The 120,391-nt window shown below is 47.6% G+C and overlaps 42 protein-coding genes across 42 annotated transcripts; 20 read left to right on the forward strand and 22 right to left on the reverse strand.

Moving 5' to 3' along the window:
• Window positions 1-3,033: 3,033 nt before the first annotated feature.
• EYB26_000852 (uncharacterized protein) lies at window positions 3,034-4,959 on the forward strand (the record flags this gene model as incomplete). Its single annotated transcript, XM_054260166.1, has 1 exon — window positions 3,034-4,959. One exon carries the CDS (start codon window positions 3,034-3,036, stop codon window positions 4,957-4,959), a length of 1,926 nt encoding a protein of 641 aa, XP_054116141.1.
• A 1,016-nt stretch (window positions 4,960-5,975) lies between these two features.
• On the forward strand, window positions 5,976-8,870 carry EYB26_000853 (uncharacterized protein; the record flags this gene model as incomplete). Its single annotated transcript, XM_054260167.1, has 2 exons — window positions 5,976-7,566; window positions 7,618-8,870. The coding sequence occupies 2 exons, from the start codon at window positions 5,976-5,978 to the stop codon at window positions 8,868-8,870; spliced, it is 2,844 nt and encodes a 947-aa protein (XP_054116142.1).
• Window positions 8,871-9,118: 248 nt separating this feature from the next.
• EYB26_000854 (uncharacterized protein) lies at window positions 9,119-10,333 on the reverse strand (the record flags this gene model as incomplete). The annotated part of the gene is made up of 2 exons (XM_054260168.1): window positions 9,119-10,003; window positions 10,061-10,333. 2 exons carry the CDS (start codon window positions 10,331-10,333, stop codon window positions 9,119-9,121), a joined length of 1,158 nt encoding a protein of 385 aa, XP_054116143.1.
• A 645-nt stretch (window positions 10,334-10,978) lies between these two features.
• Window positions 10,979-12,814, reverse strand: EYB26_000855 (uncharacterized protein; the record flags this gene model as incomplete). The annotated part of the gene is made up of 4 exons (XM_054260169.1): window positions 10,979-11,721; window positions 11,788-12,238; window positions 12,305-12,543; window positions 12,787-12,814. 4 exons carry the CDS (start codon window positions 12,812-12,814, stop codon window positions 10,979-10,981), a joined length of 1,461 nt encoding a protein of 486 aa, XP_054116144.1.
• A 2,529-nt stretch (window positions 12,815-15,343) lies between these two features.
• On the reverse strand, window positions 15,344-15,719 carry EYB26_000856 (uncharacterized protein; the record flags this gene model as incomplete). The annotated part of the gene is made up of 3 exons (XM_054260170.1): window positions 15,344-15,359; window positions 15,427-15,508; window positions 15,593-15,719. 3 exons carry the CDS (start codon window positions 15,717-15,719, stop codon window positions 15,344-15,346), a joined length of 225 nt encoding a protein of 74 aa, XP_054116145.1.
• A 213-nt stretch (window positions 15,720-15,932) lies between these two features.
• On the forward strand, window positions 15,933-16,388 carry EYB26_000857 (uncharacterized protein; the record flags this gene model as incomplete). Its single annotated transcript, XM_054260171.1, has 1 exon — window positions 15,933-16,388. One exon carries the CDS (start codon window positions 15,933-15,935, stop codon window positions 16,386-16,388), a length of 456 nt encoding a protein of 151 aa, XP_054116146.1.
• Window positions 16,389-17,685: 1,297 nt separating this feature from the next.
• On the forward strand, window positions 17,686-21,228 carry EYB26_000858 (uncharacterized protein; the record flags this gene model as incomplete). Its single annotated transcript, XM_054260172.1, has 2 exons — window positions 17,686-17,900; window positions 17,970-21,228. The coding sequence occupies 2 exons, from the start codon at window positions 17,686-17,688 to the stop codon at window positions 21,226-21,228; spliced, it is 3,474 nt and encodes a 1,157-aa protein (XP_054116147.1).
• Window positions 21,229-21,892: 664 nt separating this feature from the next.
• EYB26_000859 (uncharacterized protein) lies at window positions 21,893-23,688 on the reverse strand (the record flags this gene model as incomplete). Its single annotated transcript, XM_054260173.1, has 7 exons — window positions 21,893-21,998; window positions 22,102-22,545; window positions 22,605-22,711; window positions 22,774-23,012; window positions 23,065-23,419; window positions 23,477-23,606; window positions 23,684-23,688. 7 exons carry the CDS (start codon window positions 23,686-23,688, stop codon window positions 21,893-21,895), a joined length of 1,386 nt encoding a protein of 461 aa, XP_054116148.1.
• Window positions 23,689-25,247: 1,559 nt separating this feature from the next.
• On the reverse strand, window positions 25,248-25,878 carry EYB26_000860 (uncharacterized protein; the record flags this gene model as incomplete). Its single annotated transcript, XM_054260174.1, has 5 exons — window positions 25,248-25,280; window positions 25,331-25,425; window positions 25,510-25,597; window positions 25,663-25,784; window positions 25,866-25,878. 5 exons carry the CDS (start codon window positions 25,876-25,878, stop codon window positions 25,248-25,250), a joined length of 351 nt encoding a protein of 116 aa, XP_054116149.1.
• Window positions 25,879-26,486: 608 nt separating this feature from the next.
• Window positions 26,487-27,136, forward strand: EYB26_000861 (uncharacterized protein; the record flags this gene model as incomplete). The annotated part of the gene is made up of 3 exons (XM_054260175.1): window positions 26,487-26,501; window positions 26,560-26,737; window positions 26,802-27,136. 3 exons carry the CDS (start codon window positions 26,487-26,489, stop codon window positions 27,134-27,136), a joined length of 528 nt encoding a protein of 175 aa, XP_054116150.1.
• A 252-nt stretch (window positions 27,137-27,388) lies between these two features.
• EYB26_000862 (uncharacterized protein) lies at window positions 27,389-28,641 on the reverse strand (the record flags this gene model as incomplete). The annotated part of the gene is made up of 3 exons (XM_054260176.1): window positions 27,389-28,361; window positions 28,418-28,471; window positions 28,547-28,641. The coding sequence occupies 3 exons, from the start codon at window positions 28,639-28,641 to the stop codon at window positions 27,389-27,391; spliced, it is 1,122 nt and encodes a 373-aa protein (XP_054116151.1).
• Window positions 28,642-28,959: 318 nt separating this feature from the next.
• On the reverse strand, window positions 28,960-31,131 carry EYB26_000863 (uncharacterized protein; the record flags this gene model as incomplete). The annotated part of the gene is made up of 3 exons (XM_054260177.1): window positions 28,960-29,851; window positions 29,911-30,176; window positions 30,232-31,131. 3 exons carry the CDS (start codon window positions 31,129-31,131, stop codon window positions 28,960-28,962), a joined length of 2,058 nt encoding a protein of 685 aa, XP_054116152.1.
• Window positions 31,132-31,926: 795 nt separating this feature from the next.
• Window positions 31,927-33,365, forward strand: EYB26_000864 (uncharacterized protein; the record flags this gene model as incomplete). The annotated part of the gene is made up of 4 exons (XM_054260178.1): window positions 31,927-32,199; window positions 32,250-32,616; window positions 32,676-32,875; window positions 32,928-33,365. The coding sequence occupies 4 exons, from the start codon at window positions 31,927-31,929 to the stop codon at window positions 33,363-33,365; spliced, it is 1,278 nt and encodes a 425-aa protein (XP_054116153.1).
• A 270-nt stretch (window positions 33,366-33,635) lies between these two features.
• Window positions 33,636-34,766, forward strand: EYB26_000865 (uncharacterized protein; the record flags this gene model as incomplete). The annotated part of the gene is made up of 3 exons (XM_054260179.1): window positions 33,636-33,662; window positions 33,735-34,086; window positions 34,147-34,766. The coding sequence occupies 3 exons, from the start codon at window positions 33,636-33,638 to the stop codon at window positions 34,764-34,766; spliced, it is 999 nt and encodes a 332-aa protein (XP_054116154.1).
• Window positions 34,767-35,083: 317 nt separating this feature from the next.
• EYB26_000866 (uncharacterized protein) lies at window positions 35,084-36,442 on the forward strand (the record flags this gene model as incomplete). Its single annotated transcript, XM_054260180.1, has 1 exon — window positions 35,084-36,442. The coding sequence occupies one exon, from the start codon at window positions 35,084-35,086 to the stop codon at window positions 36,440-36,442; it is 1,359 nt and encodes a 452-aa protein (XP_054116155.1).
• A 225-nt stretch (window positions 36,443-36,667) lies between these two features.
• Window positions 36,668-37,125, reverse strand: EYB26_000867 (uncharacterized protein; the record flags this gene model as incomplete). Its single annotated transcript, XM_054260181.1, has 3 exons — window positions 36,668-36,825; window positions 36,902-37,000; window positions 37,074-37,125. 3 exons carry the CDS (start codon window positions 37,123-37,125, stop codon window positions 36,668-36,670), a joined length of 309 nt encoding a protein of 102 aa, XP_054116156.1.
• Window positions 37,126-37,194: 69 nt separating this feature from the next.
• Window positions 37,195-39,869, reverse strand: EYB26_000868 (uncharacterized protein; the record flags this gene model as incomplete). The annotated part of the gene is made up of 5 exons (XM_054260182.1): window positions 37,195-37,230; window positions 37,389-37,506; window positions 37,561-37,648; window positions 38,152-39,655; window positions 39,702-39,869. The coding sequence occupies 5 exons, from the start codon at window positions 39,867-39,869 to the stop codon at window positions 37,195-37,197; spliced, it is 1,914 nt and encodes a 637-aa protein (XP_054116157.1).
• Window positions 39,870-41,833: 1,964 nt separating this feature from the next.
• Window positions 41,834-43,099, reverse strand: EYB26_000869 (uncharacterized protein; the record flags this gene model as incomplete). Its single annotated transcript, XM_054260183.1, has 1 exon — window positions 41,834-43,099. The coding sequence occupies one exon, from the start codon at window positions 43,097-43,099 to the stop codon at window positions 41,834-41,836; it is 1,266 nt and encodes a 421-aa protein (XP_054116158.1).
• Window positions 43,100-43,836: 737 nt separating this feature from the next.
• Window positions 43,837-46,049, reverse strand: EYB26_000870 (uncharacterized protein; the record flags this gene model as incomplete). Its single annotated transcript, XM_054260184.1, has 2 exons — window positions 43,837-45,664; window positions 45,745-46,049. 2 exons carry the CDS (start codon window positions 46,047-46,049, stop codon window positions 43,837-43,839), a joined length of 2,133 nt encoding a protein of 710 aa, XP_054116159.1.
• A 3,014-nt stretch (window positions 46,050-49,063) lies between these two features.
• EYB26_000871 (uncharacterized protein) lies at window positions 49,064-53,729 on the forward strand (the record flags this gene model as incomplete). The annotated part of the gene is made up of 4 exons (XM_054260185.1): window positions 49,064-49,257; window positions 49,345-49,447; window positions 49,525-52,317; window positions 52,371-53,729. 4 exons carry the CDS (start codon window positions 49,064-49,066, stop codon window positions 53,727-53,729), a joined length of 4,449 nt encoding a protein of 1,482 aa, XP_054116160.1.
• A 608-nt stretch (window positions 53,730-54,337) lies between these two features.
• EYB26_000872 (uncharacterized protein) lies at window positions 54,338-55,856 on the forward strand (the record flags this gene model as incomplete). The annotated part of the gene is made up of 4 exons (XM_054260186.1): window positions 54,338-54,421; window positions 54,480-54,556; window positions 54,623-55,522; window positions 55,580-55,856. The coding sequence occupies 4 exons, from the start codon at window positions 54,338-54,340 to the stop codon at window positions 55,854-55,856; spliced, it is 1,338 nt and encodes a 445-aa protein (XP_054116161.1).
• Window positions 55,857-56,382: 526 nt separating this feature from the next.
• EYB26_000873 (uncharacterized protein) lies at window positions 56,383-58,228 on the reverse strand (the record flags this gene model as incomplete). The annotated part of the gene is made up of 5 exons (XM_054260187.1): window positions 56,383-56,409; window positions 56,474-56,515; window positions 56,572-57,529; window positions 57,582-58,025; window positions 58,092-58,228. 5 exons carry the CDS (start codon window positions 58,226-58,228, stop codon window positions 56,383-56,385), a joined length of 1,608 nt encoding a protein of 535 aa, XP_054116162.1.
• A 1,053-nt stretch (window positions 58,229-59,281) lies between these two features.
• EYB26_000874 (uncharacterized protein) lies at window positions 59,282-62,060 on the forward strand (the record flags this gene model as incomplete). The annotated part of the gene is made up of 5 exons (XM_054260188.1): window positions 59,282-59,291; window positions 59,355-59,478; window positions 59,543-59,731; window positions 59,783-61,904; window positions 61,965-62,060. The coding sequence occupies 5 exons, from the start codon at window positions 59,282-59,284 to the stop codon at window positions 62,058-62,060; spliced, it is 2,541 nt and encodes an 846-aa protein (XP_054116163.1).
• Window positions 62,061-63,120: 1,060 nt separating this feature from the next.
• Window positions 63,121-64,989, reverse strand: EYB26_000875 (uncharacterized protein; the record flags this gene model as incomplete). The annotated part of the gene is made up of 1 exon (XM_054260189.1): window positions 63,121-64,989. The coding sequence occupies one exon, from the start codon at window positions 64,987-64,989 to the stop codon at window positions 63,121-63,123; it is 1,869 nt and encodes a 622-aa protein (XP_054116164.1).
• A 4,569-nt stretch (window positions 64,990-69,558) lies between these two features.
• On the reverse strand, window positions 69,559-70,674 carry EYB26_000876 (uncharacterized protein; the record flags this gene model as incomplete). Its single annotated transcript, XM_054260190.1, has 2 exons — window positions 69,559-70,394; window positions 70,473-70,674. 2 exons carry the CDS (start codon window positions 70,672-70,674, stop codon window positions 69,559-69,561), a joined length of 1,038 nt encoding a protein of 345 aa, XP_054116165.1.
• A 313-nt stretch (window positions 70,675-70,987) lies between these two features.
• On the forward strand, window positions 70,988-72,030 carry EYB26_000877 (uncharacterized protein; the record flags this gene model as incomplete). The annotated part of the gene is made up of 4 exons (XM_054260191.1): window positions 70,988-71,008; window positions 71,169-71,304; window positions 71,508-71,820; window positions 71,892-72,030. 4 exons carry the CDS (start codon window positions 70,988-70,990, stop codon window positions 72,028-72,030), a joined length of 609 nt encoding a protein of 202 aa, XP_054116166.1.
• A 2,066-nt stretch (window positions 72,031-74,096) lies between these two features.
• EYB26_000878 (uncharacterized protein) lies at window positions 74,097-76,078 on the forward strand (the record flags this gene model as incomplete). The annotated part of the gene is made up of 5 exons (XM_054260192.1): window positions 74,097-74,246; window positions 74,314-74,509; window positions 74,565-75,011; window positions 75,078-75,707; window positions 75,768-76,078. The coding sequence occupies 5 exons, from the start codon at window positions 74,097-74,099 to the stop codon at window positions 76,076-76,078; spliced, it is 1,734 nt and encodes a 577-aa protein (XP_054116167.1).
• A 1,102-nt stretch (window positions 76,079-77,180) lies between these two features.
• Window positions 77,181-79,079, forward strand: EYB26_000879 (uncharacterized protein; the record flags this gene model as incomplete). The annotated part of the gene is made up of 3 exons (XM_054260193.1): window positions 77,181-77,909; window positions 77,974-78,660; window positions 78,717-79,079. 3 exons carry the CDS (start codon window positions 77,181-77,183, stop codon window positions 79,077-79,079), a joined length of 1,779 nt encoding a protein of 592 aa, XP_054116168.1.
• Window positions 79,080-79,873: 794 nt separating this feature from the next.
• On the forward strand, window positions 79,874-82,807 carry EYB26_000880 (uncharacterized protein; the record flags this gene model as incomplete). Its single annotated transcript, XM_054260194.1, has 1 exon — window positions 79,874-82,807. One exon carries the CDS (start codon window positions 79,874-79,876, stop codon window positions 82,805-82,807), a length of 2,934 nt encoding a protein of 977 aa, XP_054116169.1.
• A 666-nt stretch (window positions 82,808-83,473) lies between these two features.
• On the forward strand, window positions 83,474-84,147 carry EYB26_000881 (uncharacterized protein; the record flags this gene model as incomplete). Its single annotated transcript, XM_054260195.1, has 4 exons — window positions 83,474-83,559; window positions 83,628-83,665; window positions 83,717-83,856; window positions 83,920-84,147. The coding sequence occupies 4 exons, from the start codon at window positions 83,474-83,476 to the stop codon at window positions 84,145-84,147; spliced, it is 492 nt and encodes a 163-aa protein (XP_054116170.1).
• Window positions 84,148-84,717: 570 nt separating this feature from the next.
• EYB26_000882 (uncharacterized protein) lies at window positions 84,718-86,332 on the forward strand (the record flags this gene model as incomplete). The annotated part of the gene is made up of 2 exons (XM_054260196.1): window positions 84,718-85,019; window positions 85,084-86,332. The coding sequence occupies 2 exons, from the start codon at window positions 84,718-84,720 to the stop codon at window positions 86,330-86,332; spliced, it is 1,551 nt and encodes a 516-aa protein (XP_054116171.1).
• A 374-nt stretch (window positions 86,333-86,706) lies between these two features.
• On the reverse strand, window positions 86,707-89,094 carry EYB26_000883 (uncharacterized protein; the record flags this gene model as incomplete). The annotated part of the gene is made up of 5 exons (XM_054260197.1): window positions 86,707-87,560; window positions 87,611-87,795; window positions 87,902-87,939; window positions 87,998-88,070; window positions 88,121-89,094. 5 exons carry the CDS (start codon window positions 89,092-89,094, stop codon window positions 86,707-86,709), a joined length of 2,124 nt encoding a protein of 707 aa, XP_054116172.1.
• An 844-nt stretch (window positions 89,095-89,938) lies between these two features.
• EYB26_000884 (uncharacterized protein) lies at window positions 89,939-91,159 on the reverse strand (the record flags this gene model as incomplete). Its single annotated transcript, XM_054260198.1, has 1 exon — window positions 89,939-91,159. One exon carries the CDS (start codon window positions 91,157-91,159, stop codon window positions 89,939-89,941), a length of 1,221 nt encoding a protein of 406 aa, XP_054116173.1.
• Window positions 91,160-92,403: 1,244 nt separating this feature from the next.
• EYB26_000885 (uncharacterized protein) lies at window positions 92,404-93,012 on the reverse strand (the record flags this gene model as incomplete). The annotated part of the gene is made up of 3 exons (XM_054260199.1): window positions 92,404-92,764; window positions 92,826-92,922; window positions 92,982-93,012. The coding sequence occupies 3 exons, from the start codon at window positions 93,010-93,012 to the stop codon at window positions 92,404-92,406; spliced, it is 489 nt and encodes a 162-aa protein (XP_054116174.1).
• A 781-nt stretch (window positions 93,013-93,793) lies between these two features.
• Window positions 93,794-96,958, reverse strand: EYB26_000886 (uncharacterized protein; the record flags this gene model as incomplete). Its single annotated transcript, XM_054260200.1, has 3 exons — window positions 93,794-95,839; window positions 95,904-96,001; window positions 96,067-96,958. The coding sequence occupies 3 exons, from the start codon at window positions 96,956-96,958 to the stop codon at window positions 93,794-93,796; spliced, it is 3,036 nt and encodes a 1,011-aa protein (XP_054116175.1).
• Window positions 96,959-99,565: 2,607 nt separating this feature from the next.
• On the forward strand, window positions 99,566-101,483 carry EYB26_000887 (uncharacterized protein; the record flags this gene model as incomplete). The annotated part of the gene is made up of 2 exons (XM_054260201.1): window positions 99,566-101,212; window positions 101,274-101,483. 2 exons carry the CDS (start codon window positions 99,566-99,568, stop codon window positions 101,481-101,483), a joined length of 1,857 nt encoding a protein of 618 aa, XP_054116176.1.
• Window positions 101,484-102,146: 663 nt separating this feature from the next.
• On the forward strand, window positions 102,147-103,631 carry EYB26_000888 (uncharacterized protein; the record flags this gene model as incomplete). Its single annotated transcript, XM_054260202.1, has 2 exons — window positions 102,147-102,599; window positions 102,663-103,631. The coding sequence occupies 2 exons, from the start codon at window positions 102,147-102,149 to the stop codon at window positions 103,629-103,631; spliced, it is 1,422 nt and encodes a 473-aa protein (XP_054116177.1).
• An 838-nt stretch (window positions 103,632-104,469) lies between these two features.
• On the forward strand, window positions 104,470-106,472 carry EYB26_000889 (uncharacterized protein; the record flags this gene model as incomplete). The annotated part of the gene is made up of 7 exons (XM_054260203.1): window positions 104,470-104,565; window positions 104,619-104,886; window positions 104,955-105,037; window positions 105,098-105,428; window positions 105,494-105,887; window positions 105,958-106,232; window positions 106,312-106,472. The coding sequence occupies 7 exons, from the start codon at window positions 104,470-104,472 to the stop codon at window positions 106,470-106,472; spliced, it is 1,608 nt and encodes a 535-aa protein (XP_054116178.1).
• Window positions 106,473-107,324: 852 nt separating this feature from the next.
• On the reverse strand, window positions 107,325-109,573 carry EYB26_000890 (uncharacterized protein; the record flags this gene model as incomplete). The annotated part of the gene is made up of 3 exons (XM_054260204.1): window positions 107,325-107,586; window positions 107,642-108,797; window positions 108,868-109,573. 3 exons carry the CDS (start codon window positions 109,571-109,573, stop codon window positions 107,325-107,327), a joined length of 2,124 nt encoding a protein of 707 aa, XP_054116179.1.
• A 1,876-nt stretch (window positions 109,574-111,449) lies between these two features.
• Window positions 111,450-113,530, reverse strand: EYB26_000891 (uncharacterized protein; the record flags this gene model as incomplete). The annotated part of the gene is made up of 4 exons (XM_054260205.1): window positions 111,450-111,548; window positions 111,608-112,971; window positions 113,040-113,422; window positions 113,475-113,530. 4 exons carry the CDS (start codon window positions 113,528-113,530, stop codon window positions 111,450-111,452), a joined length of 1,902 nt encoding a protein of 633 aa, XP_054116180.1.
• Window positions 113,531-115,609: 2,079 nt separating this feature from the next.
• EYB26_000892 (uncharacterized protein) lies at window positions 115,610-116,601 on the reverse strand (the record flags this gene model as incomplete). Its single annotated transcript, XM_054260206.1, has 3 exons — window positions 115,610-115,764; window positions 115,841-116,351; window positions 116,410-116,601. The coding sequence occupies 3 exons, from the start codon at window positions 116,599-116,601 to the stop codon at window positions 115,610-115,612; spliced, it is 858 nt and encodes a 285-aa protein (XP_054116181.1).
• Window positions 116,602-118,543: 1,942 nt separating this feature from the next.
• EYB26_000893 (uncharacterized protein) lies at window positions 118,544-119,086 on the reverse strand (the record flags this gene model as incomplete). Its single annotated transcript, XM_054260207.1, has 2 exons — window positions 118,544-118,640; window positions 118,698-119,086. 2 exons carry the CDS (start codon window positions 119,084-119,086, stop codon window positions 118,544-118,546), a joined length of 486 nt encoding a protein of 161 aa, XP_054116182.1.
• Window positions 119,087-120,391: the final 1,305 nt, after the last annotated feature.

Consider the following 120,391-nt stretch of genomic DNA (forward strand, 5'->3'; position numbering starts at 1 on the left):
CTACTACATAGTATGCTATTCCGACTAACTGCGTCAACACCGTCAAGTGTCGACGTTCATGAGCACCGCACACGAGACCATCATTTTCACTTCCTGTCTGTCATAGGTATTACCTCATGCAAAACCTCCTCCACGAGTCCAAACCGCGGTGTAACGATGCACGGGTGTGGCCACGTTTTTGATACGTACGTACAAGCTGGTATTAACTCCGATACGTGAGAAATAAAATTGGCCAACGGGAAGCCACGCTGGGACCCTGAGCTTTGGGCAGTGTTTTCTGATTGGCGCCTTTTTCGTTTTTATCGTCTTGAGGGCCCACTCTGCAGCTCATATTTATTATTTAACCTTTAGGTTCCCTTTTAAATCCGGGCCTAGAACGCTTATTATTCTGATCAGCGATCGAATTTCTGGAAGAATTAACTATCTATCGTACGATATCTTCGCTGTTCTTACTCTTCATACCTATGACCGTTGTCGGCGACAAAAATTTCGATGACAACGTCCATGTTAGTCAGCTTGAAAAGAAGCAAGGCTTGCTACGTCATTGAACATCCCGCCTCTCGATTCACACATACTAGAGTTACTAGTAGTATAGCAGTACCCTGCAAGAAAACTCTGAATGATCCTGTGATACCAGCCTACCTGCACGAGGGAAAAAAGACGCAATAACTCACTCTCATAGTTAGTACAAAGGGACGGTTGATTGATTAATCAACTGCATGATCGGCAGTTTTGACCAGTCACCACTCGCCAGTTTGGGACTCGGGTATGTTTTCTCGCATTGAAATTCCCAAAGCCAACCAATAGCAGCATCCATTTCATGCTGTACCATAGGATAAAAATCCGAGACCGCAGTGCACACCAATACGTAATGGTCGCCTTCATATCTCTCTCCCCTTGATCAGCGATTATCAGATAAAAACAACGACTGTGGGCCCGCACGAGCCGCAAGAGCCGCAGGACCCGATCGTGAGACTGGAAGCATTGGCTGTGTTTGACAATGAACCATGTACCTAGGCATGGTAGATTTCTCTCTCGTGGGATTCGTACGCGCAGTATACATCTGATTGACCTCAGAGTCTCTTTGTGAGCGACAATTAGGGTTGGGGTATGTGACAGGTGGAAAATGGGCCAAATAACTTAGTTAACTGTGTGCCTGCGCACAGGTAAACGGCTCGTCCCAAGCGCGGCGGTTACATCCATGTTTTTAGTATGACTCACTCTAGCTCTTGCACATCAGTTGCAGGGAAATATCAAGCAAGGAAATACCTATCGCTCGTTCGGGTCTATGCGGCTCATTGCTTATCGGTTAAGAAGAATAAATGTCAGAGGAAAGACTTCATTCCGTCTGCTGAATTCCATTGGGAAAGTCCCAACATACATACGCAAATAAAGAGGGTATGGCACAACTTAGAGTTGATAAAGCCAGGGTTAGCGAGGCACTAGAATGGTGAGATAGATCTAAAAAATAAGCACCCTAGAGTACAGTTAAACACTTGTCTCGATGCAACGTTGACAGGACAGCTAAGCCTGATCAGCTTTAATACTTGGTCGTTATCCAGGACTGATGTTGCACGTAGGTAGAGTAGTACATGGCAAGCGTAGGTACAGGCGCATGCAAGCGCGGGGAGCATCTAGTTATCGACGATAATATGACCCCGACAACGGCGAAAGGTTACAACAGGCTGGTCATATCGGCCGCGTCTCAAAATGATTATTATGTATGAACGGGATCATGCAGCCAGCTAATAATTCAATCACATATAAGATGCCGGTGACTAGCTTCACATTGGCTTGGAAAATGTTTCAATTGACCACCCGGTCACTCACCTGAATTGAAAACCGCGGCCAGCTGAGCTGATTGCGACGGAGTCAACGCTGACTGTGCATTGATGGCTGATGCAAGTTGTGAGCTAGAAGCCTTCTCGAATGCTTCTGCACATCCCCGTTGCCCTGACGTGGCGGCCCACCTGAAATTCTAAATACATACTAAATAATAAAAATCAATCAAAATGTATTGTTTTTGAATTTGTAGGAGTATAATAGGGTGTTTGGTGTAGGATTCAATGTTGAGTGACATTGATCTTCTACGGAGTACTCCGTACCATGTTAGTTAGACAAGCCCACAGTTAGTTGCATGCCGTAAACTAAAACCCCGACGATCTGCGGGCACGAGAAGAACAATATCATTAAGCCTTTAAGTGCTAAGTAGGATGTGCTAAACTACATCTTCAAGACATCTTAAATGTAACTATACTCGTAGTAGATGATTGCCTGACGTATTGGGTTTAGTCCCATCTAATAAGATTTTCATATTTCTACACCATGTCGAAAAGAGTCTGTACGCTGTTCAATCAGGTTCGAAGCTCAAGCTGAAAGTATGTACGTAGCACCAGCCAGGGTCACAGTCAGCTAAAAATAAGAACTTTCGAGTCCAGACACCGATTATTCTCAAATCTCCACATTGTTCACATTTCACATCACAAATAAGCCTACATCAACCAACCCTTCTCCAACCAATGGTACCAGCGGGCCCTTGATCATGCTCTCCTATCTCCACCAATCCGGCGCTGAGAACACCCGGCATATCTTTCCCCGTCACAAGCCTCAACTGGCTGGGACTAGCAACGAAGATAGTAGAGATTTGTTTGCTTCTCTGTACGCAAGTAGGATTAAGTTTTGGGTCAGTAAAGAGCAGCAACACATGAGCCATACGTCTTCTACATGCACCTGTACGTCGTGTACGCGCTGTACCCGTAGTACTCTGTACTCGAAACTGAGTCTTAGCGTGGGGCTCTCTCAAGTGGGCTCTGGATTCCAAAGGCCTCCAATCTCCATAAAACGTTGTTCGGGGTTCCAATTCTACCCGTCTTGGTCGTCCTGACATCGTCATTCATGCTTTGCGGATAATTGTGCGACTCACCCCCCCCGCCATCCATGCGTATCGATCCCAACCGTCATCCTCACAAAACACAGAAGATCGTACTTAGACCCGTCGATTCGCTCTCGCAGTCGCGGAGCCGAGCGACAACCATGCCGCCGAATCGATGGCAATTCATCGACTTATCGAACGATACCCCCGATAACCTCACGCAAGTCAAACGCCATGTGATGCAGGAGTATATGCGACAAAAACGTATGGAAACCCAGCAGCAGGAACAGTCGGACGATGGGAAAGATGACGACCAGAAAAGCTCGACAAGGAAAACTACCAAGCGATCGCGAACGAAGACGACTAAGCCGACGAACGAAGCGAATATCGGAGGGAAACCTCAAAGACGAACGGCTACACGTGATACTGAAAAGAAAGAGGAAGGAGCGGCCCTCAGGATAGTACCTGTCCCGCGCAGCAATAGGAATCGATATCATTCTTCCGACTACAGCGACTTTTCTTCTTCGTCATCTCCCTCTTCTTCCTCTTCATCCGCACGATATCCTGGTTCATCAACTGAGGGTGACGGCTATGGCATCAATTTTGGAGCTGGATTCCAACCTACTCCACCTCAGTCGGCTCAGTTGAGAATGTTGTCACCCCCTCGGACTGTCTTGAGTGCCGCAAGAACCGACCCATTTGATACCCTCCCCTGGAATACGTCCAAGGAAGACCAGCGTTTGTTTGATTTCTATGTGAACGAGATGCCAGCAGTCTCTTATGGACACCAGTATCGCTCGAAAAGAGCCCACAATTGGTACACGGAAATCTTCGTCCCTGAAGCCATGAAAGGTTCGTTGACCTTTGTCAACACCATTCTTGTCCACGCCGCGAATACTTGGGCCTGGGTTCGCAATGAAAATGAGACGGATGGCACATTACGTTATCGACAACTTGCCATCTCTATGCTTCGCGATCACATGCAAAAGTATCCTTATGACACAACTGACAATGTGATCACTGCCTGCATGAGCGCTGCCGCTCTTGAAGACTTTGATCCCCGGCCAGGACACAAAGAAATTAGTTGGATCCACATGCGTCATGCCCAGAAGTTGATACGACGTCGCGGGGGTCCTATCGCCTTTCAAAACACAAAGCTCGCAAGACTCATTAACTGGCAAGACTATATTCTTGCCGGGTATGTCTCGGACGCGAATGCTTTTCACTTTGAAGACGACAACTATCATTCCTATGCCACTAAATCATCTCCAATTGGTCAATCAACGACCTTATTCCCATCATCGCCAAATTCAGCATCCCCGACTACCTTAGATCGCACTCCTTCGCCTATAAATCACCCTTACGCCAACACGGTAAAAGAGGAACTTGCCTTGCAATGCGAGGACTTCCTAGACTTTCTCACCCGATGCGAACACCTAGCATTGAGCCAACGAATGATACTATCGTCAAAAGATGCGCCTGTCCGACATTCTGCCTTTGGTCCTGGATCAACTCTCCATCGTATTTTAGCATCCCCTGCAGTGAAGCGGAGAACCCTCACTGGAGATAGGAAACAGTTTATCACCCGACTGGCTGCTTTTATGATGTTAAATGCAGCACTTTGGGATTACCGATACTCAGTTCCCATGACAGAGGCGTTTATAGAGCACTCCATACTTCAACTTCAGGATAGTGAGGTCAACATTGACGCTTCGATAGAAGCTCTCTTGCAAATCCTGTTGGCATGCAAGGACTTTCCTTTCAATGAATCTGCGCCGTTCACTCTGCACTCGCTTTCATTACCACCGGCTTCTCGAGCAATCGGTGACTTTTCACAAAATTCTGAAACAGCGACATCCCCCTTTGACAGGCCATGGTTTGTCGGCCGGATGCTCAAAGTTGCAAAGCGTCTAGGACTCCAGTCCTGGCTTCGACTTAACAATTTTCTGTTCGAATGCCTTACTCTCCAGGTCCAGGAAAATACCATGCGCTCGTGGGAGAATAATCTACGAGGCGAAATATTACAAGCCCCGTCGACGAGCTACGTTATGCCCGCATTACAGGAGGCTGTTTTTCTGGGAACATGAGCGTTCAATACCCGGTCTTCTTTTTGACGGCTTGTATTCCTGTAACATTTTATAACTTTTCATTCCTCTTTTGTTTCTATTTGACTTCCGAAACACATAGGACTATTGTTTTCAAGGCGTTCTTGTTGCATTGATACCAGGAAAGGGCGCATCGAAGTCATAAAGTTAGTATATTTGCAACTATCTGTACACATATTTTGAAATCTATTATCATGTGAGACGACTGGATAATTCAGAACAGCAAAACATATGCAAGATCAGTATAGAATGATGTAGGCTGGCCATTGACTTTATGTTTAACGTTGAATGGAACATAAATCGAACATTAATGAAGCTACAACGTAGTTAATTATTTAGTATTCCCAAAAGAGTAAAATTGAACGAGTCGGCATTTCCAGCGACGCGTTCATCGACTGGGCTGGTCGCGCGACCTGATCAATCGGGACGGGTTTTCACTTTTTCCGTGCTTGTTTGCTTGGAAGTTGAAGCTTGATTGCTGTTCCCTTCCTACGGCAGAGCCAGACATATGAGATCCTGAAATCGCCAATATTAACCACCCAAGAACGTGTTGTTTTGAAGCATTATTTTTTCTCTTTCGTTGATTTTCGTTTTCGCAGCCAACTTGTCGCCATTATCGTGTTCTGTGTCTCACTACGACTCCGCTTCGGAATCCCTGATCCCTCCGCCATTTTCTTGTTTCTTCACCATTCTTCGCCGTCCGAGAACGCAATGAGATAAATCTGGGCGGGCATCTACTTTACCGCGCATATAGTCTTTTTCATATCATCCCAACGTTCGAAGAGCGTCCTCAAATTCATTCTTCGTTGAGCGTGTACATCTCCTGTACCGTCAACGCTGCGGAGCGAGTTTGCGCGCCATTACTTTTTTTTTCGGTTCACGGAACTAACCTACCAAATAAAGGATTTTGATCGTATCGATTTTCATGTCTACTATGAGTCTTTCCGATCAATAATCCTCATGCTGGACACTATACCAAAAGTCGCGCATTGTATACAATGGGGGTGAACCCCTACGAGGCAGACCCCAAGCGGGTGCCGAAGAAGGATCCGTACCTCAGTCGAAGCTCTTACTACGGACGCTATGCGCCTCAGCCTGACGATTTTGAACCCAAATTCAGTGATTGGCACAGCTCCGAAACCGAAACACAGCGAGAGTATTGGGCGGAAATCGTTGAGAAATACTGTACACCCAAAAACTCGCTGAACGTTGTCGGGTCTCGCGCTGCGTTCGCAATCGGTAAGGTGCTGATACTTGTGGATGGCGATCGCGCTGAAGGCACTGCGGCCGAGCGATACACGCGCCTGAATGCGAATGAGTTGATCGCCTCCAGGAAAGCCGAAGAACACTTGAAAGATTTAAATGTCGCTGTCCCCACCATACTCTTCTGCGGAACAATCGACGAAAAGAATGTCGTGGTCGAAACCCGTATACCTGGAGTATCACTGGAAGTCGCATGGAACTATCTATCGACGAGCGAAAAGGAAAGTTTCAAGGCACAATGTCAGCGCATTCTACAACGTCTCACGGCTATCGATGATCATCCCGCGTCCCCGTCATATGTATGTGAAGGTTTGAACGGCGTGCCACAACCAGAAATAGCCGATGTCGAACACGATATTTTATTTGCGCAGAAGGAAGAGGATGAAGTTCTATGCCTGACGCATAATGACATGGTGCGATCGAACATCATAGTTGATAATGGTCGGGTAGTCGCAATAACTGGTTGGCGGCATAGCGGCTACTTTGGACACGAACGGGCGCAGAAGATTCATCGTTTACTTCGTATACCTGAACGTTCACACATCTTTTCATCTGGCGAAAGATCTACACAGGATCAGGCATGGGCTGATCTGTACGACTTCTTGGACCCTAGCAGAGAATCTGTGGAAGACAATAATGATAATGACAGCGAGCCCAGAGTCAAGACAGAAGTCCCTGCCGCTAGTATAGAGAAGGTCCCTGCCGCGCAGTCTGGGGCTCGCACTCCGCAATATGACGGTGTCGATGAACACCCTACACCAAAGAAAATCCATGATCTGAAACGCGGATCGACCTCAAGAGCATCATCTATGGACAGATCATCGCCATCAGCTCCATTGATTCCATCGAAACTTGGACCCAATGCTCGAAAGCCCTCATCCGTATCCACGAAGAAAGCATCTATCGCGACCAAAATTCCGTCGAAGAAACGAAAGATTGATGCTTTAGATACTGAAAGTGTTGGTGAACGGCGGTCAAACAGTCCAGCATCTTCGGTTAAAGGACCAACTGCTAAGAAGCGAGCATCTTCTTCGGTAACAGGATCGCCAGGCCCAGAAAGCAAGAAGAAGAGCAGGCCCACAAAGAAGAAGCCTCCGGGGAAACAAGGCGGGGCAGTCGCTCCCTCTGCGAATGGACAACCGCAGGAAGAGGAGGATGACGAAGGCGGTAGCGACGTCGAGAATCCCCATGAAATCTTCTGTATCTGCCGCCGACCTGATAATCATACGTGGATGATTGGCTGCGACGGTGGGTGTGATGACTGGTTTCATGGGAAATGTGTCAATATCAAGCAGGAGGATGAAGAACTGATTGATCGATATATATGTGAGTACGCAATTTTGTGATTGCAAGATTTCTAGCTAACTTTATGAACAGGTCCCAACTGCAATGAGGCTGGAAAGGGTCAAACGACATGGAAACCAATGTGTCGCTTAAAGGGTTGCAGGAAACCAGCACGAGTATCCAAATTGAGAATTAGCAAATACTGCTCAGATGAGCACGGTCGTGAGTTCATGCGTCAAATGACAGGACAACTTAAATCAATGCATGCCGGTTCTTCTTCGACACTTACTCCGTCGGCCCTTGACCGTGTTCGGGAAATCAGTCGAAATCGCGATAGCCGCAGTGTCGATGGCGACGGCGACTCCGTCATGGATACCAATGACGAAGATGACGAGCATGATCATCGTGGTCGACCCGTACCCGAAGAGCTAGGCAGCAGAGGCGGTATCCTGACGGTCAGTGATCTCAAGGCTGTGATCATGGGGGTATCATCTTCTGTCGAGTTCCGACGATTGGGCAATACGTTGATAACGCCTCCACCCTCAACTTCACCGCCAGCGAGACAAATAGAGTCGAAAGCTAAGGAAGAAGATGATGACGAAGATGGAGAAGAGGTCATGGGAATGAAGTCAAAAGGAAAGAAAGACGGTAAAGAAACTGCTGCAGCCCAAGATGATGACGATTTCGAACAAGAAGAATTATTCAAGTCAAACAAACTGGGCTTAGACGTCAATCCACTGGGTGTCAATTACTCGGCCGCAGAGGAATCCAAATTACAAGAACTACGTGCACGACGCGAACAGTATCGTCACCAGCGACGGATGATAGCACGACGCAATGAGTTCTTGGGCTTGGTCAGGGCGAAAGCAAAAGCGGTACTGGATCGCCTCAAAGCCAAAGAGCCTAAGGGCGGTTGGAAAGATATCTGCGGCTGGGACGCGCGCATGTCTTGGAATGAGGAAGAACTCGATGATTGGCGTCAGAACACGGAAACAGGTCGAAAGGCTTTTCAAGAGGGCAAACTCGAAGCCGAGCCGATTGATAGTCTTGCCAGCAACGGCGTTGCTATTAGTGATGAAGAGGATGACGATGACGACGACGACGGGAAAAACAAGAAGAAGAACAAGAATAATCGTAATAATAGTACCACCAAAGACACCGAATTCGCCGAGTTTTCTCGAGGCGTATGCTTGAAGAAACGGTGCGATCGACATAAACAATGGGTCAAAATCGTGCAGCAAGACATTGCATTCGAGGAGGCTATGCTGAAAAGTGAATTTGAGGCATGCGAGAAGGAAGCCAATGCGATCGCTGAGGGAGCGGTTTTGAGGATACATGCTGCTTGATGCTCTTGCCACCTTTCCTCCCATGTATGAGAGATTTTATCTTCTATTCGATCTGTCATTTGAAAGGTATTTGGGCATGGGGAACGAATCTCTCAATGGCAGGTAGTTAGATATACATGTACTCATATACACTTTGTTTCTTTGGAATATGGTATCACTCGTGATTTTGCGTGCTTAGGTGCTTGGCCTGATCGAGGCAGGATGTTCATGCTATGTATTATATTATGCTCCATCTACCTTCTTAGAGATTAATATCTCCATGCACACCACTTCCCTAACCCATCCCCCGTACGATCCTTAATAACCTCAACAAGAGTCTGCCCCCTCCTCCTCACCTGCAGCAGTAGATGAGTATCAACGCCTTGATCTAGCGTCCTTGATAGAAGAGTATTCAGGAGCGGTTGTGTGTATCCTTCGTGATGTGGTTTTCCTTGCGTATAATCCCGCGCAAAAGCAGAATATAAACCACCTGCTGTCGCCATCGTCATCGTTCGGCCACCTGCATCGCCAGGTGAAGTTTGAGTTGCAGAGATTTGCTGCGATTGTGTATGCTGTTGAAAAGATCCTAGCGCGGTCGTATTGACCAATAGAATAGATAGGAAAGAAGTATGCGTCCGCGACAAATGAGTCAACGTCCTCAAGACTGGCGTTAAAATGGCACTTCCACGCATAGCATTAGAGTTGTGTATGACATCTTCGGCCATTGTGTCGAGTCCTTCGATTATGAGGAGTATTGTTGGGGGTTGACCATATTCTTCACTATGATCCTCGTCTTCTTTTCCAGTTGATGCGCAACGATGCTCTTCGCGAATACTGGATATTGCATCAGAGACCTGACCTATAGCCTGTGTAGCAGACGAAAAGTCATGAACAGGTAAAAGTTCGACTCGATCTAGGAGATTCAACGCTTGCAATTCTGACATCGTCTCATTGGGTTTGTTGTCGTCGAGATTATGCTGGCATCCCAAAAGATCTTTGAATAATGTTTCTGGCGCAAACATGGTTGAATGTACAGGGTGAATAATGAACGCTCTTGTTGTCTGTATCTTCTTCTCATCTTGCTGTTGTTGCTCTGGATCTTCATTCTGTGATAGTAGACCAGCCATAAACGAGATCAAAAGCCTTCTTGAGAACTACATACAATCAAGTCAACATTTGAATATTGTCTCGACGAGTGAGGGAGAAAATACATCACCAAGCAAACCTCTACTTTGTAGACTCATATCTCCCCATTCCCTCAAATATGACAGTCCAATCGTGATCCCACATCGAAAAAATTTCTGTCTATCATTTCTGTATCGTGATACTTTCGAGAAGTCATTGACGTCGGCCTGGAGGTTCCATGTTGATGTATGGCTCAATGCCTCGCGCTGCGAGGGTTCATGTGGAGAAGGGAGTAATGCAGATGCTAGGATGGAAAAAGCAGGGTGACTGCTATAAACGTCTTGTTGATCTGTATTCATTCTTTGTTGGCTTTTTATTTGCATCCCCTACTGGAGGTAAAAATCGGCGATGTCGAGCTTCGGGTTGTTGAAAAGTTGCGGTTCGAGGGAAGGAAGGTTATCCGCGAACGAGGATTCAAAGTGTTCTGGGAGGATACCATGAATGACCAGTTTGTCAGACCACATACCCAGTAGGCAGGTAAACAGCACGCGGCTAAGATGGAATCATATTACGAGGAAGGATGATTTTACTATTGATGTTCAAGCAAATAATCAAACTCATGTAACCCCCTATCGAACTACCACTCAAAAAACAACGCATTGCTAGACAAGCTTCTCAACTCCATTAACTGTAACTGCCTAAACTATATCGATATAAAACGCATAATGGCTCGCTAAAACATCTAATATGACGAGAGGAATACGATCGTGCAGATAACATATCCTGATCATGCGCCTGCCCAAAGAAATAAATTGATCAAGCGACATTGTAAAATCTGCGAAGCAATAACGATCCCGTCAAAAGTATCTCCATGAAATGCTTCCAATTTGAATGAAAATAGTCGATAATGAAAAACCGGGCCGTGGTCAATGCAAGTTTTCCCGCCCCAATAGGTCAAGAAACCCAAGGCAATAATACAAAAGACAAGACGAGGGAGTATCTCTTTATTCGGAAGGCATCCTTCTTTCCGGTCGTGGTCGTCTCAAACTCTTCATACGGTTCATAAAACCACCTCCATTCTGTCTGTTCTCTTCCGCACCAATCGATCCGTTCGTGGTCTTCCTCTCCAGCGCAGTCGCCCTTCTCGGGCTGCTAGATGCTCGATTCCGCCCACCAATTCTGGCTTCATCTATTCTGCTTCCCTTCGCATCGTAGGCCTCATCATAATCCTGGAAGAAAGGGTTGCTCTCTTGGGCTCGACTGGAGCTACTGGGAGGACCCGCACTTGCTGGGCTTTTTTGGGTAGCATCTGGAGATGTGACCCTGACGGTTCCCGTTCGATTGATACCCTTGAATTTCTGTGCCAAGCTCTTGGTGCGCTGAAGACCGCCGGCTGGTGGTTGTTGGTCACTTTCGCTTTGGCGTCGTTGAATCGCTGCACGGCTAGCAGGCGTACCCTCCAAGAAAGTACTTGTACCGAGACCCATGCTTTCATTACCATGAATAATCTCGGCACGAGCTGAATCAAACGTTTCATCTTTCTTAATGCCAGTAGCGGAATAATCCTGATAGCCTTCAGCAGTGTGGCCATGAATGAGTTCCAGATTAAGTCGTGAGTTATTCGGACCAGCGCCACCGAGAGCCATGTTCTTGGAGTCTTTGGGGAAGGCTTGCATCGGCGCTTGCTTTGAGCCTTTGCGGTTGCGATTAGGATTGCATGCGTCAAAAGGACCATCGTGATGAAACACTAGGTAGCCGAACATCAGCTTTTTGGTGCGTTAAAAATAAAAGCAGACTGCTTGAAAGAACTTACATCCTGTGCCAAAGATAGAGGTGACATCCAACTTGTCGATGACATCTAGCCGATAGCCAGGTGAGCGTTTAGAGCGAGGCTTCCCGTCACGTTCACGTTCGCGTTCACGATGTCGTCTCTCGCGTCGACGCCTTTCATCTTCTGGGTCCAAGACCTTCGGTCTTTCCATAATGGAAGATTCAGAGTTCCGGCGAGGACGAGGGCGTCCTTCGCGAGGTCGTGGAGGGCGAGAGGATTCTTTCTTTGGAGGATCAGCAAAGATGTCGAATGGGTCTTGTTCCCGCTTCTTGTCTTTCGGTTGATCACGGTTTCTCTCACGATCTCGAGTCTCTGGTCGCGGTCGGGAGGTAGACGGCCGAGGGGCAGAGGGTCGGGATGATGAAGATGACTTTTCTGGAGGAGGGGGTGCAGGTCGACGTTCCTTTGAACTGGAGTTGAGCGAGAGATTTTCCTAATAATTCCGACTGTCAGCTACCTTCGCTCAGGAAACGATCAAATTCTGAAGATCGAAACTCACAAATAACTCGGCGGTATTGCCCAGGAAGGGATGCTTCTCACTCGAAGGTGACTGGATAGACCCAGTTGGGGCAGATTGAGGCGATGTCATCTCGGTATTATCCAAGAAAGGATTTGTCGAGCGAGGTCGTTCTGGTCGCGGGCCAGGGGAGACAGAAGAAGTGCTCGAAGGAGAAATGGCACGATTGCGGAAAGGGTTGTTGGAACCCAGATTAATACTGAGCTGCCCGGACTTGTGCTCTGTAAGTAGAATCGAGATCAACATGTTAGTGATTGTATGGGTCAGAATCTATTCGTCGCTTGTTTGACTGCAGTGTATATGAAGATAGGAAAGTGGAGGGGGTAACATTGAATCATTGATTGCATGAAGGGCTAGTGAGACAGGCCTATAGGCCAGAGTCCAAGCATCGCAATCAACAACTGAAACGGCGATTCGCCCAGGACCCAGATATCGATGGTAAAAAACAAGATTTCACGACTTACCAGGCACGGAGAGCGGAGCGAGCGACATGATGGGCGCGCTTTGTTTGAGATTTGAACAATAGCGCCAACCTTTTTTGTATCAGCTATAGACCGCTAGATGCCTAGCTGAAGATTGTAGTCCGAATGTATGGTTGGACTACAAGATGCGAAAACAAAATGATTTGCGGATGGCGAAAAAGTCGTCGCAAGCGAAATTGGAATGATAAGGGGCGCGACGACGGACGTTTTGGCGCACAGGTGTCGGCGGCAAAACAGCGTAAATGAAACAGATATTATTTCGGCTCGAGTGAAGTGGACACTTTCTGAAATGTGCCAGGAACGATTGTCGCTCCTGACGTGCTCAGGAGGTTTCAGAAATGCAAGTGGACAGACTAGTTATCGCTGGGCCACGCTGGTATACATGGACGATAAACAGCGAGAGGTTGTCTGACCGCAGAAAGTCTTGATGGGAGGGACTCCTGTTGCACAGAGAGCGTTTGATTTGATTATTGGAAGTTGGAACAACGGAGCGAAGATTAAAGATTAAAGGCGGGCAAGGCACAGATATCCTTCTGGCATTCGCCGGCCCCTGTTGGCTGGAGGTCCTTTGAGCGGAGAGCCGAAGTGGATTCGCAATGAGACAATCGCCGGAGGGTTGCTAGTACGGCATGTAGCAAGTTGCCAATCGACGATAGACGGTTGCTGGTTGGAAATTGCCGTTGGATGGTACGTATGAGCACACGGTATTTGGAGATGGTAGTGGTCAAGAAGATAGAACTACAGGAGAAGAACAGCGAGGAACGAGAGAGGGGTCTTTTTAGTGGTGTCTCAAAGATGAGTAAGCCGCAGGTCACAGTGCGCGCAGGCTTCGGCAGTCGCCCCCTAAACTCAGGCTAAGAAATAGGGTCTCTGGCATGAACTCGGGCAGATTGAGGTGGATGGTGAACGAGTTCAGGGAGACTCTTACGCAGTCGTACTCGAGAAGAGGAAAATAGGAGTAAACTAGCCTACGGAAGGTACGACAGGTACGACAGGTACGAAAGGGCGGGTTCCGTTGGTGGGGAAGGAGAGACCCAAGAGACAGTCCCGTGGTCACATTTTCCCTCTTCCACACACCACACTCTACTACGCTTGTGCTACTACTACATACTAGTACGAAGTGCTACGAAGGACTCCGAAGGACGAACCACATCAGTGACCAGTCCGTCCTTCAGCAGACTACCTTCAATTAGAATTTGGTGGACATCACGAGCCAATTCAAGCTAACCTGTCCGGCATCTTGGCATGTTCGAACCTTTGATTGACGGTCACTACAGTACGTAGTTAGTACATTTCAGTTGAACCAACCTGGGTTGCTGCAAGGCGACAGTTGACCAGAGGCATGACGTTCCAAGTCCTGATAAGACGTTCCCCTGGCGACCTAAATGTGTCTTTATTTCATGAAGGAGCCTACAGATTCCTCGGATTGCGCGCCGATTTCGCCGGGGCGACGCTACGCTCTGCTAAATTTCCATTTTCCACTCCAGCCAATTTCGGAGCTCTCCCCCTCAGGCACGGCCCCAGGCGAAAATGCGGGTCAAAATGGATTCGCTTTTTCTGTTCAAGACTAGTGCAAGGCCCCTTAAAATCTACAGCCAGTAACCACAGAAAGAAGAGGGGCGACGTGGCGCCGTGGGGAAACCGTCAGCGAGGACGGGTTCTTTTTTCTGCATATCGACAGCCTGTTTGTGGGCTAACTACGTACTAGTAAATCGTAAATAATTGTGATTGTGAACGGACTCTACGGAGTACGTATGCAGTTATATAAAGACATTGGAGCCCTAACAAACTAGTTAACTACGTAGTTACTTGTGGTAACTTACACTATGTTATGTGTCCATCAACGCCGGAGCACTCCATCTAAATTGCTTTATATCCGCCGATTAACTTATATTGTACGTATTGTACTCGAGGTCAATTTTGGCAAGGATCCTTTGCAGGAACATACAGCATCTCTTATTTTACAACAGTGACCATCTCCCCGGTATGCTTGCTTTTTTCCATTGAGAAGCAGGTCCAGTTCATGGACCACCGATTTGCTATTTAGAAACGGACGAACCTTGCCTAGCAATCACATTCCTGTCTATCAATCATTACCTAGGACGCCACGGCCGTCCTCGTGGCAGAGCTAGATCTGACTCGACCGATGATCCCATTCCTTCTTCCGCGCAAAACATCTGGTAAAGGCTCCGGATGGATAGTCGTTTGTTCCTTAACAACAACCATGACATCAAATATGTGATCCTGCTCTGTAGCATGCCGGTCAAGGCTAAGCAAGCTGCTGATTTCGGTTACCTGCAAAACGATATCTAGGGATGACAACGTTATGATACTTGATTGCCTAGTGGTGCTGTCGCCTTACTGAACAGTGACCACTTATCTCCGTACCAGGCAAGACAGACCAAGTGGCTGGAGTGAGGAATGTTCGTAACATCAAAGGACTATGAGTTCCATAAGTAGAACCGTCTCCCGGTACTGCTTGGCTGAGACAGTCTTGATGTCGAGATATCCGCACGTTGGTCGTAGTATGTAGCTCGCATTAGGCAAGATACTTTCTTTTTTTTGAATGATAAGCATTACTGCTGTCTTCATGCAGTTACTGAGACTCTACTTCAAACTCACAAACCTGGAACGCGAATGGCCGGTTCTCGCGCATAGAAACGACTCCTTGCAGGACCTGTGAGACCATTGCAAACCTCCCACACTGCACACTGTTACGTGTCAGTTTCGCAACATAATGTGGATTGAGAGGCCATGACACTATCCGAGTTTAATCTGCGCGACGAACTAAAAATAGAGAATGGTGTTCGTAGAAGTTGAATTCGAGATGAACGGAGCGCGAAATCAATGTTCCGAAAAGAGAGAGCACGAGCCACAAGAGCAAACATGTCGCCCTTTGTGCTCATCGTCAACATGGTGTCTTGTTCCAATTCAAATGCAGAGGCTCGGTTCGGAAATCATTGACTGAGTTACATACACCATCAGGAGGGTTGTTCGGGTATCCCGACTTGACAACAAACGCAACTAAGGTGGCTTTACCAACAGCTTTCGCTGATTGTGCTGCTTGTTCTCGTTCTTACAGTGAACTATAAACGAACGAGCTTAACTACAGCTCGATCTCAATCAGCATGGAAAATCAACCACCTCCACCGTCGCTTACAAACCCCCGCTTCACCTTAGAACTCGAGTTCGTCCTATCACTCGCCAACCCATACTACCTCTCCCACCTTGCAATCAGCTTCCCGAATCTCCTCGGTACGTCGACGGTGGACGAGAAGGGCGACGACAATGCAGGCGACGAGGCCACATCGTCTGCCTCGGGGAAAGAAGCGCGCGCCTTCCAAGCATATCTTGCGTACCTCTACTCTTACTGGAAGATGCCCGAGTACGCGCAGTTCCTAACACACCCTGGCGCGACACTGCGAGCGCTCCGGCTGTTACAGGAAGATTCGTTTCGGCGTGATATTATTCGGCCCCAGGTAATCGAGAGCTTGCTAGCTGCCGGGGACGAGGAGCAAGCAGCTACCACCGGGCCGGAGAATGAGGACTCGGTCGAGCATCACAACGGGATACAAGCATCGTGATCAGCACGTCTACGGTCTGGGGTAACCTGAGGGGCATTTCATAGTCCCACAATTTACAGAACAACATTCCGCCAAGCACAATATCTTTGCTAGGAATAGAGGTTCTTATGCGTCTGGAACTGTCTATTCGCATTGACGCAAATGTGTTAGAAGGTGGTGGTCAGAACTACCAGGCAGTACCTTCTTTCCTCGGATGGAATGCAAGTACATACATATTACAGTGACCTGTCTAAAAGCCTCCCCTCTGCTACGCTATGAACAGCGCCTTCGGACGATTTCGTGCTTGACTACTTGCACAACAAACTTTTCTGGATTTTGTTTGGTGGTATCAGTGCTGACTACTGACTGCACGTGTCGCCGAGGGAACCTCTACTACCTCCATCGAAACCCCCACCAACAACTTGAAAGCAATATACGTACCCTGGTTCAGCTGTCTTAGGCATGTGCGGAATTCGCGATTTGCGACGTTGGATTCAGAATATATGTTGCACTGTTGAGCGAAGAGGAGAACTTAGGTATTACAGTCATGAATGTAGCATCAGCCTCCCAGTAGGAGTCTCGATTATTTAAATAGCCGACTCGCTCATGCACAATGACATATCGCGATCCTTGAACTGGGAATTAAGAAGAGATGTAAGAACACATGGATGCGATCTGCTATGAGCGAGAGAAGCACGGCCATGATAAGATCATCGTATGGTTCTTTTCCAAGAAATCTGTTATACGTAATAGAGTTGATAGATATCCTCATAGCACACAAGAATTGCTGGAAGAAAGAGTAAACAGATGCCGTGTGGATCGGAGCCGCCGGCAATCAGAGGCAGCAGCGTCAGCACGAGCCAATACGCGCCCCCCCCCCCCCCAAGTGGTTCATCGCCGCTTCCAACTTCTTGCAAACTAGTTAGGAGGCTCAGCTCTACAACATCCATCCGGTCTGGTCTTCTCCATCATGACTGTCTTCGCAGATCACTCTATACTGTTATCTTGAATACTCCAGCTTCTTGCTGCCCCGTCTGGCCGCCAAAGCGGCTGAACGCCGAAAAGGGAAAATCTTGGGCATTGCTCCTTTCCTTCCATATCCATCCCACCCGCTCCGATACCTAAGAGCCAGCCCTTACGTCTCTCATACAGACTTGATGAGACTCGCATTCCGTCTGGCTTCTACGGTATACAACTCTTGCATCCTTCTTCTTAGTCCATAGGAAGGGCATTCTTCATACCGACGCATCCCTACATCCTCCCGGGGCGACGTCGCTACAGACTCGCGTATCCGTCATACGGCAACCATAACATCATCATGGAAACTGTGCGTCAAAAATGTCGCCCAAAGCACCAAGTGCTTATCCTCAAGTGCTTTCCTCGCTATCAAAAAGGCGTCCTCGATGTAAAACCGAACGGAAGCGAACTGTCATACCTATTATACTATGCTAGTACGCGTCGAAGCAAACTGCAAAAGGTGGGCGCCTTCCTCGAGAAGAAAGCTGTGCGGGACGTGTATAGAAGACGGATTGGGTAAGAATCATGTGTTGTGTACAATTATTTCCGTCATGTGAACTGGAGCTGACTGGTTCGAAACTGTAGGAATGTCCAAGTCACTCTTCAAATCCTTTCGGCGCTCATTGAGAAGCTGCCTCGTGAATTACCTCTTTACGGACACTCGGTATTGAATGTGCTAGAAACAGTTCTTCACTCTTACGAGATCGCCATGGTAGAAGAGACTCTCCAAACCTTCGAGACGTTATGCAGCCACCAAGATCTAGCAGTCTTAGCTGCTGAACAACAGTATGCGACACAGTACGAAAGCATAGTCCGAATCTACGCCGCATTTGCGTCCTCCAAATCGAGCATCCCGTCCAAATCTGCCGCGACTAGTCTTCCCATCAGAATGCGCTGGAAGAATATAGGGTTGAAGGCTATAAAGAGCATGGTCAGTTCGGAAGGCCTTAGCGCTGATGGTGGAAAACAACTTGCTTGTATCGTGCCAGTCGTTCTGGAGAATGTGTACGACGGCGGTGAAGAACTTTTGGATTCATTACATCGAACAACACAAAACAACGAGAAAACCGCTCTCGAGCAGGCTAGACGTCGTCGCGCGAGCACAGCGACTGTTCAAACTGTGGACACCGCAGAAGGAAACGTTGCCGAAGCTTCCGGCACCACAGCTGATGCGGATAAAGTAGCAGAATTGGAAGTCCGGCTCCTCGCGATGAAGTGCCTAGAACGCATTTTTGTTGTCAGCAGTAATCGTCCACAGATACGAACAGCGGCAGGTCTTGTTTTACACTTTATCGTGAGCCGGGATGGAAACAACAAGGTTGAGACAGCGCCATATGATCTTGGCAGATGGGCCAATTCCTTGATGGACATTATCACCAAATGGTGCCCGGTACAAGATCGCTTCATCATCGTGTTCACCGCTGTTGAGATATTACGGGTAATGTCGGCTGACGGACAGCCCATCGGCCAGCAGATACTCATGGCTTCATTGATTGACTCGCTGTTGAAGTCGCCCGTGAATATGATTGGACTGAGCGTGATTGATGTATTAGTTGGATTCGTCCAGCACATACTACGTTTGCTCCAAGCTCCGTTGCAGTCTAATCAGCCTACTCCTATCGATTCAACAGCACCCATGGACTCGAACACAAACGACACAATTCAGCAGGAATCCATGCTTGCCGGTGAACATGTAAAACTGGCATCGCTGCTGAAACAATGTATTGCCGATCTCGCCACCCATATCTACTACGCTGATCAGATCTCCGACATGGTTCGGACCCTCTTGAAGCGCATCCGACCTCTAGCTCCTCTAAATGTTTCGACAGGCACACTGTCAAAGATAATCACTGGTCCCAATGTATCGACAAACAACATCTCAAGCTTGACTGGCGAACGACAGGCCGAAAATTACTTTTACTCGGCAGCTTCACGAGTTGTGGCCCTAGAGGCCGTCAAGGATATTCTGGTCGTTGCAAATCAGGGAAAGACCACAACAGGCCCAGGAATCGAGTCGAGAAACAAGGTCGGCCTTGAGGTGTGGGAAGGCACACAATGGCTTCTACGTGACCTGGATCGTCATGTTCGTAACGCATACGCCGATGCATTTGCAACCTGGCTTCAACTGGAAACAACTAAGACCGATCTCAAAGTTCCAGACCCGTCCAGTAGAATTTCTCGGGCTCAATCCAAACGTGAAAATGACGGTTATAAACGGAATGCGTCATCAGCAGCGGTCGACAAAACACACGCTCACGCCTCTTTCATTTTCCTTCAGCTTTTGCATTTGTCACTATACGAGACGGTTGTCGAATATGCAGACAATCAGGAAGATATACTGGTGACTTATATACTCCTAGCCCAAATGGTCAATAAACTGGGTGTCAATGCTGCGCGGTTTGGGCTTCCTATGGTCCTGAAGCTGCAAAGTGAATCGCTCACTACCACAACTTCTCAGGTCAACATCGGAAGTTTGGTGTATGGCTACTTGACTGCATTAACTGATAAGTTTGAGTTTGGCTCTTCTCGACTTGGATCGGCGATTTCCAGTGAGATATCTAAGCGACAGAAGAACGGTACATGGCTTGAGACGGTTCAACTCCCGCCGATTCCCGTGAATCAAATCCCATCATCGGCCGACGGGAGCCTCGACAGACTAGAACTGCAGGAACCTTTGCGAGCTTTTACTGCTGTAGGAGACCTCGTCAAGCAGGTCGAAGAAGCCTACAATGCATCTCTTGCCGCACCTCAAAGTCCTCCTGGCTCGCCTGGCAAGCACGTTGCTTCTCAAAGTACTGGATACGGATATCTAGACAGCGCTCAAACTTCAGCAACCCTACCTATTGATGTCAAAGAAGACATGCTTTCTACCTGGTCTAAAGAAGCCTCTATGGCAGTCTTGGAACAGGAGAAAGCAAGGGCATCATCTGTGGTTGGGTCTAGGAACGGCAACTCTAGGAGAAGTTATGGAAGCCATCATCCAAACGGCTATGGCAATTATACTTCCAATGATGGGGAGTCGCCTATTAGCATCAATCGAAATAATCAGACCACCATAGGGCCGGGACCCGGTAGCTCGTCTAGTTCTCAAGGCTATCAACGTTACTCTAGCAGTCGGGCAGCAGAAGGCGCTTCTGGATTATCAACCAGGGATTCCACTATTCGAGTTAATGACTTGAAGAGAATGCTGACGGTAGCCGGAAATTCTAATGTCCGTCGATCTAGTCCGCTACGAGGTCGCCTCGATGCAAGCAATGGCAGCGTCCTCACATCAAGCAGCGAAAGCTTCGTCAGTGGAACGTTTTCTGCATCGGATTTTGATACAGAAAGTAGACCGCAATCCGTCCGAGAAGGCTCGGAGACACCGAGGGCCACCCCTGCTACCACCACGAGTTCATACTCACAGTCAAGTACGAACATTGGCAATTATGACCATGATAATATACCACCAGTACCACCCCTTCCTTCGGGGCTCATTATCCCGGGTGGATTCCCGGATACTAGCTCGACTAATCTATCTCGACAGAACTCTTCGCACTCTGATGGTCGTTCTTCTGTCTTATCACCTAATCAGATCAAATTCGGAGGTTCTATCAAGGGCAAGAGTAACGGATCTTCACTCAGCGGCAAGCGAACTCGTTCAACCCCCAGTCTTCACAAAGCAGCTAGTCTGAGACAGCAACAGCAAGAGGGTTCCACTGGTGCGGAGAACAGCGACAGACTCGATATCGAGAAACTCCTCGACGGTGTTCTGCCGCAAAATAACAATGCCACTCTGAGCGTTGTCGATCCGAACGTAGTCAACCGGAGGACAAGCGGTGGTATTGGACGACCCCCGTACTAACCATTCAACATATTATTCTTTTCTTTTTATTCTTTAGGGTCACTCCTGCCTATCGCTTCGCACTGTACATAGCATCATTCTTTTATTGCCTTCACTCTTTTGACTTTTCCTTCTTTGTCCTTATCAATATTTATTGTATTTAGTCATATAACCCTGTCAATATTGGAATCTTTCCATATCGCCATTTTGAACACCTTAAACATGTAGTCTAATTATGCATTGATCATTATGGTACGTAACAACACTATAGTTAGGATCCGTAGAGACCTTTAAGGAGTACAAAAAAATGCTTCCAGAATGACGGACGCAGAGACCTGGGTGAACGAACAACGTTGTTTCAATAGATGGACAAATAACCAATACGTACAAGGACTACTAACTAGACTATATATACTAGTGTTACCCACCGACATTTGCGATATTCTCTGATGAGATCGGAATGGACCGTATGGCACGACAACATCGAAATAGTCGTCGATGTTCTTCTTTACAAGCTACGAATACATTCAAGATAGGCGAAGAGGTTGAGAAACAAAGGAAATCATAATTCTCATTGAGTCATTTTTCAGACAAGTCTAAAATATGTCCATTTTCTAGCTAAACCAGCCCTGATCATAAAGAAATAATTCGTTCACGCATGAGATTTTCACCCAAGATCGTGCACTTATTTCTTACCAGTGGCCTTCTGGGCAGCCTTGGTGACCTTTCCGGTAGTACCAGTGGACTTGTCGACGGACTTGATAACACCGACAGCAACAGTTTGACGCATGCTATTCCCGTGATTTGTGGTTAGTCACATATAACTGAAAAAATATATATGGAAGACGGAGGAGAAGGGAAGGATGGAAAATAGACAACGGAGATAAAACTTACTCGCGAACGGCGAAACGACCGAGAGGAGGGTACTCGGTGAAAGCCTCAACACACATGGGCTTGGAAGGAATCATCTTGACGATGGCAGCGTCACCGGACTTGATGAACTTGGGGTGGTCCTCAACAGACTTTCCGGTACGACGGTCAATCTTCTCGAGGAGCTCAGCGAACTTGCAAGCAATGTGGGCAGTGTGGCAATCGAGGACTGGGGCGTAACCAGCACCGACCTGACCGGGGTGGTTGAGGACGATGACCTGGGCGTTGAAGGAGGCAGCACCGGCAGGGGGGTCGTTCTTGCTGTCACCAGCAACGTTACCACGACGGATTTCCTTGACGGAGACGTTCTTCACGTTGAAACCAACGTTGTCACCGGGCTGACCGGCAGTGAGCTGCTGGTGGTGCATTTCAACACTCTTGACTTCAGTGGTGACGTTGGCGGGAGCGCTGAGTGTCAAGTTAGCACATGATGATTTCAGGTAGGATAAGCGAGGAGAGTGACTTACAAGGTGACAACCATACCAGGAACGATGGTACCAGTCTCAACACGACCGACGGGAACCGTTCCAATACCACCGATCTTGTAGACATCCTGGAGGGGAAGACGGAGGGGCTGTGAACGAGTCAGTAATCTGAACTTATGAGGAGGGTTTGAGTAGTCGAGGAGGGACTAACCTTGTTGGCGGGACGGGTAGGGGGCTCAATGGCGTCGATGGCCTCGAGGAGGGTCTTACCAGTGACCTTACCGGCCTTGGTCTCCTTCTCCCAACCCTTGTACCAGGGGCAGTTGGGGGAGGGCTCAAGCATGTTGTCACCGTTGAAACCGGAGATAGGAACGAAAGGAACGTTCTTAGGGTTGTATCCGACCTTCTTGATGAAGTTGGAAGTCTCCTTGACAATTTCGTTGTAACGATCTATGGTGCATTAGTAAGATATTCAAGGCCAAACGCAGGTACGAGTACTCACCCTGAGACCACTTGCAAGTGTCCATCTTGTTGAGGGCAACAATGAGCTGACGGACACCGAGGGTGAAAGCCAAAAGAGCGTGCTCACGAGTCTGGCCATCCTTGGAGATACCAGCCTCGAATTCACCAGTACCAGAGGCAATGATGAGAATAGCGCAATCGGCCTGGGAGGTACCAGTGATCATGTTCTTGATGAAATCACGGTGACCGGGGGCGTCAATGACGGTAACCTCGTACTTGGCAGTCTGGAACTTCCAGAGAGCAATATCGATGGTGATACCACGCTCACGCTCAGCCTTGAGCTTGTCCAAAACCCAGGCATACTTGAAGGAACCCTTTCCGAGTTCGTTGGCTTCCTGTGATAGGGTCAGTGACTTGCTCTTCGAGTTATTGTGGGAATGCTTGTAACAAACCTTCTCGAACTTTTCAATGGTACGAGCGTCAATACCACCGCACTTGTAGATCAAGTGACCGGTGGTGGTGGACTTGCCGGAGTCGACGTGTCCGATGACGACGATGTTGATGTGAGTGCGCTCGTCCTTACTGTTAGAGCGAGCAGAGCAGTCAGTATGATGGAAAAAAGAAAACTATTTGCAGGGATGAGACGAGGAAGAACGCACCCCATGGTGAAGGTTGTGTGTGTTTTTGAGAACTAATGTAGTTTCTTGGAGATGACTAGATGAGTTCTAGGAATTGCTCAGATACTACGGCCCAAATGCGTAGAGGTGCTGAGCAGAGAAGAGTTAGTTGATGGAGAGATGAAAAGAGGAAGACGGAGGATGGAAAAGAGAGTTGATGGGGGGAGGGTTTATACGTACTGAAGCTGACGAGGAGGGAAAAGAGAGAAGAAAAATTTCTGTGGGTGGAGGAGGGGAAAGTCTTATATGGAGGGGCAAGCGAGAGGCAACTACGACCAACGACGGCTGGGCTGCTGCGACTTTGGTGCCCGCCCCACTTTCCTTTGATAAATTTTTTTTTTCACTTTTTCCTTTCATAGAGGGGCTGCGTGCTGCTGCTGCCTTGGTTGCGACCCCCCAATGATCCGGCGATATGCGCCGAAGAGTTTGAAAGCAGACCCCCCCCCCTATTCGAGTAGCTCTTTACCGGTCATTTCCCATCTACTGTTTGTCTACGAATAATCCTCGCCCCTTGCTCAATGCTTTTTCTAACACAACAGAGAGGCTGTACGGTGTATACATGTTGAAAAAGTGCGTAGGGTATACCCCTCCTTCGACCCCTCGGTAGACCCACAATCCCGAACAACAAATTCTCACCTCTGCTTCCATGTGCAGTCGCAAAATTCTAAACACGTAGCGTGTCAGTGGTGGCTATAGCTACGTCCGAACTACATACAGCCTTGAACAATTAATTGTAACTGGGAAAATTCAAAATTCCTCTCTTGGGTCGGGTCGTGCTGCAGACAAACTGGGCAGCAACGCCAAACGGGTCTTTCGGGCTCAAAAATTTCATCCATTGCTGCTTACCCACATCATATCCTCGTAGTAGTTAAAACTCGAGACAGTGCGCGGTCGTGCAAAACGTACCTACTAGGTATTATGATATATGTTGCTAGGGGGGAAAACTCTGCGGCACTGTCGTCAAGGTTGCTGGTAGTGAATTCTTAGTGGCGGTTGAGTTCCACATGCTCGGCCTGAGCTCCGCTCAACATGATTAACTCGAACTGGTACACATAGCACATCTTGATAATCAGACGATGATTGGAGGATCTGTCCTGTGATACTATCTGAGCAAATTTTGGTGTTTGCAAGTTGCCACGGTTGACCTAGAGTTAGTTTAATGTTTTGTTACCGTTTGATAGATACGAACCAGATTCAATCCTGTCTTGCCCGTTTGCTACCCTACCCGTACGTAGTACGTCCTAAGTTTATTACGTAGAACGCACGGGAATTGACTGTTGGCTAGGTTAAAAAAAGAAAAGACATGTAGTTTGCTTAAAAGTGTCTAGTCGTAACTAATCCAATTGATTTGTGTGCTGTGTATCATGCAAAAACTCAACGCCAATAGCTCATGCGGGGTATATAAAAAACCTTTTCAACGCCGCACGCTAGTCAACCGTAGTAAGGGGATGCGAATGATCAATCGCTTAGCTCTCTTCAAATGAAACCGTATCCAATGCGTATGTGTCCAATGCGTATATATCGTAAAAATGATTGGTGTTTCTCATTAATCTCTCCAGGTCTTGGCGCAGGTGGTGCACTACAGCCGAGTTAGACAGACAACAAAATATCAAGAGACTCGAAACCCACCCTCAAAAAAGTAGTCATCGGCTCGTCAGCACTGCGAATTTGTAGTTGGTAGAAATAAGCATACTCGCCGTTGCAAGTATCCGATGGACATTGAACTAAAGAGTAGAGAAGATCATCAGCCCATTTCATGTCTAGACGTCGTCGATATCGCGCAAAGAACGACGACGACAAGATCATACCTGGAAGTTTATCGGCATTCTTGAACATTTCCTCATCATTGAAGACTACTTCCACCTCCTTTTGCTTCAACACCTTCTCTTCGACATACTATCCAGCTATCAGCATACGGTGTTCGTGGTACCCGGAGACTCGTTGGAAATTGCTTCGCTTACTAGACGATCGATCACAAACTGATACGGACAAGTGCGACATTGGAAGCGATTCACACCCATTGGGTAGGCCGTCGAAGGGTCGGCTCGAGAGACGGTCAGCGCATTGCTGCAGTGGGGACAAACTAGCAAAAAAAAGCAGTCAGTTTCTTTCGTCGTAGTTCGCGAGGTACGAAGGATGCGCGCAAGCAGCGCAAAGGACATACACGTCAGAGGCATGTTTGATAGAAAGTGTATCGTATCGTTCTAGCTGTCAAAACTTGAAATCTGCAGATGAGGTTCTTGCCGCGCGCCAAATTATGCAAAGCTCGACGGCATCAAAAAAGCAGCTCGTGCAGTCCGTATTGGGTTAGGTAGCGGCAGGCGCTGATTTAAGCTGTGGCAGTTCTTTAGGCGCGGGGGAATGTTGACGATAAGACCGGATAATTAATTCTTCCGATAGACGACATATTGTTTACCAGTCTGTCTGGGATGTGTACCTGCCTGGAAGTAATATTTTTGACACTTCATTACAGGTGAAGATATTCTTTCTCTGAATACGCGTATCTTTTAAATTTGACCTGAAGCTGCTTCTCTCCGCTTATTATCCCGAATCGAAGGCCTCCGATACGACCGCAATATAACCACCAACCCCTCCTCCGTGATTGACATCCTCGTTTTGAACATTATTCTTCTTGCATATCTTCAATTTCGGATCAATATCGTTATACACATATTCTTCTGGTTTATAGCGGTATCAGCAAGACAACTCGCCCTTGATATCAGCGAAGTGCATATTCCCTGAGTTCCGGCTTGTAATAGATTTGCCTATTCCAGGCAGCAGAGTAATGGCAGACGATGAGGTATTCGCACCAAAAAACTCGATTGGATTGTTTACCACTAACACACTAATTTACTCAGGGTGCATCTCCCCGCGAATTGGTCGTCGAGGCCTGCCGACGGGACCAACAACATCTCATCGAACAAGTTCTCGATAGCATGTCGGAGAAAACCAACGAGGAGGTAGCGGAGTTCTTCAATAATGTCAAAGATGCACTGGGAAACTATGCCCTACATATTTGCGCCATGTATGGTAGCTGTAAGTGTCCAGACATCATCCCCTCGGTGCTGTTCAATCTACTAACTATGCATGTCTTGCTTAGTCGATGTCATGGACTCCCTTTTCGATATCCAATACTTCGAATGCGACCCCCTAACCCGCCTCGACCAAGATACCCCACTCCATGTAGCAGCCCGTTTTGCCAACGAGAAAGACCCAGACTTGGGTTTGGAGATGATTGAAATGATGTGCGATGCAGGCTGCGACCCGCGAGTGCGAAACAAACACGGTCAGAAACCGGTGGATCTTGTCTATGGCGATCATAAGGATATCAAATCTGCTCTTCAGAAAGCTGAGTATATCTTGAATGAGAATATACAGGTTAATGAGGATGAGGATGCAGAGGGTGACGCTGGTAGTGCTAGTGATAGCGACTAGAATGCGCAAGGATTTGCGCGAGATGAGATAGAGGAGGATGCTCTCACGAACATAGAGCGGTTGTCATTAATGAAGCAATATTCTTATCATGGATCAGCGCTAAATATGAGAAGGGATCTTGTATACACTGCGATCCGTGTCATTCTCAGTCTACGATTGTACATAAACAAGCAGAGTATCACGCACCTCATTAGGGTTTATTCCCGAAGGCTCTCCCGATCTCCATTATAAAAATTTAATTTAATAGAGTAATCAGACCCAACCCTGTGCAAGTCGTAAGCGATACTCAGCTACAACCTCGGGTGTCACAGCTGAACCACCACAAACAACAACCACAACACGACTATCGGGCCCCAACTCCCTTTCTAAGACAGCACTCCTCAACCTCTCACCTAGTGCAACATCTATGGATACCCCACAAGCTGGCTCGACAAGGATACGCATCTCATCCGCGAATGTAACCACCCCCCTAGCCGCTTCGGCATCGGACACCACCACACTCGTAACCTTGACTCCTTCCGGTGGTTCACGCGCATTTTGAAAGGCTTTTGGTGCCACACACAGGGCACCTAGAGTAGTTGCTATGGATGTAATTGCGTCGAGAGATGCCAGTTTCCCGCTCTGTAATGAGTAGGCGAGGGAGTCTGCTCCTTTGGTTTCGACGGCGAGCACATCCAATTTCTTTTCCCTTGGCCCGGCTGTTGGATGGGATATGTTATATTCACTAAGGCCGTGGATAATACCATTGAATAACCCCCCTCCACCGACGCTACATATAACAACATCTGCAGGGAACTGACTGTCGTCCCCGTCCTCACGAGCCGGTAACTGGTCAACCAGCTCAGATATGATAGTAGAGTGTCCTTCCCAAATGATCGGATTATCAAAAGGATGCACATATACATTCTTGACGCCATCATTTTCGGCAACATCTGCAGATTCCTGCTGCTTCGGCACATCGACGAACGTCTCCCGAAGAAACGTATCGGCTTCAAACCAACTAGCACCATGTTGTAGCACCTCGCTTGCACCAGCCGCACGCAGCTTATCAATCGTATGCTGTTTTGTGCTATGAGGTACAACGACAGTGCAAGCACAGCCCAACTCGCGTGCGGCCACTACAGCTGCTAGACCAGCGTTGCCGCCTGAGGAGCTGTAAAAGTGTAGCTTTTTGCCATTGTTTGATGGATCAGATAAATGGGAAAGGATCAAGTTGCCGATTCCTCTGTTAACAGTCAGTGATTTTATGAGATAAAGGTTATGGATGAACATTTGACTGGCCTTGATTTGAAACTACCAGAAGGTTGTAAACAGTCCAATTTCAGGAAAATCCGACTAAAATATCAAGACATCAATTTAGTTACAAAATTTCCTATTAAGGTGATTTTGACGGAATCAAATCATCCTTACCATCCTGCCACCTTCGAGAGTGCCGCTGATTCAATCAATGGCGTTTCAATCCAAGGTTTTCTTCTCTGTGATTGACTGGGTGCTATCGAGTGCATGGCTATGTATCTGGTATTGCTTGAGAGTGATAATAGGGATTTCAGAAGGAATCGATTGAAATGCGTGGTTTATATATATCGTAGTTTCCCTCCCTTGCGCCTTGTGACATGACTTCGTATAATATCGCGGGTTAGTGATAAATTTTGAACATCTAAACCGTATTCTGATTGGACAAACCGATCTACTTCTGGTGGAGAGGATATGATTGGCCGTTAGGACATATTAATTATAAGCTGATTGGGCAGTATTAAATTGCATATTCTGCAAAATAACTATGACCTATTTTCAAGCCCTAATGGCAACCATGCCTGTACCTGCTAGTTGCTGCGAACAGTAATCCTATAAGAGCCTCCCTTCATGATAGAGATCGTCTTCGTCTCTTCGCTTCCCCATTTTACACTCTTTCCATTCAAAGTCACTTTCGACCCTTTCCCATTGACTGGCGGAATGACAACAGTGCCTTGTGTTCCTGTAGGTACCTTGAACGACAGTTCATACGACGACGACTTTGTAGACTCTCGACTCCAAGCAGCCTGGAATCGACCCAGGGAAGAAGTAAACCCTCCTTCGACAGAGGTCAAATCACCAAACTGCGGCGCCAACCGCCATGTTGATCCAGCCCGGCCGGTGAGAGACAGACCAAGAACGTAGTTAATCAATGCTGACGTGGGTCCGGCTGACCAGCCATGTGCGTGAGAGATGTATGAAGCATCATAATCATATCCACGGCTGCTGCGATATCCGAAAGTTGCGTTTCGAAGGTAGCCTTCTATCACGGTACTTTCTGTACCATTGGGGTTGTTGATGTACCAACCCCAAGAACGTCGGATCAAGTCTAATGCTCTGTCCGATTGTCCAGCCTCAAAGTGGGCTTGAATCTCAAAAGAGGAGATGAACGGAGAGATATTCTCAGGTAACTCTGGGGCAACGGCTCCAATAGGTGTCCAGTTTTCGGTCAGCCGTTGGGAAATGCCCTGTACGCGGTCCTGATCAACAAGTCCAAATAGAATAGCCATACTGTTTGCATCTTGAGGATATAGAGTTGTCGCGGTTGCGTTATCCTTGAATGCACCGTATGCATCATCGAAGCAATCGGCATTGACAGCTACTGCCAGATCCTTGGCTCTTGCGGTCCAGTTGCTGGACAGGCCAGTGGTGTCACCAGCCCATTCAGCAAGCTGTGCCCCCGTGTTCAGGGTATGGTATAGACTATAATGCTGTTAGTGATATCGCGACAACATCGATACGGTGTATAGTAAGTGACTTGCATCATCTGAGCCTCAGAGTTATTGAATCCCTGCTGCCACCGAGCCCAATCTCGGGTTCCCGTAACGTTTAGCAGGCCGCTGGGACCAACCTTTCCGTAGACATAATTCATGGCTAGCTGGTATTTTGCCCAATTTAGCTGAAGGAAGTCTGTGTCGTTCGTGAAGAGGACACAGTTGTATGTTCCAATCATAGACCACATATGATAAGTGTCAGATCCTTTCTGGCTCAGGGGCGGACCTGATTCCGCAAAGGCACCAGTTGAAGCCTAGTTATCGTGAGCATGGATAAATACGTTGGGGATGGTTTATGGAGGATCGTACCTGGGTATTGTACATAACCTGCAATCCATTCTTCACACTTTCCAAATCACCAATACTGACAAAAGTTGCAGGAACTGCAATTCCCATATCTCCAGGCCAAACAGCACGATCTCTTTTCGCACCATCAACGATGATAGTATCTCCAGGTCCAAGGGTGGCATTGTTATCCCATCCATAGGCCACTGCAGGGATCTGACGACCAGTGTTTACAGGTACCATATTGGTCTGGATGGTATAGGCACCACTGTACCAGATTCGGTTGAGAAGTTCATCGTTACTGTGGAAGTAACCCTGGTAGGCGCGTAGATTGGACCATGTCGGAAGGAACCCTATCTCTAGGGTGATATCATTCACCTCCAGAGTAGCATCGCTTGTGTCATTGGTAGTAAGGAACACGGTCAGATATCTGAATCCACCACGCAACTTGTTGTCAGGGATGGTGTATACACCCTCTCCAGCTTCTGTGATGTAACACGTGAGGTAACCATCTCCCCGCTTGAAAGCACCATTCGAGGAGTCTGAGAATTTTCCAATCCAGTTCTTGGCCTCGCTGAATGCTAGATTCAAGGCTGAGCCTGCAGCTGAAGCCGTATAGTTCACGGAGACAATTCCACCAACTTCAATACCAAAGTCAAAGACAATCTGAGAACCATTTCCCGTCAGGACATTGTGGCCAGAGCCTACTTTGAAGTCTGTCCGTGAATCGGAGGCTTCGAGAATACTTTGCGGACGGACTTGACGTGAAGCAGGAGCATAGATGTTCTTCTCCCATGCACCGGGAAAGGAAGTATCAATGGGACCGGTGCAAGTTGTATTCCTCCAGCAGTTACCAGCCTCTGCTGTAACAGAGAGGGCCAGCGTCCAGAACTGGACGAGGCTAATTTTGCTTAACAAGACCATAACGAACTTGATAAGGTCAATCCGTTATTCAGGAACAAGGAATAGCGAGTCCCCAACTCCAATTTCCTACACTCCCATGTCCAAAATCTCAGGGCATGCATGGAACAATTGCTCTTAATATCATAGCCTAATTAGGGCTTTCGATTGATCTCGCCACAATTCCTGCCAACTAATATCCGAAGTAATATCCCGAGCAGCACTCACTAATAATAAGCTACTGATGCTTGTTAAGCATATTCTTCCTTGATTCGCGGGCAATGCATATAGCTATGTTAACAAGCACCACAAATTCGAAACTAATATGCCAAGTCATTGGTGGAAATATTGAAGCATCCCGCACTTGAGGAGTCCATGTGCTTCCCCAAGCCCTACTACAGCCCGCACATCCAGAGCGATTCTCATAGGATGCCATGTTTCCGTTGAAAATTGTTTCGTCGTCGATTAGGAAAGTAAAGAAGGCGATCGACCCCAGACTAGCTTCATTCCTTTCCCCCGCAATTGGAATTGTTGGAATCATGATCGGTCACCATCCTCGCCTTTCCTGATACAGTGTTTATTGACCCGCGGAAAATGGTCGGGTCAATACAGACCGAATTAAACGAAAATGGGAGCATGGTGCTTTCAGACGGGAAAATTCTTGGTCGGGTCAATTTCAATGCTCAATTATGTTGGTTAACGTTGTAGTCGAAGAAAAATTATCATTAAAGGAGTGGGCGTAAACGAATCTGCTGGTGGTGCAAGTCAGATATAGATTTCACATCTAAATCGTTGCCTTATGAGCAAATACCATTGAGAATGTATTGGCTCAGGAACCTTCTACCTCTCACTATCTGTTCGACAGCTTTTGCAGCAGCGGCCTCCAAGGGAGGAGTATGGCAAAAGGGCAAAGTCTGTAATGTAACGGCTCTAGGAGGGAAGCGAGACGATGTCCCGAACATCCTAGAGGCGTTCTCGCGCTGTGGAAAAGATGGCACCATCGTCTTTCCCGAGGATCAGAATTATTGGATTGCAACTAGGCTCAATCCTATTGTGAGCAATGTTGTAATTGACTGGCGTGGTGTGTGGACAGTACGTGATAGGATACACTCTATGAAAAATGATATACTAATCGATGACAGTTCTCGGATGCTCTCGACTACTGGCGCAACCACTCTTATCCGATCACCTTTCAAAACCACCACGCTGGTTTTGTTCTAACCGGAGACCATATTACCATTGAGGGACATGGGACGGGGCAGATCTATGGCAATGGTAACGCTTGGTACAATGTCGAACAAGGTGTCACCCAGCCTGGAAGACCGATGCCTTTCGTCTTCTGGAATGTGTCAGAAGTCCTTGTAGAAGATTTCACTGTCAAGGATCCTCCTTTATGGTCGTTGAATATCATGAATGGAACAAACATGGTCTTCAACAACATTACATGCAATGCAACTGCGGTAAATGCTCCATATGGTACCAATTGGGTGCAGAACACAGATGGTTTTGGTATTAAAAGCCCATGTCCAGTGTATAGACGAATGAAACGGGGCTAATGCATTTTCTAGATACCATGGATGCAAACAACATTGAATTGAACGGTTTCACGTATCAGGGTGGAGATGACTGCGTTGCCATCAAACCACGCTCTTACAATGTCCGCGTCTCGAACGTAGCGTGCCATGGTGGTAACGGCATCGCCATTGGTAGCCTTGGCCAGTACCTTGAGGATGCTTCGGTCAAGAATGTGGTGATAGACAATGTCGATGTATGTAGAGTTGAAACGACATCCATTGTGAAAGATGCTAACCAGCATACAGATCATCGGTTATAACAAGGATATGCACAACGCGGCTTACATCAAGACATACATGGGCGGACGAGTCCTACAAAGATCGTACGAAAGTGCCGGCTTGCCAAATGGTGGTGGTTGGGGTACAGTCGAGAACATCCTCTTCTCGAATTTCAATGTTCAAGGAGCCAGTGCAGGTCCTGCCATTACCCAAGACACCGGAGATAATGGAACTTTCAAAGGAACCAGTCTCATAGCCATCTCGAATGTTGCCTTTGTCAACTTCACAGGATATTTGAATGGAGTCTCGCGCGCCGCTTCGGTTTCTTGCTCGAATGTTCATCCATGCTATAACATCGATTTTCAGAACGTGGATCTTCTTCCCTCACAGAACGCGACGGCATACGGCAATGTTACCTGTTCATACATCGAGTCTGGGGGTGTCCGTGGTCTTTCTGGGTGCTAATGTGTAATATATAGTCACGAAGAGCATATTAATAATCTGAACATTGGCTGTTCTGTTGTGTTGTAGTTGTAGTTGATCCAAAAAAACAGAGGGCGGCCCCACTGTAGTTATGGCAGGTTCAAGCTTCTAGGTAATTAACGCGTCCCGCGCGTCTTCGATATCGACACTCCTTCTGCTTCTTCAGCAAATCCATGTTTCTCAACGTTATTCGATATAAACAGTTTTCAAAAAACACATTAAAAAGTACTTTCAACGCTATATATTGCAGCCATGCCTCCTGGACGCAAACGCCGTGCTGTACGTACTCGTTGACGAAGAATTCCGTCGCGACTCAATTTGCGCCGCACTTGTATCTAACAATTTATCCAGAACGCCGAGCAACCAAACAACACAAATACAGACGATGAAGGACGTCCTTCACAACGCCGGCGACAATCCCAAGATAATGCGTCTGCATCCGACGCTAGTGAAGACGAGGGACATCGCGCCCCGAGCAGCACAGATGTCATGGTGAAGAAGATGGTGCGACTGGCACTATCTAGCGAGTACGCACGATTGCCGATCCGAAGAACAGATATCAGTGCAAAAGTATTAGGTGAACAGGGCGCAAGGCAGTTCAAGTTGGTGTTTGATGAGGCACAGAAGGTTTTGCGACATCGGTTTGGCATGCAAATGATAGAATTGCCGGCGAAGGAGAAAGTGACCATCACTCAGCGTAGGGGTGAGTATATTCGCATGGCATAGAGGTCGAGATCTTATAACTGATTATGTATCTACTTAGCGGCGCAACGTGTCGAAAAGCCATCTACAGCTACCAAGTCCTGGATGGTAATGAGCACCCTACCTCCTTCGTTCCGCACGCCGGAGATATTACCTCCATCAAAAGCGCCGACATCCTTCCTTGACAGTACCTATACAGCGCTCTACACGTTCATTATATCAGTCATCACTCTATCAGGTGGCTCCATTCTCGAACAAAAGCTGGATAGGTACTTGAAAAGAACCAATATCGAGCAATATACGCCCATCGACCGTACAGATCGTCTACTACAACGGCTGTGTAAGGAAGGATATCTGGTCCGGAATAGAGAGATGGATGGCGGGGAAGAAGTCATTGAGTACATGGTTGGGCCTAGGGGAAAGATTGAGGTCGGCGAAAGCGGAGTATCTGGTTTAGTAAGAAAAGTTTATGGGCGGAATGCTCCTGCCGAAGGAGAAGCGAATGATGATTTTGAGGCGAAATTGGCTCGCAGCGTGGGCTCAAGGCGTACGGTGAACCAACCAACTGAGACAACTGGTGCTACTGCTGTTGAGGAAAGTGGTCAGAATAACAGGCAGAATCGAAGAAGCACAAGAAATCGAGGTGTCGGGGATAACGACGATGCAGATTATCGAGGATAGAAGCTTTTAAGACGGGCTACACAGTTTATATATGATGATACCCATGTTGCTGAGTTACTGCATGAATTGCGGAGACATTCAGAATGAATGCCAACAATTAAGTTCAATTCCCTTCCAAGTAATAGCCTTCCTGGTTCTTTTGAATCTTGGTAAATATTTTTCTACAAAAAATGCGTTCCTAAAATGATGGTAATGAATCACGTGATGGCAACCGATGTTTGTCGTGTCGTCATTCCTTTTCAGAGTGAAACCGCAATTAAAAACAACACAATTGATAAAAGAGTGAGCCTAAAGAGCATTCTCTGAGTAACGTCAAGATGCTGCCTCCAACTGCCTGTCGACAATGTCTACGACAGGTACGTCCGCGTCTATTGGCCCGGACTGCAGACTCTTCAGTCGGATCATCTCGTCAACTGTCCACCAGCTCCAGCTTGCGTTCCACAGCTTCTCCCAACAAACGAGTCGGAGAAGTCAACCCCCTTCGATCTTCGGTACCTCCACGAAAGCCTAACCAAGCCCAAGATGCAGCTGCTATTGCACACTACAGACGTCGTATGGCGCTCTCCGCGGCCGGTATCGTCCTATGCGGTGCTACGATGTATGGGATGGTCAAAAGCAACGCTTTTGGATTACCGGAAGACAAAGATAAAACGTCCAAAGAAGGAGAAAATAAAACAAAGAACGACAATTCGAATAACAGCAGTATCAAGCTTGACGGGCCCTCCGAATTCCCCAGCAGCCCATCCGTGATCCGCATCCAAGGTCAAGACGGCGCCGAACAGGTCGAGACGGGAAACAGCTCTGTGCCGCTATTTCCGACAACCATTAAACTCCCCAAGTCAATGAGCGACATGTCATTGACCCCCGGCCAGGACTTGCCTATTGCGCCTGAATCTGAAGAGGAATACCAATTGCTTGGATTCGGAATACGGTCTGTCTCGTTCCTGTCAATTCAGGTATATGTTGTCGGCGTGTATGTGGCCAAGTCAGATATTGGAACCCTTCAGCGACGACTGGTCCATGCCGGAGTGCAGGCCCCTTCTATTGGGGCGGAGGGTCAACCCACCACCGTGGGTGCGGCAGCAGCAGCAACGTCGCTTGTATCTACGGAACGGGATGCGTTGAAGAAGTTGCTCCTTGACCCCGAACATGGCGAGGCGGCATGGACCTCGATACTGAAGGAAGGTAACATCCGCACTGCGATTCGAATTGTGCCGACACGCAATACGGATTTCATGCATTTGCGGGATGCTTGGGTGCGACATATGACGAACCGAGCACAGAAGGACATTGCTAGAATCAAAGAATTGGAAAAATCAAGCGGTGGTCAGGTTGCACCTCTGCGCAGTGAATTCGATGACGAAGCCTTTGGACAGGGAATCAGTGAATTCAAGACCTTGCTTGGCGGCGGATCTCGTAAGAATATCCCCAAGGGGCAAGTCCTCCTTCTGTTACGCGATCAACGGGGTGCCCTCGATGCGCTTTTCCAGCGGGATCCTAAGGAACCTATTCAATGGCTTGGTCGAGTTGCCGATGAACGGGTTAGTCGTTGCGTGTGGCTGAACTATCTTGCTGGTAAACAGGTTGCGAGCGAGCCCGCAAGACAGAGTATCGTTGAAGGTACCATGGGTATTGTGGAGCGGCCTGTTGGGACTGTTACGCAGAAGGTTATCTAATTCCAACCTGTACCAGATGGATCTCTCCACTTCGCCTACTTTAGATATGGTTACGATGTTGTAAGATAGAATGCAAAATCGATGTATATATGTAATCTCTCTTAAACAATTGAATCATGAATATGAACTTAGGCTATATTGTAATCGCATTCAGTCTACCGCCTAATCATATAAAACAATTGCGAAACAATAGGAACGATTAATTCCTTAGAATAAACAACTTATTTACAAAGCACCAACATCCTTCAACAACTGAGGCAACTCGTTCTTGCGAGCCTGCAGGTCGGAGTTTCCACCAATGTGCTGCTTGTTAATGAAGATGTTGGGGACGGAACGCTGGCTGGTGATTTCTTCGAGAGCGTCTTGGATAGCGGCGCCGTCATCTATTCAAAGCAACAACAACAGTTAGTTTTCACAAGTTCTTCCCCAATATAAACGAATATCGCGAGGATGACGTACCAACTTGATCCAACTCGAGAACGTAGTATTGCGCACCGAGACTGGTCAAAAGCGACTTTGTCGACTTGCAGTATGGACAGTAGGACTTCGAGAACACAACTGTTTTTAACACTGCGAGTCAGCAAAAACACACTCACACCGACGACAAATCGAAAAAAAGGAGTAAACCCACCAACTTTGTTCTCGTCAATGATATTTTGAGCCTTAATCTTAGCAGCGGACATCGTGCCGGGAGATAACGGGCGAGCTGCGAAGCTGCCGAAAAGTCTGGTGAATATGGCTGAAATGGTGGGCTAAAGAAGGTATGATTGAAGGACTAATGCGGCGTCCTATACACGAGTATATTAGTCGTGATGTGACTGCGTTCGCTGATGAAGGGCTGATATATGTAGTGAGGGGAAGCCGAAGGAGGGGTGGTGTTGCACATGGCTTAAATATCTCGGCACTTTGCGATAGTTAGGGGGAACGGATGAAGTCATTCTCGTACCTTCTTTCGTGATTTGTATGATTTGCTTGATAATGCGAAGAAAGGGAAGAAATCAACAAGAATCGCGACGGATAACGAGCCGAATGAATGATGACAATTAGTCAGGATGAAGGGCAATCTGAGAATTAGTCAGATGGAGGACGAAGATGGTGAGTTTGGACTTTCCACTTGCGTCACTTTTTTCCGATTTGTCCGAGGCTGCGAGGATGAGTAATCAGACACGGGTCGAGCATTTGATTGGGTGATCGGATCTACATGATCTATGCAATCGATAAGGACAAGTCATAACTTATGAGTTCAATGCTTGTTTGTTATGTATGTATGTATGTATGTCTGTACGTACTCAATCAACACTGCCATCCGAATAGCTTAGATTGACAGAAAAAATAAAGCAGAGTAGACGACAGGATCGAAAACATGTTCAAGACAGAAGGGGAAACGCGACAAAGAGAGCAATAAACAGTGTAGACGCCGGAAAGACAGCCGGATAGAACACGACTTTGACAATATTTGTGCTTGAAATAACAGAATCGCTAAAAGAAAGAATGATCAATTAAAGACAAGAGAAAAGGAAACGGCTCCGAATAAATAACATCTGTCCACAGAGACCGCCTTGGCCCAACAAAATAACAATATAATAGTAATTCAGATGGATTCTCAGAGAATCCTGGGTATTTGAAACTCAAGGGAAGGAAAGAAAATATCAAAGTAAAAAACAATGGCCAAGCAAGGATGATTCACATCACAATACAACATCCGCAACCCTTTCCCACCTTCTCATCTTCTTGAGGCGAAGGTGGCAAGTTTCGTTGCACTCTCTGAGGTGCTGGCAACGCAATCTGTGGCGCTGTTTGTACTTTCGGCATAGTACTGTAATTGGTTCCGCTTGTTCCCGGACGTGTAGGTTCAGGGCTCCTTGGGGGTTGAAGTGGCCATGGGGACGTCGATTCTGCTGCAAGGTTGTCCCCATCAGTAGTCGCTGCTTCATTCTTTACCTCTGGGGCAGGCAATTGCATTGGCTCGTCAGGTCGAACAGCCAATGGCGCGAATTCACGGTCATAAGTCGTCGGAGTCTTGCCCTCCTTCTCCCATTGCTCCTGTTGCATTTTCTTTGCATGAGTCGGTAGCATTTGCTGATCGGGTGGTAGTCGAGGATCCGGTTTATACATAGTGGCCAACCAGGGTGGATCACCTTCAGGGCGGTTCGCGGATGTCGATGGACGGTTGTCTCCAGATCGTGTTACAGGTCTGTCTTTTGTGCTACTTCCAGAAGTGGCTCGCGGTTTGACTGAGGCCGACGGTTTGCGATTATTGGGCGGAGCTGACGACTTTCGCGCGGTGCCTTTCGTGGGCGCTTTCTTCGTAGGAGACGACGGCGCCTGTGCAAGAACACCGCCTCGACTACTAGGCCGGCTAGTGGATAATGGGGGCGTTGTACTATCAGCAGGCTCCGGAGAGGCTTCAGGGGTGTCAATTACTGCTGATTCATTGGCTCTGTGACTTGGGGAATGGGATACGCAGTCTTCGTCTTCACTGCCTATGGTGCGAGCTCGAATGCGCTGAACGGAGGACTCACGATCATTTAAATCAGAGACCTGATGAGGACTAGAAGCTAAAACGGGGATTCGTGAAGAACTCTTCTTCAGGGCCGGGCTTTTATAGAATTTTGATGAATCGTCAAACCCTTCAACAAACGACGCTGCAATTTCCTCGGGTCGTCGCAAATCCCAATTCGCTCTTTCGACTTCAATTTCTTGTTCATCGGAGTCTTCGAGAGGTATTGGTGATTCTAGCTGTTGTCTCTGTGAACCAGGCCAGGGTTCTGTTTGCTCTGAAGGTGTGGCAACGGTTCCGTTCAGACTCTGGGTATCGTGGCTACGACCACGCATGCTGCTCGATTTACTGCCCGTACGCACCTGCCGTTGAATGCGCATGGCGGCTTGTTGTAGCTCCTCGCTCTCTATCCGTGCCAACTTGTCTCGATGAATCCAGTTGTCGTCATTCACCATAACCTCAGGATCCACGGGCGTCTTACCAGATTGTTCGCCCTTCCAAGCGTGGCCATTGTTGTAAGAGTCCGCCATATCTTTAGTCGTAAGTCCGATTTCACGTCCGTAATTGTCATGCGCGTTACTCCCACGCCTTGAGCCAGTTTGTGATGAGGTACGAGAACGAGGATTGCCATTCGGCGTCCGGTGCCGGTAGCTGGATTTATTGTAGAGGGAACTGGATTCATTAGATGTGCGTTTCGGCGTTATAGTATCGGCCTACAAGACGCATTTATTAGTACTTTGTCTTGAATGAAAGCCATACCTGAGAAGAGGCTTCAAACAATAGGTTCAAGGCGCAGAAATCGAGTATTCTGGCAAAGGAGCCACTCACCTCTTGTCCTAATGGGACAGCTAGGTCCCATGCCGTGAGAATATTTGGAGGAGATGTCAAAGCATCTGTGGAGGATATAGCAGTCGCGGTGCCAGCCATCCCAAGAATTTGGATTATTTTCTCCGGTATGTCCTTGAAACCCAAGAAGTTGCAACTGCTCTCTCCGGGGGAAGTCTGCAGGTGTAAAATTGGGATTCACTTTGGTCTATTCAAGCTGTCGGCCTCCCATCAACACATAACAGCAGTAATCCGGTGGTTGTGTAAAAGACTTGGATTGTAGTTGGTTTTGCCCCACCAACCCCTAAACGCTATTCAAGAACCTTGAGAACAAGTTCCAAGGCGAGGACTTCCAGTCAGGGCACAAAGACATCAGGCAAAGCAATATTTCCTGTAGCCTGGATACCGCGTATATCGCCGGTGCCGGAATGTCCAGACGCCACTAGATATACTCCACGGAATGAATACAGGTACAAATCGTCCTCGTGTTTTGCAAAAGAAATAGGCCTGCGGGAGGTGGAGACAACCGAACTAAGTCTTTTCTCGGTTCCGGTTCGGGAGGTAGTTGTTGATCTCTTCAAATGTATATTTGTTGATTGATTATATCATTCGAATATGTCGTTGAGTAATTATCGCAAGGAGGGAATGGCAATTGTGGCAGATAAAATCTGGTTGGGGTTTAAGGCGGAAGTGACAGATGTGACCAGAAGCCGCAGTCGATTCGATGGATTGGTCACAGTGGCATAATTTTGATCTCACGGTAAAGATCGGAGGGAATTTCTGTTGATTAAAGAGATGGTTTGGTTGACAATATGATTGTTGCAAGCCGCAATTGCTTGGATGGTTCGCTAGGCGAAGTCGATAGTTGAGAGTGAGAAACAAAGGAGAGGTAGAACTGTGGAGAGATGACAAGAGGAAAGATGGAAAGATAATGAGGGGAACTCGCGCTGGAGTCGAAGAGGAGTAAACAATAATTAACGTGATGTATTTTGCGTGAAAGAACAGCAGAGACAAGAGATGCAAGGCGCAGAGCAAGAGCTGCAAGACAATGAGATAGAGCAGGAGGCGGTTAACTTAGTTCAAGACCGACGAACGTTGTTACGTTGAATCAATAGCCGCGGATTGATGGGATGAACATATCAAAAGAGAAAAGACGGAATGGGTAAGCACGCGGGGTGGACAAGGAGAGAAGAGAATGCTTTTATTAGAATTGACAAGCGGCAAACTGCTGTTCTGTTGCAATTGCATGCACAGGTTTGGGGAGGAAGATTGTCGAGATTGACTGAGAAGCTACGAAAGAGCCGGCTCAAATTGGCGGCGGGACCAGGAGAAGGCTCCTTTACGTTACATAACGGTAACTTACGGTACCTGGCTATTATGCTACGGGCACTAATGTTTGTCTGTGGTACCAACGATACGTCTTGTAACTATATTACACATACACCTTCCTCTTTCTCCTCTCACTTTCTGTTGGCTTTCTTTCCTTTTTTTTTTTTTTTTTGCTCCAGCGACTTGCAGGATTTTACTGGACCCAGGCCAGAACAGGTGACTAAGGCAACTTGTAGATTAATCACTTTTGACTGGCCAGCTGCTCGTGGCTGGAGCTTAGCTTTGTTCAAATATGGACTAACGCCCCCCCTAACTACAGAGTAGTGACTTAGTAAGTAATAGTCCGTATTAACTACGGGGTACACTTTAACTCACGACTGGCACAGCCTGTAATGGTGAAGACTCCGTGGGCTATCCAGATCAATACTAGTGCATACATGGTTTGCTGGAGAACTCGGTCATGTAGATAAGAGAGTGGATAACCAGATTGACGAGAAGGGTTTCTTCTGATTTCCTCCCAAACAATGATTTGAATCGCCTTTTCTATGCCAAAGAATAAACGACGAGAACATAATATATCCAGAAAGAATAACCCGAGAACGTCACAGCAAGAATGACATACCCCACGTCAAGAGACCAATGCGATAAAAAAACCCAATTGTTCCGTCAAAAGTGTCTAACTTCCGCTGCTCAAATGTAACCATGATGTCAAATATGAAAAAAAGAAAGAGATGCAATCATGAATCCTGAGGGCAATGTGCATCCAACTTGTTCAACAGCCCTTGTGCCTCTTTGATCAACGCTCGACGAGCTGGTCGAGCTTCCTCGGAATCGATACTGTCCGCTTTGAGGATAACCTGACTCAAGATCGTTTCGTTGAGAAGTTTATGTTCATAGCTGCGCGCCTTGGGATCCGTAGGTGGATGTGAAAGATGTTTTTCACACAACGGTGCCAACTCTGTACGTAGATACCGAAGCAATGCATCTACTTGTTCGGTCGGGGTGGAAAATTGTTGTAAATTTGGTGCTGGCGAAGGTGTCGCTGAGGAACGCCCAGCTGAAGTAGGACGGACATCTGATGGTGGAGCGAGGCTATCCTTTGAGGGCGTCTTTCTGGTCTCTGCAAACGTCGGTTCGGGTGCGAGATGTTGCGGTTTCTTCTTTTTCTTTTTATTACCCTTCTTCTTTCCACTTCCACCACCAGACGGTGGGTTTTGATTGCTGCGGCTATCCAGACTCAAAGCTTCGCTCCGACTGCCTGCTTCGCTACCAGAAAAGCTGCTGGTGCTTTCGCCGGGTCGTACCTCGGATACGACACACATGACTTCCGAATTTTGCCTGAGACCTTCATCTTTACATGGTTTGGCATCATCTCGCAACAATTTGCCCTTGTAAAGTATTTTAATTCGGTTCACATCGGACGTTCCCGTCTTCTCGGCAGCGAGACGTCGAAGTTGTCCAACGGTAAGATCGCCGTCGTCAATGGCATACGGGGGGAAGTGTAGAGGATAAGTCACCCCTCGGTGTTTGAGTAATAGAATATCTGGCGACTCGTCTTCTACATGATTGATTTCTCTTCGTAGCACTCGTCGTCCTTCATTATGCGATTGCTGATAGGGTCGAGGAGGTTGAACGATGTCGTCACTCGTAAGATACGAATAATCACTGTCGCTCACCTGCGGTGGTACAGCCGGCACGTTATAACCGTAGGACGGCGTACGCCGGAAAAATCCAAAGGTGTCCCGCCAACTCATTGTGACGATAGTGAGAATTCCAACGATGGCTGTAAGGGTAAGAGCGGCGATGCTGAGCGGAGAGGTGGGATTTACGAGAAAATTGTCGATAAACGAGGATAAATGATCTTTTCCTTTGCCTGTTGCTCCCAGTAATGAAGATGATCCCAGAGTTAAAGATGAGAGTTGACGAATGACCTGCTGCGGGTACGAGATGGAAGCCTCACCCAGGGAGGACAAAGTCACGGGCCAGTCCGGCAGCAGAGTCATGGAAGCCTCTGCGCCGTTGTACAGAGTGTGGAGGAGAAGGAGATAGTAAAAGGGGGAAGCGGGGTGGTGTGAGAAAAGGAAGATGAGAAGAAGAGGTGGGGAGCGGAGGATCCTAGCTGGGAGAGGCAGTTCAGAAAGTGAATGACATGATAGCCAGAAGTTCTGGCCCGGTGGCGTCTCGCGGCAAGCTCAAATCGCCGAAAGCGGGCGGAAGGTTAAGCGCGGGTTGTTAATGGTAGCCTGGACCCACTTGTATGGAGAAGTGGTCAAAACGAGAATGCTGCCAGTTTGAGTTCTTCTTCAACAATCTATACAATCACAACCGTGGTCTCCTGATAGGTTATGTATGATACATTCCTCACGTGGGCTATCGCTATCGCAAAAAAATATCTGATGTCCACATGGCTGCTCGGTCAAGTGGGGGCATCTGAAATGCCAGCTATTATAGGAGGCCTGAATTCAACATACTCTTCTCTGTATGTACTAGTTAACTAGTACTGTGCGTAGGACCTTTTGTACCTCTTGAAAACCAAGCAGACACGCTGAATTCGTTCAAATGTTCCAAAATTATATCCGGCAAGTCTGACTTGCACTGGGAAATTATGTACTCTAGTAAACCGGTCTACAGCCGGTTAAGCAATCACACTTTAATATATATACAAACAACCCGATGAAGACAAGAGAGCAACAACGCCTTTCGCCATGCCAATTCATGAATCAAACCGATACCGAGCAACTCAGAGTCGCACGTGCCCGTCTGAGGACCTTTGTCCAAATAAACCTCCAAATATCTTGCTGCCTCCCTGAGTAGAGTCATTATTGGCGCCCGAGTTTCCCCGGTCCGAATTCAGCCATCTCGGCGTACTAATGTTTGAAAAGTCGCCTTGTAGCCATCGTGGAGTGGACGCCGTATCGATGGTGTTTCGGACCCGGTGCGCGAATGACTGAAAGAAGTTTTCTTCTTCGGCGGCTCCGTCATCAATGATGGTAGTGGCTGTGGTCGCGTTTGCTGACGATGATGGCCCAGTTAATGGAGCCCGAGACGACGATCTTGGTAGAGTTGATGAAGAGGACCATCCGGGTTGAGGAGAAACTGCGCGCGAGATGTTGAGTGAGGTAGAAGAGGAAGACGAAGCGAGACCGGTATTCCGCCCGACATCATGAGATCTTGAAGTCAAACCCAGAGAACCTAAACCAACCAGTTCCCGTTCAATGAGAGCACGTCCTTCACGCCAGCCTCCCGTTCCAAAACCGCCAGGGTCCGCTTCGGGATCTTCTTCATCATCTACAAAGCCAAAACCAAAGACCTTCTTGATTCGGCCATACAGATTAAATATGGTGGCACAGACTGGAAGAAGTACGAAGACTGGAAAGTAGTCAAATCCTTTCCCTAGGGGCGTGAGATTGATATATTGCCCAAGAAATTGGTAGAATGTCGTGTCGTGGCGCAGTTCCCTGGGTAAAAATGTGAGGAAGTTATAGGCCAGTGGTACAGTCAACTTCGCAACCTGTCCCGCATACCAGCAGGCGCTCTCACCATACGTATTGCGACGTACCAAGGCTCTGTTACCCCACACCTGAGCATCATTGACGCCTTTGAGGGCAGCGGTACACATATACAATAGCCACATGGAGGCTATCAACTGACCTCCCAGTCCAATCTGGGCCTTGTCCGCCTTAGGTACTAAGCTCAGGCTGATAAGGCACAGCTTCGGGGCAAGTGCTTTGACGACCTCGGACCAGATGACGCAGAAAGATGCAGCGGCAAATGCTGCTCCCATGACAAGTCTCAGGCCCGGGAGCACATGCACATATATAACATACCGCATATACGGGGTAATAATCCCGGCTCTGCGCGAGTTGGACCCAGTGTCAGAGCTACCCACAGGACCAAAATCAAGCTTCTTCGACGCAGCTGAGTTGAGAATTGTCTGATATTCAGAGGCTGAGCGAACGAGGCGATCCCATTCGTCTACGAACCGTGCTTTTTGATGCCGTGCGCGCTGTAGTCGTCGTGACAAACCTGCCAGGTATCGTTCTGTGATTACCGCGGGGACCGCTGTAGGTTCCGCAAGCGAATGCAGAGCCGTAGGACGCGAGTCTGGTATATTTGAATAGTCGGCAAGTTCTTCAATCCAGTCGTCGAACATGCGTGCCATGCCAGTCTTTCTCAGCTGTAGCTGAGCTACTTGAGCCTCGACTTCCTCCAGTTCGGTTATGGCATCCGTCAAACGGTCGTGGATCTTTGGGGCATGAGCCTGAATCCTTCGTAGAGCATCGGCATTGTTGGCTTTTCGGAAGAACGATCGAGGGATGGAGACAAGACCATGACCCATCAGGTAAATAGCCAGTATCAAACCCCACACGTAAGCAAGTGCCATGACCAGCGATTTGATGGAAGTGAAGTCGAATCCATTCTGGATGGAAATGTAGATCAGGCCGACGATACCGCAGCAGAGGACGGTAAATTGGTATCTAGCATTGGAGCGCAAGGAGTACATCAAGCGGCTTTTGGGATCACGATATCCGGAGTCAACGAAATCGCCTAGTAGAGGTAGAATAACCCTAGATCGGAAAAGACGGAACATCATTAGAAACTGTTTCGTAGAGGGAAAGAAGCAAGGAAAATGGTCAGGAAGACAAACCAGGTCAGGCAGAATATCAACCAGTATGCTATACGCCATAGTATCAAAACCGCGTGGCTTGGTAGCCAGACTCCATTTGTGCCTTTTCCCTTCTCTCTTGAGCTTGATGTCAAATCCACCGGAACGAGAAGGACGACGCTGGCGGGAAGGACCAAAGCCAGAAAGACGGGAACAGTTATATATGCGGGAGTCGCACGAAGGGTCAGAAATCGTCGTAATAGTAACAAAGTGAGCAAACAGATAGTGACGAAGGAAAGAGTCAGAAAGATTGTTGAGCCGATAGGGGTTGCGGATGACGTTGCCATGGAGGCATACGCCGACTCGAGAGCATCCATGTCTATATAATCGGTGGGAAAGTAACGGCGCAACTTTTAATCATGTTGGAAATGGCGAAGCGACGATTCCACGTTACTGAAAAGCGGCAGATGGCTGAAGATCGAAGTTGAAGCGGCGAGTGTTGTATATGCAGGCAGAACTTGGAGATGATGACTGCCAAGGAAGCGATGGATATCGATCTGCAATCATCACGTGATGGCCGGAAATCATCGACCAACATGCCAATCAAAGTGGGCGGGTTATTTGTCCTAAAATGGGATGCTTGTTTCAGATGTGAACGATCATCTTGTGGAAAAAGACCCCGATTAGTTAGTAGTTACACCAAGGTGATGAGCCAGGAATAATCCGCACTACGAAGCAAGGTTTTTGACTCTTGACCAGGAATTATTCTACTGTACGGATACTATATATTCACAATAACCATTTCCAAACTCAGATTATACAAGAAAGACGAAATATACTACGTACTACGAGTAGTGGGTACTGACTGAAGCTTACTGTGAACTTTGTACATCTTAAAACTGCTGTCAAGTGCATCGTGAGAGCTAACTGTATACATAAGCTCGTCTCTGATTGGCCGTTATAGCCCTCCGGTTCATCGTAGAAAATGTACTCTGTAGAGGCAAAATTCGTATGTGTATATATATATATATATATATGTAGTAATTTTAAGCTATTTAATTTACATATACTACACATTGCAGACTTTTTCATCGTCCTACATAGATACACCCCTGTACATGCTCACACTGCATTTCAACCAGTCTTCCAGTGGACATTCCCTCATGTCTCCTTGTGTAGAAGAACCAACATCGAGGAACAGACAAACGGCGGCATCCTTGAGATTCCATATCGTACCGTCATACGTAACGCAAAACCATGGATCAAGCAGACAAACCGACTGGGGTGTTTCAACGTCTGCGCATAAACGCATGGTAATCCTTCGTATGAATCGAATTCGACACGAAGAAAGGTGGATGTCCTCTGAAGAAGTCTGGTTGGACTGGGCGTTTTGGGGGGGGAGGGGACGCTAGGAGCCAATCGTCCATGGACGCCAGCAACTGATTAGGACTAGCATGACTCTTTGGAGGTCTAGTGGCGGGCTAATAATCAGACTAGCGATGCCATCGCGGTGGGTCAGTCCGGACGGAGCAATAATTACACTGCTTATGATTGAGTACCTGCCCTAGTAGTACACTTACTCCGTACTCTACTTACATGCGACAGCGTAGTCCTCTAAATCGCTCACTCGTCAATGACTTGATTTATCCCACATCTGGCTCGCTCGATTTTTCCTACATCTCCAGAACGCACGGTTGGAACAACATACGTACTATGAGTCTGTCTCGAGCTAGGAAGGTGGGCAGAGGCTGAGCTAGTGTGGGTTGAAGGTGGTTCCTAACGGTCTGGAAGGGGACCACTCAGTGGCTGTCATGCCAATCGCCCTCCAATTGGGCTAATTTAGCACTGGCGCTTGCACAATCCGTGGGCCGAGTTTAATCAGTTTCCGATTCTCAATCACGCTGTCAGCGTTGGAACTGCCTCGTACATTGATGCGGAATGGCCCTGGCCACTGATAGAAACCGTACCCTTATTTACGTCCCTCACAAGGACTATCAGAAAATGTCGCATATTAAATAACTACGTAGTAAGTAGACCGGCACGGGATGGCCTGAGACTTTGACGGATGCCGGTTGTTGATCATTGCAGCCCTGGGTCGGGTTGGTTACACGACGTCGCTGTTTATCTTCCCTCTTGTCGCTAAGCTCGCTATCACTCGCTTGATGGTTTCTCCTCCAAAATCCCTCTCCCTGCTATAAAGAAAAATAACGTATATAGTATGTTGTTGTTCTCACCATTGACCAAGCCGACCGAGTTTACGGGCCGAGTCCAATCTTGCAGTGATTGGGACTGCTCGTCGTGAAATAGTAGTTGAGAAAATAGAGGCTGCGGCTGGACAGTACGTACAGAACTAGGTTTACGTTTCTTAGCTGTCAAAGAACGATGGCTTAGGCCGAGGAAGGCACTTTCCCTGTTCATACCTACCTACCTGGCCCGAATACGAAAACAGCAGGCCGGTTTGTCTTCTTCGCTCATGGACCCTCGTGACACGCTGTTGTTTTTCACACTTCACGTGCAAATAGATACAACGAATAGGGGGTTGAGCATAAACAATCAAGTCGCTGGCAAACGCGGAGCAGGTGCTTAAAATTGTTTACTCACACGTTTGCCCTCATCGAGAAGAATCCCAAATCAATTTCTGTTTGGTTGTCGAGTAATTTTACAGTACCTATTACTTACCCAGGTAAGCGCCCTAAGGCACTAGTTACCGGACCCGCCCTGCTCCCCTGCCGGCAGCCTATCACAGCGGCTGCCACTGCCCTATTCACCTCACTTTCTGATTGCCCTTGCCCAACCTTACACTCCTTCCCTCAGTTCTGTTTCTCACTAAGCCTGACTCGGGCCCCAAAAAGACAGACGGAGACTAAGACTCACACCAAACAGCAACCTCAGCAAATTCCATTCATCCATCATCCATCTCCCTCCTACCTACCCTCTTTTTCGTTCGCTTCCCACACCTACCCCAGTGTCCTCTGCTCCAACCTCCATTTCTCGCATTTGACCTTCCGTCTACAATGCGCTCTCGACTGTGCGAGAGTTTCTCGTCGACTTGACTCTGGCACTTGACTCCACCGCCCCCCCCCGGATCCCAGTCGACGATCAGTCCGATTGTTTTTCCCCTGCCCAACCCGATCGCTACTGTACCAACCACCACAACGCAAAAGCCTCAACGCCGACCGTTCCCAACACCACTGACGGGTCCAATAATTATTCTGCAGTTTCGCAACACTCGCTTCGACGACTTGAACGACCGCTTAACCTTCTTTTCCGACGGTATTTCAGCGAATGGTTCTGACGTCAGCTACTAGACAGCGTGGTGGATTTTTCCAACAGTCGCCTGTCTTGAGGGAGGGCTTCTGAGATGAATCCAGTCAGCTTTTCCAACGTGGGCACTGGTGCCATGGTCACCGGTGCCAACCCTCAAGGACCTATGCAACCGCCTCAGAATGCCCAGGTTCAACGGCACATCGCTGTCGCTCTACAGAATCAAGGGCCATTTACGGGATGGCGTGCGGAAGTCACTATCCCAGACCGAGCCGGGAAAGTCCTACAGATGTACGTCAGCTCGTGCTGTCATTTTCTTTGTCTGGTTTGTTGCGTACAATAAATGGTACATTGAACTGACCGTCCTGGTATCCATAGGATCACGTCCCTTCGACTCATACAGCCTCGAATCGAAATCCAAAACGCACTTCAGGCTGCTCTGTCATTTGAGGAAAAGGCTTTTCGTGAAGCTAACCAGCGAGTAAGCTACTCATCCCAACAATTCGTATCGTTGAAGATGTATTCTTGTTTTTTATGCTAATGGTCATAACTCGATAGGATGATTACGAGAAAGAGTGTGCCAGTAAACTCCACGCTATTAAAGAAACAAGACTACGACAGCAAGCCGTGTACAACCAAGGCGGGTTAATGCAGCACGGCGGTGCCAATGGGGGCATGCCGGGCGTGGTTCATCCAAACCAAATGCCCCCGCAATTCACACCTCAGATGAACAGACCGATGCAAACGTCGCCTATACCTGGTCAGATGCCTATGCACATGGGCATGAACGATCCCACCATGATTCAACAGCAGCAGCAACAGCAAGCTTTTGCGCAAAATCAGATGGGACAACAACGAGTAGTGCCGGCAGGGATGCCAGTGATGGATGAGCTGAGTATGCTCAGCCAACCTGATTTCGAACAGATCAGTCGACTTGCAGCACAGATGATGTCGAAAATGTCCCCCGAAGATTTAGAGAAGCGGAGGAGCGTGGCAACGGCGAAGATGACTCCTGAGCAAAAGCAAATGATTTCGCAAAAATATGGGGATCCCTTAACTTGGATGATGCGACTTCAAATACTGAAGAATATGAAAGCCCGACGAAGCCAACAGATTGCTCGCGCCCAAGGTTTAGACCCCAATGCTTCCATGGTCGGAGGAGATACCATGATGAACGCAGCCCAACGACAAATGACTCCAAATATGATGGGTTTGCAGCGGAACTCTGCTTTGCCGATGAACAATCAGCAAGGCTTGGACCCTTCTTCATTCATAAATGTCGAGAATCTTCAAGGACAGCAAGCAGATGGGCTCCGTTCGCAGGAAGCTGGTCAGTTGGTTGTTCCTGCAAGTACTGCACCGATGTCGAGCCAGCCATCCTTCGCAGACCCTACTGGCCTGTTTCAACAGGGGGTGCCACAACAAAACGCGCAACCAAGTCTTAACCGTCCAATTAATCCACAACAATTTCTGGCGCAACAACAACTACAGAATGCCCAGAATGCTCAGCAGATTAGCATGCAACAGACGCCGCAGTTTCAAGCTCAGAGTCAAGCACAGGCTCAAGCAAGAGCTCAAGCCGCACATAATGCAAAAATGGCAATGTCATCACAAGCCGGAGTACAGAACACTGGTCAGATGAACCAGAACATGCCGCATCAAAGCCCCGCGATGCCAATGCTCAACCGTCCAGTTGGCCCCAACATATCTCCAGCGCAGGCACCGGGACAAATACGACCACCATCACGACAACCTGGCATGAATGGGCAGCAACCAGGCAACCAACAACAGGCAATGCGACCGCAGATACCTCCAAACCTTCCACCAGCCCTTAAAGAACGATTGGGGCAGATGACACCGGAGCAGTTGAATGCCTTTCTGATTGCTCAGCAACGTCGCGCTCTAGCGAACAGCCAGGCAGCCCAAGCAGCCCGGGCAGCAAACGGTCAGCCGATGTCAATGCAGACTAATATGCCGCAGCTACCTCAAGGTGCACAATTCAATGGCCCGAACATTGGCACATCAATGCCTATGCAACAGTCCCTCAATGGACTGGCTGGTGGGGTGCAGAACAATGCAATGCTTCAAGGGCAGCAACTGTCGCTGCAGCAACAACAGCAGCAACAGCAACAACAGGCGCTACTAAGACACCAACAAGCCTTGATGCGTTCTCAGAGTCAGAATATTGACATGAATGCTGAACAGACCCGAGAAATGGATCGTATGGCATTCCCCCCTTCAATGATCAATTCCAACGCGAACATGAATCCTCCAGTACCAAAGACAGTGAAGACTTGGGGTCAATTGAAGGCATGGGTTGTGCAGAATCCTCAGGTCCTTGGCAACGTCGATTCAGCGAAACTGTTGGATCTTCAGCGTCTTCATTTTGCGCATACCGTGTCACAACAACGTGAAGCTGGGCGAAATAACGAACAAGCTGGACAGCCGAATTGGCCCGGAAATAACCAACCGTTCATGGCTGGTCAAAATGTTCCAGGACGGCCACAACCCACCCTTCCCCCTGGACCTACTATAACCCCCGAAGAGATCATGAATGCCCGAAAGAGACTCGGACCACAAGCCCAGAACATGCCTGATGAACAACTCAAAGGGCTTCTGCTGAAAAATAAACAGAAGATGTGGATGCAACAGCTCCAAGCTAGAGGAATCTCTATGCAGCAAATGAATCAACCCCAAAATATTCAAAACCCAAATCAGACTCAACCGCCGCAAGTGACACCAGTGCCCACCCCCGCACCAGTCAAACAGATAGTACCTCCAACGACCCAAGCTCCTCAACCAGCACAGACCCCACAGACAACCAACGCCAAAGTCCAGCCAACATCGACAGGTGGTAAAGGAGCGAAAGGTGGAGCTGCTGGCAAATCAACGTCCAAGAAGAGACCTCATAGTGATGATGTCGTTGAAATTCAAAATCCCAAGGCTCAGCCACCTTCGCAAGCGCCTGCTCAATCAGCTGTAGCATCTGCCCCTGCGCGTCCACCGCTTAATCTCACTAGGGAGCAGCTTGCTGCACTGTCTCCTACGCAACGGTCCCAGCTTGAAGCTCACATGAAACAACAACGACAACCCCGGCCTCAGTTATCTAGAATTGCAGCAGAAGAGAACTGGAACACTACCCTACCTGACCAACTCAAGCATTGGTACAACGAAATGGCCAAGGCCGTCATTCCTAATTCAGGACCCATGGACATTTCCGCAGAAGACAAGGCAGTAATGGCCCAGCAGTTACGGGAATCCACTGACATGTTATCGAGGTTGGACACACTCGTTCAATGGCTGATTAAGCTCCCAAATCAAGAGAAAAATGTCAAAGCTCTTCTTTCTATGGTAAGTGGCACCACTATTTGATTAAGACGATCTGGCTAACATGATTGTATCAGCGGATTCAACTCATGAAACAATTCAAATCGACGGAATGGGCCGTAAATGATGAGTTTACAATTGCTCCAGACTATCTGAAGAGGTCTATTGCTCTCATCAAGAACATGTTTACGTCGATGATCACCAAAGTCCAGAGTCAACAACTTCAGCAAGGACAGAAATTAAGAACTCCAATGCCGCCTTCTGGTGGCCAACCACCTCTGAACGCGTCTAATCTCCAGCAGCTGGAAGAGGAGGCGAAGCGAGCTCGACGGACACAGAATCAAAACGTTCCTGCAGCACCTACTGCAACGCAGCCGCCGTTCCCATTGGGAGATCCTTCTCCTCAAGGCGTACCGCAAGCCTACGGACCCGGCGGATTTTCTCCGGACAAGCTGAAAATTCCTCCTACCAAACGTCGGAAGCAAAGTCACGCATCAGTTGCAGCGGCACAGGGTAGTGCTGCAGCCAAGGCTGCATCAAAAACGGATGTCGCAAAAGCCTCATTATTCAAGTGTGCCATTTCTGGCTGTGAATACCAGATCAAGGGCTTCCCTACGCAAGCTGCTTTGAGTAAACATGTGGAAGATGAGCATAGAGTCAAAGAGGAGATCACTGATCCATTGAAGTACATGGTTGACAGTTTGGATGTCGCACTTGGCGTGCCAGAAACAGACAAAGGAGTTTTGGAGGACGAAGTTGATAAGAAGCCGATGCCCAGCGAAGCTTCAGTCGTGAAGCAAGAAGTTAAAACTGAAGGCATTACTCCTGCTACTGGCGGTGCTACTCCAATGAGTCGGTTGATAAGCCAGACAGATGCTAAGATCATATCACCAGCATCTACCAGTACAATGACGCCGCGTCTGCAGGCTGCAAAGATGACTAAAGCGGCTCCCGCTAAACCAGTCAAAGCTGGTGCTAAGACGGAGGTGGCGAAAGCTCTTATTGAACAGCCCCCTGTTGCAGATAACACAGTTGCTAAAGACGCATGGACCGACAGCAAGGTGTCTCTTGATGCCATTCAAGAGACGTTCGACATACCGATGACTGATAGCTTCCCTGGTATGGGAGGAGAATTTTTCGAAATGTTCCTCAACTCAGATATGTTTTCGAATCAAAATGAGGACACGCCGGACTCGGTTGATAGCAACGCATTTGTCACGCAGACACCGAATGACGGCGACCTGGCCAAGGATGACTCGGCAATTCAGATCAAAGATATCGAAGAGGATGGTTCTTGGCCTGCTGATTGGTTCTCCCACCCAGGACCAGTGTTTTCTGGAAATGCAAACGATGACCCATGGATGGACTGGGAAACTGTGAACAAAGAGCTTGAGGGTGCACCTCTCAACAAGGGTCTTTCATTCTCAGTATCATGATACCCTTTTATGTATTGATCTTTTTTTTCTTACTTCAATCGGGTTCAGGCGTCGAAGGACAGACAAAAGTCTGGGTTCCCGAGCCTCCTCCCCAAGGAGCAGCTCGGATTTGGAGTCTTTCTACGGCTGTGTTACTTTCTTGTTACTATTATTGTTATTATCTTTCTGTTTGTTTTCTTCTTTCTCGTTTGAGCATGTATTATGATTTTTGGGTGAGAACAGGATGAAATTCGTGGGATACCATTTGCGTTAATATGGATGGCGAACTGCTGGATAATTTGCTATTACCCGTTACATTTCTACAGCGTTGATAATAATCAATGATTATCTATGATACAGTGTGCGTGTTGCTAAAGTAAAGACGTAGAAACTACATGCGTCGTTCTCTGGAGTCGATTCTGATGCTCCCTTATCGGCTCCTGATAAGCACTAACTGGAGTTGGGGTTTGTGGATCCACCATGTACCTGCTGACGTCTGACACCTTATCTGCCTGGGGTAGATTGGCGACGTCCTTCAACCTACACTCCATCATCTACTTTATATTATATTTTACCTCATCGATTTTCGACATTGTCTTTATTTGGTGCTTACAGATTATTCTATCAACATGGCGAGGGAAGCATTCATTCCCTTCCTCGTCACCATGATGTTGGTGACGGGGGTCTGTAATACGATATTGAACAAGTACCAGGTTCGTCGGCTATGTCTTTCTATGTACGGAACAGTTCAACTAACTAGGCGGTATTTAGGACATGCAATGTGTGAGAAACTGCGACTCGCCCAACCCGGCCGATCGTAAGCTATTCGAGCAGCCTGTTATCCAGACGTACGTAACATACATCGGCGATATGACATGGAGAGAAAGCTAACCGGTAGGCACTACGTGTCGCAGGGCACAAATGTTCGTCGGCGAACTAGGCTGTTTCCTCGTTGTTCTGCTATCCTACCTCTATACGCGATTCGTGGCTTCACGAAAATCGACCGCGCCTCTTTTCGCTGGCGGCTATCGCCCCATCCGTGACGACGACCATCTTCCCGAGTACAATGATGGTGAAGAAGACGGAGAAGATGAGGGTGCGGCCGGAGCAAACCAGAACAACCACACCTCCGATGTCACAATCACAAAGCCTCTTGACGAGATCCGTCGCAAACTCAACGGGTGGAGGATCCTCATGCTTGCTGCTCCAGCATGCTGCGATATCTTGGGCACCACGATGATGAATGCTGGACTACTGTTTGTGGCAGCTAGCATTTATCAAATGACTCGAGGCGCACTTGTATTATTCGTCGGGCTCTTTAGTGTTTTGTTCTTGCGTCGCAAGTTGTATTTGTACCAGTGGCTTGCTTTGGTTATTGTTGTGCTTGGTGTGGGAATTGTCGGATTATCCGGAGCTCTTTTCGGACATGGTCAGGGCCACGATCCTGAGAGCGGCATCAGTGATACCATGCACCGATTCGCAAGAGATGTGGATACTACCGCTCACACTCCCGAAGCTGTCAAAGTCATTATTGGTGTTCTGCTTATTGCCGCTGCGCAGATCTTCACAGCTACACAGTTTGTGCTCGAGGAATGGATCCTCGAGAACTATGCCATGGATCCCTTGAACGTTGTTGGATGGGAGGGCTTCTTTGGACTTTCCGTCACGGTGATCGGTATGATCATCTTACATTTGACGATTGGATCGACCGAAGCTGGTCGCTATGGATATTTTGATTTGAAGGAGGGCTGGAGACAGGTTACTCGCAACCGGGCCATTGCCGTATCCAGTCTCCTGATCATGATAAGCATAGGGTGAGCCGACCTCCTTCCTCTTTTATGTCTGGGATTAAATACTAATCACAATCACAGTGGCTTCAATTTCTTCGGACTCTCCGTCACAAGAACCGTTTCAGCAACCTCTCGCAGCACCATCGACACATCTCGAACACTATTCATCTGGCTTGTTTCGTTAAGTCTAGGCTGGGAGTCATTCAAGTGGCTCCAGGTTCTGGGTTTTGCGCTCCTCGTTTATGGCACGTTTTTGTTCAATGATATCATTCGACCCCCTCTCAAGGCCTGTTTGCCTTCGCCAAGTGAGGAGGCTCATGAGGAACTGCTTCCTGAGGAGCCAATTGAGCATATGTGAAGCTGGTCTACGACCACTTGAGAAGGTCGCATTTCGACATTATTCATCATTATCATGATCTCGGTTGAGATACAAGAGCTTAAGGCGCAGGACGCCTCGATATGGAGTTTGTCTGCATCGTTCTCGCATCCATTTGGTTTCTATCATTACATCTCATGGTTAAGTCATACTGTTGCGTAACTACCTGTCATCTATTACTACGTATCCTCGCACTTCTGTGGAAGGAGTTATCACGGAGTCTCGACTTGTTTTTGCATTGAACACATTGTTATACAGGATTCTATTACTTAGGAATACAAAAAACATTCAACATAACGATATACACATATTTGTACATTTGGGGGGTATAATGGATCTATGACATAAACACATGGATCACTTGGGTAAAAATGATCATAACCACGCAAAAAAAAAACCCCCTCCGAAGACAATAGAGCCAGTCAGATAATGACTAGAATGCACCAGCTCGCTGTGAAGACAGGGAGGAAAGAGAGAGGAAGAAAATAAGAGAGTACTTTGTAAAGGTCTAGACTAGAACGTATAAGGCGCACATCTAATTTGGAAGAGTTAGTTAAAAAAACCCCTTGAGAAATATATGGAAATGAAAGGAAACGTACCATCGACAGTCCGAGAATCATAGAGAACCAGAATACAATATTCTGTAGTGATCAAGATTAGCATGCAGAAATCACAGAGGGTGTGGAAGAATACATACATTCCAAGTCTTTGCCTGTCTAATCAACGGCGTCCTCTGAATCGCAATAATAGGTAATTGCAACATCATTAGCAAAAACCCATATCCTCTCAATTTCTTCGTAATGCAGCTCATGACAAGCTCGTGTGCAAGCGCGCTGACAAGGAAAGTGATAAACATGGCAACGGGAGCTGAGAAATATGATTTTGACGAAAAGTAGACATGTCGGCGTAGGAAGTGATGGACGGGAATGTTCCATTCTCGGGAGAATTCTAGCCAGTCACACGAGTTCCACCAGTCCGAGTAGAAGCGTCGATCGGCAAAGCGAGTTATTTCTGCGAATGCGCCGAGCAGATATTCAAAGATGACGAGGAACACGAGCAGGAATGTAATCATGAAGGGGAAAAGTAACATGCTGGTAGTTTCGGCTAGGATGAGAGCTTGATCTGACCAAGTGCTAACGCTGGAGAGGCTGATGCTTGCTTCGTTGAGGACCGGGACGATGAACTCCTCACTGGTCAGCGTCAGGAGGAAAATACAGCCAAAGACAGCCAGTGACTTGAGGAACACTTCTGTCCAACGTATGGTCGGTGTACGGGGATACTCAATCTCGTAACAGAGTGTGGGACAAAAGAGAAAGTCCACGAAGTTGCCGAGGGTGAGATTCTGAGGATAGGTCACCTGCCCCAAAGGTGAGGTCAATTCCGTCGCCAGATCGTCACGCAATCTAGACAGCGGTTCTTCTTTTCTGAAATCAAAGATGCCATTCATGGTTTCTGCTCGTGTTGGGGAGCTTGGGTATCGCACAGCGGCCGCCATTGATCCCTGACCGGGTTTGTCGAGTTCCGAAAGCCGACGCTCGGTCTCACTCAAATGGCCATTGTAGAAGGCATACGAATGGACTTTCATCAGGATTGTCAGCGTATGTAGTGTGAAGAAAACTTGGGCGGTCCAGGTCCAATGCAACATAAATGGCCACCTATTGCACATATTAGTCACCATTTTTGAGTGTCGTTCAAGGATTGACATACTTGATCCACAAAGTGAGCCATCCAATCTGGTATAGACTTTGAGTCAAGATTCCTGATCTGTTCCAGCGAAGTAGGTTCCCACCACTCCGAGTCAATCTTTGTAAAGGCAATGCGAACCCCGAACTGACTACCATTGCGAGATCGCTAATGGCCAATTGCCATACGTTGGCAGTTAATAAACTCCAGACCTTTACTCGCAATGGATATCCAGTATCCTTGATATTGCGCAGTACTGTAGTAACCACCATTATAAACAATCCAATCCAGAACAGCGTAAAGAAGCCGCGGAAGTTATGGTAGTCGCTTTGGGGGTCGAAATGAGATACTCGCGGGACATAATCGATCGTATGGAACAGACGACGTCTTGCCCGTACTTGTTTGCGGGCGGTTGATATGGATCGAACGGAAGGTGGTGCGTCGTCTGGAATTGGTGTTGATGCGCCGCTATGTGCTTTCTGTTAGTCACCACCTGCCTAGTCAGGTCAATTGCACGGTGGAGTCAAGACATACCTTGAATCTACAATTTCTTTCTCTAGAATAGAAGTAGAATTGCCCAGCTGCTCATTGGCAGCCTGCAGCGATTTGATCGCTCGGGCTCTTAAGACCTGCGAGGTCATGGACCCGTTGGATGTGGCCGTTGTTGACATGGCCGGAGGGGCAGCGATAATAACAAGCAAGCTCTACGTGGCGGAAGGACGCAACGAGGCCACAAGCGAATGATGCGATCAAGCCAACGTAGGGCAATTATGTATGTAATATATAGATGAATCATCCACGGATAGCTGAGGAATCAGACGGATGAGGGGGCATGCGCCAGTGCCAGAGGATTCGGTACATAGATATTACTTATGTACTATGGAGTAGCATCGGCCGAGCACTCGCGGGCCCGGAAGTTACGTCAGTCTGGGTGCTTGCCAGTGCCGAGACTCGAGTCTCGGGTGCCCCGGGAAGGCGCGCCAAGAAGCTTAGAAGCTCTCCTCTCCTCTCCTCTCCTCTCAGTACGTACTCTGTAGGAGTCTACTATGGTAGGAGAACAGAACGGCTATGTTCCAGCGCGGACTCCGCTGAGAAGCAGATCACGCCACCAATTTTCAGCCGAAACCGCGACATCCACCCCTGACTCTCGGTGAGACTCGCTTCATATTCTGCACTATCGTAGCATGTAAATGCCACATGGAGGAAGGAGGTTGGTGATCTGCATTCAGCTAGCAGGGCTTCATAGTTCGTTCGTTCTGGATGTCAATCATGTCATGCAAAAAGAGCACATTCCGCTCTACAGAGTACTACCGGAGTATGTAGTAACTTATGTAGTTAAGCAACTAGTCAAGCAAATGGAGTCTGGCCAATGAGCCGCGACTGCCAAGACTTCAACCCTAACCCTATAACAAATATAACCCTAAGGCGTCAAGGCGTCGATATGCGAGCCACCAGCCACGGCGTGCGGCGCCACAATTTGCCCGTTCCGTCAGCCACAAGGCCTCCTCGTGCGGCGGACAGCAACTTACACCACGTTCAACATTAACGAATTCCAACGTGCTCAACCATATCAGTCTGTTGATTGATCTGGAGGCTCCCCTCCATTCATATTGCTAGACGCTTCCAGCCGCCTTCATCTCCGCGCTGGAAATACCCATCCCGCTTCTCGAATTAGTGATTAATCCGTGTGTATTCTCACCCCGTACGGGGTCTCAGCGGCCACGATGACCTCCCGTGAGTTGTCCCCACACATTTGTATAGACAGAGAGCCATGGAACTAACAACGCTCTTTCACAGTCAAACAGTTCATCCGTAACGTCCGGTCCGCAAAGACAATTGCAGATGAGCGAGCCGTCGTACAAAAGGAGAGTGCCGCGATTCGGGCCTCCTTTCGAGAGGAAAGCCATGACTCGAACGTCCGGTTAGTGAAGGCCAGTACTACAGTCGACAGCGTGCAGGGACTAATGTGTATTATCGAGGTACAGGAGAAACAATGTTGCCAAATTGCTATATCTTTTCACATTAGGAGAACGTACACATTTCGGTCAGATCGAATGCCTGAAACTGCTCGCATCTCCACGGTTCGCCGACAAGCGTTTGGGATATTTGGGAACAATGCTTCTGTTGGATGAGAATCAGGAAGTCTTGACTCTAGTGACCAATTCTCTGAAGAAGTGAGCTCATCCATACAATATCCCGGGGTGCCTCTGCTTACAAACAACAAGTGACTTAAACCATTCCAACCAATATATCGTCGGCCTCGCCCTGTGCACGTTGGGAAACATTGCGTCCGTTGAGATGTCTCGAGACTTGTTCACTGAAGTGGAATCTTTAGTCACCACGGCCAACCCCTATATTCGACGCAAAGCGGCGTTATGTGCCATGCGTATCTGCCGAAAAGTCCCCGACTTGCAAGAACACTTTTTGGAGAAAGCCAAGATGCTGTTGTCTGATCGCAATCACGGAGTCCTACTTTGCGCCTTGACATTAGCTATCGACCTTTGTGAACATGCAGAGGAACTCGATGAAGGCGCAGAAGACGTTGTTGAAAGTTTCCGTCCCTTGGCAGGCCCTCTGGTCAAGGTCCTCAAGGGCTTGACGACATCAGGATATGCTCCCGAGCATGATGTTTCCGGCGTGACTGATCCGTTCTTGCAGGTCAAGATTCTTCGTTTCTTGCGTGTACTGGGAAGAGGGGATGCAACCACGAGTGAGCTCATCAACGATATCCTTGCTCAGGTAGCCACGAACACTGAGTCGTCGAAGAATGTCGGTAATGCAATCTTATACGAAGCGGTCCTTACGATCTTGGATATAGAAGCCGACTCCGGATTGAGGGTGTTAGGTGTCAATATACTGGGCAAATTCCTTGCAAATAAAGACAACAATATCCGATACGTTGCGCTTAATACGCTCATCAAAGTGGTCGCCGTCGAACCCAATGCAGTACAAAGACATCGAAACACTATACTTGACTGCTTGCGCGATCCCGATATCAGTATCCGTCGACGAGCGCTCGACTTGAGCTTCACATTGATCAACGAGGGTAACGTTCGCGTCCTTGTTCGTGAACTATTGGCTTTCCTGGAGGTTGCCGATAACGAATTCAAGCCTGCAATGACGTCCCAGATCGGTATCGCCGCAGATCGGTTTGCTCCTAATAAGCGATGGCATGTTGATACTATGCTTCGAGTGTTGAAACTTGCTGGTGGTTATGTCAAGGAACAGATTTTATCGTCATTTGTCCGTCTTATTGCTACAACGCCCGACTTGCAGACCTACGCTGCGCAGAAGCTGTACTCTTCATTGAAATCTGATATAACCCAAGAAGGGTTGACACTTGCTGCTGCATGGGTTATTGGTGAATATGGAGATGCTCTTCTACAAGGTGGTCAATATGAAGAGGAGGAACTGGTCAAGGAAGTTCATGAGAGCGACATTATGGATCTGTTCACCAACATCCTCAATAGCACGTATGCTACCCAAGTCGTCACCGAATATATAACTACGGCGGTCATGAAGCTCTCTGTTCGGATGTCAGACCCATCTCAAGTGGAGCGAGTCCGACGGTTCCTGGCCAGCCGCACCTCTGACTTGAACGTGGAAGTGCAGCAGCGAGCTGTTGAATATAGTAATCTGTTCGGATATGACCAAATCCGCCGTGGAGTGCTGGAGCGAATGCCACCACCAGAGATCCGAGAGGAGCAAAGAGTGCTTGGAGAGCCAACCAACAAGAGACAAAGTCGGATGCTCAAGGACAAATCCAAGAAATCTGTCAAGCAGTCTGAGGATATGCTTCTCGACCTTATTGGTGGTTCTGATGTCCCAACGGTCTCCAGTCCCACAGGCGCGAATGGCGTATCTACGAACACCGCAGATCTGCTGGCGGATATCCTTGGTGGAAACGGTACAGCATCACCCGCTCCCCCAGCAGCCCCATCCAACACCGCCGCTATAATGGACCTCTTCGGTTCGAATGGCACGCCACCACCAGCACGTCCCCAAACACAGTCACCCTTACCCACGACTGCTTCCCAGGATCTTCTCGGAGGTCTCGGTGGTCTAACAACCTCTACTCCTCCCCCTGCTGCTGCTGCTGGAGGCCACACAGCATTCAATAAGAACGATCTAGTCCTTACATTACAAGTACAACGAAACGCCAGCGGGTCTGGTGCCCAAATCCTTGCACGATTCCGTAACCAGTCTGATTTCACGCGCATAACGAGTGTGGGACTTCAAGCGGCAGTTCCCAAGAGTCAGCGATTGCAGTTGAGTGCTATCACCAAGGCGGATCTAAGTGGGGGAGAGGAAGGAACCCAGGCCTTGAGGATTGCTGCTGTTAGTGGGGTGAGTTATCAACTTTTTTTTTCCATTTTGTCTTTGTCCGTAATTACTAATCTCTGATAGGCACTACCACCTAAACTCCGACTACGTCTCCGTGTTACATATGGCAAGGATGGAGCGAGTCCGGTTACCGAACAGGTTGACTGGACCGAGCCATGATTTAGTAAGATTCGGTCAAGTTTCGAGGAAAGAAAAGGGAAAGGAGAGGAGATATAGATAGATGCTCATGAGTTATACGATTGAGTGGAAGTGGAGAAGAGATGGAGATGTTACATAACTAAGTACGTACGTATAAAAATCATATTTAATATAAAATTCGTTGTCAATACATCAGAGGCTACCTACATATGTAGGTAGGTGTATAATCATCTGTAAATCATAAGTCCATCAAACATCAATACTGTCAAGTTAGTGTCAACTCTATCGATATAAAATATACTAAGAGGTTCAGAATGTAATTGAAATAGCCAGGGTCAAAAACAATCTACCATTCACCTGTACTGTATAGCTAAATCAAATAGCGAGTGTTGTGTACCTAAGTATGTAAGTAAGCAAAGTTATTTGGGTGGTTTCATCATATAATGTTCATCATCAATCATCAAAAGTTCATGCAGTCCACATAGGATCCGAAACAAATCAACACCCAAAACCCAGGCGAGACCAGAAAGAACACCACTGATAACCCAAAACGCCATCCCTTGTAAAGTAGAGTCATGTATGGATGAAAGGAGGTACAGACCGTTTCTGGTACTGATACATCTCCTACTCATCTTTTCTACCTTCAATACGATGAGGATAGAATGGGGGATACATGATTTAAGGGAACAACAAAAAAGTAAAAAGACACAAAGACGCCGTAATGAACCGCCCCCTCCATTTACCTAGGTAACACCATTCCTATGTGCCGTGTCCTATCCTGACGTTCCTGATGCACCACCACCTATGCAGCTCCACCTTCCACCGAACCGATGATAAGTTTGGGAGGGAACCTCTTCTCATATCAGAGACGAATGTCATATGATATTTCGAAAAGGTTATGCAAAACCCGCTGTATGGACAAAAAGCGGGACAAATCCTCCAACCAATGCGGTCGAGGACTGATCAAACCCCATTATGAAAAAGGGGGAAAGCTATATGCAAATACCGCAAGAAGCGGTCTTATTCTCGTGTCGAGACATCTGTCGCTTTGATACTTTGTAAGGGTAAAAAGATCCAATTTTCAAGCAACTGTTGGCCTGGTGTATCGGTGTCCGTCCAATATTTCGGGGCGGATCTCTCCGTATAGGTGTCGGCCTGCTGACGAAGTCTTTGGGGATGCCGAAGCCGGCTGCCGTGTAATTATTTCTGGTTCGTAAGTATACGTTTTGGTTCGAGTGGTGGTCTTAGGTCTCGGTGCTGTTGAGCGTTCTCTCGGTCGTTCAGATCGTGACGACGACGATGGTACTGGTGGTGGTGGTGGTGGCGGTGGTGATGGGTAGACATCTACCGTTTCCACCTTGGTTCTATCACTCGTTTCGACAATTTTGTACTGTTTAATCTTTGCTGACGCATTCTGAGGCATTTCCGGAGTACTTGGTCCACTGGAATATCCCGAATCATTTTTCTCGGTACCACGTGGACGGGAAACACCTCTTGCTCGCGAGACACCCCGTCCCGTGGATGACCGAGATGAAACTTTGGCATCCCCTGCGAAGCCATCTACAACCATGCTGGCTAAACCAGTAACAATACCAGAAAGAGGACCCTTGGACTCCGACCGATTCGAAGCCTCCCGTCGACTGCGAGAAGGATAGGGTGCGGTAGCAGAGCGAGTGATGGTGGGAGGAGCTCGAGTTGATGACGGGACCTTTTGAGAAGCAGCTGTCGACAAACTTGGAACGGTTCGCCCACGTTCTCGTTCCCGCTCCCGTCGGTCAAGCTCGCGATCAAGTTCACGTTCCCATCGTCGATCTCGATCTCGATCTCGATCTCGCTCTCGCTCATACGCACGCTCGTAGTCGTAACCACGCTCATTGCCCCGCTCTGGTGAATCCAGTCGTTCATAAGACCTGCGAGTGGTGCGAGGTGACGAAGTTTCAACATGAACACTCTCCTTGTAACTATGAGACGAACGACCTGAATATCGAGGAGTTTCTGAGTGACGTCGCTCCCTATCTTCATATCCTGCGTGTCGCGATGAGTGTGGCCGGATAACGGGGTCCGTTGTGCGGCCAATGTACTTCTTGGCCCACTCTTCTTGGCCATCTAGTTTGGACGCCGAGTACGATGTATAGTCATCATGACCATCTTCAGAATCCGAGCTGGCAGACGAGCCATGACTACGATGATGCTTCGGTGAGTAACTCGATGTTGTGTCTGTTTTACGACGAGGTGGAACAGATTCTCGAGGTGATGAGTATCTTGTCTCCACTTCCACTTTGGTCCTATAATGAACCTGTTCGCGTTCGAGATCTGAGTAGGCATCATCGCTTTCTGAATCAAAACCAGGTGCTGTTCGCTCATACTTGTCCGAGGCATCTCGACGGCGTTCCTTGGTGCGAGTTCTTGCACGATCATAATGTGCGGCCTTGACATGGTCACGATCGCTCTGTTTTGCTGGTCTTGTCGTGGTATACGTGTACACAGATGGTCCTTTTGCCTTTTTCCTCTCTTCAGTTGCTTTGGTGTGTGGGCGCTTGGAGCCATCGGCGTACTTCTGAGAGTAAGATATCGGTTCTTCGGTGTATAGATGCTCGTCACTGCTATTGAAGAATGCAGCACCGGCTGGAACTCGCTCTTCGTACATTTGTCCATCGCGGCATTCCCTGCTTGCATAAGCTTTCTGTGCTGCGGTTTCCTTTCTCAACTTGTTGAGGTAAATCTCCTGATCGTAAAGCTGGCGCCGTCCTTCATCACTCAGAATTTCATACGACTCTTGAAGCTTCTGAAACTCAATAACAGCCGTGGCCCGCAACGCTTCATCTTGGATCTTATCTGGATGACACTTCAACACAAGCTTGCGGTAAGCACTCTTGATTGCTGAGCTGGGAGCGTCTTTGTCGACTCCCAAGACGGTATAAGGATCGAAATCGGGTATATTAATCGACATATTGGGTTGATGGTTGTGTGGCGGTAAAGTAAGTCTGGGATCATGGGTAGGACTGAGGTAAGGCTTATGTAAAAGGAAGGTGGTAAATATAAGTGATGTGGTTTGAGCCAGCAGTCACGGTATGAAGTGAATCAACGTATGACTGGGAGGCGAACTTCACTTTGCATTGAGTGGTCGATTGTAGTCAACGCATAATGCTGAGTCAATGGGTGTCGGCCAGATGAGTCGTCGTAATATAGTTGGAGAATAGTAGTATGTAGATAGAGACAATAGCGATTGGAAGGACGTAGAAGAGTGAATAATAGATCGGATGCGGCCGTCACACAGCCTCTTCTAACTCCCACAGGACGGTAAGGGATCGGGAAGTCGGGAGGAGAAGGATAAATGTAGAAAAGAAGGAGCAGATCAAAAGAATAGATGAGTTAAAGACAAGATGCAGAATTCAGGAACGGCCGAGAAGGTGCACCCTGATGGATGGCAAAGTCTGGATGAACCGGGGTGGCAGTATATCCGGGCGGCGGCGGGATGGGCCACTCTTTCCCTCTTGACAAGAGGAACAGACGAGGAACGAGCTCGATACGTAACCTGTAATGGTACGTACCTGTCTGCGAAACTTGGTAACGAGCACGGGACGATCCAGCCAGAACCAGACAGATGAGTGGCCCACTTGTGCAGACCGCGACCCACTCCCACAGAGTTATCGTTATGCCGTTGTATGTATTGAGGGTAATGTACCGTATTAGTCCCGTGATCCTCAGTTTAGTCTAGACCCACGCCAGTCAGGGACAACTTTCTGACTTGGTGTTTAGTCTTGATTCTGGAGGGAGGCAAAGAGGCGAAAAGAAGCGAACAGAAACTGCCAACAAATGGAAGTTTAACTACAGTTGGTAAGCCTGTAGATCGAATAACGCACGGTCAACAGCGAATCGCGGCTTTACGGCACTGGACACTTGAATCAGATAACGACTAGAATTTATCTTGTTGCGACTGCGCCACTCCGGTCGGTCCTTGCCTTCCTTCTTGTTCTTCTTCTCTTATTCAGCAGCGGACACGCCGATGGCCGATTTGCTGGACTGTAGCTACCAGATGACTATTTGTGAAACAGACCGAAGAGGTGTTTGGGTTTTTGGAGTAATGCTTGCGCGGAAAGAGCTGGATGCTTCCTCTAGATGGGAGCGCTTTCGAGATTCGTCACTTTCAACTTCCTCTGACTGCACGCTGGACAACGATAATAGATCGACGATATTATTAGACTTACGCAACGCAGCGGCGCAGTAGCATAGACTCTAAAATTAAGGGTCCTTGTCTTGCCTCGTCTTTGCTGACGACTAACAAAGAAAGCAGCGGTGAAGCGCTGCCCAAGCAACAGAGTTGTCCCTCTTCCCACTATGGGCGGTCAATTATGATGAGTTAGTACTAGTAGAAGTGTACTAGCAGTGTTGTTGCTGATACTAAGTTTCAAGCACCGCAATCGCTGAATGTTCAATGGATAGTTGAAGGATAGTGTGCTCCAGATCTGTATGCGTGTAACTGAATGTATGGCTGTTGGGGGGCTTGCAATGGACCCCGCTGTGAGACGTGGGGATCTAACACGATATGGTAGAGTAGTTTGTAAGGGACCACGCAACGAGTTTTTGAGAGAACTGATGACGGATGGGTAGTGTCGCTGATTTGGCTAGTTTTGGCCCGTGTTAGAGATTTGTTTGGGATGACTGTAGAAATGTAGTCGTCTAGAAATAAGATGACCTGCTATGGACGGATGGTCACATAGAGATATGACATAAGACCGTTTGTTGTTCCGCGGGTACAGGTACAGTTGCAGATATGAGATCATTCGATATGTTCTAACGTTGAACAGGACTCCAGGAAATGAAGTGAGATGATACAATCGAATATTATATGTGGTGATCCTCTCTGATCAACAGTCCTGCAGTTCTTCTAGCCTGGTAGATCTTTTGGCCTGTTCACCCTTTTTACGCCGTTTCGTTTAAACAATGCTACCACTCATGATGGACTGATACTAAGCCGTGAATCATAATGTATCTATGAGTGTCAGCTACAATAGCACTGATAGTCGAGAACATTACCTTAGGATTTCTACGCAGTAGGAAGTGAAGCGAGTCATCCGACTCAGCCTGTTGGGGGCAACCCGGGGAATATTCCAGGGTCCTAGGGTGATTTATCAGATCGAAGAGCCAAAATTAACAAGCCTCAAGGGGGAAGGTTGTGTGATTGGATGTTTAGACATCGCCTTGTCTGAATCAGCTTTGGATTCAATCAGCCCCAGGAATCCAGGTCGTCCGTCAGGCGGCCAGGGCGAACGAGGAATGCTCGTTTCGTCATCCAGGTTGAGGCTGTTGAAGGCTTGTCTAGAATAACCGGACAGCTAGTCAGGACTACCATACATGTTCATGCGTCATAGCTAGTCATGGTCCTTCACAGTGTGTACTCCATAGTTTGGTGTTGTTAGAAAAGACTGACATACTGCTGAGCAATAAAGCCAAAAGAGGGCAGTCTGTCCTGTTTGCTTTGTTTGTCTGCTCAGTTGGGTAGCGCTGTATGTAACCATACGGTATTTGTACTGCAGATTCTTGAGACAATGCAACCAATCAGTCGATCTAGAGTGGGCGAACTGAGATCACGTATCAGATTGAAACAAGGCCTAGACCCACTGTGCCACGATTGCATGCAGCCAATCGTCATTCTAGAACACGAGAGTCGGGGCCTCTCTCTGACCTGCGACTATTCAAATCGGGAAGTCTCTCAGTACCACAGTCTCCACGCGTATTGTGATTCGTATGCTAGCACGGATGGAGAAGGTATCACCACTTGTCCCTCGTTGCAGACATCAATTGGCCAGCTATTCCTTGTCAACAACATGACCCCGCGACGTGCTTGGAGGAGTGGATGCAGCCACAATCATCCATCACCATTCAACTCTCACGAGTCTCACTCTTGTCAGTTATTCACCCCTCTTTAGCGGAGGACAGAGTGGTCTTCGTACTATTGCGCACCAGTGGATGGCTACAGAGTTCGACAATGTGATAATGTCTATGGTCCACCAGGAGTCAATTATCAATCTCAACTTTCAAGTGCAAACGAGGGCAAATGATTCGACCATGCTTATTCATGTCCAAAAACTCCGCCACAGTATGCCTCAAAGGGGCAAGTAGAGGCAAATTCAACTCAAAGAGAGTCAGTCTAATTGGTGTCCTCAAGCCAATACATTGTCCTCTCTTTTCTAGAAGGCGACCAACCGCTCCATAGTGGCCACTTAGCACTGCTCAAATACAAACAGTGAATGAGCACAGGACACTTATGCAGCAAGCCTCTGCCATGCGATGCGGAAGGAATTGCGCTACAACCTATGTAACTAACTGGTACTAGCTATGTGGTCGAATGCCAATAATGTACCAATGTTTCTACCAGAACAGGTACCACTGCGGATCTGGCGCAGTGAGTTGTCACTTCAGGCAGGACCCTGCGGTATTTTAAAGCGCCTCGTGCTGTTTGGCCTCGAGCACAGGACCCTTCTTCTTTATAGATCAGTTCAATTGTCATGGCTGTCTCGTTGAACATCATAAGTTATCATCGATCAAGATCGACCGGTAACTTGTGACAGGCGATCAATCCGGACAATGGAATCAATCACTTTACCTACATAGTAAGTGATGTGAGACAAATTGTCTGAGCGAGTTTTTGCTTTCAGAGGTTACTTATCAAGTTCAATCGGAGAAAATATCCCAAGCTACTGCTAGGCCTGAAACTTTCCCGTGGAGGTCATCAGATAGCATTCTGGCTGTCAGACAAGACCAAATATGGGCCATTCTTCAATAGAAAGACTAACTAATAGACGGACGGTTCTTATCAATTGACGGGACTAACCGTACCGGTAACTCTTTAGCGGGCGATACCCTTAAGTCACCCCACTAACGTACTCACCCCTCCATGTGCATATTGGCACAATAATCAGACAATCAAAGACACACTTAAAGCCTAGGTATCGGCTAAATAACTCATGGGTCAAGTTTATAGTTATTAGTGCTGTAAGATGAGGCGGTCATGCAGTCCAGTCATGCACTCTAAGGCTGCAAGTTTCCTTAAACGAGTCACAAATCAGGGCGGTTAAGTGTGCCAATCAGAGAATTTAGGTCTCTTCACACCACAGGTCAGAAGATTGACCGGGACAATTATCTATGTAGTCGAGTATGTATAATAGACGGTAGTAAATAATCTAATTAATTGGACGGATAAATTTTGAGAATTATTAGAGTGTACGTACATACTCTTGAAATGGGTCTTCGTTTCGAGGTTGTCCCATGAGCAGATAACTACACTACTCACAGCTTGGAACTAGTGCCTACATCAAAGTACACTTGGTGCCCTTCGTCACTAAATGTAGCTTGTCACCCGGACCTTGAAAGGAGTAGCATATGTGATACATGTTTCAACATGTTCTTATGACTACATGGCGCCGATCCGAAATTTGATATAGTAGGAGTAGGCTGTCTGTTGATGATGGTCCGGCCTAGTACTGCACAAACAAGCTTAAATTGATTGATGGTGTTGTCATACGGAAGCATCATTCCAAACTGGTAAGTTTATATCAACTACAATAGGTCGATTGAACGCCTTGCCACCAATATAGGGCCAGCTCCTAGCCATAATAGCAGCATTGACAATGCAAGTCTCTTTTCTCAGCCTTCTGTTCGCATGAGCATCGCCGCCTTCTAATGAATACGGCTGAGTTGTATGACTACCCCTGTTTTCTAGTGCACGCTGCTTCTTTCCCGTCAAATCAATTAAATTTTGTTTCTTGCTGCTGATGGAAGGTAGCGGTGCAACAGTTGTGGTCATGGGTGATGCAAATCCATTCTCAGCCTCATGCCACATCACTCGTTGATATCCTCGACCTTCATGGATATGGCCGCAGACAGCCAGCATTGGTCGAATGTTACCCATTACATGAAGTAATTGTTTGCAACCGTACACTCCACTTCCACTTCCTGGAGTGTCAGTGGGAGTATTTTCACCTGGCTGTCGATCACACAGCCCTAATGGAGGTGTATGTGTCACCAAGATATCAGTATCCAAAGGTATTTGACTCCATAATCGATCACCATCTTCTGGTAACGAGGAATACCCAAAGGCCCAGAGGCCCGAGAATCGAGAGAACGGCGACCCAAAGACTTTGAACATTGTATGAGGTCCATCTGGTCGTGTCAACTTGATCGCTGCAGATTCGTGGTTGAGGAATATAATCGATTTTGGTGTTGCCGATTTGTCTTTGAATTTGTTCACAATGTCTATAGATGTAGCATTCTTTTCTCGACCTGTTGAATCTCCATGAAAATGTGATCCATGTTTTGCATAGAACTCCGGGTCAAGAGATACATCATGATTGCCTGTATGGGGAATATGTATGTTTAGAAGCAATAATTCTTCACTTGGTCACTTTCAACACCTATGCCAAGGCGACTAACCAGCCACTACAATTTTCACTTCATAATCTGCTTCTTCAATCCACTTGAACGTGCGCTCCAGTTCCGACTTAGTCCCTCTGTTAGAGAGGTCTCCTGCATGTATCAAGACATCACCAGATGGAAGACTAAACCCTGATTCTGCTGGAGAGTAGCCATGGGTATCTGATACGCAAACTATTCGAGTTCTGCGATATTGGACCATACTAGGTTACTGCCTTCTTAGTACACTTCAACTAGAACAGAGTTGTCGATGATAGAGCCAAGCCAAGAGAATATGGGTCTCGGTCACGTGATGTGGTAACCAAACAGGACTAGCGCAGAGGCAGTCTGCCACAAACGGACTTGGATCTAGGGCACCAAGCCCTAGCGCACCAATTTTGCCGCTAAGACATCTCAATCAAGCGAGTCCTCCAAAGGTTGACTTCAAACTCGAGACCGACAACCCATCGCGCCAACAACCAGCCCTTCGACTTTGCTGGATATTTTTCGAGTACCAATCCGGTGACAAGAGCAGGATGTCCACATTCGAGCCAGTTGTACGTTGCATTCCACCGTTCAAGAAGTTTTCCACATTTGTCGATTTTTTTGGTGATACGAGATTTGTTGTGGCGGTGATGGTGAAGGACATGATGATCGGGCGGGAAAAAATAATCAACCAAGTCGAGCGCATTGGGCTAATATGAATTGTCTGTATAGGTCGTTATCGACGGCAAGGGACACCTCTTGGGTCGCCTGGCCAGCATTGTGGCTAAGCAGTTGCTCAACGGTCAGAAGATTGTCGTCGTTCGATGTGAAGCCCTCAACATCTCCGGCGAATTCTTCCGCGCTAAGCGTACGTCCATTTCCAATCTTATTCTCGAATTCTCCTATCTTTGATCTGCATGAAGAACAAAATCGGCGGAATTGTATGCGGTTGCAGTCAGCGAGTCTATCTGGCTAGCGGGAAACATCTTGTGCAGTGACGGATAGGAGAAATCAACGAGACACATTATGAGGAAAAGAAACAACAAAACTAATGGATTTTTCTGTGTACAGTGAAGTACCATGCCTACCTCCGCAAGGCCACCCGTTTCAACCCTACCCGTGGTGGTCCCTTCCACTTCCGCGCCCCTTCTCGCATCTTCTACAAGACCGTCCGCGGTATGATTCCTCACAAGACCGCCCGTGGTGCCGCTGCCTTGGAGAGACTCAAGGTCTTCGAGGGTGTCCCTCCCCCATACGACAAGAAGAAGCGTGTTGTTGTTCCCCAGGCTCTCCGTGTGCTCCGCCTCAAGCCCGGTCGCAAGTACTGCACCGTTGGCCGTCTCAGCCACGAAGTCGGCTGGAAATACCAGGATGTTGTTTCCAGGTACGACCCATTATTCGACTATCTTTTTATCGCAGAATTGGTGGGAACGTGTTGACTGACATATATCACAGACTCGAGGAGCGACGCAAGGTTAAGAGTTCTGCATACTACGAGCGCAAGAAGGCCATCCGACGACAGCTCGCCCAGGCCCAAAAGACCGCCAAGGTTGACGACAAGGTCAAGAGCCAATTGGCCGAGTTGGGATACTAAGCGGTTTTTGGTCGGTGGTGATGGTGTCGGTGGCTGTTGGGCAGGCAGTGTCTGGAACGATGTGATTAAAAAAAATAAATGGAGTTGCTAGTATGGTTAAATCAGCGGGACCATACAGGCGAATCTAGGTCACATTGCTCCTCGCATTTTTTTCATTTGATCATGAATTAAAAAAATTAACGTCATCATTTTCAAACGAGTCAGACATTCTGGTATGGACATGGTGATACAGTCCGGGGGAGGAGATTCTTATACGGAATCGCCCCTGGACAAAAAAAGACATGATATCAGTATGGCACAGTGCCGCCTTGAAATGTTTATCTTTCCTGTGGCGCAATGAATAATTGAAAGAATTTTCTGAAGTTCCAAATTGATTTTGCTGTTCGTAGAATACCATAAAGAGATATTCTCATCTCTATGCCTGTTCATTCAGAGCATCGCACCGTGACTTGTTGATATGTCCTATCGTCCGAGAATATATCCTACTTGATTTACTTCTACTGAGTAGCTCGTGTCTCCAATTGCACGCCAAATCAAACAAAACAAGGGCAGAAACACAACCAGGAGTCAAAGAGATACAGTAGCAAGAAAGACGCGGGCACCGACGATGAGGAGGTTTGTTTTGTGCGAATGCCTTGGTTCCGTACTTCGGCCTATGATTTTTCCCGATACCAGAAAAATTAGGATGGGTCCAACGAGAACTCCAAACTAGATTCCTATGACTGCGAATCACCAGCATTCCGAATCCATAACCCCCATTGCGGTAGATATCCTTGGTAAAGTACAGAGGTGAAAGAAAGACTGATAAGGTAGCAGTCGGTAACGGGCTTGCTTTTTCCATGAACTCAACAGCCAGATAAGAAGTTTCAACTAGATGCCTTTTCGGTACGCCAGAAAGATTAAGCTCGACGCGTGTACTTGGGCGGTGGTGTTCTGTTTTGCCCGGTGTGATTAGGCCTTCCTTGTTGAGGTCGTTGATGTCGTTGTTCAGTAGGTGCGGAGAATTGAGATGTGCCAGGTCGGTTTCACGAAAACCTTCCAGCAGAATTAGGGTTACTGGAAAGTCCCAACTCAATCAATGTCACGAGTGCTCGAGCCTGAGCCTGGCCGCTGTGAAGACTTCTACTTGCGCCGATCCAATTGAAGGCTCACGTAGAGCTTGTGTAGGATCACTCACATATAGGTCAAGAGGGCAAATATAGTAATTGCTATCAAAGGCAAAAATATATAAAACCGCTTCTCGTCCATGCCTTTGTTAGTAACTCGCAGTACCTGATAGAAAACGAATCGATTGATCAATATTGATATCAAGCCCGATGTCCCGAAATAGCCATACATTATAATACTCCACGGTCTTTTCCAATGTTATAATAGGGCATATCATGGATTCTGGATGGAAGTCTGCTGTCCGTGAAGTATATCAAGTTTCAAGCGGTAGTTACCTGGATATTACCTGGTGTATATGCGAGTTACAGCTTCTTAAAACTGACTCGTCTGCAGATGAGCAGTTTACAACTCCACCAGCAACCTTGACATAACCACGACACTGAGAGGTTCCAGGTGTAATCTCTATGCAACCGACACCTTCAGAGTGGCGCACATGGTCCATGCTGATGAGGAGGGTTACTCAACAAATAAATGATTGAACTCGTTCAATTGATGCAGGACAAGGGCCTTGTTAAGCACAGCTTATTGAATGTTGTACGTAGTACGTGACTACATAGTCGTTGCGAGTGGAGCATAATCTGACCACTCTGATGTGGAGGACAAGATTGTGGCATTGTGCTATATCTGGTGCTAAGCCAGAAGTGGCTTAGAACCAGCCGAGGCTAGCCTTACCCCGGACAAAGGGTGCCTCACGAATAAGGCAATAACCGAGGAGTCTTCTTTCCCCGCATGACAACAACACCCCTTCCTTCCTTTACGCCGACGTGCCTGGCAAGTTGGGGCTATTTCTTACTGTCTTAGAATACTTAGTGGGATTCTACTCCAATTCTTTCTTTCATTCTACACCCTACTTCGGAGTAATGAACATAACCTCATCATCCAATTGACGATCTGGAATCATGTCCGGTCCTAAATCCCGTCTATCTGGGCTGCTTGGTCACCTTCTTCCCTCGACACCGCATGTCGATCATGATTTTAACAAAGTCAACAACTACCATGCCCTCTCGCCAACCTTTTTCCTCCCGCGTGCTGCGGCAATCGAACCTGATGTAGGAGCTCTTCAAAGCCTTGGTGATATATATCATATATCGTTCGAAGCTTAACCATTCAACATAGGCTGAAGCTATCTACCACTTGACCGCGAACAACAAGGTCCTGCGGAGAAGCTATATTGAGACTGCAGACCGCGCCAGAGGTCTTGCCTACTATCTCAAAAAGCAGAATTTGAAGCGTGTGGGGATTCTAGCACCGAATACGCCTGCTTTTCTAGAATCCATATTCGGCATTGGGGCTGCTGGCTGCGTTGTCATCGGTCCGTTCTCTCTTGTTCAAATTCGGAAAGTTTGGTGATCTAATCTTCTTGACAGCGGTGAACTATCGGCTGAAGCCCGAGGATATCAGTTATATCTTTGATCACTCTGATGCGGAGCTTATCATTGTCGACGAGGAGTATGTATCTCTTCTTGATCTATTCAGAAGCGAGCATCCAGATGTTCCACTCTTAGTCGATACAGATACAGATGCAACAGAAGGTCAATTGAGTGGCCCATTTGATGCTGCCATCTTGGAAGGCCTAGAACACGACAGAAACACAGGCGCCAAGGGATGGAATGGGCTTGAGGGCCAGGCCGCCGATGAGAATTCAACCATTGCTCTTGCCTACACAAGCGGCACCACTGCCCGTCCGAAAGGTGTAGAGTACAGCCACCGGGGCTCATATCTAGCCGCAATGGGAAATGTCATCGAATCAGGGCTGAATTATCACAAGGGCCGTTGTCGATACCTATGGACCTTGCCGATGTTCCACGCAATGGGTAAAACATGCCATCTCTCCGTCGACTCGCGTGACATTATTTAATTGATGCTAATGTAACACACAGGCTGGACGTTCCCGTGGGCGATTACCGCCGTAAGAGGTACTCATTACTGCTTACGAAAAATTGACTACCCCTACATCTGGCATCTACTGAAAAACGAACATATCACACATTTTAATGCCGCCCCAACGGTCAACACGCTTCTGTGTGCAGCCAAGGAAGCAGAAAGACTTCCAAATCCTGTCAGAGTCACAGTTGCTGCTAGTCCGCCATCGGCACACTTATTTGAGCAAATGACGAACCTCAACCTTCATCCAGTGCATGTCTATGGTATGACAGAAACATATGGTCCGATCACAAAAGGTTACCACATGCCTGCGTGGGATACTCTCCCGGACAAGGAAAAATATCAGAAAATGGCTCGTCAGGGCCACGGCTTTGTTACAAGTCTCCCAGTTCGTATCATCAAAACGGATGCACCGGAAGGTACCATCGTTGATGTGCAACGTAATGGCTGTGAGTTAGGAGAGATAGTATTTGAGGGCAACATTTGTGCAAAAGGCTACTATAAAGACCCGATAGCCACAAGTAAGCTATTTGAGGGTGGAGTTCTTCACTCAGGAGACCTCGCGGTTTGGCATGCGGATGGAGCTATTCAGATCATGGACAGAGCCAAAGACATTATTATCAGTGGTACGTATGCTAATCTCAATAGATCCACACGAAGACAGTTGACTAACTTGTATTGTTTAGGAGGAGAAAACATATCTTCTGTAGCTTTGGAGTCGATGTTGGTCACCCATCCAGACATCCTCGAGGCCGGTGTGGTCGCTGTCCCCGACTCTCATTGGGGGGAGAGGCCCAAAGCATTCGTCACGATACAGCCAGGCAAGCATATTGAGGGATCTGAAATCATAGCATGGGCGAAGACGGCGAGTGGGATTAGCAAATTTATGGTTCCTCGCGAAGTCGAGGTCGTTCCTGAACTACCAAAAACCAGCACTGGCAAGGTCAAGAAGAATGTCCTTCGAGAATGGGCCAAGGGAGCGAATCGGAACATTTAATGAAGCTATAGCACCTGTGTGTTAGCCTATTGTTTATATACAATGTTGTCATAGTTATTATTCACAATAATTTCACAGGTTTCAGAAATCTAGTTAACTGTTGGAGAAATAATAATTGATGAGATAATAACCTCTCCTTTGCCTCATGGGGCTGAAACCCTGTCCTTACATGTGATACAAGGGTAACATGTTTGTGCATCACCTTGAATGGTTTGTTTCCTAATAAGGCTGCTACTTATTCACCCCATGCTCCTGTTATTATATAGTCTGTGATTGTGCACTATTGTGCATCAACATTATAACTACCTAAGCAATGTACAAGAGTCGAGAAGAAGACAGTCCAGAGATAACATATAGATAGAATCAATAGATTCAGAATATCGTATTTGTAATAAGCGTAACAAGTGAGGAGATGTATCTGCTTCAGCTGACACATCGTTGCGTGGTGGTAAAACTCCGGACTTGGTTGGCCAGGGAGCGTGCCTTGGGCAAGCATCCCGCATCCCACCTTACTCTCCCTCTCTCTGCACTCTGGTTACTAACCCATTTTGCCGCATTCAACCTACGACATATACTAGCTTTACATCCTACTTGTTTACTTCACGGCATGCAGATCCATTCTTTAGCCGGCCTGTGTCTATAGTTTTGTTGACTCTTGGGTTCTTTCATCAACTCTTCTTGTGCTACCGCCAAGGTCCGGAGATATATACGCCCATTCCTGTGGTCCGATCGATCCCACGACTACTCCTGTTTTGGTCGACTTATAAGTTACTCTCGCCCCTTCGAACGACGGATTCAATCATATTGTGATCGCAAGGAAACAATAGCGAAAGCACAAACACCAGCATTACGACTTTGCACGGAACCGTTGACCACATCGTCGGTAACTGAAACGCTGCGTCACTTCAGCACAACTCGGCGGCAAGGGAGGAGACATTCGATGAATCACACGAGACATAACACCCGGTTGGATTTATAGAACAGACACGACGTCAAATCTAGCATCATAGGTCTATCTCTTTGCGGCCACCGCTACTCGGATTTCTTTTCGACGGGGAAGGACCCTAGATTACACAGGGATATAGAGGCCAACAGACAAGAAATGCATCGTTCTCGGGCTGCCGCTCGGTCTTCGAGCAAGGCGCCTTCGGAGTCTTCTACATCGAGCTCTCCTGAGCGCGCCGCCGACGATGATACTGATTTCTTTGCTCAGGCAAACGACTCGCAGTCTTCTATTGGGGTAGGGACGTTTCGTGAACAAATAGGAAGCAATGAGCCGGATATCATTATTCCCCCGATCGGGCGACTGCCCCCGGAAATCCTTATATCGGTATTCTCGAAGCTTAGCTCGCCTTCGGATATGCTACACTGTATGCTGGTTTCTCGAAAATGGGCGGCCAACTGTGTTGGTATCCTGTGGCATCGACCATCGTGCAATCGGACCGAGAACCTTCGAAGTGTCGTGACATCCGTGGGCAAAAGCGAGAGTTTCTTTCCATACTCCGAACTTATCAGACGCCTGAATTTGGCCAGCTTGGCTTCCAAGATTACAGATGGCGAACTTTCTGCATTTACACAGTGCAAACGTATTGAACGTTTGACCTTGACAAATTGTTCCAAGCTGACGGACAAGGGCGTATCGGATCTGGTGGAGGGAAATCGGCACCTGCAAGCTTTGGATGTTTCAGAGCTTCATGCGCTGACGGATAATTTCTTGTACACCGTGGCCAAAAATTGTCCACGCTTACAAGGGTTGAACATCACTGGTTGTTCACAAATAACAGATGAGTCTCTGGTGGTGATATCACAGGCGTGCAGGCATCTCAAGAGAGTTAGTATTTCTTAAGATCCCCCCTTGATACGGCAAAGTATGAGACTAATACGTTCACTCGCAGTTAAAATTAAACGGTGTGAACCGAGTTACGGACAGGTCCATTCTGTCCTATGCAGAAAACTGTCCGTCAATATTGGAGATTGATTTGCATGACTGTAAACAAGTCACTAGTCGATCTGTGACAGCTCTGCTGTCTACTTTGCGTAATATGCGAGAATTACGCTTAGCCCAATGTGTTGAAATTGACGATTCCTCCTTTCTTCGACTTCCTCCACATTCTTTGTTCGAGAGCCTTCGCGCCTTGGATCTCACTGCTTGTGAGCAGATTAGAGATGACGCTATTGAACGCATCACAGATGCAGCTCCCCGGTTACGACATCTTGTCCTCAACAAATGTAGATTCATCACCGACCGTGCCGTGTTGGCTATCTGCAAGTTGGGCAAAAATCTACATCTGGTGCACCTCGGCCACTGTTCCAACATTACTGACGCGGCAGTCTCCCAGCTCGTGAAGTCTTGCAATCGCATCCGCTACATCGATTTGGCCTGCTGTAATCTACTCACAGATGCCAGTGTCCAACAACTAGCAACGCTACCAAAGTTGAAGCGGATCGGTTTGGTCAAGTGTCAAGCAATTACGGACTGGAGTATATTGGCCCTTGCTCGTTCAAGAGCTCTCCCACACTCTGTTAGCCCAAGCTGTTTAGAAAGGGTACACCTGAGTTATTGTGTGAATCTGACTATGGAGGTATGTCAATCTCATGTTGAGAATTGCCGATTCTAAGACTAACTGTGGATCTCTAGGGAATTCATGCATTGCTTAACTTTTGCCCGCGCCTGACTCATCTCAGTTTGACTGGAGTTCAAGCGTTCTTACACGAAGATCTCACTGCATTCTGTCGTGATGCTCCCCCAGAATTTACTCAACAACAACGCGAAGTCTTTTGCGTATTTAGCGGCGAGGGTGTCATGAGATTACGTGATTATCTGAATAGGAATGTCGGACCCTTCCCTTCGGAAACCGAAGCTACGATGTACGATGACGAAGACGAGCTAGACGAGGAAGAGAACCAAGTCACTGGATTGATGAGCGCAGCAGCCATTCGCGATGACGATGACGACCACATGGGTGAAAGTGTTATTGAAGTTGGACCATCCACTGGCTGAATTTGAGGTCGTCCTTCTAAACAGATAGATACACAAGGTCAACCGACGGTCAACTCCTAGTAACGATTGATCATCATGGATGATCACTAACTGCTTTGCAGCGTTAAGGAGCTAGAAACTACCGACCAAACCCATCCTGCATTCTTTCGGTCTAGTGATTATGGGAAGCCGATTGCCCATTTTCTGTTACGATACTTTGCTGGCCGCATCGGGATTCCTGTCTCGAGTATTATCATTGTACGGCACTGGCAATATTTTCTTTTGCGTTTACAAATCGATACCCATATCAGAATCATAGCGACATGATGGTTTGGACTACAGCTGGAAGCGTGTTTCTTGTCTCTCTTTTTGCTTGTTTGGTTGCTTGCGACATGCCTTGAAGATACGGAATAGGCACGGATTCAATCGCATTGCACAGATAGATGGTATAGTAGCATATTCATGACATATATCTGATTAGCTTACATCTTTTCTTTAAATACATAGATTCTTGTAGCGTGTGACTATATAGTTAGATGTGCCCTAATCTGAGTTGATAATGACGTTACGATACAATACGGTAAAAGTAGCATTGATCCCCACAGTATCCGTCTCTGATTGGCTCAGATACCAACAGTCTTCTCCGCACTGGAATGTATGAAATATATTACCACAGTCCCCGCCCGCGTGCTCGTTTCCGCCTCCAACGACAACATCATGGATCACTTCGCTTCCCAAGTTCTCTCTTGAACTTCGTGTGCTTGTCTGTTCCAAGCAGACATATATTCCTCAGTCGAATTTGCGATTTGGGGGCCATGGCTCGCTCAAGAACTGCCGGGCGCTGTAACCCCTTCGCATTCTACCGCGTACCAGTAACGGTTTTCGTGACGCTTATCTACGTCGCATTGCTCGCCCCGATCATTGTCGTCCACCATATCCTCCCTGCAGTACCAGAATCAGACGTCGAAGGCCTGGACTTGCACGAAGCTTGGCGGGATCTTCAACATTTGACGAACGGATTTCATCCTTACAATTCGCATAAAAATGATGAGGTGCGGAGTTGGTTGCTCACTCGCATTGATGAGATAGTATCGACCAACGTGAAAGATGCGAAACAACAAGATGGTGTTCGGACGTTTGTTTTTGACGATAATCAATCGAATTTAACAGTCGTGCAGTCCAATCTCGGGGTATATTTCGAGGGTACGAATATCATTGTATATATCTGTGGCCAGGAAGATGATAAAAGGGAGTGGTGGAAAGAACCGGGCCTTAGTCCCTCGGGCAAAGGTGGTGTGCTTGTGAACGCGCACTACGATAGCGTGTCAACCGGATATGGAGCTACCGATGACGGAGTCGGGGTTATATCGTGCCTGCAACTTATCAAGTACTTCACTACACCGGGCCATGAACCTACGCGGGGACTTGTTGTGCTGCTCAACAATGGCGAAGAAGACTTTTTGAATGGTGCACGTGTTTACAGTCAACATCCCATCTCGAAATTGCCGCACACCTTTCTGAATCTGGAAGGTGCTGGAGCTGGTGGACGAGCAACACTGTTTCGCAGTTCGGATACCGAAGTCACCAAGTTCTATCAGCGGTCGCCTTATCCCTTCGGTAGCGTCTTTTCAGATGCGGGTTTCAAGCTTGGTATGATTAGAAGTCAGACGGATTATATTGTCTTTGAGGGCGATATGGGCCTGCGCGGCCTGGATGTCGCTTTCATGGAGCCTCGAGCCAGATATCATACCAACCAAGACGATGCAAAACATACTAGCCAGCAATCGCTATGGCATATGTTGTCTGCCGCAGTCGCTACTACTGAAGGTTTAGTTTCTGATACGAGTCACGATTTCGAAGGTCGTCCACAAGGCCCAGGAAAGGTGCCTAGTGGCACTGGTTCTGGCGCTGTATGGTTTGACCTGTTCGGTACCGCGTTTGCTGTGTTTGAGATTCACACGCTTTTCGCACTATCTGTCACATTGCTTATCGTCGGTCCTTTGACCTTGTTTATTACCAGTATTATCCTGGCCAACCAGGATCGCATGTACCTGTTCGGCATCTCAGTCCCAGTTGACGATGGCTTCGGAAGCGTACCTCTGCGCGGATGGAGAGGCTTCTTCCGCTTCCCATTCATCTTTGGTAGTACTACTGCAAGTGTTGTAGCCTTGGCTTACTTGATGGCTAAGATCAACCCTATGATTGCTCACAGCAGCGAGTACGCAGTCTGGAGCATGATGATCTCTGCGTGGGTTTTTGTTGCATGGTTCTTATCTCGTATAGCCAATTTTGCTAGACCATCAGCCCTGCACCGCATTTATGTCTTGACGTGGATGTTTTTATTGACATGGGTTTTGCTGGTGATTACTACGGTATACGAGAATCGGGATGGTATAGCAAGCGGCTATTTCGTCATCTTCTATGCCTTTGGGACTTTTATGGCTACATGGATATCTTACCTCGAGTTATTCTCATTACCTAAGAAAAGTGACTTCGCCAATAAAGTCAGTGGCCAAATATCTTCACGACCCACGAGTTTGGGCGGTAGTCGTCTTTTGACTCCTAGTGGCGAATCCGTTGGTCAACACCCGGAGGATGAAGAACCTACGGAGTCGACATCTCTCTTGCGTGGTCAACGGACTAGCTTTGCAAACTACACTCGACCTGTGGAGGACGATGGTGACGGAGATCTATTGTCGACAGGAGTCAGCACTGATGTATCTGAAGCACGAGATTTCAACGTTTACGGATACGAACAGCCATGGAGCGCAAACTTGCCCAAGTGGACATGGATTTTGCAATTCCTGTTGATCGCTCCGATAGTCATCATACTTATCGGACAACTAGGTCTTCTAATCACAAGTGCCATTCATCAGACCATGCAGGATGGCAGTTCGACCTTGGTGCCGTATTTAATCATTGCCCTCCTTACTACATTTCTGTTCATGCCTACTCTACCCTTCATCCATCGATACACCTATCACATACCTACATTCTTGTTCCTGATATTCGTCGCTACCCTTGTTTACAATCTGGTAGCATTCCCGTTCTCTGGAAACAACCGGACAAAGCTCTTCTTCCTACAGGAAGTGGACCTTGATACTGGTGCGAACCGTGTTTCCTTAACGGGCATACAGCCTTTTGTCAGCGATGCCGTTGCATCCATACCCAGTGCCGACGGACAGAATATATCGTGCATCCCAAAGATGGATCGAACCGAATGCTCTTGGGAGAGCAGTCTCGTACCACACGTTATCACCCATCCGGGATCTGAAAAGGAGGAAACTCCGCTGAACGAGTGGGTGAAATACAAAGCTACACGTCTCGAGCCCGGAAGCCAAAACAGCAATCGTGCACAAATCAAGATCAGTGGACTGAACACACGAGGCTGTCTTTTGCACTTTGATAAACCCATCACTCGATTCCATGTTACTGGCTCTGCTATCGACAGCCGGTTTCCAAGTAATCCGTCGCTAGAAGATGGAACGGAAGATGGTGTGCGCGAAATTCGCCTGTGGAGTCGTACCTGGGGAAATCAGTGGGTGGTAGACGCTGAATGGGCTTCCGACGAGGACGTCAACAATGAGGAAGACACATTGACTGGAAAAGCAACATGTCTCTGGAGTGATGCCAATACTCAAGGTGCTATCCCGGCGCTTGATGAAGTTATCCAATATAGCCCGGACTGGGTTGCGATTACGAAGCTTGACGCTGGCTTGGTCAAAGGGAGTCGATCGTTTGAGGTGTGATATTTCTATTGATTAGATATGTTTGTTTGTTTGTTTGCATGTAATATAAGAGTACGCCTTTCGGTGGCTTTTTGGTATATGGCTTGTATATATGAATTGATTGTTGTGTACAGTACACACATTTTATAGAAGGAATTAGGGTTATCGGATACCTAGATAGGCAACCACATGAAGCCTTACCTAATAAAACGTTATTTCGACACCAACCACCAAAATCATCCAATTTACGAAAGATATTCGAACAACATCTATCGTTTCTTTTTCCATGTGCTCACCCCGAGGGGTAAACTAGTGATTGGTCTAGAAACCATCTATCATTGCCGGGTAAGCACGCAATGAGTGGTACGAATTGCTCTCACCACCGAGATAAATGATTAACCCAATGAATGATTCTCGCTTGTGAACATCCCGCCATCTTATTGCCCGTTATGGTTCACTGGCTGCGAACTGATCGGCTGTTTTCAAGCCATGTAGGTTAGGAGGTAGATGTCTTGTTGAGTTTCTGTTTGATATTGCGTATATAGCCGGGTCATGGCCCAGTTCTGTACGATGAGACTTTCATTGTCTTCATTTAGTTAATTCTGTATCTCGTTCACCGAAGCAGAGACCCTGGTTCTTATACACCTTACACAACCAATATAGACGAGATAGTCAACAATGATCAAAATGTCTGTAGCACAAGAATTCGAAGCTGCAAATGCAAACTATGTCTCGACCTTTGACAAGGGAGCGTTGCCGCTTCCACCTGCTCGGTATGTTTGAATCTTCCCCATCATTCCACATAGGCTTGATTCCTGACCGTATCCTTCGTGGTATACAGCAAAGTTGCAGTCGTAGCCTGCATGGATGCTCGTATCGGTATATACACTTCGTCACCACGGTGATGAAGACAGTGCTAATTGTGAATAGATGTCTTTCGAGCGCTGGGCCTTCAAGAAGGTGATGCCCACGTCATCCGCAACGCAGGCGGGCGTGTCAGCGATGCTCTTCGCAGCGTAATCATCTCTCAGCAACTACTTGACACGCGAGAAATCGTGGTTATCCATCACGTAGCCCCCCCAATCCCCCTTTTCCTCCCCTCATCTCCGTACCTTGAGCTGATTGTTGCATAGACCGACTGCGGAATGCTAACTTTCACCGACGACCACCTCCGAAGTAAAGTCAGAGACGACCTAAAACAAAACGTCGATCATATCGCATTCCTGTCGTTCAAAGACTTGAAGCAGAGCGTTATTGATGATGTTCAGGCGTTAAGGAATAGTCCTTTGGTGCTTGAAGTGCCCGTTACAGGGTATGTGTATGAGGTTGAGACGGGGAAGATTGTCAAGGTTGATGTATGAACGAATGTATCTTAGTGAATTGAGTTTATGAAGAATAGGGAAGGATGTTATTAACGGGATTTACAGACTCTAGTCGCATTCCACCACTGTGAAGTCTGAGAATTCAAGTTGTTCCAAGCGCTATTTCCCCCACTCTTGAATCAATATTAGTATGTTGTTGTTAGCGGACAGAGTGTATGTTATCAACCATGCCAATGAAACATAGCACACATATCAGCCAAAGGTGGGGGTTATCATCATGATACGGTAGTAGCGGTAGCTGGCATTGCTTAGCTACGCCGTCTACCAAAAGCAGGAATTGATTGGTATTGGAGTTCGATGTGTGGAGGTATAAACCAGACTGACCTGGCGCTTCGTATCCCAGGCCAACTAACTGGTAGTTACACGAATCCTCAGTCCACTAATTATGTGCCCTAATGTAAGAACTTTCGATGGGTGGGGGTTTACTGAGGATCTACAGATAGAGACTAAGAGTAGGTGGGAATAACCAGCTGATGTGCCCATCAACAGCTTATTATAAACTCCATAGTATAAACCGCAGGAGATATCCTGAACTGCTACTCAATCACAATGGAACTGACATCCTACCTCATTCTCCTTGGCCTCCTTGTGCCGCTCAGGATCATCACTTACTGGGTTGTACCGTATTTCACAACTTACAAGGAACTTCGGCCCATTCCCGGTCCCTTCATCTGCAAGTTCAGTAACATATGGATAGCGCTTGGTGCGAGAAATGGCCAGAAATATGCTTGGGTAGACTGGGCGCACAAGAAGTACGGTAAAGTCGTGCGGGTTGGGTTCAACCATGTCTCAATCGCTACACCCGAGGGTTTGCACACTGTTTATGCGCATGGGAATGGGTTTCTCAAAGAGTATACATCCCGAATTCAACGTCAACTTTGACATGGCTTGGCCAGAGACTGACCTTTGAGAAAGCCACTTTTATGAAGCTTTCGTCTCCGGCGTCCCTGGTGTATTCAACGTCAGAGATCGTGTTCAGCACACTAGGAAGCGCAAAATCATCGCCCACGCCTTCTCGCCAGCTTCGGTGCACGCTTTCGAAACGCATATGTCGAATAATCTTCGGCGATGGGTCCGTCAGTTAGACAAATTGGCTGCCCAAACTCCCGAAGATACTTACTCGAGGGTGAATATGATGCCTTGGTGCACCTATGTAGCATTTGACATTATTGGCGACCTTTCTTTTGGGGCCCCTTTTGGCATGGTCGACCGAGGCCAGGACTTGTGTGAGTCGCACATACCCGGAGAACCCATCGCATACGTCCCAGGGGCAGAAACGTTGAATCGGCGCGGAGAGGTCAGCTCTTGCCTCGGATTACTACCAGATATTAGACCATACGCTAGGTACCTTCCCGATCCATTCTTCTCCAAAGGGTTACAATCGGTCAGAAATCTTCACGGCATGGCTGTGGCGGCCGTCGAGAAGCGCCTTGCGGTAGCTCAGCAGACGGATGGAAGCAAAAGTAGAAACGACATTCTCGATATGTTACTTCGAGCCAAAGACTCTGACGGAAGCCCCATGCCACGCGAGGAACTTGTATCCGAAGCACTCACCCAGCTCATTGCTGGTAGCGATACGGTTTCAAACACTGCTTGTGCCATAATCTACTACATCCTGGCTGGGGAACGGGCAGCCCCTGGCACCATTCTGCCCAAATTGCTTAGAGAGCTCGACGGTGCCATTCCCGCCTCGGAGGGGATTGCCCAGTTTTCTCAGGTCCGAAGTCTGGAGTACCTTCGAAGATGCATTGACGAGGCCATGCGTCTACACTCAACTTCATCCATAGGGTTACCGCGTATCGTGATGGCCGAGCATGGTATTGGGTATGCAGATCAGCACTTCCCTATTGGTACCGTTTTATCCGTTCCCAGCTTCACAATTCACCACGATCCCGATGTCTGGGGCGATGATGTGGAGGTATTCAGGCCTGACCGTTGGTTGCCTGAAAATCTTACGCCGCGGCAGAAGGTTTGCTTCAATCCGTTCTCTTATGGGCCCAGAGCTTGCGTGGGTCAAAATGTTGCACATATGGAATTGGCTCTCATTGTGGGCACTGCCTTTCATCGATACGACTTTGAGCTACAGCAGGCAAAGTTGGAATCCCACGAAGGTTTCTCAAAGAAACCACTGGAGTGCTGGGTGGGAATCAAACGGAGACACTAGAAACCACGCAGTAGATGGCCTAATGATGTAAACGGATTGATGAGACAATATCATATTTACCTTTTTCTTCAATTGATGAGACAGTAGTAGCATTTGACTATAACATGGAGGGATAAAAAGCCTTCTTAGTTCATGTAGTTGATAGGTCTGGTACACTGCTCTCGCAATATGATATGGAACTAGCATGAGTCTATCTCTTTTTATTATCAGTATCTTGAACTGTTACTCAATTCCTTTGTAAGCTACTCGAGTACATATGTACACATCCAATCTATCAAAAAGACGTATTCCTCTTCACAGAAAGAAAAGTCAACGACCACAACTGTCGAATGTCCGATTCTATTAGGCATCATATTTAGTACCTATATCAACAGTTAAGGATAGAAAGCTGACATACCAGTCCGACTCGCCGTTCCAGGTGGAGGAGGCATAACCCCAAGCGGCGTGGGAACGAATGTATCATTACTACTGTCATATATCCAAGACCAAACTTCTTGAGACAGCTGAGCTTGGTTGGCCTCAATCGAGTCCCAGAGGACGTTGTAGGCTGTTTTCGCATTGTCGTAGACTGCAGCATCGTTACAAAAGTCGGGGGTTCTGATATGTGCATGGCTGGCTGAGTTGTTACCTGTCTCACATCGACTGAGTTGTTGCTTGGCCATCATAGCCAAGGGCCAGGACCAAATCACTGTTCCATGATAGGCACCACTGGTCCAGTTGCGCGCATACACCGGATCTTGACCGTATGCCGGGTTGGCGACAATTACACCGGCGTCCGTTAGCAGCCCGGCAGGGAATGTGCGGCGAATATTGTTCGCGGTCTGATTCACGAAGACGGTGAGTTGGTCCTGATCTCCGGTAGTATTGAGCAGGAAATGACGGAAGCAGTCGTCCGTATTCATTATGAGGACCTGAGTCTGGTTGTTGTTGCCATCGAGTGCGAGAGCATGGTAAATGACATCGCCATCGATAGTGTCGGTTTGATTTGGTCCGGTTAAGCTAATTGTCTGCGCATAAGAAGATACAAGCTGTTTTGCGTTTGACTCCGGAACAGTTACTTTGAAAAAGCCGAGAGTCTCATCTTCCCAGACTTGAGCGTATCTATCGGCAAGGTTAGCCCAGTGTGTTTGATTTACGAAGTTGTTGCGGGCAAGAGATCCAATCGCCCGAAGAGCTGCAGGCATCAAGGTTGTATTGACATCGTAAGGAATACGGCCGCCCCCGATACCTATGTCATGTCAGATTTCTTTGGCTGACGACCTCTGAGGCAGCCCTTACCGTAAGCGCTATCTCTCCATTCACCAACAATCTGTCCATCCTTGAGATGAACCAAGTTGTCCTTGGTCTGGTTCTTGTCACCGGCAAAAGGTGCAGCCAAGTTCATGATGCGTTCTGCGTTGATGGCCATCATTTGTTGGTAGGTCAGGTCACCGCTACTTGAGTTGAAAGCTCCCGCAGAAGTACTAATCAGATGGTCAGAACAGGTCTCTCCTATGTGTGATAGAGATGAGCACATAGTTCAAGAAAACCCCGGCTCTGGTACGACCTATAGAGTTCTCGACAAAGTACTTATTCATCAAGATGGGGAGGTAGAAGTCAGAATCGACCTGTGAGTAATATTAGTATCTTTATAAAAACCAATTAGAGAGCACCAGGGCGGCTTACCATTTTGTAGTCGCATTGTGCTTCGGTGCTATACAATCCATATTGACCCTCATTCAACCATGTAGCATAATCCCTAATAGCCTATTAGCCTCAAGTCTTAACCCAACTGACAGAATGTAATACCCAATAGTCTCCTCGTGGCATACACTGCCATCCATCCTATTGATTCGTTCCAAAACCGCAGCAATGACAGCTTCCATGGCACCATTCTCACCTTTACTAAGAATAGGCTCTAACAAAAGAGCAGAAATCATAGAATCACGACCAAAGTATGTCAAAAAACGCCATGCACCAGCCAAAAGCTTAGTGGAATATGACAGGAAAGATAAAGCCGATGTTCGTTCCGAATCTCGTTGTATGAGATCCGTGGAGCTGTTGGTTAATACCTGGGCTGGAGACAGTTGCTTTAATTGCGGATAATTGAATTGAGCTGTGAAGATATAGTCACCGGCTTCGAATATCAGGCTATTGTCCTTGCCAACGGTGACAGATACGTTTGTAGACGCAGGTGTGAAGTTGAGATGAGTCGAGGTCACATTATCGAGCCAGAGACGCTCAAGGAGAGCTCCACCATTTGATATACTGGATACATTGATAGCATCCTGAATCCGTGGCTGCAAAAGACTAGGCCCTTCCACAAAGTCTCGAATAGTCCGGATACTTCCAAGAATCGGAATGGTGAGGATAGCAGAAGAATTGAAGCGAATAGTCCCGGTAACACCATAGAAAGGGGTTGTACTGTTTCCAGAAGTGGCATTGCTATCATTATACGTTGCTGCCAATGGGTTGCCAATAGTCGAATTTACTGCCTCAATACTCAGACTGCCATTGACACCATTCTGAGGCGCGAAATAAGTGCATACACCGCTGTTGCCTGCAGGCCAAGCAATGACGAGCCGAGGTGAGATTAGAGAAGGATTACTATCAGATTGTGGGCTGGTTACAACGACCTGAACAGCCGTGTTGCAGTCGGAATAGAAGAAGTTGTCGTATGGCGCGTCGGGGAGATGTAGGGTTGATGGCGCGGGTGAGCATAATGGTGCAGCAGCTGCTCCAAGAGCTGCAAGTGTACTCAGTAGTAGGAGGCGCCACCACATAATGTTGCTATAGTCACTTAATGAGTGAAATAGTTGGCTGAACAATAGCTTAGAATCGGAATGTTACTTTCTAAGACTGAACGGGAGAAAGCGCCTCTTGTATGTCCCTCGTATCATCTCACACCTTCCCAGGTACGAAGGTATAGTTTAACTTTGGCTCAAGCACGCACAACTTCCAGCAATCAACTTGAGATAATTATATGGATATGTTTGAAGCAGAGGATAAATCTTCCATGTTGCGAGTAGCCTGCTCTCAAAGCACGGTTTCCCCTACAAGCCTTGAAAGCACACGAAAGCCTGTAATTAAACCGAGACATACGTGGGCGTAGCGACGATCTTCACCCCATAAAGACTCTAAGTATTCGCTACTAGAGACCATACAAGACAGTATGCGCATAGGGCGTAGTCGTAGAGATCTACATGCCTTCACCGGAAAAAACAAGTCAAATCAGCATTCGATGAGGCCCCCCATAGGACGTCCATATACGTCAATCGCTCAATGTTATGTTAGCTAGGTAAGTAAGCGTCTAAAGATGAAGGAATGTGTGAATACGAGTACTTGAATCTTAAAAATATGTACATAAATGTACTCAGGTATCGAGTTCTGAAGTATGGCTCTTTCGAGTGTTTCACTCGTCCGAGAATCGGTGGAATGATTTGTATGCTATTCTTGACAATATTTGTCAGTGCCTACAGCAAGGATGTGTCGAGATATTCGTCATTTCATTCTAGAAATGGTTGCCATTGTACAACGTCGTACTGACTGCACGTGGCGTCTCCTTTCAACATGCCATATTGATAGCGCGTCTTATGCAAGAAACTGTGATAAAGCACAGAGAAGATATCAACCCGGTTGATCATAATTAGACAGTCGTATTGACAAATAACGTCCCTGATCATGTGCATTTGCATTTGTATGTGCCTCATCTGCAAAGTCCACCGTCTCCGAGTCGGGAATCTGAGGTGCATTTCCAATCATCCTCGTCTCTCCACTCCAGGATTTTTCAGTCGAATTCATACCCTGTGTCCGTATTTCCCGCATATCAGGAATCTCCTCCTGATCCTGTAACGGCGTCGAATGCTCAAACATGGCTATTGAAATATCATCCATATCATCAAAAGGGCGATGATGGGAGCTATTGCGTGGTGGTGGCGTGGCATGTGTAAGATCAGAAGTGACACGACTTGCATCCACAAAGTCAGGAGGAGCATCGTCATTGATGATATTCAATCCGTTGGTACCATTGACAGCACCGGGTATCGCCGATTGGGGTTTCCAGGAGTGTGTGCGCACAAGTCGGATCAATTGTCCCAAGACGGCGAATTCAAGCTTCAATTTAATGCTGTAGATGGCCCCCTTGAGCGTGGTTTCTATCACATAAATGTTTTTGTACTCAACCACAAGTAGAGCAATGTCCATCAGGATAATGATCAGGTTGATGGCAATGAGCTGATACATGATCTTGCGCCTTCCACGTTCCGGATTCGCTCTCAACAAGACAATGGTTTCATAGATATAGATGCCGGACAGGATAAACTCCTGCAGACAGAATCCCGTCATCTGGATCTTCTCCATTATATTATGCCCATCCACATAGCGATGGTTTGAACTAGCAAAATTCGAGCCATATGTCAACACCGTCGTCGGGACGTGCAAGACAATCGCATCAACAATAATCATGCACAGCACCGGCCGCAGCACATTGGGGTTCCTATTTAACAGATGGAGTCTGGAATACAGCACCATTGACTGACCAGTAACCATTGTATACCAGCCGAGGGTCAACAGCGTAACGGACAACCACGTCGCCGACGTGAGCTGGAAAAACTTCATCAAGAACCCGACTGAATACGGCAACACCCCAAACGCGGACGAAATCAGAAGACTCCAAAAGTACAGGCCACGGTAACTTCGGAATGTCACGAAAATCAGAGCGATGAGTTCGATGGCATTGTACCAGGCTATACCTATGAAGGTGCCCATGGCGATTTGCAGGCCCAGATCGTGGCCAGTATAGCCCCCGGTGATGCCATTGCTGGGGGCACTGTTGGCAGTTGACACCATTTCTAATGCATGTTTGCAAGGAGATCAAGACCTGGAGGTATCTGAGATGTCTGCCATGTGCTGAAGTGGAAAATCTTAGCTATGGATGTGGACCTGAGAAGAAAAAGTGGGACAGGAACCTAAATATGTACATGGGAAGATCAAAGACAGAAGACACAAAATACAAAAAAGCCTCTTCGAATTTCTGCATTCGACAATTGTGGCCAAAGTTCTAGAGTCTGAGGATAACAGGTCAAAGACCAGTCCCCCAGGATTCCAATAACCACGAGTCGTACGGTTGCTGATGGACTACGCCTCGCAAGCGCACAGAGGCAGTGTCGGTGTTCCACGCCTCACTGGCTGCAAAGAGCAAAAAGTCTGCCGCCAGGATCAGAATCTTGACTAGTCCGTACAGATCATATCCAGTATGCAGCCTTGCTTGCCCGTGTTCCCTCGAGGGATTTTGAGGAATATGACAACAGCTACACTACTTAGTAACTTTCGTTAGTACGTAAGATACCAACCCTACGATCCATGGTTGCACCGAGATTTGGGCGACTGTCAAAGACAGATCCTGAATAAAAGAACGACGCCAATGCGGGGTCTCGCTAAGTAAAGACATAGTCTCTCTTTGGGGTCCATCAGTCAATTCCAAGCACTGTGAGTCGCTGAGTTGTTCAGCTTCCTACTTATGTGTCGGTCCGTGTGTTTGTTGTGTGGAGAAGCGCTAGACACGGAGCAAGCCAGCAAGGTACGCCTGAATCCAGTGAATCCACAGCTGATCTGACATCATGTGTTCCGAGTTTCTTTCTTTCTCGTGGCTCTCGCGCTGTTCTGCCGATCTGGTTTTCCTATATGAGTAGAATCATAGAATGAAGGTAAGAGGGAGGAGGGATTCAGGAATAGAAGGGAGGAGGCCGAGTCATGTGAGGGAATGACAAAAGCGGTTAGAAATCGCGAGTTACCTCATCCCATAGTTATGGTGCCGGTATGCAACATGCAGTGTGCTATCTCAGTATTAGCGATGATTTAACGAATTCCTTCGGCAATTTTGAACTTGGTATGACCTCGCATTCGGCCTATTTTGTCTCACTAGTGACTATGCGGATGATTAACGAAACAAGCAGAAAACGCAAAAGCTCATACGCCTCAAATAGTCCCATTGGTAGGTATCATCCGTTTATCATCCGAAAAAAAAAAAAAAAAAAGAACAGTAGTATATCCCGAAACGCCTCGCAAAGTGCAGCAAATATCAAACCGCCACTTCAAGCACCCCCATTCGGGCCAGCCGTATTCGCAACAACCCGGTCAACCTCCCGCCGACACTCGGGCATTGCGCTCCTCATCTCCGTAGCCAAGACATCCCTAAAACTCGCAAATGCCTCTTTCTTGCCCTTGAGATCTTGATTCCCACGTTGCACCAATTCGACGAATTCGCGCGTATAGATGTCGGGGTTTCGCGCGGCGTCGACGTAATCTATGATCTCGGGCGGGAGTTGGATGCTTGCGACGGGCGGGTCGTCGCGGTTTGTTGTTGAATTATTGGTATTGTAGGTTTCGGAGTTGATGGATGGGTCTGGCTTTGTGTCGCTTGAGAGGGTGTTGAGGGCGATGGTGAGGTTTTTTCTAGTAGGTAGTAACGTCAGTCAGTAATGATAAGTTGTCTTCTTCCTGTAGGTGTGCATACATCTTTCGGACCAACTCAATCTGAGTCTCGGGGCCTAGATAGCCGTGGACGGCCGATTGGATCTCGAATAGATGTTGAATCACATCCTTCACTTCGTCTACAGATAAGTTCGTCAGTATGGATCATATCAACTTTCATCATCAGGACGAAACTCACTTTCCACCGTATTCAGTGCCACAGGCGCCATTGTGCAGGTTGACAACCCGTAATATTGTCTCGTGAGAATATGTACAATCACCTATTTTCTCGGCTGATTGTCTCAAAACGCATTATCGACTTGTCGTTGCAAAAGTTGAAAGTTAAGTAGTTGCTCAAAGCGGAGAGAAGATGGATACCTATGGATGGACACTAGCCTAATATGGTTGGTGTTGGCTTATCTGATAAGAGATAGGCCCTAGCCCTAACCCTATTGTTTTATTGGGGTACGCTGGACTCTGGCTTGGACAACGTGTGATATCAACAATAAGCAATTCTGTTACTAAGATTTCTGCAAAGTCTTGGGGAATTTATTACCTATACAGAAGGTTGGGAATCTCAGTTGTCTCAAGCTCCGATACTCCGTCTTTATGGACCACCTCCAATTTGTCTGTACTAATTAGAACTGCCGTGGGAGATCTAACCCTACAAGCATACTGTGTGGACTCCATCACCTCCAAAGGCAACAAAAGCGTGATCTATAACAAAATACATCTCTAAGAAAACGATATGAGCCTGAAGTTGCTGTAAGAGACTATCAATTGATGCCTAGGTAGAACTCTATTATCACAACTGTGAGCGCGTAATCATGGTTCATTAACTTATAGCTGTACAAAAAGATGGATGCATATATGCGTCGAAACGTCGCACGTTTTCTCATATATGGTTATATATATATATATATATATATATTGGTCTCATGTATGTACATATGCATAGAACCATGCGCTGAATAATTTCACAAAGAACAATGGCCAAAACAAGTTTCGGAATTATATTTCTCTCGTGCGAATGGAAGATAGTTTCGGAACATCAATCTCGGTCTCAACCATTTCAAGCCCCGAAAGACTTGGGTACCGTCGACTGAAATTTTTCTCCCAGTCTTCCGTAGGACTTGTTGGGTCAGCTCCGGAAGACGATGTTGGAGGAACACGCTCATCTGAACGACTTCCTCCGGTCTGCAGTTTCTTGGGCTTTGGAGGTGCCACTGGCCGTTGAGCCGTGCGTTGTGAGGGTATTGTCTCAACAGGGGTTGCCTTTGTGGGCTGAGCGGAGCCGCCGGGGGTGTTGATCTTTGTCAAAGACGGAGTGCTTCTGATATCCTTTGGTGGAGGTTTAGGTCTGGTAGGCAATCGCGGCGCATATTCTCTATCACTGGACTCTGATGCTTGTGCAGGCCCGTCTGACTCGGAGTTGGTGTATTTTCCATATCCGGACGCAGTCTTAGGTGCAGGTCGACTGTTATCCTGAAGAAGTGACTGGACTCTATTTTGAATGACTAGCGATTTGGTTCCCTCTCGTCCCCCAGTTCCTCGTCCCGCAACTCGAAGTCGATACTCCGCGGCTGCGTTGGCTACTCGTTTCTCCTCTTGTGATAGCCGCCTGCGTTCCAACTCTCGTCTCATTTCAGGAGATATATCTGTTGCCTCTGAGCCCAGGGCGTCATCGTCACTTCGGTCATCCGTAGCCTCAGACCCGGCAATAGGAGTCAATTGTTTGTCTACCTCACTCGGAGAAGGAGTGCGACTCTTGTTGTCTGAAGTATTCTGTTCAAACCGACGAAAAGCATCGCCAAATCGTCCCGCAAGAAGACCCTTTCCTGAAATCGCTAGCGATGATAAACTCGAGCGTTTGACGTGTTTTGACCCGCCGCTCAGACGTTTCTCTTTCCTTCGAGCAGCCTCCTCTTCCTCACGCGCTCGTAGATAATCTACCTCGGAGGTTATGTTTCCTCGTTCACCATCATAATCTCCGTCCGTCCGGGCATGCTTCAGTGGCTCTCCACCTTCATAATCCGGACGCCGCGCATCCAGAGCAGGGCTACGTAACATCGAGTCTCTCGAAGATGTTGGGTCAAACCTTCCCCCAAGATGCACGCTAGAAGGTCGAACACGAGAATTTGCAGACCTTGGACGATTCATAGCATCGTCCAAGTCACGGAATGGAGGTCTCGACATCTCAATAGACGGTCGAGTAGAGCTCTGAGACCGTGAGTTGTCCTCAGATGACACCCGGGATTTAGGCTCCACCACCTGTATCGTAGTCGTCTGAGAAGGCACAGTCCCTAAACCTGTTGATGGCCTGTCGGTTTCACTAGTCCATGGTCGTTCAGGTTGCCGGTCTTGCGATGGAGGCGGAAACTTATAGATTGGGCGACTCGAAGGTGGCCGACTTATAGATGTTCGATTCTCTGAAATTGCTGGGGGCGGGCTTTCTGTCATTGTACCAGTTGATATCATGGTTGGTCGCTGAGAAGAGGCTCTTCGTAATGACGGTTCTTCCGCTTTGAGACTGGGGGATCGACGCTTCTGTGCTTGTTCAGCAACAGATGCCGAAACGTCTCTATGGCTTTCTACCTCTTCCTTTGTCGGCAAGTAGGGAGAAGCAGGCTTAACGAATGCATCATCAGCCAGTGCATTGGTTACCCGCTGAGAAAGATCATCTGCCTCAGGTTTCTTGTCGGTGGTCGGCTCGAATTCAAACTTGTCGCCCTTTTCATGTAGCAAGGAGAACTGATCGAGGGTTGGAAATCGAGCCGCGAGTTCATCTGCATTTTGGCTGTTTCTCTTGCCATCAAGAGTGGCAAATGGGTCATTTGATTTCGCGCGGTAGGGAGAAGGACTTGGATGCGCTGAAGTTTGTTGCGATGAAGGTTTCGACGGACGACCTCTTCGCATCGGTGCTATTTCGGGTATGATCTGGGTCTCTTGCATCGGAGGTGAGAAGACAGCACCCACGCGTGGTACTTCGGTAGAAGGAGGAGGCGGAGGCAGTTCTTGGTTACGGCGGGCTTCGGACTGAGTACGCTCGGCATAGATCTGAAGACCGAGCGAAAGCCAGGGTCAGCTTGTGCAACACTTCTTTTTGGGAAACTTAACTTACGTCGCGTATTGGAACTTCTTTGCCTTGCATGTTGCACGATTCCTTCAAAACACCATATATCGTCGGCCGTTTTCGAGGATCTTCTTGCAACATTGAGGCTACAGAAACCAATTAATTAGTCACTGAGTACAGCCAATAAGTAATATCATATGAATGAACTCACCAATGAGCCTTTTAAGGCGATCAGAAAAGTTCGGATATGATGGGAACTTATAGCTAGCATTGAGAATAGCCATCTGGCCCACATCTTCAAACGGGGTCGTATAATAGCACAGCTTATATAACAAAACACCGAGTGCCCAAATATCACTCTTTTCGTCGATGGGCTGCTTTCGGTAAACATCGATCATCTCGGGACTGCGGTATTGCATTGTGGTATGCCGTTGGATATCGTCTTCAATCAGTCTGCCTTCTGCGGCAGACGTGGCGGCCGGTCGAGGAGGAGCCGTGGAGCCAAAATCACATAGTTTATACAACGGCGACTTGCCCGACGACAGCGATATAAGAACATTTTCGACCTTGAGATCTCTATGCAGGAGTGGTGGTTTGAGATAGTGCATGCATGCCACTCCTTCAGATACATCAGAGAATATCTTCAGAATCTCCGGCTCGGTCAGACGATGTTGCAGACGAGTGTTCATAAAGTCTATAAGGCCACCTCCTTGGCAATTCTCCATAAGAAGAAAGACCTCGTATCCGCCACCTTTCAGCTGTGACGCATGGGAGTCAATATAGGTAACGATGTGTCGGTGGCCCTTCAACTTCTTCATTGTTTCGACTTCGGTCCGCATGCCCGCCAACGCTGTCTTATCGGGGACGGCCACTCGCTTCAAGACCGCGGTTTCCACACCGTCAACGGGGTGCGGGAGTTTGACGACGTATACATGTGCGAATCCACCTTCGGACAGATATTTTTCAATTACCACTCGGTGGTTGCCTACTTGCACTTTGGTGCCTGGCACGAAGGTGCCAGCTGGCGCGGAGGCAGTCATTGAGACAGCGTTGACTGCTTGGTGAGCAGAGCGAGATTGCGCTTGTGAGTGATACGAGGCCATGTTGAATCGAGTGGTAGCCCTCGACCCTGGAGAAGGGGAAGGGGAAGGAGGAGGAGGAGGAAATGCAGTCCCGGCAATTATTGTAACATAGAGGGGGCCCGCTGGACAGGCAGATGCGAGCTTCTAATTGATGCGGAGGTTGTGTGTTGATCGGAGATATAAAGATCAGAAAGAAAGAAAAGAAAAATTATTACGCAAAGTAGAATTGAACAGCAAGACGGAAATAAAAGGTTGAGCGAGCAGGTACCAGCAGCAGCTCCAGCTCCGCTTGGTTGGATGCCTGTGATCTATGTCGATGATCCAGCGACGTGATGGGCGCCGTCCGACGGTTGGCTTGACACACCGACCAGGCTGTCCAATCACGGCGGCTTGGCATTCGTTCTGCCTGTAACGTAAGGCTGCCGTATACATTCTACTCTGCTCGTGCTCCACGTGGAGTCAACGAGATATTCCGGAATAAAATGTGCAATAAGATCAGTTCATATTTTCGAATCATGATGAGGATCTAGTCATGCTGTCATTAAAATTATCATTCCGAGTCATACACGTTTCGTTGAACGAATTGTTAAATCATGTGACGATTGAGCCCTGAGGTCACAATTGCTTCTCGTTCGAAGGCCACGTGAACAGCGATGCCTCATTCGTATGAAGAAGGGGACAACATTGCCTTCTACATATATAATATGAGTAGCACTCGTCATCATACGCTGATAGAGTAGGCAGCAGAGTTATGCGACAAGACAATCAGCACTGCTCGGTACTGAGAGAGCATACAAAACATCTGAGAACTGCTTAGCTTGCTAGGAATGCCCATAATTATTAGCAGGGCATGAACACCTCAGGTGTTCAGGAATATTAGTGTCATTGACATCCATGGATGTCGATGCGAACCATGGGGCAGGAAAGAAGTGTTGACAAGCTGATGACCATGTTGATGTTGATGGTGTAATTTATTTCGAATACGCCTCAAATACGCTCAAATCAATCAATTACAAAGGTACTACTTGTACGGAGTAGGTATGCTAGTGTATAGTGGCCTCGACTGACTCTGACTGAGTGGTTCGGCGGGAGCGGGCCGGGTTAGCCTGTCTCTATGGTATGATTCTACGGAGTATCATAGATAGTACGTATTTACGTATTCCATAAGTTAACTCTAACTAACTAACTAGTTAACTATGTACATACTCCGTACAGAGCAACTAACTACTGTAGTATGTTCAACATTAGCGTTGCCAGGGTGACCATGCGCTGTGTGATTGGATCTCCCATCTGTGACAAGACTGCGATAATGCAGCTTCTCGGTCCAATGAGGGCACTGATTGTTCGAAATTATTGAATTAGACGCAGCTGCCACGTATTCGGTCTCTATTCTAGTCCTTAGGCTTTTCAATGAACTCCCCGCCAAACGGGAGGAAATAGATCCAATTTGTCAGGGCGAAATAAGAAGAGTAACTACGGAGTATGGACAATGAAGTTGAATGAACTAGTCTTGTCCGTAATGATTTGTTACAGAGCGCGTCTCAAAGAGGACTAAGGCGAAACGTGACTGACGGTTGTTAGCCCACCCGAGTCGCAAACAGGAAAATCAAAACAAACAGAAGGCGCCCGGTGCGACTCATCTCTTCTTCCTCTCTTTTAGTATTTTCGAACGACGCACAAACGGAGCAAATGAAGCTTTGCCAAACAGTATGGTCAAGTTGTGTATAAAGAATTGAGCCAGAAAAAACCATCAGGCAGCTTGGGGTGAACTCTGAGTGCTTTTCTGAAGTGTAATTTATCCCGAACTACTAGTCAGATATTATCCGAGTCTCTAGGCAAATTAGTCGACAATTGGAGTCAAGGCCCACCGCAGCTGAATGCTCAAATGCTCAGGAGAAAGTACGCACTCTCGGCGTAGGTGAGTTAAAAGAGCCAAAAAAGGAAAAAGAAAAAGCAAAGAAAAAGAGCCTAAGGAGTTAGAGGGGCTGCTGTCTCGTTCCTTCCGCCTCTCACTCTTTCCACGTCTTGTCTCGCAAACTCATCCACCTACTCGAATCTCCTCCTATCCACTTTCATCCGCATTCCTCTTCTCCTATTCAACGGCCGTCTAACGTTACAAACTCGAATTCTTGACAAAGACAAAGTCATACCTCAATATATCGCCAAGAAAGCCACAAATACCTCCGCATACAATCCAGAGAGTCCGCGTACACTTGCGAAGTGTCCCGTCACTCAAGACACATTCCAGAGTCGGAGATAAATTCCATCGTTCTACAACGATTCGCAAATATTTCGGCAAACGATATAATCACTATTACATACGTTGATACCGCATCCCATAAAGATCGCGCTTATCTGTACCAGGCAGCAACTCCAGATGCACTGAAGGGCTACCGCCCCAGTGCCTACCTATGTCGCAGTGAATATGAAGTCAACAGTAACATTTTCTCGCCGTCATAATTTCCATATTTGTCTTTCCGGGTCGGAAGAAAAGCAGACACCCAGTCTGTGAGTGGGGATTTGCAACCATTGCGAAAAGGAGACGGGGAAGAGGAGGAAGTATATATACTGCAGTCACGGTCGTACAACCAGCTCCGAGTCAGAGTATAACAGCATCAGCCTGTAGCCATGGACGGACCGCCACCACCTCCCCCGCCGCATGGCGCAAATCCAAATACTACTGAAGGGACTCCGAGATATCGAAAATCGACGGATTTGCCCGACGGTCCCTACGATATTTTTGTGATACCGCCTCATTCTGCCGGCGGAGGATTTCTTTATTTACCATCGTTAAACTGTCATCGCAACAGCTTCATTGCGGGTTCGTTGTCTACCTTGGCAATTGTCGTTTTGTGGGTTCAATTACAGCCGTTGGCGAAGACTTGGCTTGCGGCAATCTCGAAATCAAACGCACCTGGAGGTGTGGGTATTATATTGTTAGTTGTCGCGGTTGGCTTCGCTGGCTGGTACTTTGGCACATTACAGAACGATAGAGGCGGCATGAACGGCAGTTCATCGGGCAGACCGCGACCTGGCGCAGGATTTGCCAATGGCTTCCAGTACGGTGGTGCACAGCCAAATCCAGGAGGACCCTACCCAAGTGGAGGACCAGCTCCAAATGCTCAATACAACAATGCCGGCGGTCAATATAATCCTGGAGGAGCATCACAACCACCGCCATTCAACAATCATGGCGCCCAACCGAATAGTGCTCCCCAGGATACCCCTCAGAATAATGCGCAAAACAATGCTCAGAACAACACACATAACAGTACTCCAAAGGAAGACCCAAAGAAAGCAGAAGCAGAATGGGAGAGAGCCCGTGAAGAGACGAGGCGCAAAGAAGAAATTCGACGAAAGATGGAAGCTTATAGAAAGAAACGTGAAGCGGAAGAGGCTGAAAGAAGGAGGCAGCAGGAGCGCGAAGCCATGGAGAGGGAATTAAAACAGCGCAAGGAAGAGCTTGAGAGAGAAGCTGCGGCAGCCAAAGCAGCTGCAGAAAAGGAAATCAGAGAAAGGGCAGCAAGAGAAGCCGCCGAAAGGGAGGAGCGCATCAGACGGGAAGAGGCAGAACGGGCGGAGAGAGCCAGAAGAGAAGCAACGGAACGAGAGGAAAAGGCTAGAAAAGAGACAGAAGAACGAGAGGAGAAAGCGAGAAAGGAGGCGGCAGAAAAAGAGGCTGCTGCTAAGGAGGCTGCGAAGAAAGAGGCAGCAGCGCGATTTGCCGCGGCCAAAGAAGCTGCCGCCAAAAAGTTTGCTGCCGCGAAAGAGGCCGCTGCAAAGGCCAAAGAGGCCAGTAAAGCTCCTCCTCCTAGCGCAGCCCCAGCCCCTTCGACTGCTTCGGCTCCTACTCCGCGAACTCCCTCTCCGCAAAAGCCTCCGCCACCATCAGCAAGGGCTGCCGACGTCGATGACGATGCCTATTCTTTCCGGCCTTACGACAGGCCACGACGACCGTATGGCACATCGGCGCCCTCTGTTTATTCTGAATCTTCTTATGCTCCATCACAATCCACGGCACGAACAACACCTCCACCGTCTCATCGTGGACCGTATATGACTAAGGATCCAGACAAAGTCATTATTCGCGGTGTGTATCTTTTCAACAATGCCTTTCAGAAGTCTCCAATCGCACAGTTGGTCTCTGGACAAGGATCTGTCACCGATGGGCTGGTTTTGAGGATCACTACAGAAGGCCTGTTCATTGACGATGACGTTCGGGGCGTTGCACAAAGAGAATGGGATGTGAAGGCGTGGACATTGAAGTCGGTTGAGGTGTGTGCTCTATCCTATGATTACTTAAAATATCGACAGACTACTAACATGGCAAATACAGACGATCAAACTTCGAGGTCTACAGGTTGTTCGTGCCAGTGTTCGTGATCAAGAAGGCAAAAGATATGTCTTTGTGCTCACAGAAGCTGAGGTGTGGAAAGTCACTCAGGGGTTCAAGAAGCTCAAATCTGGATCTCAAGCACGCCACCTGAGCCAATCAGAGCTTTCGAAGAACGAAGCCAACGCATATCTGACGAATCTTGGCTATTAGCGAGGGTTTGTCTGTTTATTCTTTCTCTGTTTATCAATTTCGGACACTTCCCCCACGAGAGCATTTGAAGTATGGCCTTTGCATTGCTCTGTCATTAGCGATGAAATTTCCCAGCTACATCATCTGAGTTTGTTGCTATTTTGTTATCACCATTGGAGGAGTTTCCTGTACAGACCATCCCCTACCCAACGACATTGTTTACGATTCCCCTTGCCATTTCGCGTTTATATTGTTGAATATTAGCCCATATACCTACAGCGACTAAGATGTAGATAGTTTACTGAATCCATGCACATAATATGATCAATCTGCTTACCACTGTACAACCAGCCTAGAACATTTGAGGGGAGTACTACTAGTAGTCATCCAACAATCAATCAGATACGATGCTGGCTGCGGATAGCCCGGATTGTATGATTCATAAATGACCATACGCTGAAATACAGACATAAACGGCTGTACAATATGAGCAGGCTGCCGTATTACCATTCCAAAACAGACACAGCCTCTTCTGATAAATTCGTCGTACAGAAACATGGCTGCCTGATAACAACTCAGCATAAAGATCATGGCTCTCTCTGACTACGCCGTACAATAGAGAGGAATATATCAATTGACTTGTTCATAGCATTGTTTGAGTTGATGAGGGATATACTAGCCACAATGGCAAACCACCCAGAGAACGCAAAAACCCCACTCCTGAGCGACGATGATCTTTCGAGATCAGACTCCTACGAGCATCTCGTCTACTCAGAATCTGATTCGGCTTCCCTGTCCGGATCAACCGTTTATAACGACCCACCAGTCCTTGAGGGCAAGGGGACCATGGATGTAGATGCAGAAGCGGATACTAAAAGCCTACCTGAATATACGGAGTATGAGACCACTCATCTTGAAAAGGGTCAGTTGCCACAAGATGAGCCGGGTCAAGATAATGGAGAAGAAAATAGATGCAAACGACGTGGTTGCGTTGGTCGTCGTCGGTGCCGGAGAGCATCGGGGCAATGCGACAAGAAGCGTCGTGTACGGAAACGTATTGCGATGTTTATAAAGTTTATATTCCTCTTTGGACTATTCTCGTTTTTTGTTACGAGGATGTGTGTGAAGCACCGAAGGGTAAGGCGATGTCCATCTTCCCTAGAGCATCACAGGACAGAAGCTGACTGATCGGTCCTACAGGAATCAATACCAACTGTCTTCTCAGACCACTCTTCGGAGGAGCTGCACAACGGTCGCCAGATTATCCTCAACACAGGTTCAACTGCCGTCTTTGGTCGTTACCCTCTTTATGACCTGCTTTACATCAAAACGACCTCAGGAAGCGTCAATATCCTTGTCGACCCTCAGCCAGCAGACCCGAAGAAGCCCGACGAACCAGCCCGGCTCATTATAGAAACCGACGCTGGCACTGTTTCAGTCGCCGTTTTGCAATATAGTATAGACGCCATTGCCACCTTTGAAAATGGCAACACCAAGAAAGTCGACAACATTATTGACCTCGACTACTTGAAGACTTCGGGCGCGACGAGTATCTCCCGGGTCAAGGGACAGATTCCGTATCGCCCCTATGAAGTGGAGATCAAGACTCAGAGCGGTTCGATCAATGGCAGGCTCATTTTCACCACTTCTGCCAGTTTGAAAACGCAGTCTGGACATATTTCGGCTTCCTTTGCCCCTGTGGTGTCAGCCGATGAAGTTGTCCATGCCACATTGACCACTGAGACGGAGAGCGGCGCTCAGGATATTTCCTTGAATGAGCCTCTCATTATCGATACCTCAGACAATACATACCAAACTGGTATGGGAGGGACATCGGCCTCTTCATCGTCGCACATCAGCCAGTCTGGAAGTATCCAAGTCAAGTACCCCCAGTCCTGGGCCGGTCATGTCGAGGCATTTACTCAGTCAGGCTTGATAAGACTCGGAGGCGATGGCCTTGAAGTCAGAGAACAGACTCAGGGACATGCTGTGGGTGTCAAGTATCCTGACAGCGATGATAACAAGCACGGATGGCCCGGAAGTCGCGGTGACATGGATGTCGTCCTTGAGTCGGCGGGCTCTGGTTCTGTCCAGTTCTGTGTCAAGGATGGATTGATTCCAGTTGAGGAGTCGGAAGACTTTGAAGTGTATAATCTTCGCGAGTATTAATTGTCGAAGTTTAATTCGGGTTTATCGCGTTGTTTGAACACAGACTGATACATGTAATTTCAATGTTATTGACCATTGACCAATCGAGGTCATCATTCTATATGAATAAAAGAAGGCATCTCGTATTTCCATACCTAGGTAGCCTACCTAGATTCATTCAACTCGCCAGACCTGCCTAATAGCCAGCACCAAGACTCTTGACTCTGCAAATCATTCCTAATGCGATCAAAGTTGGCTATCGTTCTTGACGAGCGGCTCAGCCGCTCAGATTGTCTCGGCTCACCTACCCCATACGCCCTGCCCAGATTCTCCCCAAATCAAACAAAGGTGGGTATACGCACTCTACCCCACGGGGAAAACAGCGAGCGGTTCCTCTTGCCTGAGGAGAAACTTCAAAATTGAGGGGTTTTTTATTTAACCTCAATCCAATCATACATATTAACGCATATCTGATGGGCAGATCTCTCCGCCCCTTGACTCCAAATCAGGGCGTGCTCGCTACGGAGTACATCCGTAAAGAAAGTTTGGCTTCAATCGGAATACTTTCCGTGCTTTGGAATGTTTTCTTCTTTACGGAGCAGCTCCGTGTTGGACGTGTGCTTCTTATCTATATAAAGAGGGTATCCATGTCCAGGCATGGGTGCATTCATAAGTCAGGAATGGGCCCGGCTCGATCGATTCCCTTGTCTTGTTCAATCCAATCTACCCACAGGACAGACAGTCTTGGTTGACTGCTGCATATTTGATTATTTACCTTAGACTCTGTAATTGCATACCGGTTTCTTATTTTCTTTTCTTCCACTTGATCACGCACCAATTGAGCTTCTATATCTTCAAAATGGCCCGGAAATACTGGGGCGGCTCCGGCGATGCCCTCACGGTATGGATCTCCATCGCCACGTCTACAGTCCTTATCTTCTACGGCTATGACCAAGTATTCTCCAAGTTTTGCGAAGTCATTTCGTTTCCAGTGCTAATATGTAGCAGGGAGTCTTTGGCAACGTCATCATCGGCGAAAACTTTCTCAAAACAATGGACCACCCATCTTCTAACATGCAAGCGACAATGACATCCGTGTACAATCTCGGCTGTTTCGTGGGCGCCATGTCCACCATTTTGACTGGTGATATTTTGGGCAGACCGCGTCAAGTGATTGTTGGAAGTACGGTGATTGCGGTGGGCGCTGTGATACAGACTGCTTCTTTTAGTGTGGCGCAGATGATGGTTGGGAGGGTTGTTGCTGGTCTGGGAACGGGTGCGTATTCCTCCTTTGGCATTCAAATCAATCTCTCGGAGACTTGCTGAACGCCCGCGGACCTACAGGAATGAATACAGCTACTGCCGGTGTATGGCAGGCCGAAACTAGCAAGATGCGCAGCAGAGGAAAGCTCATTATAATCCAAATGGTTCGTCATCCGCATCATCATTCGTTGTATATTCCCAAACTGACTCGACATTTTTTACAGGCAAACTGTATCACCGGCTTCTCGCTCTCCAACTGGCTCACACTAGGATTCTCCTTCCTCTCCGGCAGTGTCGCATGGCGCTTCCCCCTCGCATTCCAAATCGTCTTCACACTTATCATTTACGCCCTCTGCCCTTTCCTTCCTGATTCTCCTCGTCTCTTGATCCGCAAGGGCAAATACGACGAAGCGAAAGAAGTCATTGCTGCCCTGCAGGGTGACGGCGCAACGCCCGATTCTCCATCGGTCACATCGCAGTTTAATATTATCAAGGATATCCTTGATCGTGAGCATGTGGCGACTTATACATGGGGTCAATTACTTACCGGACGAGGTATATCCCATTAATTCTCCTATCTTCGACAAAGAAAGGAAACGACACTGACGAATGATATATAGGTCCCTCCGGCGTCCTCCGTCGCATGATCCTCGGCGCCTGGATGCAAGCTATGAACCAAATCTCCGGCATCAACATCACAAGCTACTACATGTCCTACGTCTTCATCAATGCTCTGGGCATCAGTGAGCTGCTCTCCCGCATTCTCGCCGCTGCCGGGAGTGTCGATTACCTCCTATTCTCGTGTCTCGCATACTTTGTCATTGAGCGATTCGGCCGTCGAAAAGTCATGATGTACTCTGCTGCGGCGTGCTGTACGTGCTGGGTCGTTATTGCCATTGTGCTCGCAATCTCGGATACAGGGCGTGGAGACTCATACAAATTGGGCATTGTAGCTGTTTCGTTCTTCTTCGTGTTCTTTGCTAGCTTTGGATTGGGTGTCTTGGGTGTTCCTTGGTTCGTCTTTTATCCTCACACTGAAGAAGAACAAAAAAAAAAGTATCGTGGTCTAATATATGACGAACAGGCTATATCCAACCGAAATCAACGCCCTCGAAATGCGTACAAAGGGTTCTTCTCTCGCAATGGCCACAAACTGGATAATGAACTACATGGTCGTCCAAGTGACGCCTCCCGGAATCGCGAATCTCGGCTGGAAATTTTGGATTATCTGGGCTTGCATCTGCTTCAGTTTCATCCCTATTACGTACCTATTTTATCCAGAGACGGCGAATAGGACGTTGGAGGATATTGATCGATTCTTTGAGACGAAGCCGGGTATTATTGTTGCTTGGAATAAGAGTGAGTCTGCGCCCTTTCTTTCTCTCTTTTTTTTTTTTTTTTATGCATGTGTTTTGGTGAATGCTAACGAGTTGGATAGCCGCCACTCAACTCGAAAGACCGGAGGAATATATTCGTATGGATGAGGAAATTGAGCGTCTGGCGACGGCGAATAATGAGAAATTGTCTGATAATGATGATCGGAATGAGAAAACGGTACAAGTTGTTGATTCGAAAACTGATCATCGGGAGCATATTTAGGCCAGTTGTCCAAGGTTGAGGGATTGATTCTCTTGTTGGTGTTGGAAGATGTAGATCTTCTGTCAATCTAAGTCTGGGGTATGTTCTAGACGATAGAGCATGTAGTTATGATATATGAATAAAGACCGCGCCGTTTTTGTGCACCGAGAAGAACCTCATATAATGATTAAAAAGTCAACATTCTATCTAATCTGCTTTTGCAGAGTCTGGCAACAGTCTTCATATCAAGAGCTTTCCTATAAAAAATGCGAGGCTGTCCATTTTTGCAGTCCCAGTTATACAAGACGTCGATTTGATAGACCTCAAATTCTAATTGTTAAGAAGCTATAATCTAATAAAATATGTACCAAATGAGAAGAACAGAAGAACATGAGACACATGACATGGCCATAAAAGACTAACATTTCATGATGAAGAAAAGAAACGCCAATCTATGTTCCTCATGCAACAATATAGGGGGGGGAAAACAACAAGAAGTTTTTCAAAATTGGGGTGAGGAGTTGCGCCACATGCCGGATAATATGCCGGATAATATGCCCGAGAATATCCCGAGAAGAAAAGCATATCATACATACAAGCACAAACATGGCGACAAGATATAACAATCTATTGACCAGTTCATGCTGAAGAAATTGAATGAAAGGGGTTAGGTATCCCAAAATTCAGTTTTGGGACTCGCTCGGGTCAGCTGATCGATGGCGAGAACTTCTGACGATGGGTTGCAAAAAAGGGAGTGAGTAACCATAGCTAAGGCACTGTCTGTAGCAGACAGTTGACGCACACTTTCGTGATACGGTGTCAACGGATTTCGTTCATAGGCACACCTGCGAGGTGGAGACTTTATCGAGTCATCTAGAATTGAAATCCTTGGAATCCGCCACCACGACCCTGAGCGCCAGCGAATGGGTTGCCGCCAGCATGAGCAAATCCACCACCTCCTCCGCCATTCATCATGTTGAAGAGAATATTGGGGTCGATGTTGACTCCGTGCATGCCTCCCATTCCTCCCATACCGCCCATACCACCACCCATACCGCCGAAAGGTGAACCGCCGCGTCCAAACATCTCGGATGGATCAACGAGGTCGTCGCCATTATCATATGCGGCACGTTTCCTAATTATCTGTCAGCAAATGCATTCGTTAAAGTCCAGTGCTCGAGGGAACCTACTGAGGATCAATCAAAGTCTCATACGCCTCACCAAGCTCCTTGAACTTCTCATCACTCGAGTCGGGATTCTTGTCAGGATGGTACAAAATAGCCATTTTCTTGTATGCCTTTTTAATTTCATTCTCCGAAGCATCCTTCTCAACACCGAGAATCTTGTAATAGTCCTTTCGCTGGCTCTTCTTGAACTCAAACTCGGCATGGCGAATATCTTCTTGGATACCCTTCTCGCCAGGGTTGATTTCGGCTACATTCTTGTAGTCCTTGATAGCCTCCTGCCAGTTTCCTGCGGCGCCGTGAGCTTTGGCACGGATCTTTTGAGCCTTGATATAGCTGGGGTCAAGACGGAGGGCTTCTGTGCAGTCTTCTACTGCTTTCTCATAATCCTTCAACGCTAGTTGAGCCTGAGCACGGTTCTGAAGTAACTTGGAGTTTGTGTCCTTGTTGGTTGGGTCGATCTCAAGACCCTGAGTGTACAGCTCTACTGCACGTTTGTAGTCCTTGGCCTTGAAGGCCGCGTTGCCTTCGTCCTTGGTGCGGACCAGTTTCTGCACCAGTCGCAGCAAAGTGAAGGCCTTTTTATTGTCTGGGTCGAGTTGGAGACTCATCCTGGTATATTTGACTGCTTGCTCATTGTCGCCCTGACCGTAGTATGCTCTCGCACGAAGCAACAGTGCATCGGGATCTTGGCTGTTCTCCCGGAGCAGCGCTATGGCCACATCCTGTGCTTTACCGTAGCCATTGTCATTCCCAATCTTCAATTGGGCCTCACCAGCCATAAGCTGCCACTTGCGCGGGGTCTTGACGCCAGGGCCGAGCATTTGTCGGGCTTGCTCGATGGCAAAAACCACCAGCGATCCGCCCTTGCCATGGTTCAGGGAATCCTCGGCTTGAGTAATGTGTCGTAGCATGGTCTCGGCATTGGCACGGTCTTTGGCGGATGCGGGAGGTTGAACTTTCGACAGCACATCGAGAGCCTCTGCCGGACGGCCCAAGCTTGTTAAGATGCGGGCCAACCGGTGCATGATTTTGGAATTTTCTGGGTCAAGCTCCAGCGCACGCTGTGCATCATCCAAGGCTTCAATAAATCGGTTGGCAGAGAGAAACGCCGCAGCACGGTTGGAAAGGAAAATGGAAGAGTTTGGGTTGACTTCGAGAGCTGGAAACCGTGGAGAGAAAAAAAAATTTAGCACGTGCCCATGTTTTTGAAGGCAAATCTAGATACTAACCTTTATTGTATTCTTGTATGGCTCGCTCGTAGTCTCCTTGCTTATAAAACTTATTTCCGGCTAATTTGTGCGACTCTCCACCGTCGCTGTTGGGAGGAGGAGAACGATGAGGAGGCGGGGTCGGACTGCGATCAGTGTCGCCATTTTGCGTTCCGTTTGTGCTCATGGAAGTGGGCTCTGTCTGAGAGGATGATGTGGTATCCTGGTCAATATCCATGGAGCTCCGCATGCTGTCGTCCCTAGCAGCAGCCATGGCGGAAAGATGTCGACGGAGCTCGTCTGGTGGAAGATTCAACGGATGCGAGTCTTCGCTGCGCGAGTTGCGGTTCGAAGAGAAAAATGCGGACTTGGATGTTGTCGTGGAGGAGGAACGGCTGTGCGGAGGTCGTAGATTCGGGTAGGGAAGAGTAGTTTTCGTAGGAGAGGATTTGCGAGGCGATGATGAGGCAGATTTTTGCGGAGAACTGGAGAGAGAAGAAGGCGAGAAGGCCGGAGGAGGAGAATCTGGAACGGGAATACTGATGCCGTCCAGGTCCAAGCCGAGGTCGCTACTCCGGGGGCGGCCTTTTGATTTTGTGTCTTTTCGTTTGGGCGAAGAGTCGTCTCTGGATTTCGGCTTTCGCTCCTTGTCCTTGTCTTTGTCCTTGTCTTTTTTCTTCTCCTTGTCGGGCGACGCTGATTTGGAAAAGAATTGATGGAGCACCATTGGACAAGAGTGGAAATATTTTGTATGGCTCGCGCGGGCGGGAGCGGGATCGAACTACGACGAAAGTGGTAGAACCTTTCTTCCCTCTTCTTTTTTCTCTCTTCTCTCGGTACTCTTGCGGAATGAATTGACGCTGAAGAACAGACAAACAATAGCCACTTGTGGAAAATGTGAAAGGAACCAGCCCCAATAAATGCAAATGCAAAGCAAAAAAACTAGCAAAGCACGATCACGCGGGGCATGGAAAAGATGGAAAAGGGAAAATGGAAAATAGAGTAAGGCTATAAGCTGCTGGAAGAAAAGAAAAACCAATAGTGCTCTGCCTAGATGCTAAATGGCATTGGCCAGCAGATGCGTTGGACTTCCTGTGGTGTGTGCACTGTGGAGTCTCTGTCCAGTATAGCCAGTCGTTCTGTCGAGCGTTGTCCCTCCCCAGCCACGGTGATTTATTCAGTCAATCAATCAGCCAGTTGCTTCGGGGACTTGTCACTCCAGAATCTTCGAAGCGCCCAATCCGAGGAGATGATTGCATGAATGCCGCCGCGGCTAGAGCAAAAAAAACCGACCGGATTGGTTGAGTGGTTTCGAATTGATAAAGGCGAGATCTATCGGGGCCGGGTTGACGGGTTGTTCAACTGGGTATGTCCACGACAACGGTCTTAGTAATTCGAGCTTGATCAGGCTCGACGTGAAATATGCGTATATCCCGGCCGAGGCCACTCGCTTCTTTAGCAATGGGGACGATCTTGTTTGGTGTGGTGGGTGTAATGGAGCACGGAGTAGATGGAGTAAAATGGGATCATCTGCAGCTGTTGACTTAGCATGCGTAACTACAGAGTATGCAGCAACAAATGCCACCACTCACGGGCTCTGGGGAATTCGGCAGAGCTCAATGGAATCGAATCGATACCGACAGACAGGCTAGGCTACAGCTAAAAAGGAGAAGTGCGTTGACAGAAATACCAGTCAGTGCTCAACTAGGTTTTAGTGGCAGGGGATATATCATAATGTCGACTAGTTATTAACTATGGTCCGCTGGCTTGAAGGCATCCAGCGACCACTGCCACTTCCACGACTGCTCCTTTGTATCCTTGTTCAGTCGACAATCTCTCTTTGCCTATATCCTCCGTACTCTCTGTATTACTGATCCATGAAATGCATCCGTCAATCTGTTTGTTATTGTTTTCACCGACCATTCGAATCCGCACTCGAGTCAAGTCATTGCTTTTTTTTTTTTTTTTTTTTTTGCTCCACTTGGCCTGTGAGCAGTCGTATGGCTGAATATTTTGGCTCATCGAGCTGTGGCAAAGTGCATCATGTCAGACTATCGAATGGCTGAGTATAACGATATCGCCTCTAATATTCCGGAGGCTGTTGTAAGTTACGTAGTTCGTTAGAGATAGAGAATTGCGGTTCTATTGGAAGATGGGCGCTCTTTTTCCAGGGCATGGCTGTCAACCACTCACTGGCAATCATGTTGATCAAATGACTGTATTTTTCCATGCCTCCGCCGATGTCAATGAATTACAGAAATGTCAACCCGGCCGCATTGAACGAATGCGCCAGGAATGCTTGCAACGGAGAACTTATTCTTGAAAGAATCCCAAGATGTCAACATGAAAAATGTCTTAAGGAGCTTCGGCCAATCGGAGTCGCGACCTGGCAGACCTCGCGCTATTCCTGATTGGGATGACAACATTGAAGTCTCCTTTTCTTCTCAACCACAACAGTGAACACTTCTTTATCCTATCAAGTCATCTCTACTAACTGGAATTGCAATAATATCGTCTCATTAAACTCATATCATAATCATATACAGACGAAGTTACGTCAAATCTATCGGCCGTTCCATTATCATCAACCTCCTTCTTTCAAATCAAACAGTCGCAGTCGTCGACGGCAAAGGAGACGCCGAAAAGGCACTCCTAATGTCTCTACCTGCCTCCCTCTCCCTGGCTTTGAACTGACTTTGACACTGTAATTGGCATTGGCATTAGCAAACTAACCTCGTATCCTTGATTTCGAAAAGCAAACCTTGTACGCATGCCGGAACCATGTGGTCCCTTTCTTCTTGCTGCTCACCAGCGGAATCCACTCGTTGCAGCTGCCACAGAGTCCTTCCCAGGTGGTAGTTGTCTTGCTACCGAATCTTTGCGTCAAGACCTGGCCACCTTCACTACTGCCGCCACCAATTGCCCAGTTATTACCGATATCCTCATTCTTCATCCTTTTGATTCTCCGAGTCTCTTTTGGCCCTTCAAATGCCTTGCCCGTCACAGCACTGACGCCATGTGAAAAGCTCTTGTCGTACCAAAATGCAGAATTCTTTAGAACCAGCCATCGCCCCGGCTTACAGATTCCGCACCATCCTTCACGTTTGTTTCCATGACCGCGCACCCATTTAGGTGTGTACAGGTCGTTCTCGAATCGCAGGTTTTGCTTGTGCGGAATCATCTCTGGATCGTCGGGGGTCATGTCCTTGATTGGCGGTGATTCTTGTTCTTCGTACAGCGGGCCTAGTAGGTCGGGAGGTTTCAGGGGATTAACGTAAAGCTTTTTGTTGCTCTCGGCATGTTTGTTGTAGCTGTCGCTTGAAGATGTTGAGACTGTTCTTCGCATCGATGAGTGGATTGGCTTCATTGGCACGCCGCTGCTATCTGCATTTGATGGGAGTAAGAAGGGTGGTGCAAGTTGATGGGTTTGTTGATATTGTTGGTATTGTTGGTATTGTTGTGGTGGTAGTGATGGTATTGGTGATGATGGCGATATTGACGGTCTGCCAGCAGCGTTGGTTGGTGGAATAATCAGTTTCGACAACATCTCGTTTCGTGTTTGGACAGAGCTTATGGGTGGTGGTGGTGGTGGTGGTTGTTGCTGTTGTACAGGTGGTGGCTTCTGGATATGACCTGAAGGAGTCTTGAGCGTGGGTGTCAGAATCATTCTCGGTTTCTTTGATACGTGCGACTCTATCGATGGACTTTCGGTTGCCGATCGCTTCTTACTGTGAGAATGATGAGAATCGTCGTATTGGCGAAAATCTTGGGTCATATCGAACGGCGGCCGCTGCACATGCAAAGAAGGAATAGGTGAGACCGACGGAGCCGAGTTTGGTATGAAAAACTCGTTCAAAGTACCCTGATAAGGCGGATCGCAGAATGATGTCATCGAGAATCCAGGTATGTTCAACTCTTCTGAAGTCAACGGTCGTATCATCATGGGGTTTGGGTTCGAGGAAGACGAAGGGTGCTGAATTATGTTGTTGTAATCGAACGGATAGAGAGTCTCGGGGTCTATTTCTGGGTATCTCATGAAACCGGTCATGGCTGGATAATGCTCATCTTGACAGGGCATAGTGCACGAAAGATTGGACAGTTGAGATTCACCATCGGCGAGGTCGTCTAACAGATTATCGTCACTTTACCTGCTCAGTCGACGTGATAACGAGGTGCCAGGAAGGAATACATACGTCCACTCAACGAAGGGGTATATGATAGCCCGCATTCCTCGAAATGATCAGAACCCGTCTGAAATTGGGCACAACTTGCAGTTAGAGAGTCGTATGGTTGCTCGTATGATTGAGGCGTTGGTTGATGCATTGCATTGGGGGGTGTTATATGTACATTTGGCACCGCGTCATGTCGCCACGGTTGCTGATATGCCGTTGTCGTCTGGGGAGTGTCTTGTGCGCGAAAGCCCGGGGGTGGTAAACGAATGCCGAGTGTCTCCATTGTCGACATTGTTTTTCTGACTGCATTTAGGGGATTTTGATACAGTTGTTGTAGTTGTTGAGGACGTTGTCTTGGTATAGGTCCTGCCGATTCCAATTCCGCTGGCGAGTGCAAATGATCTCTGGGCGACGCAATTCATCAGCATTGCCATCGTCACATGGAGGCATACGTACCGTCGGTATCCATGATTATTATTCATCTTGATTATGGTCCACAAGTTGACTGTCATGGCATCTCCGAGGCCAGGTAAGTGTCGTCAAAAAGATTAATATGATTAATAAAGGTAATGTCAACGAATAAACAAGAAAAAGAATGGAGCCAGCTCCAGAGAATCGAAAATATAGGTTTTCTATAACCAGGATGTAAGAAAATTGATATTCAAAAAAAAAAAAAAAAAAAAAAAAAGAACGTGGAACATCAAAAAGAAAAAGAAAAAGGAGACTGGAAAGAGGACAGAGAGTGTAAATATCAATCTAATCTAATGAGGCTGGCAAGACAGCAGCAGCAAGACGACAACGACAGACAACAAACCCCGTGAATTAGGATTTGTGTACACGTCTCATGTGCTGTACCTACCCCTCCAGACATATAACTAACTATATTTGCATCTTGGATCTTAAGCTCGATTAGGGTTTAGCGAGGCACATGTCACGAACCACTCCGCCACGGAGGTTCAGAAACTTAGTACGTAGACGAACTGTGAGGTTAACTGTTTTGAATATGATCATCCGCCACGATAGATAGGCCTAGTAGTCTAAGATAGGCAGGTCAGGGTCCCACAAAATAAGTTACTAGTTAGGTATTGATTGATTTGGGTATATTATTTTTGATGGATGGCTGAGGATGAACGCCGTCAAGTCAAGCGAACGAACGCATCCTCAAACCTCAAACTCACGCTCTTTTAGCCACCTATGTCGTTAGGTTTGTCAGCCAGTAACTACGAGGAATTGACACGGTATCGAATGATAACGAGCTGTTCGCTCGCACTCATACCCTTTATTTAGCTTGACATGGCATGACAACGATCAGATCCAAGAATAGCGATCAATCGAAGACGTGATTGATCCATACGAATCGAAAAAATCCTGAATCGATTGGACGATACATCTCGTTGCAAGATTCCTACATACTACATACAAACATTCGTACATACAAAGTTAACTACGTATGTACCAACTACGTAGTAGCACTACTTAGCGACCACCGTACATGTCGTTAGGGGAATGATGGCTAATCTGCACCAGTGTATCAGATTTCGACAATTCGCTCCACTTCTGTCTTCCTTGACTGTTAGTAGCATAGCCGCCGGGGGGTGACAGCACAGCACAGCAACCAACACAACAATACCACGAGAGAGAGAGAGAGAGAGATAGAGAGATTGACTGAATTGAGTAACTTAAAAGAAGTAAAAAAGTAATCACAGTCAATCTCTCTGAGTCAGTCTCGATTTGTATTTTTTTTTTCCCCCCTTCTCTTCTCAATCTTCGTTCACATGGAAAATACATTTCCGGGTTTATACGACACGTCGTATACTATTAGTTTTGTGTGGTTTGCCACCACCGTTCAGGGGGTCCCATCAATACACATGTGCCTCGCCGGTTTCAGAATACTTCACCATAGATAAGTTAGCAAAAGCGCAAGCCACGAGACATGAAAAAAAAAAAAAAAAAAAAAAAAAAAAAAAAGAGGAAAAGGAACCTCAAACGTAGGGGAGCAAAGGACACAATCTGAGACAGAGGAATTACAAATACAAGGCTGAAACTGAACACCGCCCTTTTCGGTCCCTTCCATACAGGCCTGATTCAGAAAAAGTCCATTTAGGCAGTACAAGAAGGAACGAACGCAGTCCGTGAGTTTAGTATATGTCATATTCTAGAGAAATAACTAGTTAACAAGCACGGGAGGGAGGATTATAATACGTCAATCATTCATAAGATAAGATATTTTATATTTATTAGTTGCTGATCGTGATGTATCAGAATCCGCGACAGGCTGTCTTTGGGTATAGCCTATGTCCAGAAGTATAGAAAAGAGAATATTCGCAGTGATCTCTGCGCCCATGTGACAGCAGCGCCTTTCAAGGGTCTGTCCGATATATGAAAAGAAGTAAAACGACCGAGGATGCGATGCGATGGATCGATACGTCTGAGTCTGTAACCTACCCAGAACACCATGCTAGGAAAATGCAGAAATAAAGCAAAAACAAAAAGAAATAAATGAACTCCATAGACCGGTCGAAAATGCATCTCGTACAGTATCCTTTCTTCTCCATCTCCATTAGATATTACGAAGCGAATTATCGCAATGGTCACGTGTAGTAGTGATAACTATTGCCTTGTTGGGATGGCTGCGTTTGGGGAGGCGATGGCTGCGCCGGCCGTAATGACTGTGGATATAACTCCGTATGACTATGCTGTGGTAGAGGATCCGTCGGTATTCTATCCGCCGACGAAATATGAGGAGCTTCAACGGTTAAGTTAAGTTAGCTGAATCCTTTTAGCTTATATCTGCCTGTGTCAAAGGTAGGGGGGGTACAAACCTAATTGACCAGCCAAACTGGCCCATTGCAAGCGAATCCGCGCATTCGTCAAATTATTCTGCGCACCGAAAGGATCTCGCCTCTGTATGCGATCATTCGGATCAAAACTCGGTCCAACGTCCATCGGAATCGGCAGCAGATGATGGACCTCGTGTGGTAGTGGCGGTAGACTCTTCCACGTTCTTATGCCCCGACCACTCTGCCGCTGCTGCTGCTGTTGTTGCTGCTCCTGCTCCTGCTCCTGCTCCTGGTGTTGCTGCTGCTGTTGTTGCTGGCGGGTTTGTTGTTGAGAGTAATAGGTGCCTAGATTGTGGGAGGTGACTACATCGTCCCATAGGACCCATAGTTGCAATTCTTCGACCCAGACGAGGCTGCCGTTGACTAAAAGCCAAAAGGGCGTGCTGGTGCAGTTGGCGTTGTCTGTGCTTGCTGGTCGGGGTGGGACGTCTGTCACGTCACGGAGGGCGGAGTGACTTCGTGAGTTGCGTAGGGGTGTGACTTGATTTGCTCCCTGGACAGGTAGTCAGTATCAAGTCCTTCTTTAGAAAAAAAAATGAAGAAAAGCGTACTGGAATACTGGATATAGAGCTCCTGGCATAAACGGATCGCGTAGCAGACGTCAGTGGCGACACGGGGACGTCTCGCAAGGGATTATATGCGATGTAGGTATTCTCCGGCGAGACTGGCGACATTGGGAAGGAAATAGGAGTGAAGCGACCATCTTGCATTGGCGGGCCTTCGAGGGAGGATAGGTCCTCCATGTTGTTGTTGTTGTTGTTGTTGTTGTTGTTGTTGTTTACTTACTAGTTAACTAATCACTCCTACCTATCACTTAGGTAATGATGATATAGCTTGTCCTTGAGATCGACAAGTCGACAATATATAATCAGGAAGAGTCGGTCTCATCAAGCGCCGAAGAGCAGCAAAGACCCGGAGCAGAGCTGCAAGACAAAAATCTCGTCACACGTCTCGGCAGCCTGGAAGAAACGGATGGAGGAGGAGCTGGGAACTGAATCTAAGATTAGGATGTGCCCTGAACGAACCAACCTGATCTGTGCATAGACCTAGGAGTTACTTACTACTGTAAGTTACTCTGTACTAGGATTCAAACCCCCATATCAGTCAGTAGCTTATGTATGTAGTTTAACTGTGTTTCACCAGGTGGACGAAGGATGTTACGTTGGTGTCGTCGTCGTATCTGTGCTAGTGAGGCGGCGACTTTCGTGGATCATGGATGGCTTGGACGTTGGGACATGGATTAGTTAACATTAACTAGTTAACGATGTTGGCGGGGGTCACCGACTTAGTCAGTCGCAGTCCGCAGCAGTGAAGTTAGTTAGTTAGTTAGTTAGCCAAGTTAGTTATCAGCTGTCTATTTTAGGTTATGCTTTTCTACTGAACAGTGAGTAGTCAGTTACTATGTACTGTAGCAAGTCATGCAGTGGCGGTGATTACCAAGTGGCGATACTTTCGAGTATAACTAGTTAACTAAATACTGTGGAAGAATACTGACAATGATCGGTGGCAACGGGTGCTATCGTGGATGGAACTGGCTCTTGCTTGCAGAGCATCACTGATTCTCCTATTCCATGACAATTAGAGTAAGTTCGTATGCGTTGTTGGTCACCAATGTTCTGGTAAGCTGTATAGGAGACGGCCCAAAAGAGGAAAGTGCGTGCGATTATATCCCGCCCCAAATGGGCCGAATCGTGGGAGAATTTCTATAAAAAGCAGCATGCTCCACCGACGACGATATGGAGGATATTTTTTCTTTTTCTCTGAGCGGCATACTACATACAGAGTACGTATAACTGGACGTGTATCCAGTATCCGCGAAGAGGACGGAGGATTCTTGTGTTATCGTCATTCAGTATTTAACTATTCTGTAGTTTACTGAACTACTACAGTTCTACTGAAACGCTGACGGCGTACTGTTGGCAGGCGGACCGAACGACCAATCAGCGAGACGGTACGATGACTCGTTGGATCTGGCGCGATAAAGTATGGAGGAGGAATAAATAGAGCTATGAGCTATGAATATGATCCGTCACCATCAGCATTCCACAAGGGATCAATGATGCTATCTCCCGTGGGATACCGATCACCTCAGGCATTATCAGACAAGTACTCATTAAGCAATCATATCATAGTACAGTGTAGTAAACTACTGCCGAGTCGACAATAACCAGGTCGAATGATTGAATAATATGATTAATTCGATAACTAGTTAACTAACTAGTTAAATGCCAAGATTACAAGATTCAAGATTAGGCAACAGGCTAAAAGCGCCCGTTGTTTCACGTTTAATTAAAATCTGCAGTCACCAGACTCACCACCGGGTAGTACGGAGATTTTACGGACGGTACCTGCATATGCAAGTCACCCAGTCACGCACTACGCAGTACATCGATGAGAGGATATCACGAATTTTATCAAGATGGTAATAGAATAGTTAAAATGGGAATAACGGATAGGGGAAAAAAAAATGGGTCGTATTGACTGGATTCCTCAAAAATGTACAATAAAAGGCGGAAGAAACACCACATTACAAGTCTCTATCCGTTAATTCCCAAAAAGGATATATCGAGAAGTCAAAAAATCACACAAAATTGAATTCAAAGGCTTGAATACAACAACGTCACGTAACTTGCCCCAGGCGGAAGAACATGTCCCACCCGACTATGTCCATGGTCGTCACGAAATTTAAGCCAAGAAGACGGCGGCGACGGCGGCGGCACCGGCCATCATGATGGAACCGCTGACGGCGTTGGCAGCACCAGTGAACTTGGGAGCGGCGGGGCTGTAATCTGTCAGAATATACACATCCAACTATACTACTCGGTAGAAGAAGACTTACGTGGTGGTGGACTTTCCAGGAACAGCGACGCTGGAGCTGACGGGCTTAGGAGAGCCAGTGCCAACAGCAACGACGGGAGTAACGGTGGGAGTGAAGGTGATGGTGGAGACGATGGTGGTGGGCACGCAGGTGGTCACGGTGATGACGGAGCTGCTCAAGGGAGCCACGGGGAAAGGAGCCACGGCGGGGACAGAGGAGCTCACGGCCTTGACGGGAGCAGGAGCAACGGGGACGGAGGTCACAGCAGCAGGGACAGAGGTCGCGCGAGCAGGGCAGTTAGTGACGGATGGAGCGCAAGAGGTGATGGTCTCAACGTCGTAGCTGGTGACGGTGATCTGGGCCATGGAGGCACCAGCGAAGAGAGCAAGAGCAGCCAAGGAGAAACGCATTTTGATGGTTTGTTGTTGGTTGGGTTTAGAAAAGTTCCGTGAAGGAGGTTGAGGAGAGTTGAAGAGTTGGGGTTGCTGAAAGAGCGTTGGTAGTTGGGTTGAAAAGAGTGTGGGCGACCGAGGTCAAGTTGGGCAACAGAGAAGTCTGAGTGTGTGTGAGTGAGTGAAGGGAAAGAAGAAAGAAGGAAGAGAGAGCGACTCGGGGGGTCTTTGTAGTTGGAGTGGGAAATTAGAAATGGAAGATCGCAGGAGGCCTGGGGGCCTCAATGGACCGGCTTAAGCGTTAGTGAAGTTAGCGTTTTCTCGGCCAACGCCACTCAGAGCGCGGCCCACGGCCATAGTCCTTCAATAGGCTTGGAATTGATTGTCTGTTTTGAAACGGCCAATCAGCGAGCGTGTTTAATGCTGTTTAGTGTTGAGCTAGCATTAAGAACTAGCATTAAGTCGCATTAAGTCTCATTGAGTCCATTGAGTGCTAAGTAGTATTCAGTATGTACTCTCGCACTGTCTCGGAGCGCGCCGCTGTAGCCGAGTCCGCACACTGAACGGTCCTGCCAGAATATTTCGAACGTACTACAGACAGACCGACGCTGTTGCGGCCGTCGTGTCCAGGACTCCGTGCCCGACGAGTCGCTGCACACGTATGAAGGAGCAGAGTGACATGCTGACAGCAGGATGGCAAAGTGACTTGGGCGAGATGCCGTGGTAACGTCAGTGCCCAGCGCCGTGTTAGTCAGGGGTTAAGTCCAGTGGTTTCCGCTGGCGAGTGTGATTGGCTGCCGCCGAGATTACTTCCCTTTAGAGTTTCAGAGCGAGTGTGGCGATGCAGCGCTGCCTTTGTCTATTGTGCACACTGCACAGTGGATAGGATAGTGTCACTGTACAGTAACTTACACAGTACAGTAACTTACACAGGACTCGGTAAGTTAGTTAACTACTCGACTCGTGCGTGCTCTTACGTAGTAAACTATCCGCACTTCATACAGAATACCATACGTAGTATAAACTACTGCATGCTCCGTAGAGCTAGTACAGCTATGTGATACCGCAATCACCCACGTTCTCAAGTCACAGCCAACGGTCATGCTACCGTATTACCACGTATGCACATTGTACTACGTATCCTCTGCACGTCGAACGGTCGAAGCGGTCTGATCCTTGGCGCCTCCTCGCCCTCCCGCATGCTATTCAGTTCGGTCCTAGAGGGTGGGTGGTGTTCGCCGCCCAACGAACCAATCACGCGCCGAATCGGGGGAGGTGTTCTGATGTTCAGGAGAACATCTCAAAGCGCACTAGACTTGTGCA

Source organism: Talaromyces marneffei, chromosome 1 (assembly GCF_009556855.1).
Source record: "Talaromyces marneffei chromosome 1, complete sequence".
Classification (NCBI taxonomy): Eukaryota; Fungi; Ascomycota; class Eurotiomycetes; order Eurotiales; family Trichocomaceae; genus Talaromyces; species Talaromyces marneffei.